At 41.9% G+C, this 143524-nt stretch overlaps 9 protein-coding genes and 1 long non-coding RNA gene across 11 annotated transcripts; 6 read left to right on the top strand and 4 right to left on the bottom strand.

The window, feature by feature from the left end:
- Positions 1-25276: 25276 nt before the first annotated feature.
- scinla (scinderin like a) lies at positions 25277-30640 on the top strand. The gene is made up of 15 exons (XM_076079217.1): positions 25277-25457; positions 25601-25755; positions 26306-26467; positions 26555-26704; positions 26825-26917; positions 27034-27166; positions 27357-27445; positions 27553-27768; positions 27857-27990; positions 28569-28659; positions 29099-29269; positions 29366-29746; positions 29891-29968; positions 30085-30145; positions 30229-30640. The coding sequence occupies exons 1-15, from the start codon at positions 25277-25279 to the stop codon at positions 30396-30398; spliced, it is 2265 nt and encodes a 754-aa protein (XP_075935332.1). The 3' UTR covers positions 30399-30640.
- Positions 26110-31995, bottom strand: LOC142935094 (uncharacterized). 2 transcript variants are annotated; one of them, XR_012947767.1, is made up of 3 exons: positions 30971-31995; positions 29024-30371; positions 26110-27948 (listed from the first exon to the last, which is right to left on the bottom strand). It is a non-coding gene; the product is annotated as an uncharacterized LOC142935094 (long non-coding RNA). The 2 variants fall into 2 exon arrangements; XR_012947766.1 differs by having other exon boundaries at positions 26110-30371.
- LOC142935093 (retinol dehydrogenase 8) lies at positions 31171-34123 on the top strand. Its single transcript, XM_076079218.1, is given in 7 exon segments — positions 31171-31265; positions 32439-32626; positions 32770-32808; positions 32811-32945; positions 33019-33112; positions 33586-33769; positions 33887-34123. Coding segments are annotated over 7 exon segments (972 nt in total).
- A 1057-nt stretch (positions 34124-35180) lies between these two features.
- On the top strand, positions 35181-38686 carry dr1 (down-regulator of transcription 1). Its single transcript, XM_076079213.1, has 3 exons — positions 35181-36142; positions 36295-36458; positions 37468-38686. Exons 1-3 carry the CDS (start codon positions 35923-35925, stop codon positions 37612-37614), a joined length of 531 nt encoding a protein of 176 aa, XP_075935328.1. The 5' UTR covers positions 35181-35922; the 3' UTR covers positions 37615-38686.
- Positions 38687-38819: 133 nt separating this feature from the next.
- LOC142935091 (protein wntless homolog) lies at positions 38820-44129 on the top strand. The gene is made up of 12 exons (XM_076079216.1): positions 38820-39015; positions 39221-39484; positions 39582-39706; positions 39795-39950; positions 40055-40191; positions 40639-40807; positions 40899-40996; positions 41082-41145; positions 41239-41382; positions 41471-41554; positions 41644-41809; positions 42563-44129. The coding sequence occupies exons 1-12, from the start codon at positions 38820-38822 to the stop codon at positions 42661-42663; spliced, it is 1704 nt and encodes a 567-aa protein (XP_075935331.1). The 3' UTR covers positions 42664-44129.
- A 22328-nt stretch (positions 44130-66457) lies between these two features.
- On the top strand, positions 66458-68891 carry gng12b (guanine nucleotide binding protein (G protein), gamma 12b). Its single transcript, XM_076079215.1, has 2 exons — positions 66458-66550; positions 66640-68891. The coding sequence occupies exons 1-2, from the start codon at positions 66458-66460 to the stop codon at positions 66763-66765; spliced, it is 219 nt and encodes a 72-aa protein (XP_075935330.1). The 3' UTR covers positions 66766-68891.
- A 3413-nt stretch (positions 68892-72304) lies between these two features.
- Positions 72305-74413, bottom strand: gadd45ab (growth arrest and DNA-damage-inducible, alpha, b). The gene is made up of 4 exons (XM_076079214.1): positions 74256-74413; positions 73624-73725; positions 73303-73510; positions 72305-73076 (listed from the first exon to the last, which is right to left on the bottom strand). The coding sequence occupies exons 1-4, from the start codon at positions 74303-74305 to the stop codon at positions 72963-72965; spliced, it is 474 nt and encodes a 157-aa protein (XP_075935329.1). The 5' UTR covers positions 74306-74413; the 3' UTR covers positions 72305-72962.
- Positions 74414-75307: 894 nt separating this feature from the next.
- znf648 (zinc finger protein 648) lies at positions 75308-89906 on the bottom strand. The gene is made up of 2 exons (XM_076079141.1): positions 89052-89906; positions 75308-75457 (listed from the first exon to the last, which is right to left on the bottom strand). Exons 1-2 carry the CDS (start codon positions 89904-89906, stop codon positions 75308-75310), a joined length of 1005 nt encoding a protein of 334 aa, XP_075935256.1.
- sec16b (SEC16 homolog B, endoplasmic reticulum export factor) lies at positions 75506-86485 on the top strand. The gene is made up of 24 exons (XM_076079337.1): positions 75506-75539; positions 75816-76125; positions 76450-76547; positions 76653-76755; positions 78078-78292; positions 78375-78526; positions 78637-78698; positions 78829-78967; positions 79096-79326; positions 80395-80492; positions 82272-82353; positions 82484-82601; positions 82688-82799; positions 82967-83072; positions 83173-83310; positions 83438-83551; positions 84719-84803; positions 84954-85122; positions 85227-85387; positions 85487-85515; positions 85702-85809; positions 85890-85982; positions 86063-86162; positions 86469-86485. The coding sequence occupies exons 1-24, from the start codon at positions 75506-75508 to the stop codon at positions 86483-86485; spliced, it is 2874 nt and encodes a 957-aa protein (XP_075935452.1).
- A 10175-nt stretch (positions 89907-100081) lies between the features above and the next one.
- On the bottom strand, positions 100082-101730 carry glulb (glutamate-ammonia ligase (glutamine synthase) b). Its single transcript, XM_076079234.1, has 6 exons — positions 101565-101730; positions 101271-101432; positions 101039-101185; positions 100819-100946; positions 100503-100702; positions 100082-100400 (listed from the first exon to the last, which is right to left on the bottom strand). Exons 1-6 carry the CDS (start codon positions 101728-101730, stop codon positions 100082-100084), a joined length of 1122 nt encoding a protein of 373 aa, XP_075935349.1.
- Positions 101731-143524: the final 41794 nt, after the last annotated feature.

Raw genomic sequence — 143524 nt, 5'->3', positions numbered from 1 at the left:
AAAATGGTAGACACTTTGACTTTGCATCTACTTCACGTTCACTAAATCAACAGCACAATACGGTGGAAAAATAAATATCAGTGCTCTGTGAACACGAAAATGACTTTGATTAAACTATATCACGAACTGTATTGCATCAAACAATGCACCGATTAATCGAAAACGTAATTATTGCTGTGTACATAGGTAAATGAATATTAAACAGCATGTAGTCAACTACTGATGCTAACGCACTCCCATCGGCCCAGATTAATTCATTAATTAATGTATTCATTTCTTGCATACGGTCATTATATCGCCTTCACTTTTATTTTGAAATATTCTTCTTTCCGGGTTACCTGTTGTGCTCTGCGTCTCGTTTTAAAGGAAAAAACAAAAAAGGGATTTGCAAAAACGAAATACGGCTCGTTATTTGACTTTGGTTTTTCCGTTTTTGGTTTGAAACGAAAAACGAGAATACCATGGTGTTTCCGTATTTTCGACTGAACGGTAAAACAGATGACTAAAACGTACACGGACCTTATTTGACTTTGGTTCTTGGTTTTTCCGTTTTTGAATTCAGAACCAAAAACGGAAATACGACCGCCCATTTCCGTTTTCCCGTTCTTGGTTTGAAACGAAAAACGAGAATACCATGGTATTTCCGTATTTTGTTTTTTCCGAATTAACGGTAAAACAGATGACTAAAACGTACACGGACCAAAAACGAGCCGAATTTTGTTCCTTTTTTGTTTTTTCCTTTAAAACGAGACGCAGAGCACAACAAGTAACCCGGAACAAGAATATTTCAAAATAAAAGTGAAGGCAATATAATGACCATATGCAAGAAATAAATAAATAAATAAATAAATCTGGGCCGATGGGAGTGTGTTAGCAACAGTAGTTGACTACATGCTGTTTAATATTCATTTATCAATGTACACAGCAGTAATCAACTTTTCGATTAATCGGTGCATTATTTGATGCAATACAGTTCGTGATATAGTTTAATCAAAGTCATTTTTGTGTTCACAGAAATGTTGCTGTTGGCACTGACATTTCTTTGTTGCTGTTGGCACTGATATTTCTTGTTCCACTGTGTTGTGCTGTTGATTTAGTGAACGCAGAGTGTAGCCTGTAAGGACACGCAAAGCAAGTGTTCACCTTTCTACTACTAGATGGCAGTATAAGTGTATTTAAACCATATAATTATACATATTTACCTGTGCTTTTGTTAATTATCTAGGTTATTGATACAGATGTATTTGTCGACCAAGATTCCTGCATGAATATTATAATAATCCGTCTTTCTTAATTCTTAACAACACAGCACAGACGATGATGCATTTCACCCATGTCTTGTATTATTCTGCTCGCTTTAGTGTTTCTTCCTAAAATGCTTCTGTTTTGTTCTGTATTCCCACAGAAAGAGAACACGTGAAGGCCAGCACCACGATGGGCCGTATGTCAAGAAGCCGCCAAATGCCTTCATGCTGTTCATAAAGGAGCAGAGGCCAAACTTTGAGACCAGAATGAACACCAGCGATGGCAGGTGTCAACACCATCCTGGGACAGAAGGTAAGTGTGTTTGCTCTGAGAGACACTCGATGTTACACAACCTTCATGACAGTTTGGTAAAAGATTATCTGATGTGCTTATTCTTTATTGATCAGTGTCCAAGAAAACTCTTTCCTCTGAATCCAAATCTTTACATCTGGAGAGCAACTTTTGATGATTTTCAGTTATTGTCTCATAACTAGAGAACACGTCTAAATGCAAACTGTTAAATAATGCAAACTGTTAAATAAAGAACATTACGAAAACGCTATTCGAGTGTGTGCTGACGTCTTTGTGCTGACAGGATCCACGGCGGTAACAATAACCTGTTACAGTCTCATAACTAGAGAACACGTCTAAATGCAAACTGTTCTGACACAAATGCATTGTTTTCAGGTGAAATGGGATGAAACCTCCATGACAGGCTCATATTGGACTCTGATAGATCATCGAGAGACAGACAGACAGAGAGGCGGCAGTGGTTAGACAAACACAGTAATTTAAAAAAAAGCAACGGTCGGAGGTCGAACTTTTGAACCCACTTCAACGCCTTTTCTACGCGCTCATCACTGCGCTGCTCTTCTGCAGGGATTATCCTGAACACTATTGATGAACAACTGCCTGACTCCTAGGAACACAACACATCTTCTGGACGGACGCATACCTACATAATGTATTACAGTCGGAGAGGAGAGTAACAGCTTTTTTGAACGGTCAACGTTACCTTAAGTTTTTTAAAATCAGGATAAGGCTCTATCTCTACAGTAAACAGTTGAGTTAGCGTCACCTTAGCTAGCTAACGTTAAATTTGAGGCTTTGTTTTCTGCAGTTTTGTGTCTAATGAGTTGAGAGAGTTTACTTTTCGTCGATATAACGTGGGTTATGGGTTTCTGTGTTTAACATTAGCTAGCTTACTTTACCAAAGGTTGGCTAAGAAAATGTTTAGTTGTAATTTCTGTGGCAAGTCAGTTAAAACATCGAGGGGTTATGTGCTTCACTGCAAACTTCATCGAAATGAACCACGTATTTATTTAAGTGTTTTGAAGCCGGTTGCAAGCAGACATTTGTTAGATATGGAGCGCTTAAGGCTCATTTCTACCGGAGGCATAACGTTAACGAATCAGCTACAGCTACCGTTACTGTTGGGACGGCTGTTAACGTTACCGCTTATAAATGCGCTATGGCGTTATGTGAAAGCGCGTGTCCAGACACTAAACAGCTAGTAGCTCATTTGAAGGAGCATCTTGTGGAAGGACGCGCCGTGAGTTGTCCAGTGAGTGGATGCAAAAATGTTTTCACGGTCAGATCTTCATTTACCGCCCACGTCACGGAAACACAAAGGTTTAGCAGACAGCAGTATTAGTGACATGTACAGAGAATCTGCTTCTCCTCAGTCATCAGCTATTCCAAATGAATCACAGGACTGTGGCCCTCACGTGCATGAGTCAGATAATGTCATAGAGACAGGCACAGATGAAGGTGAAATGGATATTTCTGAAAACTTCAGTGATCTTTTTCTCAGAAACGTCTGTTTATTAGGGCGCGAGCAACCGACGACGTCGGGCCAGCGAAGGCCCTATTGAAATTGTAGGGGTTATTATTTTTATTCAGATTTTTATTTGTCCTCAACGTTTGCATTTTTGGAGTATTTGCCATACCCCAAAACTCACCAAATTTTGGGGACTTGTCAGGCCTGGTGAAAATTTTCATCTGAAAAAGGATGCATCTTTCGGTGTAAAACAATTCTCACTTTATTTTTTACGGTGAAGTTCTGGCAACCACAGCTGCCGGTAATTTACCGTTAAATTGCATATTACCGTAAACAGGTTTATGAAATCTGTTTTTTATAGTAATTTACCATAAACAAAAAACAGTTCTCAACTGTGAAATCTACGATTGCAAAAAAAACATACCGTGATGTATTATACATTCTCACTTTATTTTTTACGGTGAAGTTCTGGCAACCACAGCTGCCAGTAATTTACCGTATATTAGACAGATTTTTTTTTACAGTGTATGATAGATCATCGAGAGTCAAAATACAGAAGAAGAAGCTTTTACCACCTTTTACCAAGTCTTAGAGGATTGATCAGTGTTTCGTTTGTTTGTACCGCAACATCTACATCTGGAGAGGTCACCCAGCAGACAAAGAAGTGGTGTGTGACCTCAGTGTACACAGGCGTCGTGGAGGCTCCTCCCACACACACATATGTGACGGAGCCATCCACCCAAAAGACAAGTGAGATGGAGACCATCTAGTTGCAGTGTCCTTATACGGAAACTTTAGCCACTGTCGACGTCAGCAGCTTCACTCACCCGCTCGCTGACTAGGAGTCCTTCTGCTTGGACTCCACAACGACAGCGTCCACAGCGATGCAGCGGGGGGCTGCACCTTGATGGTTGCTCTAAATGAGAAGTCAGGAGATGAAGGTTATTTTTGCCTCTTCTGACAGGGGAGGCGCAGACAGCGGCCCTGGGGCTGACCCCGGCAGCCAGGCATAGCTACGCGGATGTGCGTAAGGCCGTTATGGACCGACTGGGCCTATCCCCGGAGGACCACCAGCGAAGGTTCCGCGAGGCCAGGCTGGGGCCCGAGGACCGGCCCTTCGCGTATGCGCAACGGCTGAAGGAATAACGGCCTTCTCCACTCCGTTTGGGTTATACCAATTTACCACACTTCCCTTTGGGTTGTTCGGTGCCCCAGCCACTTTTCAACGCCTCATGGACAAGACTGCTGCTATCAACATGGAGGTGGGAGCTGACAGGGCGACGGGCAGGACGAGAGACGATCCTGACGGACGCATGTACGGCGGTGCGCTCGGGGGCACGGCAGGAGAGTGCACGGCCGAGACCATCCTGAACTGCATGAGTCAATAAAGAACATTACGAAAACGCTATTCGAGTGTGTGCTGACGTCTTTGTGCTGACAGGATCCACGGCGGTAACAATAACCTGTTACAGTCTCATAACTAGAGAACACGTCTAAATGCAAACTGTTCTGACACAAATGCATTGTGGGAGTTTGTGGAAGCCCGCTCTCATTAATGTTGTCCTCTTTCCACAGTGGAAGTCTCTGTCCAACGAAGAGCAGGCCAAATACCAAAAACAGGCAGAGATAGGGAGACGTCTACATGCTGAGCGCCACCCTGGCTGGTCAAACAGCAACAATTTCGTATGTACAACTCATGTTAACACCAGAATACTAGAGCTTATGAAACCAAGTCACAGAAACAGTCTTGTTTTTATCAGCCCATGTCAGATGGAAAGTCTAACGTGTTTGTTTTTGTGTAGGGAGTAAAGAGAAAGAGGGCCAGGAGCCAGGCCGCCAAGATGGCTGAAGGTAAGACAATATTTCTGAGGATCACAGCTTGTTTTCATCTTGAAAAAGATGACGGCTGAACAGAGGGGAAAGCTGAAATCAGGCACCCCAGAGGACACCACCCTAGTCCTGGTGCTGGATCTGCTTTGGGGCATCATAAAGGCATTAATTGAAGCCCTCCTGACAACTGTTAGGAACATGGACCTGGAGGTGACGGGAGAACGCGTTAAGTCCAGTCTGAGCAACACGGTCACCGACAGCTTTAAAGCTGCTCTGGGCATCACAGACGTCACAGACCTCGATCAGTTGACGGACATGATCATGAAAGAAGTCATGGTTAAAGTCCAATCCGCCGTCTTGCCTCTTCACGAAACTCTGACGGAGCTCATCATTCCCAACAGATATGCGATGCTTCCACTCACCTCCAAAATGATCAAGGTGTTTGCAAGCGAGATGAAGACCTTGCTCACGCCACAAAATTCTTGGAGCCCTATGTGGCCGGCCATCGAGGAGAAGCAGGAAACGAAGGAAACGTCAAGCTTGGAGAGTGATTACCCGGATTCTTACAGCCCAATGGTGATAGAGGTGTGGCCGGCCGTCGAGGAGAAGCAGGAAACGACGGAAACGTCAAGCAGAAAATGAAGAAAACCCTTTTAATAAGTTCAGTGTTTTGGCCGATGTAATTATAGAATCATACTTACGTCCGTGGTTGCCAGTAGGTGGCACTATGACTATGAGTTAATATTGACATGCAGAAGTCCTAAAATCGTGACAGTAATCAAGCATGTCAAGTTTTGGACAGTTGACAAAGTACAGTTGAGTTACAACAGCTTGATGGATGATGGCGAGCCATGTAAAATGGCCGTCACACCGAGTCCATGTTGTTCAATGAAATCTAAAGCTTTTAGTAACTTTTAATCGCTAAAGTCTTTAGATTATTCTGACCAAATTCTAAGCTGATCGGATAATTCCTTAGGAGTTCGTAGTACAGCACCTGGAAATGGAAAAAAAACACGAGAAATTCATACGAAATTCAAAATGGCTGACTTCCGGTTGGGTTTAGAGCATGGACCCCTTAAATTTTTTTTTAAGTCTACATGTGATACATCTGCTTCCCAAATTTTATACATCTAGGTGAAACGTACTGCAAGGGCTGCATCGTCGAAATATTGAAGGGGGCGCTATTGAGCCCACTCTGCCACTCTGAAGCATTAAAATGACATTAGATAACAACATTCAGGATTTTAAATGTGTGTGACAAGTTTGATTATGTTTTGAGCATGTTTAGCCCCTCAAAAACACCTTCGTTTTTCAGGTCGAAGAATGCATCGCAACAGCCTTTCACGAAACAACAAGCTTTGAGTAAATTTTAATCACAAATGTTTTTAGATTGTTCTGACCAAATTCTAAGTTGATCTGATTAATTCCCTAGGTAGAGTTCGTTAAAGTACAGCGCCTGGAAATGACAGAAACGACACTAGAAATTCATAACAAATTCAAAATGACTGACTTCCGGTTTGGTTTAGAGCATGGTCCCAAGAGACTTTAATTTAAGTCCAAATGTGATTTATGAGCCTACCAAATTTTATACATTTATGTGAAACGTACCGCGAGGGCTGCGTTGTTGAAATTTTGTAGGGGGCGCTATTGAGTAACTACATTTTGGCCTTTAAATCAGTTTGCCAAGTTTACTTATGTTTCAAGCATTTTTAATTTTTCACGGTGAAGACTGCGTCGCCACGGCAACGGCGTTCGACGAAACATCAAAAGCTTCATGAACTTCTTATATTTGTGTGGAACTAATTTGATGTTGATCTGATTTACCTACTAAGAAAAACAAGCCAAAGTATAAAGACTTTAACTTACTGTTACCAGTAGGTGGCGCTATGACTATGATTCAAATTTGGCCTGCATATGTCTTCAGGCCTGGAGTCTAATCAAACATGTGAAATCTGGTAAGTATCTGATGATGTGGAGTCGAGTTACATCAGTCTATTCGTTCATGGTGAAGGTTCGAAATTTGCCGAGCCGCCACGTCGCTGCCCTTCAACAACTTCTTACAATCTTCACAATGAAGCATCATCAAGGTCTTAAGACTTTTCGGTGGCGCTATTACTGATTCTAAATTGTCATATAGATGTGTTCCGGGTCAGGATGTTATGACATATGAGAAATTTGGAGCAGATTAGACAATGTACGGCCGAGTTACAACAACTTCCTGTTTCGCGGCGAATGGTGTATTTTTGATGCCACTATGCTACATAGTTCGATAACTTTTTGATCTTTGAGTAACTTTTCACTGCCAAGGTCTCAAGAGCATACTGACCAAATCTGAAGTTGATCGGGTTAAATCTCTAGGAGTTCGTTAAAGTATGACGCCTTGAAATGTCCAAAAACGTCATAAAATTCATAATGGCCGACTTCCTGTTTGGTTTAGAGAAAAATTCCAAGAGGATTTTTTGTGCGTCCCATCACGATCCACATACCTACCACATTTCATACAGCTAGGTGAAACCCGATGTTGGGGCTACTCAATATGGGGCGCTATCGAGCCAATATTTCATACCGCTGGACACCCCAATCAGACTGCAATTTTCGTAAATTCTGGCTTGCATGCCAAATTTCCAAATTTTTCCAGTATCCCAAGCACCTCCTTTTTGCGACATAAAATAATAATAATAATAAAAAACATTAGAATAACAATAGGTCCTCCGCTCCGACTACATCGGTGCTCGGGCCCTAATAATAAACATGAGAATAACAATAGGTCCTCCGCTCCGACTATGTCGGTGCTCGGGCCCTAATTATAATATATAAAGTAGTAAGGCAAATAATAAACTTGATAAACATCTAATACTTAAGGGTGTTGACCAATTTGGTCAACTCATACCATCGGCATTTGGTCAAGTTGGTGACATTTCAGTCCCTCATGAAAATCCAGCCAAGACCATAGGCGTGGTTTAGATATGGCAGGCTACTTCAGCAAACTGTTCTTTAAGGCCTGAACCCGGGCAGAGCACTGGGTAGCAAGGTTCATGAACACCTTTTGAATTACTTCAAAAATGTGTACCTTAAGTCCTTCGGATAGTCCAGGTGAAGAGCCTAGATGAGCCCAAACAAAAGGGCAAATGCAGTTGGGAAGTCGCATACATCATCCAGGACAATCCGTTCCTCAATAACCAGGGCGATGCTTTTTGTTGTTGGACTTGAGCGGACCATCCCAACGCCATCTTCAACAACTGAGTATTCCAAGTTCAACTCCCTTGACAGAAAATTCCTCCGGGTCTGTATTTTACAGAAAAACAAGCATACAGAGACTATAATAAATATTCACCCCCTCTTTAAAGTTTTCTTTTTTTCTTCTTCCCATTCTGTAACAATACAATTGAAAAGTGAAAATACATTTTAGGTCGGTAAATTTTCTGCAGATTTTATAAACTAAAATATACCACTTTCATACCGTATTCACCCCCTACACATTTGTATTATAGTATTGGAATATTTAAATATTCAACTCTGAATGTCTTGTCTTGTCATTAAATAAATAAATAAATAAATAGAGCAAAATACAGGGAAACATTTGCTCTCACTATACAGGCTCCCTTTAATTCAATAAGTGTCAAAAACCTGAAGGAACTGGAGCAAATCTGCCATTAAACAATGGACAAAATCAATCCAAATCTGCCAGCTTCTTACCCTAAAGACTTGTAGCGACAATGGGTGCTAATGTTGTGTAGGGGCTTTTTTTGTTTTATTTTCTTAAAAAGATTAGCTCAACAAAAAGGTATTTTGACTTTGAAAATGCACTGACAGAATGACTTTACAATTAAAAATACTGGCAAAATATGTACATGCATCATTTTTATGTCAAACAAATCTTCAACAGGTCTAAATACTTTCTGAATGCACTGTATATGAGGTTCTCCCCGTGACGCGTGACTAATTTTGGCTTGGAATTATAAATGTTACCAGTAAATTTGAAGGTGAATTGCTGTGATGCAGGCACCACACTCACATGTAACCTTGATGCTACAGTAATATTGCCAGTATTGGCGATATCACATGAAATGAAATGTTAAAAACTGTAAAGTTACACTTATTAAACAATTTAGGTGGAATAACAAAGTAACAGTGAAGTAGAAATGAGGTTTTGATGAAAGTTTGCATTAGTGTTTTCTTGCTCAATGTGCAACCTTAATGACATTGACACATTAGTCTTACCAGACTTTTCTTCAGAAAGCTGTCCGGCTTCTCCCTCAAAGAACGGTAGACCCCATAGAGCTGTAGACTTTCTGCGGGCAAGCACATCAGTTGTCTGAAAGATACAAAATTAAGACTAAAAATGTATTTATTTATGATAATTATAATTCAAAAAATTCAATGCAAACTATAGAAGACAAAGGCATTATTCAAATAACATACCTGCAAACTCATGAGGTGAAAAAGGTGACAAGCCCGAAACCCTGTCGGGGGGGCATGCTCCGAGAATTTTATTTTTAATATGAGCTTTAACATGTAGCATTTTGAGAATCAAATTAAGTGATAGGACAATATTTACTTTAAGCAAAAAACTAATTTATTATTTAGTGATTAATCAGTATTTCAGCTCTAGTTGAACAGCTGGCTAGTTAGCTTTTTTTTTTAAATCAATATTATTATTATTAACCTTTATTTAGACAAAATCAATTGAGACAGAGGTCTCATTTTCAAAAGTTTTAGTCATATAAAAACAAAGACAGCAAGAGTAGCGAGAACCATCGCCTGTACAAAATAAAGTGATTAGTTTTCATTGAACCCTGTTACTGTATGGCTTCATATTAACTTCCACTGTTACTCTAAAGCTGTTCGAATTGTGGCCTATCTTCTATTTGCAATTAATATGCATTCAATCCAGTTCAATTATTTAAATGAAAATGATAATCTACTCTGGCTAAAGTAGTTCATCAAGAGTAAAATAATAGCTGTAATCTATACACACCTCTGCATTAGCAACCCGCTGAAATGAAGGTACAGGCTCCTTAACCCTCTCATTACTTCAGGGTTCTTGAGAGCAACTGCACGTGGGACTGGAAGTACACTGGCTGTGGTCATTACAGTGAACAGTGTGAACAGTGTGATGAGAGGACATGTGAGCCCTTGTTGCTGTAGTTCATCTCCTTGGAGCAGAGGCTGCATTTAGCATAGCCTGCCTTATCAATGTATTTAAAACACTGACAGCAGGAAGCTGTACTGCTCTCCCTTCACATCTGTCCACCTTTATCCAGGCCCACCTCCACTCACATCTCAGCCCTGCGTCAAGCTGCGCTACACAACCAGCGTCCTCTTCCTGAAGCTCTTTGACCTCATCATCTCATCAGTATCTGGGCCTCACTTTTCATTATCTTAAACGTTATTATGACCACGAAATCACCTCATTCTACTTTGAGTTAAAAAAAACAACAACCTGCCAGCAGATCCGCTGGTGTTCGGGTTTAAAGTTAATGAGTGACCGCGTGAACTGAACCGGAACACGGGGGGGGGGGGGGGGGGGGGGGGGGGGGGGGGAGGCTGCATGCTTCATAACATTACGTTTTTTTCCTCCTAAATCGCGATGACAAACGTTAACAGTCGACAAAGTTCCGCATGCAGTGGACGTTAACTTAACCCAGCAAGTCTGAACGGTAACGGAACATAACGGAACTTAAACTGTAACGGAGGGAAATGAAGACGCTGTAGACATCTTAACGCTGATTGGCCAAGACTAGTCACATCAAAGATGTTTTATTGCGAAGATCACGACATCACCTTTTCTCCTCGTATGACTCCAATCTGAGAAACGCTGGCTGGCCAGTTGCATTTTCTTCCCTCTGCATCAATCTTTCTCTTCTTGGACATTTCGGGATTATTTGTCGATCTTTTTCAATCAATCACTTGTTGGAAAAGCGCTGTACCTTGTTGCCTCTCCTGTTCACCTGTTGTGATAGTTTAAATGTCGGCACACAGACAACATGTTGTTGCCGTGAGTGAATAATAGTGATGTAACGGATCCATCCTCACGGTTGGGCACACACATGAACCACGGATTAATTACACAGTTTACCTTCACCATCACAGTGTGAAATAAAAGTTAACTGACAAAGTTAAACTGCTGTCTTGCGGCAGGATGCCGTCATTTCGCAGCTCACAAAATCGACATGCATTGTGGGAGATGTAGTTTATGGTCACTGTGCACTGTAAAGCAGCATAGACTTTAATTATAAGACAATCATATGCCTTTAATATGGAAGCCCATTTGTGGAAAAAATTTGACTTGATAATAAAAATATCTGCTTTTTGCTTAAAATCCTCCCAAGGGTGCGTTTGCTCAGTACAATCCCATAAAGTATTTCATCTGTTTAAAGTAGTCTTCAATGCACTCACAATACATTTATATGTCAAATGTAGGGTAACCTTTGAAGAGCTGCTTCTATGACTGCTGTCTTAAAGTATCCTATAATTTAGACTTTCTCATCATAGAAAGAAAGAAATTATGATATTAAAAATCATAATTATGACTTTCTCATCTCATAATTATGACTTTCTATCTCATAATTTCGACCATGGGGATAGTTTTATTTTTAAGTATAACTATTCATTATTTTTTGTAATTATTTTATAATTTTAATTTATTTTATTTGCTGGTGGATTCGCGGGCCACATAAAATGACGAAGTTTATGAAGCTAATCATACATATCTTCACATTTATGATGAAAGCAAGCAGCACATCAACTCACAATGCATTTACATCTGTCTCACAGAGTAATATGACGTGGAACTATCTTAAATGTCAGCCATTTTGTGAGGTCTTCCTAGCAGGGAAGCTAGCATCACATTAGCACAGTATTCTGACTTTACACACACACACACACACACACACACACACACACACACACACACACTTTCTCTCTCGACCGGACAATCACCAACGTTATGTTGGGCTTGCAGTACACTAGGGGAAACCCTGACAGAGTATGCTAGACAGACAGACAGACGATAACCTCACAAGTAAACTAATTGATACGGTGGACTGGTGGCTGCCAACTCTCCCAGACGGGTTAACTGGGGACTCAGGTGCCTCTTTTCCACATACACTGCAGTTGTAGATAAATGATGAATTTACCCTGTTTGTACTTTCCAGACACCTTCTCGTCCTTCTCCACCTTCTCCTCCAGCCGTCAAAGAAAGATGTTTCACAGGTTATCCGAGATTCCCAGTTCTAAATTTAAAAATGTTGTCTTGTATATTAATGTGTGGTTTGTCCTCACTGCATATGAACAGATATGCAGTGGAATGCAATGATATATTATGGTGGACACATGTTTTATCCAACTAGTCAGACCTTTAATGGAGTTAAGGGTTTGAATAGATTTTGGATATAATAGTGCTGAGACAAGAGGATGAGGCGGCCACTGTGGGACTTACCAGTGCCCTCGTCCTGGCCTGGGAGCTGTCCAGGCCGTGGAAATGGACGGCGCGGCGGCCACGGTGGGGGGGGGGGGGGGAACGGGACACGCTCATGTGACCTCGTGCGCAGGTGATCTCTGAAGGACAAACAGCAATTGTTCTATAGGAGAGACAGAAAAGACTTGTGTATAATATAATAGCTTCACACAGTAAGCATGTTACATGAAACTGAAAAGAGTTCAGTTCACTTATTTACCGACAAGTCTTGTCCTCTATGACGAAGTATCGGCCTGAGAATAAGTGAGACAGGAGATATAGTATAGTGATGATTATGGCTTACAGCTAATGAAAACCCCAAATTCAGTATCTCAGAAAATTAAAATATTACTTAAGACCAATTTAAAAAAAGATTTTTAATACAGAAATGTTGGCTGATTGTGTGTAATGAATCTATATCATATATGAGTTTCACTTTTTGAATTGAATTACTGAAATAAATTAACTTTTTCGATGATATTCTAATTCATTGAGATGCACCTGTACATATGTTTTATCTATCACCACTTTTTTGTTCAAAAAATCTAAGAAAACACTTTGAATCTGTAGACCAGAGGTCTTCAACAGGGGGTCCGCGGAGGTACTGCAGGGGGTCTGCGAAATTTTTGGTTGATTAGACAATTATTATTTTTTTTCCAAACATGAATGTGTTCATTATTTTAATAGTTCAGTATTGTATGAAAGATAACAGGTATGTTTATGCATGGCAGTGGCACTAACAGGCCATCATTCATTTTCGTTTCCACATTTATGTTTAAAATGAAAACATCAATTTGAATAGCTTGTATGCATGATTATCATGCAATTGACAGACAATGTTGATATTGGCATTGGTATCAGCTGACAAGGTATGTTTCTAAATGGCAGTGGCACGGCCACCCTACTCACTGTACCTTGCACATGTTTAAAATAAAAACATGAATATATGAACCCGTATATTATTTGAATAGATAGTATTGAATGCACAATTAAGAGGTATGTTTATATATGGCACTAGGCCCAGTTTAATATAAAACACAATAAAATATAGTCGGGGGTCCCTGCTCCATCTCTCTATCAGTTTGGGGGTCCTTGGCCTGAAAACCGTTGAAGACCCCTGCTGTAGACTACTACCTAATAGTATTATTATTGCCATTTGATGGCAATTGCTGATATACTGTAAGCCTAAATAAGTATATTTATTATTTTGAACAAATGTTAAATGTTATTTTACAAGTTTCAAAAAGTACCCCCAATTGTTTTTAAATGCCCCTGGATTTCAGTCAGTGGGGGCAAAAATTGCCCCCTAAAAAATATGTAAATTTCCTACCCTGACTGCACCACATGCTGCAACACCTCGACTCCCCAGGTACATACGCAAGGGTTCTGGTTGTGGACTTCAGCTCAGAGTTCAACACCATCATCCCAGAAATACTCAAACCCAAACTCTCCCAGCTCACTGTGCCAGCCTCCACCTGTCAGTGGATCACAAACTTCCTGACAGACAGGACGCAGCAGGTGGGGATGGGAAAAAAAAAATCACATCCAGCACCCGGACTATCAGCACTGGCGTCACCCAGGGATGTGTGCTCTCCCCACTGCTCTTCTCCCTCTACACCAACGACTGCACCTCAGAGGACCCGTCTGTTAAACTCCTGAAGTTCACAGACGACACAACGGTCATCGGCCTCATCAGGGACGGTGATGAGTCTGCGTACAGACAGGAGGTTGAACAGCTGGTCCTCTGGTGTGGTCAGAACAACCTGGAGCTAAACAAGCTCAAAACTGTTGAGATGACAGTGGACTTCAGGAGGAGCCCCCCAACACTGCCCCCCCCCCCCCCCCCCCTCACCTTACTCAACAGCACTGTCTGCTGTGGAGACCTTCATGTTTCTGGGATCCACAATCTCCCAGGACCTGAAGTGGGCCCCCAACATCGACACCATCAGGAAAAAGGCCCAGCAGAGGTTGTACTTCCTGCGCCAGCTCAGGAAGTACACATCATTTATCAGTATATTCTTACATATGAACAATACAACCATCAGGCCAGACCACTGGCGCTACAATGGCGCGAAACCGCTATCGCGAGCTAATAGCCTCGTTTAGCTAATGATGCTAGCCTTAGTTAGCCTTCCCTACGTTTCAGCACTAAACACTTTATAAAACATCAAAACACTGCATCGCAACAGCGAGCAAACCCAATATAAATGTATACGGCACTTATGTACTTATCTCACCTGTGAATAACAACCAGACAGTAACAGATGAATGTCAGCATCTACGATCTCAACTGTCATTTGCTGGTCTAGCTCGCTTGTCTTTGACAAGAATATTACAACGCCAGTCAAACCAAAACCCGCTACTGCCACCTATTGGCGAAAAATGAGTATCGCCCTGCAGCTATTTTAGGTGAAAGTAGGTGAATTGTGTGAAGTCACACGATGCGTTTTAAATTATAATAACCAGAAAATAATAGTAAGGGGGGCAAGGTAATGACACAAACGAATACAATAACAATCCTGCAAATAACTGTAGCCATTAAAATGTCCAGGGTGCCACACAGACGTTAACTTTAATATGTGCAAATTCACTCGACCATGCAAAACCGCAAGCCGTGGGTCGTTATCGTTAAATTACACATGACGTGAACACGTGAAAAGTAGGGTGGGGTCCGTCACGTTGTAAACTTCTTAATGTTAACTTTTGCATTAAAAAAATAACAGGTTAGCTAACGCACTCCACAACATACACAGTCTTACCTTGTTAATTTGTGCTCGAGGTAGACGGCAACACTTGAGCTGCTTCTTCTTCTTCTTCTTCTGGTTTTACGGCGGTTGGCGTTTTTTTTCTCCTCTCTCTCTTTATTGAACATTGTCAACAGACATTCAGCAGGTCATGACACGAATAAGATTTAGGTATAAAAAGTAAATGTCAATCAAATGAAATCTGAAAAAGTAGTATATATATATATATATATATATATATATATATATATATATATATATATATATATACATACATACATATATGTATGTATATGTTTACTAACATCTACCCATGCGCAGTGGCCTTAGTTACCTCAGCAGATGCCCAAACCACGATGCTAAGTTTTCTCGACTTAAAAGTTTCAGTGGACTGCACTCCTTATTGGTAAAGTTGACATTGTGTGTGTGTGTTTTTCTAATAATAATAATAACTTTATTTATATAGCACCTTTAAAAACAGAGTTTACAAAGTGCTTTGACAGACAAAGCAGCAAGAGCAAGGCAATAATAACAACAGAAAGCTCAGTGAGACAATACGATAAAAATAAACAAATAAATAATTAAAATAATATATATATATATATATATATATATATATATATATATATATATATATATAGTAAAATAATTTAGTAAAATCAACAAATAAAAATAAAAATAAACGACATCACATAAAAGCCAGTCTGTAAAAATGTGTTTTAAGAAATTTTGATGGACATTTTTTGGACTGTTTATTGAAATTTAAAGCCCAAACGGTTAATCAATCAATTAATAATGGAAGTGATCATTAGTAGCAGCCCTGGTATCAATGGTGGATGCATTAGCACAACAGGACAGAAAATGATTTTAAGATAAGTACACTTTGTTATCTCACGTGATGTTGACTGTAATGAGTTGTTCAACAGCCATGTAAGACTCTGCTCATCAATAAGCTTAATAACTGCCTATTAGTCATAATTCAGAAGTATTAATCCAAGAGTGCTCATTGTAGTGAAGCCGCTCAGTGAAAATAGAATGAGGTTCACTGAAAGTAAGAAGTAAGAATTTTAATTTGTGGGAAATCTCCCACTTCGTCTCAGAGGCTCAGAGATATGACTTTATTTTCTATTAAATTGAAGAAAAAAATGTTCTAGGAAAGATACATTAGATGAGATTTGAATATTTTCAACAACTTACAAACCCTACCTTAACTTACAACATGACCGAATGGGAAGGTTGTTTAATTTTGGGCATATTATTCATGCATGACACAATCATTACCCTGCTGCTCCTCCACAGCCAGTAAGATGCATTTATTTGTTAGGATAAATAAACAATGCATTCATAAATGTATTAACTGTCTGCGTTAGAGTTACACTTGTCAGGCTGAGCTCAAGTTGAATTTATAATTCATCTGAATTGCAGCTTAATTCGATTAGTAAACCAGTAACATTGTCCAGATGTTCTTGTAGTGATGTAGCCTGATAGACAGGTGACACTATTCCAGCTCCTCTAACCAGCTGCTCTGTGTGTGTTTGCGTCTCCAGTACAACAATGTTCCTGTGGTGCAAGACCTGATCCAGAACCTGCCTATTGCTGGAGTCCTGTAAGTAACACACACACACACACACACACACACACACACACACACACACACACACACACACACACACACACACACACACACATACACACACACAGATATTGAGCTTCTGTTTCTATCTTCAAACACAATCTTTCTATGAACTAAAGTATCTCTGTCTCTCTTTATCTGTGTAGGAATGGACAAGTCCACAAGCTTCAACCGAACACCGCTAAGACAAAGTAAGCTCTGCCGCTTTGGTCAAAGTGTACTTCTTTATGACGGTCTCATGATCTTTGGCAGTGCTCACCAACTCTTAAACAAACCACATTCACCTTTTATTATTTTTTCAGCTGTTGTTTGATTAAAATGTTATTTGTCGACCAAGATTCCTGCATGAATATTATAATAATCCGTCTTTCTTAATTCTTAACAACACAGCACAGACGATGATGCATTTCACCCATGTCTTGTATTATTCTGCTCGCTTTAGTGTTTCTTCCTAAAATGCTTCTGTTTTGTTCTGTATTCCCACAGAAAGAGAACACGTGAAGGCCAGCACCACGATGGGCCGTATGTCAAGAAGCCGCCAAATGCCTTCATGCTGTTCATAAAGGAGCAGAGGCCAAACTTTGAGACCAGAATGAACACCAGCGATGGCAGGTGTCAACACCATCCTGGGACAGAAGGTAAGTGTGTTTGCTCTGAGAGACACTCGATGTTACACAACCTTCATGACAGTTTGGTAAAAGATTATCTGATGTGCTTATTCTTTATTGATCAGTGTCCAAGAAAACTCTTTCCTCTAAATCTAAATCTTTACATCTGGACAGCAACTTTTGATGATTTTCAGTTATTGTCTCATAACTAGAGAACACGTCTAATTGCAAACTGTTCTGACACAAATGCATTGTGGGAGTTTGTGGAAGCCCGCTCTCATTAATGTTGTCCTCTTTCCACAGTGGAAGTCTCTGTCCAACGAAGAGCAGGCCAAATACCAAAAAACAGGCAGAGATAGGGAGACGTCTACATGCTGAGCGCCACCCTGACTGGTCATTCAGCAACAATTACGTATGTACAACTCATGTTAACACCAGAATACTAGAGCTTATGAAACCAAGTCACAGAAACAGTCTTGTTTTTATCAGCTCATGTCAGATGGAAAGTCTAACGTGTTTGTTTTTGTGTAGGGAGTAAAGAGAAAGAGGGCCAGGAGCCAGGCCGCCAAGATGGCTGAAGGTAAGACAGTATTTCTGAGGATCACAGCTTGTTTTCAGGTGAAATGGGATGAAACCTCCATGACAGGCTCATATTGGACTCTGATAGATCACCGAGAGTCAAAATACAGAAGAAGAAGCTTTTACCACCTTTTACCAAGTCTTAGAGGATTGATCAGTGTTTCGTTTGTTTGTACTGCAGCATCTACATCTGGAGAGGTCACCCAGCAGACAAAGAAGTGGTGTGTGACCTCAGTGTACACAGGCGTGGTGGAGGCTCCTCCCACACACACATATGTGACGGAGCCATCCAAAAGGCAAGTGAGATGGAGACCATCCAGTTGCAGCCCCCTGATACGGAAACTTTAGTCATTGTGGACGTCAGCAGCTTCACTCACCTGCTCGATGAGTATGAGTCCTTCTGCTTGGACTCCACAACGACAGCGTCCACAGCGATAGAGTCCCCCGCTGCACCAGCGGAGGACTCCAGGAGCCTCAGCCTTTCTCTCTCATTGACATCTTTCCCGAGGAGGATTAAGCAGAGGCTGTGATGTCATTACTTTTGCAGGTATTTGGTCATAAACCAAGTTTTTTTTACATGAATGAATGGCTGAGAGGTTTGTATTTATGAGTACATTGTTTGCATCTTACAATAAATATTAATATGTTCTTTATCACTTTGTGTTTTGTCTATTTGCTTTTTCTGTTGAAAAACCATGGGTTTTGAGGCAGTGATGGCCTTTCAATGTCATTTATAAATGCTTTGTAAGGCATAGATAGTCCTCACTTTAGATGAGGTCACACAAAATACTTTACTAAGGATATAACTACCTAATTAATCATGAATTGCCGTGTTAATATGTGTTTATAAAGCATATACTAACATAGTCCCTCACCATTAGTGCAAATCTAAATCATATATATATAAACGCATGAACAATGTACATTTAAATAAGTTCTTAATCCTTAAATTACACTTTATAAATGATCTTATTAATCATCTACAACTCAATAATTGGTTTGTAATATATATAATACTTCATTTACAAATGGGGAATCCATCATTTATAAAGTATGAAAACACAATGATGAAACACATAATAGACGAGCTTATTATTCAAGAATAAAAGATGTATAACTGTTGTTATGAATTGCATACTAATGAGTGTTAATGTAGGAACAGTGCTTTATGAATGATGAATTAAGTGTTTACTCATACTTAACTAATGCTTCATAGTGTGTAGTTATTATAAAGTGTTACCAATCTTTCTTATGATTTATAACCATTATTCTATAGTAAGGGATTCAGTCTTATACCAATTTCTTGTTATTTCCTTGTAACTTGTGGTCAATGATATGTCAGATAAATATCTATCATTATCAGTGGCACAATCATGTATATTTCCAAGGGACGGAACTTTGCATTCCTTAGGTATTGCACAATTCTAACATATCCACCAGCATGATTGTTGTGAACCAGGTTGTTTCCTCTCTATGAAGTAGCGGGTTCGATTATTCCACCCAAACTCCTTCCATGTCATTGAATTTCACATATTTCTCAAGTTTATTACGGAACCACCACCAAGCTAAAGGGCCTTAAATAATACCCAGTGGTTGCACTTATGCATTAATGTTTCCAGTAGTCTGCTTCTTAGCTTTGTGAAGGCGTCACACCCACTGGTGTAAAGCCAATTATTGAAAACACCTTTCATTTGGCTTTCCGTTGAGCTCTGTCATGACTCATGGCAATTTTTCCCATTTGCTTTCTTGTAGAGAGTTAGATGAAGAAGATGAAGATGATCAGTACCACTTTTATGTCTAAAGACTGTATGAAGCTCGGAGATGTTAGCTTAGCTTAGAAAGCAGACTGGAAACAGCTGTCCAAACTAAGGGAACATAATTTGGGGGTGTTATGTGCAGGACTATTCCATGTCTGAAGGGAATATATAAAAGAAGGAAGGGTCATTATGTCACAGTGACACCATTATAATTGTGCTACCAGTATAAAGGTCCAGATATCAAATTACAGTGGTATCAAATTTGGCCACACCCTGACAATAATAGGAAACATTATCCAGAGAGCTGGCTAACGTCAGCATTCCTGAATGCTATCAAACATCAAAAAAGTTTGATGGTTGATTAGTTATTGATAACAAAGATGCTCTTTTACAATCAAATACGTTTAGCATACCGGATCGGCACCAATGTGAGTTCAGTGACATAATGACCCTTCCTTATTTATAGGCTCCTTGGACTTTGACCTCTGTCTTTTTGTCTTTTTTGTATTTACACTCAAAGAAATTGTTTAAAAAACGTAACCCTGATATCCTGCTTGTGCAGTGTCCTCCACCTTTCAGGTTCAGCTTTGTGTAGCTGGTGTTTATTAGGTTAATGTCTAAATACCTGTGAGTCTGCCACAGCTTATTTAAAGCCTGCCATCCAACTTAAAACGTTTCCACTAAAAGGAGGAGTGTGAGAAAACAGGTCTGCCTGCCTTATTGTGGCACCACACGTTAGCCACTCAGCGACAGCCTCCTCAAGGCAATTTTCAGCTGACATATTATTATATTATGTGTTTGCATGTGTTGCACAATGAACCCATTGTAAGAATATGCAATAATTGTTTATTATTAACAGATGATATGTGATGGTAAAGTCCTCACAGTCTTTGGCGCTTGGACTCTACAGGGAGATTTGTAATTGAGTGGCCTCTGCCCTGAGCAGCAGCAAGATAAATCCCCCCGTGAAGTCTAGACACTGGTGGTGGTGGTGGCTGATGAGTCTGATAGAATGATGAGTTGATGGATCCGATGAATCTGCAAAGACTGGGCGGAGATAGGGAGGCAGAAGGGTGCGTAACAGCAGCATAAACGTACTGAAGGTACAGAGACAATCATATTTAAAAAGAGACAGCAGCAAGATGATAGGCTAACGATGAAATTGTCGTGGTGCTATTGGATAAAAGAGACCAGCTGATCTAAACAGCTGATATCATGATTGACAGCCTCGAACATGACACCAAGGAAATAATGAGTGAGCATGTGTGAGGAGTGAATGGCAGATGCATGACGAATAAACTACAAGCCTAAGCATGCAAAAGTATAGTCTTCTTCACTGAACGTATGCTAGAGCTTCATTAGCACAGATGTTGTGTTTGGAAATAACTGAGGCTTTCTTTTGGCCCAAACTGACACCCTTCTGAAAGCCTCAGGGGTAATGATTTAGACTTGCTCTAGCTCCTTCAGAGTACACAGCGTACACAGCGTACCCAGATCACACCTCATGAATGGTGAACTGAACTTCATGCATTGAACAGTAGAACTCTTAACATGGAGTGCAAGACTTTTCAGATAAATTGCTGAAGTCATTACTGCATCATTTGTCCAGTCAGTTAGTCATTTACAACAGCTCATACTTTAACAGTTATTTTCTGGATTTACTATTACTGTACTGCATGAGCATGCCTCTATTGCCTTCTATGATGTCTGCTAAATGTCTTTGCCTTAGAATACTTTCACAAATATACGGTGCAACACAAATCCACTCAGGATCAGCAAATGCTTCAATATCCTGAGCAAGTCCATCACACTCACCTGCACACTCAAATACCTTTGCCCTTGCAACACAGTACTCCAGTAGGGTTATTGCTTTCCTTTCTTGTATCCTGCTTAAATCCCATATACATTAAAAGTAAACCTAGTAAAATGAAGGGCAGGGCGTTATAAGGGGCTCCGTGGGGGGATTGCAGATAATCCAGGAATATTCATGTAAATATAGATAAATTAAAAACACATTACCTTTTATTGCTTTATTTGAAGTTCAATAATTTGGGAAACACACTTATTCGCTTTCTTGCCACGAGTTAGACAAGAAGATTGATAGCACTCCAACATCGGTATATAAATGAAGCCATAGCCAGGACACGATTAGCTTAGCCTAAATTAGCATAAAGTCTAGAAGAAGGAGCAAACAGCTAGCTTGGCTCTTTCAGCCTACCAGCACCTCTAAATGTCACGCATTAACACTTAGTACATATTGTGTGTTTAACTCGAACGTTCATATTTGCACAGCTAGACAGGTTTGCTGTTTCCCCCTGCTTCCTGTGTTTATGCTAAGCTGACCGGCTGCTGGCTGTAGCTCACAGACTGTATAAAAGAAGTGGACAAAGTCAGTTTTCAAGCTTCGACTTTGGCATTTTGGTTGCTGCGAAAATGTTACAATTAACTTTCATGAACTGAAAACACTATGTTAGGGTTAAAGTTGTAAAATGAAAGCACCCAGACTGGACAATGCCGTGGTAGTGACCTGTCAGTCACAAGGTAGCCCTGCCCAAAACATACCCTGATTTATTATTTTACTCTAAATGGGACCACCATTTACTAAATGAACATCATGCTGTATTAAATAAAGACTTGAAAATAGCTATTGAGCCCATAAACTCATGTACTCATTTACTGAGGTCATTAAATCAAGTGAGAAGTAGAGTCATTTTCTATACAATCGGACTTCTTTTTGCAAGAGGGGTAGCCCCCTTAATAGGAAGAACGCAAGTTTAAGGCACTTCAACATTGGCTCCACTTTTCAGGCCCCTATGTTGCCGCTTGCTGTAGTAATTTCACAAAATGTCTTACCATTCCCAATATCTGGAAGATCCAAGCCTTTCTAACTCAAAATTAAACTGACCCTTGAAGGCCTCAAAAGATCTCCTTCCTGAGCGTTTGAACAAGTGCAACTGCAGGAAATTAAAACTCACGATTCGCATCGTCAGGCAGTTTTGACTCAGTGATTCAAGTATCCGTCCCTTGCTCAGTTAGGAAGAAGCCCTGTTATCCAACCTATGATTGGACCACATGCAAATCCACATGCAAAATATTAGGGTGCATGTCTTTATGTGAAATTTTGCAGCCGATGGTGGTTATGATAGCAGCCAACACCACATGCTATATGAAGTGGATTTTAGTCCCATTCAAGTTCAAACAAGTAGCAGCCTTTGTTTTTGTTTGGCAGCAGTTAGGATTGTGTGTGTGCACTTGTGTATGTGTTTGGTCTTGTGGAGGCACATTGGTATGTCCCAGACAGTGACTGTGTAGCTGTGTGTACTCAACAAGGCAGAATGTGCTGATGCAGCTCTGAGAGTAGGAGTGATGGACCCAACCCTAACCTGAGGCGACTTCCAGGGCTCAGAGGAGTAATTTGTGCCTTAACTCTCTGTCAAGCTGCCATATGGGACTCAAAGTGGTCACAAACTCCAGGACAGTGCCAGACAATCTTTAACACTTGCTAAAACAGCAATAATTAAATAGAGCGGTGCAGGGATGATGTATTTTTGTCGCACACTGGTTCCCCATGACCAAAAAAAACAATGGGATTTTTCCATTGGATTTCAGTTTTTTGGGACAAACATTTATGATACTTGCACGTTTTGTTCATTAAGAATATCTTCACAAATGAACACCACTTTTATGATTTTTAAAGCGTGAATGCAATCGCTAGAAGAACGTTAAAACATAAACAAAATTCACCACAGTTGCATGACTTCACGTTGCCACCACTATGCTTCCAACTTGTAATTTAATTTTGCACGACACCCCTGACAGGGGTCAGTGTGGAGTATTTACTGATGTATTTTCTGTCGTAGAACAAAGATCTCTGAAGCTTGTGTTAACCACAGACCTTGGTTCAGGTGCAAGTCATTCCTGCAGCACTCTAATGGATCAAATATGCCACCAGACAAGAAGAGTGTGTTTCACAGTACGCACAGTTTATTAGGTCTAAATAATTCTGCAGTTTTTGTTCCTGCTGTGCCTGCAATTGGATTATGTTGTATTTGGGCAGAATACTTGAGATAATTTTCCTTTCGCAAATCATGAATAATACTAATACCTAAATGTCTACAATGCATGTATATGCATGCACAGATTGCAAATAGATTGAGCATGAATGATTTAAATGGAAATATTAAAAGGATGCCACTGAAGAGTTTTCCTGTGATTTGTGTGCTTTCCGTTGGGTTTTCTTTCGCAATTTAGCTCTCAGACTGTATTTTTAATCGACCCTTTTTACATGAAGTTATGCTCTTTTTCAGACTGGGTTGGGTCGGGATACGACTGGACACGCCTCTCCGTCTCAACGCGGATGTGTCTCCGGACTATATAGCAGACCTGAGCGCAGACACTCGGGGCAGAAATCTGGACGTGCAGCAGCAGTGTCTCCTTCTTCTCACCCAGCATCTGCCTTCTGTCCTCACCAGGTAATGTCAAGTCGTTGATTATCTGCACATTTTTGCAAAAGGCTTCAGAATGCTATAAAAAACACTGTACTATTCAGATGGATATTTACGAAGTAATCGACCAAATTCTTGTTTTTACCTTTTGAGAAATTCGCCTGTATTATTCATTATGCGTCAAAGGAAGCAAAACAGTTCACAGATACATTTTATAAGTATATAATAAATACTTTAAATGTTAAGTCGTGTTTCCTCTGGTGCATGATTCATATTGTTTGACTTTATCAATTTTACCCCAATGTTCCACTCAACACTTTGCAATAATTACACACTGTACAGTACAAGGTATGTTTTAAGTCTTTGGCTGTGGGGAGTGGCTTTTCCGCCCCCCCCAAAAAAACACACCCAACATTGTATTTGCAGTTTGACAGTAAGTGCAGAGGACACTCCTTTCCTGATGTATCAGGTGATTTCCCCCGACTTTATACAAAGACACTTAGTAATTTGCAAGGCACCTGTATTACAGGTTAATCAGCAAATGGTGCACAGTGAATACAGGATGGAGCCTTTGTTCACAGATGAAGGAGGTTTAAAAACAGTTGGAATAGAGTAACACAATGCACTGTTGATTGACTATTGAATGCTTTGTGATGTGCACAATTAATTTCCCTCAAAACATCAAGGCTTTCTCAGGTTATGATAAAACATAAAAAATAAAGTGGGGACAATGCTTGTATGACTTCAGAGAGTTTTCTTTTTTTCCTTCTTGTGTTTGTCTTTTTTTTTTTCTCTTCTCAATCGAATCCAAACATAACGAGAACGGTTACCTGACTTCTGTGCCAGAAATCTGTATGAAACTAGGCTGCAACGATCCATTATTTTCATTTGCTTAACAATCGTTTAGTCTACTAAAATATCCCAAAATTGTGATGAATACAATTTATTAGATAGTTTACGATCAGAACAGAAAAAGAAAAAGCAGCAAATCGTCACATTTGAGAAGCTGCAACTGGAGAATGTTTGACATTCGTGCTTGAAAACTGACTTCAATTTCCAGTTAACTTTCAGATAATCCTTTCAGCATGAAACTGTTACAATATATCAACTCCTGTGTTTTAAGGTTAGTTACTGTCCTTGCTGTGGCCTGATGGGTTTGTTAATGAAGATGTGTCTTCCCTCAGACCCAGAGCACTATGGCGTGCCACAAGGAGTTCATGACTGCAGGGAAGAAGCCCGGCCTGCAGGTGTGGCGGATTGAGAAAATGGACTTGGCACCCGTCCCTTCTCATCTCCATGGAGACTTCTTCACTGGAGACTCCTACATACTGCTCAACACCACCCCTGCTCCGTCGTACAAAGTTCACTCCTGGTTTGGTATTGAACTTCTAGATTCTCTGCCGACACCTCAAAACAATCTCTGGCTTATAATATAATTAAACTCCCCTCATTGTTCTGTCAATGCTCTCTTTTATTCATCGTTTATTTTTTTCTGTTTTGTTGTATCTGTTAAACCACAGGCAAAGAAGCTTCCCAGGATGAGAAAGGGTGTGCTGCCATCTTTATGGTCCAACTGGACAACTCCCTGGGTGGAGCCCCCATACAGTTCACTGAGTTTCAAAATGAAGAGTCCCTCACTTTTATGAGCTACTTCAAGTCTGGCATCAAATACAAGGTGAAACACGATTCACGCACTGATGTTGTTTTTCATGGTAAATCATTTAAAACATATTTGCCCAGAAATTATTTTAATTGTTAAGATTAATTAATTTCTTTGGACCCAACAACAACAACAAATAAAACCAATGGAATGACCTAAGCCTAAAGGGGTTGTTTAAGTGTTGCAAGTTTAAAGGGGAGGTGGAGCTCGTCCCAGTGCTATTCTGGAAAATGTTTGGAGTAGTAGTTGGTTGCTTCCTCAGGTTTTCCGCTAAAGATTTCCATGGAGAGTTTGAGCTGGCAAACAAGGCGAGCAGAAACACGATTTCTGATGCCACAACACCAGAAGCAGGAGTAGGAAAACCGACTTCAGCCAGTGTTTTATTTTAGTATCACAAATGTGGAAAGTATGCATTTGAAATAATAATAAGCCAGACATCTTAAAAGGAATACATTTAAACGTATATCTTTGATTAGGCAATCCTTTTAAATCAACATACTATGCAGCTGCAGTTTAATGTAATAGTACTGATGCTTTATTCTTCCTGACTTTACTCCTGTTAAAGAAAGGGGGAGTGGCCTCAGGCTTCAAGCACGTGGAGACCAACGCAGCAGATGTCCAAAGACTGATGCACGTTAAAGGTCGTCGGACAATCAGAGCCGTGGAGGTGGACTTATCCTGGTCAAGCTTCAACAAAGGAGACTGCTTCATCATCGACCTGGGAAAGGTGATTTAGAAGACGGACTAAATAGCCAAATGTGTTGGACTGTAATAGTGCAGGCTTCAGGTGATAACTTTATTCTTTTCCTCCCAGATCATCTACCACTGGTCTGGCAGTGAATCCAATGTCTATGAGCGCCTGAAGACCACTGAGCTGGCCATTGCGATTCGCGACAACGAGCGAAAAGGTCGTAGTGAACTAGAAATGATTGACGAAGGTTCCGAGCCAGAGGATGTCATTCAAGTGAGCTTTTTTTTTTTCAACTTTTCAATTTGAACAGCTTTATTCAGGAACGTCTGGCTTCGGCAGCGAGGAAGGATTTGAGTGCAATGTTGCAATCTGTGTGCGTGTGTTTATTTATAGGTGCTTGGACCCAAGCCCGAACTCCCTCCAGGAAGCTCTGATAGTGATCGACACACCGATAAGAAGAACAAGAACCTGGCATCGCTCTATCTGGTAAATATGCGCTAATATTACGCTTTTAAATGTATGACTGTGTATGAAATGTTATGTTACAGTATATTTAATATTTAGATAAATGCAGATGTTTTGATCATCTCTCTACTTTCTAGATTTCCGATGCTGCCGGTTCCATGACAGGCACTATGGTGGCAGATAAAAACCCATTCAAACAAGACATGCTCTCCAACAGTGAATGCTACATCTTGGACAATGGAGGAAACAAGAAGATATTTGTCTGGAAAGGTATAACACCACGGCATATTCTTATATGGATCCGTCTGTTTTGTGTATTCATCAATGCTTAGTCCGCTCATAGCAACAAGTTGTTAGTCAGCGCTCTGTGCTTCCTCTCCACCTAGGAAAAACATGACTCATCCGAATTTTTGACCAGAGTTTGTAGTCTCTAACCACTGTAACACATCCCAAACTATAGGCAGCGATGCCAACAAAGATGAACGCAATGCAGCACTGGGTGCTGCAAACAAGTTCATCAAAGACAAGAATTACTCCTCAAATACCCAGGTAATGTGGCAACATGGTGAAAGTCTGCTACCAGAACTTCGTCCTCTCTATCTTGTCTTCCTGTTCGTGAATATGTCTGCTCGTCTGTCCGCTTCTGACATGAACAGATCCAGATACTGCCAGCGGGGGGCGAGACCACCCTGTTCAAGCAGTTCTTCTTCAACTGGTTGGACAAGGACGAGACCACTGGCCCAAGCAAGGCCTACACCATCGGTAGCATCGCCAACGTGGAGCAGATTCCCTTCGACGCCGCCAAACTCCACAGCAACGACAGCATGGCTGCCCAGCACGGCATGGTGGACGATGGCTCCGGGAAAGTCAAGGTGTGGTAACTGGCCAGACGACACTCATGCTAGATATTCATTGCTTCAGACATCAACGTGTAGATATGACAATGGTCGGTGTCCGTAGATCTGGCGCGTGGAAGGAAATGATAAAGAACCCGTGGATCCATCCACCTATGGACAGTTCTTTGGAGGCGACTGTTACCTGGTGCTGTACTCCTACAACAGGGGAGGCAGAGAGAAGCATATCATCTACATCTGGTGAGTGCAAACGTTTCAGCATGGCCGGATCTAACTGTTACGGGGGCCCAGGGCAAAGAAATTGTTTTTGGGCCTCTACTGGCCCCCCTTTATTTAGGAATATGCACCACATGAGCACAATATCAACTAAAGATGAGGTCAAATGCAGGAGCCATTTAAGTAGATATTTTACTCGTGACCAACCTTTTGAAGGTGTTTTACTACATTCACACAGAACAGCACATGCATATATGCAGACAATTGACTGGCATATAAATGCAAGACAATGTACTGTATAATAAAGTTAGAATAAAAACAGTGGGTAATAAAATAAAACGGAAAGTAAAAAAATATGCAAATCAGACACCGAAATGGTCCCAACCTCCCCCTTCTTGTACCTTATAAATCATAGAAACGTGACATTCATCCATACATAAACAGTTGGAGTCTGTCTTTATATTACATTCATATAGGATTCAACTAAATTGATTTGCTGTGGCAGTTGACTGCCTTGCTTTTCAGACACAGCAGTGAATATCACCATTGATTTTCCTTGAAGGTTGAATGAGTTATGAATAATTTATGGATGCTCTCTTCAGGCAAGGGAGAAAGTGCACCAGGGATGAACTGGCTGCTTCAGCCTTTCTCACAGTCCAATTGGATGACTCCATGGGTGGAGCAGCTACCCAGGTGAGACATTTACTGTGAAAACAATTTGTGGTAGAACTCAGGTTTTTCTTTGAAGGAATAGTTCTTGGGAAATACGCTTACTTGGCCTGAGTTGACGAGAAGATGGGCTTTAAATATGAAGCTAGAGCCGGTAGCCAGTTATCTTAGCATAGAGTCTGGAAACAGTGGGAGACCACTAGCCTTGTGTTAATGAGTGAGCTTTAGAAGTGCTGGTAGGATCGCTCCCAGTCTTTATGCTAAGCTAAGCTAATCAGCTGCTTGCTTCAGCTTCATATTGAACGGACGGACATAAGAGTGGTCTCGATCTTCTCATCTAACTCTCTGCCATACAACAAATAAGCAAACTATTCCTTAAATGACTTACTCAAGCACAAAGCGTGAATGACTCCTATAGGCCCTCATCATACTTGTTGGCTAAGCCCCTGCTGTACCTCGACAGATTCGTGTCACTCAGGGCCAAGAACCCCCCCATCTTGTGAGCGTGTTTAAAGCCAACCCTTTGGTGGTCCACCTGGGCGGGACGTCCCGCAAGTCTGGCGAGAGCAAGGCCGGCAGCACGCGACTCTTCCATATCCGCCGGAGCTCCACCAAAGCCACGCGGGCTGTTGAGGTCAGCTTCCTTCATCACATTGAATGCGCCTTAGCTGATGCTTCATGATGAGCGATTCACATCGTTCTCCCTCTCTTTGTGTCTCACGGAACGCAGGTGGCGCCCACTGCCTCCTCTCTCAACACCAATGACGTGTTTGTGCTGAAGACACCCAATTCCCTGTTCGTGTGGATCGGAAAGGGAGCGACGCCGGAGGAGAAGGCTGCTGCCGAGTATGTCGCCGACCTGCTTGGAGGAACTGTCTCTGAGGTGGAGGAGGCCAACGAGCCAGGTGAGCAAGTGCTGGAAAAAAAGGGGGGCTTTGATCACTGCAGTGTCAAATATTTCCTGTGGAAAACTGTTGTTTTCTCCTTGTTGTCAGCTGATTTCTGGAAAGCACTCGGTGGGAAGGAGGACTATCAGACCTCCTTGGCCCTGCAGAAGACAGTTAAGCCTCCAAGGCTGTTTGGCTGTTCAAACAAGACCGGCAGGCTGGTCGTGAGTATCTTAAGTTTTCATCTATTTAATGTGTTTAATTGGTTTATTTATATTGGTTTATTTTATTTTGATGCATTTCTTTTACCTATTATTTACCTGTTTTTCATATAGCCACTTCATAAACACGCACTTCTCTATATTTAGGCAGAGGAGGTGCCCGGCGAGTTCACACAAATGGATCTGGCATCCGACGATGTCATGATTCTGGACACCTGGAATCAGGTATGCTGCCTTTCACTTTGAATGAAACGATTCAGGATCAGCTCTCGCAGATCTCTTTTTTTATTTTTTTTATTGCTGCCGTATCCATAAATCCCTTTGGTTATCTCTCCCCCTAGATCTTCATTTGGCTTGGAAACGATGCCAATGAGACGGAGAAAGCTGGATCTCTCAAGATTGGTAAGACAAACAGAGCTATTAAAGATGAGGAGAAGTGACATAAGAGATTCTGCTCAACGAATGCATCCTTCTTTTCCTTTCAGCCGAACAATATCTGAATTCGGACCCCTCTGGGCGTGACGGAGTCTCCATCGGCACCATTAAACAGGGGAACGAGCCACACTCCTTCAGTGGCTGGTTCCACGCCTGGGACCCCGAGATGTGGAACAAAGATCTTTTGCAGTGCCTGAAAAAACGGATCACAAAGCATTAGTGGAAAACCACAAAGCTGCAAGAAAACCTGCGAAGATTCATTACTTATCATATGTCGTTGGACTTCAAACAATAGTCAAGCTTGGTATGTTCTGTCTGGGTGAAGATGCATTTAAGATGTCACATTAGAATCTGCATTCCACACACACAGTATCTACAATATATTTGCAGGGAACGGGTCTGGAATTTCTTTGTAAGCTTTGTTTTCATTCTGTCTTATGCATTAAATTTAAGTTTGCGATCCGGTGGAACGTGATGGACTATTTCTCCCCAAGTTCAAATCGTCATGTATGGGATTCATTTTAAAACGTCACAAATGTGTTTCTGTGTGCGAGAAAACAAATGTATATTTTTACAAAACATTTCCCCTTTTACAGCCTAGTTTGCTGAGACACATAGATTGAGGAATTCTGAATTTGAATAAAAAGCTATGACCCTTTTTTGAAGATTGTCTTTTCTGATTGGATATCTTTATTCAAACAAGACCCTGTGCTTTTTCTGTCAAATTTTGTGAGTCAACTCACTCCCGTTCCCCGCAGCAATAAACTTGTTATCATGAGCCTAAACCCTCACCAGGCACCAGCACCATGTGTCGGCTGGCCTTAACAGTAATCTTTAGCCCATGTGCACAAGACTTCTGCTGAGTTGCAGACCTGTGGATTAAGGAGCCTCCTCGACGTCCAGCACCTCACTTCTCTTTTGTTCTTGTTCGTTCTCCGCTGCTGGAGCTGCTAGAGCTGCTGGAGCTAGAGGACAAACACTAACCAGACACAATGACCCAGAAGGTGGTACTCATCACAGGCTGCTCCTCTGGGATCGGCCTCGCCTTGGCTGCCCGCATCGCAAAGGATGAGAAGAAAAGGTTTGGGTAAAATTGCCAAATAAAAAAAAATAAAAACCTTGTCTAAACTTGCTATTACTGACAACTGTATTTCTAAAACTGTTTATTGGACTGAGGAGGTAAGAAAATCAAAAGAAATGAGGGAAAGTTCACTTTTTAAGGTGTCTGTATTGCACATGCATTGGGTTTTAATTGCTGAAGACAATTTAGAATGGTAGTTTAACAGGGACAGTATTGAAATGATGAAGTGTTGAAAATAGTGCACCATTTATGTGCCCTAAGGTTTTTATTATCAAGTGCAGCAATTGAACTCTGTCATATTGTTTTGAAATATTATAGGGGAGGGTGTTGCAGTATTTTTTTAGTCAAGGGGAGGGTCCAATCTTAGTGAAGTTGGGGAGGGCCTTATTCCTTAAGACAAGCTTTAGCCCTCACTCCAGTAAGTTTTGTGAAATCCCTTATTTATAATAAAGTTAGGTGCATAATAATGGTGAATATTCATGATTATGCCGATCCCTTTGTGACATTACTGCTGGTTAATGGTTACATTGCTGCAAATGAAATATAAGAGGCACTTAAGAAGTAATAGTGAACATTACGCTTTTGGAGACTAATCATTCAAAGCTATGTGCTGACAGTTGTTTTGTAAATATAAGAATATAAGCCCAGCTAACCCATCATTTGGCAAGAAACTTTTAAACAAATATATTTACCCTAATCAAAGAAGGAGACGGTATTTTCTGAGCAGTGCAGGTTGTTTTGGTTTTACTTGCAAAGTTTTGAGGTTTGCGCCTTTGTAACTTGAGCCAGCACCAACTCAACAGTAACGTCTCTTTCCAGAAACAAACAGTTTTCATTGGAACTACTTTCTATGTAAGAAATAGTCCCAATGTTTGCGGATCATCCTAAGCAACTGGGACATCGTTTAAAGACGTCGCAGTTGAGTTTAACCACTGCCGTGTTTTCCAATGCTTTGAACGTTTTGAAGAATCTCTGTAGTATTAGTGTAGCTGGCAGCAGACATTCAGAGACAAAACCCAAGAAAATAAAAGTCAATACTATCTGTTATGCCACTTAGGGAGAAGTTAGAAAAGATGTTGTTAATTTGTGATGGTGCACTAGCCCTTATAACAATGTTCAAAGCCAAATGAGACGTCTGACGTCTTTAATTCTGCATCCAGGTAGTAAACAAAGTCACAGCTTCAAATTCATTTTGCTTGTTGCAGTGTATGCCACCATGAGGAACTTGAGTAAGGGCGAGGCGCTGGTCGAGGCAGCAGGTCGGACCATGGGCAGGACTTTGGAGATCAAACAGTTGGACGTGTGTGACGACGACTCCATCAAAGCCTGTGTGGACAGCCTGCCAGAGCGCAGGGTGGACATTCTAAGTAAGCCCTCACCATTTGGTTCAATTTAGTCAGAGAAAGAGCTGCAGCTTCTCACAAGTTCTGGTTTTGTTACCAGTTTCCCGACACACACATTGTACTGTACATGCTTTGATAACATGTCTTGCCATGCCTGACCTTCACAGTAAGCAATGCTGGGATGGGTCTGATTGGACCCATCGAGTGTCTATCGATGAGATGAAGACCGTCATGGACACCAACTTCTTTGGGCTTGTGCACCTGCTGAAGGAAATCTTACCCGACATGAAGAGGAGGAAAAGAGGCCACATCGTGGTCATTGGCAGCGTCATGGGCATTCAGGGTTGGTCACATCTGTTCATCCTGAGATCGTTCGACAAATCCCCGTCCTAACAGTGTCTCACTCTGTTTTTCAGGGATTTTATTCAACGACGTCTACGCAGCGTCCAAGTTTGCAGTGGAAGGCTTTTGCGAAAGTTTAGCGGTGCAAGCCCTGAGATTTAATCTCAAGTAAGATTATTCTTTTACGCCGCTTCTGCAGAACACGCCGTCTACGCACTGCACGCTCTGCTCTTTTTATTCCGTGTAGCTTGCTCAGTGAGATTCAGATTGTGCTCACGGCATAGAGAAAACAACATTCCCCGTCAGAAACGACATGTAAATGCCTGCGAACCGACACTTATCTGTGTATCTGCACACTCATATTGCACAACCGGACATTGAGAGGAACATGTGCCAGGCAAAGTATGTCGTGGCAATAAAACCAATCACACCACAGCACACCCTGGTCTGGAGCAAGTGCTAACACGGCATCATTCAGTAAGCGCATATTAAAGGGAATAGCTCTGCAGGGTGGTTACTATTAAATACAGTATATTAAAAGTATCTCTGCAGCATTCGGTTCCCTTTTAACTTAGCATGCTGCTCTTCGGCTTCCCATAGGGTGAGACATGAGGATGTTTGTACTGTCCTTCTGTCCTCAGTATCAGCCTGATAGAGCCAGGTCCAGTTTTAACGGAGTTTGAGCGTAAAGTCTATGAGGAGGGCATGAAGACCGACCTCAGCAAAGCTGACAAAATGACTGCCGACATGTTCACCAACATCTACTTGAAGAACTACAGTCAAATCTTTGAATCCCTCGGGCAGACTGCTGAAGATGTAGCAGAGGTATTGCATCTTTTGTCCTCAGACATTCTTCACCTCATCATTTTAACACAACTGAGATGAGTCGCAGTGCATTGTCTGTTCCTCTGGCTTATGTCTGCTCTGTTTCCCCTCCTATAGCATACTCTCAAGATCATCACCATGGAGAACCCCCCCTTCCGTCATCAGACAAACATGCTTTACACCCCTATGACCACACTCAAATATGCTGACCCCAACGGCGACCTCCCCATTCACACCTTTTACAAAATGGTGTTTGAACACGACAAGGTCTTCAATGCCAGTCTGAACTTCCTCAAACTTCTGCGCTGGAGAAGCCGAAAGAGCTTTACCTTGGAAAAGGACAAGAGCAACTAGAGTGTCATGTTGTATTTAGCAAGGTACATTCATCCATGCGTGGGTCTGGTGTCATTTTCCTTTATTTCATTTGAATTTTATTCTTAGCTGTGCAAAATACAGAATCAGGGATTATTGTGAACAAAAAAAAAAATCTGAAAGCTAAAAATAACTGCGGATGTAATTTAAAAAAATGTTTTATACATGTGTCTGTGAGCTCCTGCTGCAGGTTTTAAACCACACCCTGCCACATTCAAACGACGAGCATAACTCCCTCAATTCGTTAAGCCTCCAAGCCGTTTATTACACAATATGTAAGTAGTAAGCACAACTTTGAAGGGCAGCAACAAAGTCAGTGCATCAGATGAAGCGTTTCGACGGTTACACTGCCTTGTTGAGAGGTGATGTTTTCATTTCAAGACATTCTAAACATTCAGAGGCCATCTTTTAAAGATATGCATCCCTTTATGAATCAGTTGTGTCTGATATATTGTGTTTGTGAACCTGGATTATGTCAAATGTTTGCATGTGGCCTAATCTGAGATTCAGCTGTTTGCGCTGAGACTCACACCACATGGATTTTTACTGAGAAAAATTTCGTACAAGATATTCAAGAGTTCTTGGGATGTATTCAGAGAGCAGAAAACAATAGACTATAACAAAAAAAGAATAGAAAATGTGTAGTGTGAATTCACTAAGTGAACAACAGATGAAGGTAAACATGCTGGGCGACATCCAACTCCTCTTGGTATGTGAGTAAATATTATAGTTATAGGGAACAGAAGTGTAAAGACAGTATATAGTGTTTTACAGATGGACGATAGGACCTGCAAACATTGTCCGCAGTTGCTGTGCATAGAAGTCGAATCTAATAAGAGAATATCTGATTGTTTAAATGCAGGAAATTTGCAAGAAATGATGACAGAACTACGGAAAATAGGGCAGGAAGTGGACAATGTTAAAATCATATAAGAGTGTGGAGACAGTGCTCACGGGAGGAAGTGGTTATTACGTTTTTTTAAGCACGACTGGACTTTAAAAAAAAATGGATACCGAGGGAGGGATACTGACGGAGAATAAAACCTGAGGGTGGCAGTTATGGATGCTAACTGCCGTAAAACCTCGAAGAAGAGAAGTACCCCTTATCCGGCTCTTTGTTTGACGTCATTTCCGGACAAATTTAAGCTAATGCTACCCAGAATACAAAATTGTAAATTAACTGCTGATAGCTTTGAGCTATTTTGACATGTTTGGCTCAGGTAGTCGATGCAAGGAAGAGTATTTTGCAGTGGTGTGGCAACTTCATTCTGCTGTCGTCTCTACCGTGACACCTATTTAGTTACACATGGCAGGAGCAGTTAATTGTTAGCCTAGCTTTAGCCATGCTCTCTGACTCCGCTTTCACTTGTCTTCTGGGTTGCGGCTTGCTTGTGACAGGGATCACAGCTACTAGCTAGCTTGGTAGCTAGCTAGCTAAGCATACATTTCCCCCAGTATTAACAATTTTGTGTTATTTTTTGTTCGTTTCTTGGACCTTTTATTTTCTGACGCAGTCCGTGGAACAGCGGTGGTCTACAGAAACTGCACTTTGTTTGTTTTAACACGTATAATACGCTGTTAGCTTACGTAGCAAGCTAGCCAACCGGCTTATTTTGAGGAAACGTCTTATTTTTTGATGACATATAAATTGATGTCGACGTTGCCTTGACCCGGGCAGTAAAGTCCATTAACCGACGAGGGCCCGTCATCGTCTGCTGACGTTTTTTTACCACCCAGCCAGGAGCCGGAGCTTTCATTCCTGTGGTAATTTGCCTGCCACGATGGCTTCTTCCTCTGGAAACGACGACGACCTCACCATCCCCAGAGCAGCCATCAACAAGATGATTAAAGAAACTCTCCCCAACGTACGAGTGGCTAACGACGCCAGGGAGCTTGTGGTTAACTGTTGCACAGAGTTCATACACCTCATATCCTCTGAAGCCAATGAGATATGCAACAAGTCCGACAAGAAGACCATATCTCCCGAGCATGTCATCAATGGTGAGTCCTGGCCCATGTTTGCTCCGTCCTTTGCACAACAAACAGCTAATGTCTTGAGGAATACAAGAGGGGTGTGTGCCCCTCTGCCAGCCAAGCATTTTAAACCACTGAGACTAATTATTTCGCTTTCGCCTCTTGTTCTCGCACCACAGCTCTAGAGAGCCTCGGTTTCGCATCGTACATCACGGAGGTGAAGGACGTCCTGCAGGAGTGTAAAACTGTAGCTCTGAAGAGGAGGAAGGCCAGCTCTCGACTGGAGAACCTGGGCATCCCAGAGGAAGAGCTGCTCAGGCAACAACAGGAATTATTTGCCAAGGTATGATCCGAAAATACTAACAAGTCTACAATTCTCTATGTAGTTGTGCTGTGTATGAGCACCTGCATTTTACTGTGTGGAGGGCCGGGGTTGAAATAAGTGCATTATTGCAATATGATGCCCACAATAACATTGTGATTTCAATACAGGTAGTGTATATTGTACGGTTGCAATCCTGGTATGTGTGAGTGAAGAGGAAAAACATAATAAGAAAATACCTCTTTTTTTTTTTTTTTTCTGTGATTGTTTTAAACACCCCAGATTCACAATTTAAAAAAAACGTGTACGTATATTAGATTACTTATTACAGTCTTTGGTACAAAAGCCAGAATATAAGAAAAAGAGGGGTGTAGTTTAAGCAAGTATACGTATTTTAACTTAAATGTAAACATGATTTGCGAGAGAAGTGGAATTTCTGTTGACTGAATTGAGACATTCTTTCCCTTTTCATATTTGTGTGATTTATGGAGCAGCATGACAACTTTCACAGTTAATAAGCTGACTCTATTCTTATAGATTCTGTTAAGGGACAGGAGATAGTGCTGTTAAAAACATCTGCTGTTAGTGAGGATCCGTCGCGGTCTCGGTGTCACAATTGGAACATGTTGAAGTATTGTGGTACAGTGTGCAGTGGCTCTGTAGATGGATATGTAGCGGTCATGTCAGGGCGACTTGGGCTCAAAACAAATGTGATTAGTTACGCTTTGTATCTGCATATTACAAATGCACATCTATATCTACTATTGCATGACACATCTAATATAAGACATCTATTGCATTATTCTTCAGCCTCAGTGTCCTCTGTCCATTCCTACTGGATTGCAAAAACCTTATTGTAATAAGTCTCCTCATGTCTTAATATCGTTGAGTCAAAAATACTGTTTGAGTTTCCCAGCTCTAATTCCACACCAGATATCACCATCACGATCCTTTTGTAATCTCCAAATAAGCTCTCTGTTCGCCTTCCCTCGTGTCATGTCTCTGTTTTGGTTTGACTGTGTTCCTGCAGGCGCGGCAGCAGCAGGCGGAGCTCGCCCAGCAAGAGTGGCTACAGATGCAGCAGGCCGCCCAACAGGCACAGATGGCGGCAGCATCTGCCAGCGCCGCCCAGCAGGCCAGTTCCTCTCAGGATGAAGACGAAGACGAGGACATGTGATCCCAGGACGCCACTCCACGTCGTCCGAATCCCCTCCTGGGACAGCGCTGGCACACGAATCCCTCAGTGCTGTCATCGGCAGAGACATGAGGCGTGTTTGACCGCCGGTATAACATGGATAATGCACATTGGAATGGACACTGAAGAGAACGATGGCTGGGGGTTTCAAGATAGCCTCACCTTCAGACACCAGAACACAATAATGATTTGGATTGAGAGGCTGCAGAGTTATTGATCAGCCCCATCTCCCCCCTTTTCCCCCCCGATGCTTCTGTTTAATTATTTCTTGATATTATGTTGTGAGTGATTTGTAGATTTCTGGATGTGTTGTGGACACTGAGGGCAGAGGTTGCCTGGGACATGTTGGTGAATTTTGGTGATAATGCGACAAGTGTTTGTACCTTTGGGTACAGCTTAGTTATGTTGTACTAGATCACTTTTGGTGGTTTAGGAGAACTGCTTGAGAATGATTTCAGAGCAGTCGATTTCTCCTCTCTTGTGGTTTGATGGTCACTTTTACAGAAAGGGTTCCCTCTACCTTCTCTTGATGTATTTGTTCCACAGAGGATAATTTGAGGGGTAGTGAATATAGGAATTTTTTTTTTTGTTAAGTAGAGAATTAAATGGACATTTTGTTTAATTTTAGCTCATTCAGATGCTTTATGTTGCATTTCCTTCCTACCTTGAACCACCCGCAGTATTGCTAATTAGCGACACGTTTCAGAAACTATATTTTTGTCTCATAGAACCAAAGATAGAGGAGAGACTAACAGCCCAGAGTTAGTGTGTTTTTTGTTTTTAAAGGTGTAGGTGCTGAGGCGTTTCTCGTCGCTGACTCCGGGTCAGTCTAAACAATGTTGAGGATCATTAACCTTCGACTTTGTAAGACGCTTTGATATCCAGGCTGAATTTGTTATTTCCCCTCTCTTCGGGTGCAGTATCAAACATGTGCATTGTGACTGTGGTCAATCCTCAGTGTAAAGACAAGTAACCTGGTTGTGATACACATTCACTCGCCTATGCTGCGAAGATGTATTCTTTAAGCAATAAAGGAATCATATTTTATAGACAACTGGTATGTGTTTTTGTTATGTCTTTAGAAAACCAAATTAGATTATTGTTCTGTATCTAGATGCATGACTGTTACTCCCCCCCCACCTTCTGCACTAGCCTCTAAGATGTTTTGTGTCTCCTGGGAGAGGCAGATGTGTGTGAGCAGGCAGACAAGCAGCAGTGGAGGACTTGGCCTATTGGGAACACGGCTTGGCACGTCACTTCTCCAAATCCTTTCAAACATGTCGGGTGCAATCATAGAGAACATGAGCACTAAGAAATTGGTTTTCTTGTTTTTTTTTATTCTTCTTTTGCAAGTTCTTTCCATCATGGTTGGAGCCCTCATCGGTAAGTAGTCTGATTTCTTTACATGGTTATATAATAATAGTGTTTCTAGAATGTAACCTGCATGTGGTTTGTGTGTTGGAAGCAAAAAAATCTGTTTGTTTGAACCGTCTACTCCCAAGGTGGCTCACTAACTACTGAGTCTGTACTCGACAGGATGTAACTCAAACCACACGTCTCTGACAGAGTGTCCCCCTTTTTGCCGTAGCTCCCAGTCCCACCAGTGCCATTCGCTACTTGGCTACCAAGTGCATTAATCGGCACGGGGCGTGCGGCTGGCTGGTGCCGTGGGGATCGAACCGGTGCCAGCAGATCCACAGTTTCGATGAGCCTCTGGCAAAAACGCTGTATGCCAACGACATTGTTTTCGCCGTGCACGTACCTCTTCCCAACGCGGAGATGAGTCCCTGGTTTCAGTACATGCTGGCTGTTCTACAGTTTGACATCGCCTTCAAGGTGATCAATCACATTGGTAAGAGGAGTGTGTTAGTCATGCATTTAAATGATATAGGTCCAAGCTCCTCAGTTCTTGCTGTAACTATCTAATGAACTGAATCTCGTCCGTGCAGAGGATGATGTCCTCATCACTATCGACGCTGGCTTGGCCTACAGGGATGATCTGACATCTGAGTGGACCACAAAGTTTCACTCAGTGGAGCAGAGGCCACTCAGGTGCATATTTGCCGTCCCGAAGGTACAAACCTGCATGACTGCGTTTAATACGTATAAAATGTATTATAACATCTCTGCTCGGTGACCTGTAACAGTCCACGCTTTTGCAGACCTATGAAAACGAAGGCCGCTTTTATCACTGTGACCCCGTACCATTCATGGAACTGGGAAGTGTGGCCCACAAATATTTTTTGATCAACCTCCGCCTGCCGGTGAACGACACGGTGAATGTTGGAATTGGAGAAATCAAAGACATCCATGTAGTGGTGAGTTTAGTTCTTATAATTTAACTTCCGTCGCACGTTTTGATTGAATTGAAATCTCAAAGCGTGCCTGCGTTTCATTCAAACATTTAATGTCCTTCTCTAAGGGCATCCACCAGAATGGAGGCTTCACTAAAGTGTGGGTCAGCATGAAGACCGTGTTCAGTCCCTGGATACTTGTGGCAACAGTTTGGTACTGGCACAGGATCAGCCTCACGGCAAGACCTCCAGTCCTGTTGGAAAAGTATGAGCCGATGAGAAAGAATGGCTGATTGTGTTTCTCAAACCAACTGCTTTGACTTTTTAACACAAGTCATGTTTAGCCATGTCAGGGATAGTGTTACATGTGAGCATTACAAAAATACAAACAAACGGAACCCTGAAGTGTTCTGTATTAAATAGACAAATTACACATCATGAAAAGGAATAAATTCAACCCCCAAAAAATAAATTCATGTCCTTTAAAAAAGTATTCTACGCACAGCTCTAGAGCTCTTAAGTTGAAACTCTGAGTGCAGCCCAGGCTCTTTAGTCACTCAGTGCAGACTTAGCTTTCAAGAGGAATGCGGTGCTTCGGGGTGGGAAATGACAAGTGCTCCATCTGAAGTGCATGTTCGGCCTGGTAGAACCGGGTCAATACTCGGCCTGCAGCAGAATGCAAGCCTTCATAGCATGCGTCTGTCTCGTACAGGGCGATTTTTGCTCTGGGCGTCTCCATGACGCTCCTGAACGTGCCGGCAGAGTGGCTCTCCCTGGGCTTTGAGTGGACGTGGATGCTGCTGTTGGAAGATGCTCAACAGGGCGCCTTCTACTCCACACTCTTCTGTTTCTGGGTCATCTTCTGTGGCGAACACCTCATGGTTAGCACCTTGTACTTCCTCTCTACTGTACTTTTCGCCACACTTCAATGGCCACTAATGCAGATTTTCTTTTCAACGACGAATCCTGTAGGACCAAAGTCAGAGGAATCGTCTCTCGGCGTACTGGTGGCAGGTTGGGCTGGTGATGTTTGGCTCGTCTCTTCTCCTCGTATTCGACCTGAGCGACAGGTAGTGACGTGCTTTTGATGAGGTTTATTGTGTTTACAACTTTCTTTAAATATGAATGTGCTTTATTTCTTTAAAAAAAAAAAAGGGGGGTTCATTTGACCAACCCCTTCTACAGTGTCTGGGCATCAGATATTGGGATGAAGCTGGCCGTATCCTTCACATACTAGTACTGCATCAGAAGAAGTCTGCCTCATTAGAACCAGCTTTAAACATCCAGGCCTTTTTCCTTGACTGTCTCGCAGATTACTTTCATTATCATGGCGGGGGTCTCCGTTTGTCTGTACTTCCTCTCCCTGTGTGGCATGGTGCGTTGTGTGTTCAGGAACATTGGTGGGAAAATGCAGCAACTTCCTGCAATGCCAAAGGCTAGAAGACTGCGTTACAAGGTTTGATTTGTTGGTTTCATATCTGAATCACAATAGGCACAACTATATTCTGGAAGGTTTTTTTAATCCCTCTTGCTGGTTCTGGCAGGGTATAATCTTCAGGTTCAAGTTTTTGATGCTGGTAACTCTAGCGTGTGCCGCCATGACGGTCGTCTTCTTCATGTTAAATCAAGTAAGTGTTACCCCTCTAAAGATCAACATGGAGGTCTATACTTTTGTTGTGATATGTAAATATTCCAAATGTTCTCCATGTTCCACCAGGTCAGTGCGGGTCACTGGCACTGGGGAGACTACATGTTCCAAGTCCACAGTGCTTTTCTCACAGGGATCTATGGCATGTGGAACCTGTATGTTTTCACCATCATCTTCCTCTACGCGCCCTCCCACAAGCACGGAAGAAAAAAGTCAGGAAATAGTCAACAAACAGGTCTGTAACATTTTCATTTCATAGTTAGAAAAATACGGAAGCCCTGAGAGGAAAGTGAGGGGAAAAAAATCTGGAGATGTATTTTTCAAAAATCTGATCTAAATAGTTTTCTCTCATGTTTATGACTTACGAACAGGATATTTTCTCATGTGAGTATAGTTGAAATACTCATTTTGGTGACAAGAGACTGAAGTGCACCACCATGTTATAATGGAACTAAAATCTCCCTAATGGCAGGTTAGCGCTGGTAAAATACATTTTTAGCCAAAATAGACATGACAGTAATAATACATTACTTGCCAATAAATAATATATGAACATTGTGTTTAAAGTGCATGGAGAAATAAAAACTCACCTGGAAGAAAACGTGAATGATTTTAGTCCTATAAACATGGGGTAGTGGTGCACTTCTGCCGTTTGTGGCCGAAATACGTATTACAATAATAAACACAATTATCCTGGCAAAACATCTCCCCCCCACCTGTTTCATATAATATATATTTATATATTTAAAGAAACTTGAAACGATTATCCTGGCAAAACATGTTTTATTTCACCTGTTCTTAAGTCATTAACGCAGGAGAGAAAACTATTTAGATCAGACTTAGAAAATGGATCATCATCATTTTTTCTCATTTGCCTTCTAGGTGCTTCTGTAGCATCCAGTTCTCAGATGAAAGAGAATGAAACGAGACATTTACTTGGTCAACGTATTAGATGTTCAAATGTTAAGAATATGTTTACTATTGACAGAGGTGCTGGAGACGCCAGAAAGCCAAGAGACCCAGCAGACATGTGGAGAGCAGGGGCCGACCGAGACCTACAGGATCACTGGGAAGGTGGCTGATGAGTAACCGTCAGAAAAGCTCCTTCGTTTTGTTATTTCATTCTACTGTTGATGCTTCTGAAACATGTATTACTACATTATAAACACTGCAGGCTGTAAAACGCAGACTGTCTAGAATAATGTCACTTTCATATTATAACTTTTTTTCTTAAGCTTGGGGTGAAAAGTAAAAGTGCATGAGATATTACTGCAGTTGCTACAGTAAAATTGGCGTTGATGCATCAGTATCAACACTCTTAATAGTGTCACTTACAGGGGACATTCTGCACAACCACTACTTGTACTGCCGTTACTTAAACTACACAAAGCTGATGCTACTTCTGTACTTGTACTTAAGTAGGATTTGAATGCATGACTTTTACTTGTAACAGAGTATTTTAATGTTGTTGTACTGTAACTTGTATGTGACCCAAATACCTCATCCGCAACGAGTGGAGAAAATAAATCAGACGATGATGATTGTCAGTTGCAGCCCTGAGTGTGTATTTTCCATCACACATTCATACAGACTTCATATAACATGCTGTCTATGCGTGTCTAACACGTACCAATTTGAAATGCACTTCAGACGCATGTCAAAAACATCACGTGTAAATCCAGATATTGTCACATGTATTTTTTTGTAAAAAGAATAAAAATGGTGTAGGCTAGAGGTACCAGCAGAGGGCGCTGTTGTCTCTTCCGCACAGGAGGAGTTAAAAGAGTCTCAGCCCAACAAGTCCGCGGCAGATCGCTCTCCGTGTCTCCTGTCTCTCTGTTTCTCACCAACGGGGCTCTGGGTTTATTTTCTGCGTCGTGAAACTTTTCATTTGACACAGCTAGAGGGCTTTTTGAATTTTTTTTTTATTAAAGGAGCTGCACTTGCATTGTTTCATGGCGCGATTTTGAAAACCCTGTCGGATCCGAGAGGCCAGGTGAGTATCAGCACGGAGATTGCACGACTGGTGTCTGGACTGTAATGCTGACGTTAAATAATACCAGCAGGTAAACTGTCACCTCCAGTCGATGACCAGAAAAAACAAAAACGTATGTACACAAGGAGGGAGTACAATTTGGGGGGGAAAAAATGTATTTTGATCAGGTTCATAGTTTGTCTGTGTGATTAAGATTTACAGTATTTCAGATTTAAATGGTGGGCATGTTATATGTTGTACATGCACTGGTTGGTAAACAGGTGTTTAATGCAGCAGAAGTGACAGGTGGCCATATCAAAGAGGAGGAAACTTGCTTCATGGAAGTATATTTTGGAAAAGTCTTTGAATATTAGAAAAATACAAATAGGTTACGCTATTAGATAAATGATGACACTTATGTCTCCATGGAAAACCTACCTGATGTCATGTTGCTTTACAGCTTTCTTTGAACCTCAATGTCCCGATATTAAATCATGAGGGAACCAAACGTTCAGGTCATGCATGGAAACACTGTCTTATGTGAAAGTAAATTGAGCATTTGGAGGTTTTGGACCGTAGACTTTCTAGAGAAGGACAGCTTCCCAAAAGTGAAGCCAAAACATCAACATCGCCCCCTTGTGGCTGGTTGCAGTATAGGTCATATACCCCGCCCCCTTCCACGTTAGCTGATGGGACATGGGCCAAACTAAAAAGTGCATTCGAATATCATTTTCCCGAAGATGATTTCCTCTCATTTTATGTAGTTCTTATCACACTGATGTAAGTTCAAGTTTCTTTTTTTCAGATAAGGAAGTTATTTATTCTATGTTGTAAAAAAGGGGGATTGGCATGATTGACGGCTGTGATTGACAGCTCCACTAAACTGAATATTTATAGATATATCATGGTTAGTTGTTGTGTCTCTAGCCAAACAGCTAACGTAGCTAGGTGGCTCTCACGCTAACAAGCTGTGGCCGTGCTCGGCTGGTGATTGGTGTGTGGGCGGGACCTCGATACCGCGGCTCCAGTTTCTGCGCTGCTCTGCGGCCTCCAATGAGGTCAAAATCCCAAGATGGCAGCCCCCGTATCCGGAATAGTTTGGCCTCACTTTAGTACAGTGGGAGGAAGTGGAGACACGTCGTCCATCTATGTAAAGTAGCTACATGGGTGAACCAGACAAACGTTTTAAGGACACCTTCCACGATGATGCCGACATTCATTCTTCGGGGGAGAGGCTCACAGGCATGTGCATGGGCTAACATGAATACACTTACAGCCACTTTAGCACCTATGTCTGCATGCACATAACTGTGTTGTTAATATCTTGAATCTGTGTCGTGTTTGTTTAGTTGTTTCCCCTTAATTTAAAAGCCTATCACAAAACTGAGGGCTCCTAATACTGGACTATTCTGTATATATTACATCTGCTGCATTCACATCTGTTGCAGTTGTTTGAAGACTGTACTTTTTTATTTGCATAAAGTGGTAAATATAATTCAGACTATTTCTCTGACTGTTTTTTCCCCCAGTTTTCGGTAGACGTGTCTTCTCAGTGCCACATGGCTTCTGGTAGTTGAGGGTGACTCCACCTGAGTGGGTTCTTGATGCTGACGTAGGGCTGTCGGGCTGTGTTGCCTGGTTACACCACAGTCACTGGTTCAGACCTTAGCGGCGGTGTAATCTCATGAAAGTGCCCCCCTCACACACAAACACACACACACACACACTTGTGTCCCTCGACTCAAATTCCACGCTCGGCCTCCGGGGAGCCCGTCTGTGCGTCACTGCTCTGGTCACAAAGGCCTTCAGGGAACGCATCCAGTCAACAGAGTGGCGCCTCCAGCCCTGGTAGTCCACAGCGGGATGTGAAATATGCTGTGTGCTGGCCTGACACACGTCAGAGCCGCCTCTGCCTCCTCTTGCAGTGATGTGGGTGTTACAGTGGACCTGTACACAAAGCATTAACTGCTTATCAACAGACAATGAAGGGTTTCACCATGAACCCTATTACCTTTTCTTCTTTCCACTTTGATATTAATATGTTTACAAGCTATCCCAATTATGTCTTTAGTCATATTCAGGGTTGAACAACAAGCTACAACTCCTTTCGTTTAAACATTTTGATAGTGCAATAGTGGATCTTTAGACCATTAAGCCAGTACGAACCCAGTGTAGCCACCCCCCCCCCCCCCCCTCAAGTCATTACTTAGTATACAGATCATTTAATCAACAAAAATATTGATCGTTTTAAGTCAGTGGTTCTCAATTAGGGGTCTGGGGACGCCCAAGGGTCCTTCAGTGAGTTCAAGGGGGTCACTAAATAAAAGGGGAATAGTTGATTTTCACTTTTTAATTCCCTATAGAAGTGAGCCCAATGTGAGTAAGAGTCATAAGAGTTACTACTCTGATCAGAGATTTCACGGCCTCCACGGTTCTCTCCCAAATTGTAGTGGACAATATAGAATTCCGGTCTTCATATCTAAAAACCAGAACCTATTTTTAGATGGAGGTCCCTGAAGCTAAGTCTCATCAAATCAAACTTGAGGGCACAGAGAAGGTTGAGAACCACTAGTGTAAGACGTAATGCATCGAGGAGAAATGCTGAAAAATATACAATATGATGAACTGCTATTTTTTTTCCTTTTTTAGAACACAAATTAATATATTTAGGATTATTTTCTTTTTTTTTCTTTCGGCAAAAATAAATCGGCAGGATAATCAATGAAACCGGTGTCCTGGTAGTGCAGACTGAAACACATTAGCATTTAGTGATTCCTTCATCTGAGAGTATATTAAGCAGCCTATATAGGGCAATACTTTTTGCCACGTTAACCAAGTTGCGGAGTTTGTTTTCAAAGTCAAAGTGTATCACTCCAAACAGACGACGATGCGAATTCTGCCTTACGTTGTTTAATCTAGCTTCATTAGTTTGCTTTTATTGCTCTTATACCTGACGTGGATTAAGCTTATGAGAGAGAATTCTTTGGGAATGAAAGCAAAGATCAGTTTGACTTGGGTGGGGAGCCGAGTGCGTCAGCACAGATCATGTTCGGCCTTCATAGCGCTCTTCACCTTTGTTGGTTAGCAGACTGCCATTCCCACACTGACTGCAGGTTGGTGCTTTATTCTTGCTGTCTGTACCTCTTTGGCTATATGCAGAGAGGCACCAGGTGTAAGCCACAGGTGGTGATAATAGAGTTTGGCAGATAATTGATTGACAGTAGTTGATCTCAGAATCATTAATGAAAAACTTTCAAAGACCCACTTGTCGAGTTGAAAGAGCTGCCTCGCTGTTGCTCCTCCTGGTCAGCTCCTGGGTCATTGGCCCGTGTGGCCTGTGTGTGTGTGTGTGTGTGTGTGTGTGTGTGTGTGTGTGTGTGTGTGTGTGTGTGTGTGAGATATCACTGACACTGTGGGAATTGTCATATTATTGCTGCTGTGGGATATTTATATATAGACACGTGCTTTGTGCAGGTCCCACATGTCATGCAACTCAACCGACACAATTACATGAAGCAACTCCAGGTGCATCTGTGCAGCATCGGGGGAATGAGACTAATAATAAAGTCACTGTCATTAAATTAAATTAACCTCTCTTCATGCCCCTCCCCCCCCAGCCAACTGGTTCCTGTGGGTGAGCCATGCACTGATGTGTACTTGGTTGGTCGTGTTGTGTGTCAGTGTGTTTTCATTAATAGACCTATTGAACACTACTGACAACTAAAAAACAATCAACACCACACATTAGAAATGATTCTGCATGGTCAATACTTTCCTCCCTTTCCTTTCCACTATAAACAATTACAATTCAATATGTATTTATTTTTAATGAGGAGCAAGCCCGAGCTATGTGCATTCCCAAATTTCCTTTCCGTGCCGCACATTTGGGCCTCTGATTTCACTGGGTCAGAGTATATGACGGGGTGTTGTTTGAAAATTTATTAGTAAAACCAGCACTGGGTCCTGATATTGTAGATACAATATTACCTTTAAACAAATCAATGAATGAGCCTTTGTTCAGAGGTTTCTTTGCCTTGATGAATGATGGCAGTGTGTGTGTGTCGTACAGCACACGTTTGTCAATGCTCCCTCTCTAAAGCTTTCAAATGATGTCGCATTCTTTCTTTCTCTCCACCACGCGCCACTGAAACTGGAGAGCAAATCATAAACTAGACAAGGAAGTAAGAGGTTGCTTGGCAACTGGTAACAAAGCGGGTAATAATACATCCTTGGTGTCAGCGTTGTACAATAACAGACTGCTGAGTGTTGGTTTATTCTAGCTTTATTATTCTGTTACATATATATCTATATATATATCCTCCTGATTGATTTAAAGTAATTCAGACGTGGCTTTTGTTTACAGTAAAGATGTAACTGGAGCTCTTCTCTGTCCTTGTCCAGCACACTACCTTTTCTTTAAAATATACAGAAGTTACTGACTCATGTAGCCAGTAGGTTGCTGACCAGCATGGCTTTCACAGTGATCTTTCTTTAACCATTTAATGTTCAGGTATATTCGGTCAGCCGTAAAATCTGACTCCCTGGTATTGAAATCTCTCTCTGATGTGTCTCTTTAGTTGTCTGTCATGGCTGTTTAGTCATTTTAACATTTTCTTTTCTTTACAGATTTATGCTGGTCACGCAGACTGGGACCCCCAATACATGCTACCTGAGAGCTTTCCCCACACAGGTCAGTGACTCGGTGATTGGACCGGGTCCCGTTTGAGTCCACGGTTGCCACCAGCGTCCGCTGCCTTTTCTGTAATTGAGAGAGGCATCAGGTAACAAACATTGCTCCACCGCTCTCTCCATTATTAATCAGCCCCGGCCCCCACACGTCTTTCATATCTCCAGTCACACTGCAGCCTGCCGGGTGCTGCCCTCTGGTGATTAACAGAAGATAGATAGATAGATTTAGATCTTTGACGTTGCAAGTTTTCTACGTCACAAACCGCCAACACGTTTCTGCTCTTGTTCTGAAAGAGAAATCTGTTGTATTGGAAGAATATGGCTGTTTTCATGACTTGTCCAGTCATTTTTTAAAACATATTTATAACCCAAAATCACAAATTTGCCTCAAGGGGCTTTACAATGTGTACAGCATACGACATCATCTGTCCTTAGACCCTCGATGCGGATAAGAAAAAAAACATTTCACTGGGAAAAAATGGAAGAGCAACAACGGAGGGATTCCTCTCTGAGAGTAGACCAAGATAATAAAATGAATGATAAGAGACAAAAATCATGCATAAAATGTATTTAAACATATCTGAAGATAATTGATCTGGGAGGAAGTCAAGCAGCTTCCATATAATAGATAATGACAGAATAGGCAGTTAATTGAAAGTTGAGCTAAAAAGATGAAATTGAGTTTGGATTTAAAGGCCACAACAGAATCAGTGATGTCCATTGGGAGGCTTTTAATACGATAACCTGGGAGTATCACCCAGGTGTTACATTTTAAAGGTGTGGGCATTTATCAGGCAGCGAATAAAAGCCATTGGTTGCATCATGGGAAACGTATGCTCCTGAATGGTTGAGCTTGTTAAACTAAGTTTAAATCTCTGGGCCTCTGCTGCATTGAGTTTGACCGTTCTTGTCCGTCTCATGTTACTCCCCCAACTATACGGAAGTGCAATACTAAATTGCTTTTTTAATATTAATCGTTAAGAAGTCATCAGATATTTATTTATTTATTTATCGTCTCTGATCAAAGTTAAAGCCGGATGTTTCATCAACTCTCTTTAATTATTCTTCCAATTCCAATTGATTTACGATTGAAAAGTGATTATACGTTCCCTCCACACGGTGGCAGTATCAGGCAGTCTATTTTCCCTTTTCCCCCAGGTTTTAAGATGACCCTTCATCATAGCTCAGTCTGCCTGCTTTACTAAATGTTTGGTCAAATCGCTGACTTTGACATATCATCCAAAAAACATCCTCCTTTGTCCATATTTGGTCACAGCATTGCAGACCAGTGAATATATGAGTAATCAAATTATTGTGCAGAGTCTAGCATGTATGTTTTGCTGTTTTGTCTGAATTTCATGCCCTCTGGCGATTCATTATGTGACTGCACATGTTTGCACACGGGCCCGTCGCTGCATTGTGTCTTAAACAACTGCACATGTGCTACTTAGTCATTTTTCATGCAGGCGATATTCTGCTTTTACCAGTATAGGAGTGCATCACAATATAACTTCTCTCTATAGGGGGGAATAAGGGGAAGATTGATTGTGGTAGTAGATCTATGAGGGCAAGAATAATCACATTAATATGCCATAGTCAGCAGTAGGTCAGTCACTTAACTATGTTAAATCAATTTTAGGTCAATTCAAAACGGCTTTTGGAAAGAACAAGGTACAATAGCTTGCATGAGCATAAATTATGATTAAACGTGAGAGTGAAAAAGTGACCCAGATGATGTGCACGTGTTAAACAAAGGCTCTATTTTTCTTCTTTTTTTTGGCAGTGTGCAGGTGTGTTGCTAATTGGCCGGTGGACGGCGGCCTGTTCTGCACAGCTGGCAGTAACGGAAACCTGCTCTAGTAGCTTGCATTTGGCGGCACAGAGTTAATGGCCCAATGCCAATCTCCACACTCACGGACTCACAGAGTTTGAGGCGCGCTCCCGCAAAGTCCGTGAGGGTTTAAAGCTGTCCCACTGTGAAATCATCGAGTGTTTAAGCCCGTTGTGAACACTTTCCCTAAGTCTGCAATACCCACAATTCATAGCAATGTGATGTTAAACATGGGGTTATCAGTAGAAGCATGGAGACGTAAACAAAGAGGACGGCACATGTATGCTCAGCCTGGCACAATTACATTTACTCAGAAACATTAAGGATTAAAGATGGAACATAAAAACACATGAAATCAGAGGAATGCAAGCAGAGATTAATTCATTTTGTCAATGAAACTGTTTTGACAAAAACGAGTAAATAGATTATGTACAAGATGAGAGGCTCTTTCCTCTCATATTGTGAGGAAAGAGCCTGGAAGACGTTCAAATCAGGGAGCAAAAAGTATCAAATAAATACCCACAATTGCAAATAATATTTTTGACGTTGGTTACGTGATATATTGCAGCAAAGTGCTGTCCCGTTCGTATTTACACCATTTCAAGCCCTCGCAGCCTCTCACACTCAACCATTTACCAGGTGACGTCAGTAAGTCCCTGAGGGTTCAGGGTTTAAGGCTTTAGGGGGGACACTGGGATTGGGCCAATCTTTTCCGACACCTAACTGTTCCTGATCGTTGCAATAACCGCTCCGGGTAGGATGTGTACTGAAGTCGCAGGTTGAATGAAAGTTTTAGGCTTGGTGCAACTTGAGCATGTGTGTGTTCGTTCGAGTAGGAGGAGGTATCCCAGGCCTCTTCAAGGCATGCACTCCATCCTATTTCATAAGCATCTGCTCATATATGGGCATCTTCCTTCTCTCGGTTGTACTTCGTCCGCTTCCTGAACAGCAATCCCCCCCCCCCCCCCCTACAGGAATATACACACTCCTACTCATGTTGGTTAGTTTCAGGCAGAGGCGGGAGTGGCTCTTCCCTGTGCAGGAAGCAATGTGGTTAATACTCATTTGATCAACCGACTCTGATGACCATACATCCCCGACTAGCAAGCCAGCTGGTGCGCTCTGTACTGACGGATGGAAACAGCTCATAAGTTTGCACGTGAAACTGATTGTTTCCCTCATGCCACACATGTCCCGCTTCAATTCTTCCAAGGAAGCGGAAGAAAAAAAGAAAAAAAACCTCTTTGATCTGTAAGAAACAACGTTCAAGACCTTTTTTTTTCTTTTTCTTGTGCCCTGGGCGGCTTTCTTCTGCTCTCAGGATCTGCAGTGCACTCTTTGTTGCTTGTAAAAATAAATCTCAGACTTCCAGAGATTTACGTTCTCGGTGTTATTTATGTATGTGCACCTCTAATTTTGGGGAATTCGGGCCAGGTGCACTGGGTGGCCTCCAAAGTGCCCTGGATGCATGCAGATACCTCTTGAGATTAGCGGCCCTATCTGCACGGCTGTAATGTAGACACACGTTGGCTTTGAAGTGGGACAAACAGCCTCATCATGTTATTTTGCCACGGGGCACAGAAAGTATCACCCGTGTGCAGCTGGGGCTCCATCAGCCACCGAATTCTACTCCTTCTGTCGTTCACCTTGGAAAATATTTACAATATAAACCATGTGCTTTAGATTAATAATAAAAAAAAGCAGTATTATGTAGTTTATTAGCACAGGAACATTTCCCGTGTGAAGAAAGAGAATGTCCACCCCCGGCCAGTATTGAGCCTACACAAAACCATTAGCGTGAATGAATTATTACCGCAGTTTCAGATGTGTAATTACCATGCCCCCCCCCCCCCCCCCCCCCTCCTTGTGACATATTATCAGCCCACTCAACAACTAGGTCATTGCAGATCCCGTTTCCATGGGTAGGATTTTCACACAACTGCCTGCCCAACATATTCTCACACCAATGCGTCTCAAAAAACGCAGCTTGGTCAGTGCGTACCTCTCTAGCGAGAGATTGGCACGTGTCAGCGACTGTGTTTCAAGATACACTCGTTACATGCACAGTGTCTTTTCAAAATACACTTCCGTCTTCACGGGATGTTAGCTTCAGGCATCAAAAACCACTTAGTCAGGTTTAGGAAGAGAGCGTTGTTGACATGAACTTGACTAACAATTCACGTGAATGCTGACTTTACTTGCGCGCGTCACATACCCACGCTAAATGAACGTCTATGTCAGACGCTCAGGAGCGCTGACCAAGCTGCGTTATTTGAAGCCTTGGGAGTGATAACGGGTTGGCCTGCCAAAAAGTTAGCATGCTAACACGCTAAAACAAAGCCCCGACAAGCGACGAAGTATAAACAGCGACAAAGTCCGCGTAGGGCGATATTTGTCTCAAACTTCCGTATTTAAGTAACACCACTTCCAAAGTTATCGTAACCCAAACGTTGACTTATTTGTTATGTATCTTCTGTTCTTAAGTAATGCCATTTCCATCGTTATTTAACCCAAACCGCGATCTTTTCCTAATCCTAACCAAGTCGTTTTATTGCCTTAACACTGCAGGGGCTAGCGCAGGCGTGCTGATTGCTCGTGTTGGTGGACATCCGTAGGAAAACGCTCAAACAGTAACAAAATAACATTTTGTAAGATGTCACACAGACATTTATAAGAGGATACGTTGGCATGGTAAACATTATAGCTGCTAAACATCAGCAAGTTAGGAAAGAGTGCTGCAGGAATGAGTCCGAAAACCTGAAAATGAGTCAGCATTTTTGCACTTTCGATTAAATGAGACTATCGCGCCGACTAGTCCGCCTTTGCAGCCTCATTTTGTATGTTTGCGTTTATGGGACTGTGGTTTCTTCATATCCTAACATTTAGGTTTTTACTCCTTCTGATTGCATTCACCCTTCAAAAGTCATTAAAAATAAAAAAAAACGTCTCTTTGCCACAGATTCCTGCAATATTCCAAAATCCAGTAGAAGAATCCCATTTGCTTCTTGTTGAGGGAACCAGTGCGATGCTAACATCCGGGGTCTACAAAGATACGTCATCCTTACAGCACTCTTTTGTGAGTATGTTAGCATGCTGACATAAGCAATTACCCCAAAGCACACCCTCACAGCGCCTCAATCATGGCTGCAGACTTTAAATCTTGTTTCAGTACTTATTTGTCGTTCTACTTGCTGATGCGATGAAGGTCTTTGGGAGGGAAGTGCTTCTGCACAGCAACAGCATGTCTGCCGCTGTCTGCTCTCTGCGTTCATGGCAGCAGGGTCTAGACAATAAACACTGCCTTCTTTATCTACCGTTGCGTCCACTTTGAGACGCTCCTGTGCCACGGCCCACGTGTCTGCCAGACAAGAATTCCAGCCACCCTGCTCTTTGCTGCAGGAGCCGTCCAGGGAATGTCGGCTTCCAGTTAACAAACATAAGGGTCTGGCAGTTAAGAGAGGAAGACCACGCAGCAGTCCGGGATGTCACCCTGCCCAGAAAATCTGCCCCGCCACTGGTTGCATGCCTGGGATTCTTTTCCACAAGCCGCTCTTTCCTGCTTTGATTTTCCTTTTTTTTTTTCTTCTCAAAGACATTTTCCTCCACCAGACAGTGGCAAAGGAAATATTTTCCAGTCCAGAAATAAGTTGCTTTTAATTGCATTGCCTTGAAAGTATACACTTGGAGGCCTGTGCCGCTGTAAGAATGCGCCTTTGATTGATGTTCATTAGGGGCGGTGCGCTGCTCTGCATTGCAGCCCCGCGTTCCATTGGAGTTACACTGTTCTGAAAACAAACCACTGCAACCGGCGCTCGCATACTTTCCCTGTGAGATCCCGGCCCGCTGCTTTGAATGAATACGGCATTATAAAGCTCCAAAACGCACAGCTGAAAAAGGATCCGTCATCATGTGAACTCTCTGCACCAGACTAGGTTTGAATATGACATAATGTAGGTCATTGAGGTAATGCAACTTTGGTTTTGGAAGATGAGGTGCTCATTTTGGCTAATGAGCAGGTAAACATTTCATTAAACTACACATGTCCGCCCTTTTTCTGGAGCAGACTAGTCCATGTCTTTGTGACCTTTGTTCTCACTCACTCGATGATTTACTGCAACGTGATCGTGCGCATTTAAAAGTGTTCTGTTTACTTTTCACTGCTCTGGGAGCTTTGTCATGAGTGTGACGCAGCAGGTCAGGAAACATTGAGAAACAGTTTCCTGCAAGAAATCCTGTGACTGGATTTCATGGATTGTGGTTGCTGTTTTGCATGCAGGCCTTTTAATAAGAAACGCATACGTAACTTGCAGCATTTCCTCTTTGCAAATGTGTATTTCCGTTCCTTTTTTCACATCACAACAACGGTCATTATCAAGTGGCTCATGTGCTGCTGAGCATACTGCAGCATACGTGAGCTTAACATGCGCCTGTGTGCATGAGTGTCTCCACTAGAACGGACAAACATACTTAGCTTTTTGTACAACTATGTCACACCCCTGATGGAATCAGTCTTTGCCTGGTGGTCTACACTGAACACACACGCACATGTGCCTCAAGAAAGTCAGATTCTCCGTCTGGCCCTTTTTTTTGCAGAGCTTCACCATGACGCAGGAACTTTGGACCTGTGTTGTCATGTAGTTTGATGGGCTCTCCTCCCTTTGTCACATAATGAAATATCTTTTAAGTTGAATTTCTTTAAAAATAATTTACTCAAATCTACCTACCTTACCTAAAGTGGTTATAGTCAATATTTTTTACAATAACATATCAAATTGACAATGGGGATAAAACAATGTGACCATGATGTGATAAACCTACAGAGAATTATCACCCAAATCTGCAGCTACACCCTGGGCTTTAGAGAGCTTTGCAGCGGGTTTCAGCTCATTGTTTAAGCCTGGCAGCAACTATATTGTTTAGGTTCACTCTCAAAAAAGTTAGCGACTAGCTGGTGAACATAGTGGAGCATTCAGCAGCTAAAGAAACAGATATTTCCTTCAGGTGTTGGTAGAGACCCAAAACGGAGCTAAAAGAGAGTGAATATTGGACTTGCATTCATCAGGCGGCCAGAAGCACAATTCCAAATGAATGATAATGTTGCTCCATAACTGCGTAGTTGTGTCAGCTGTGTATAGTTGGTAATATCAAATAAAAGGTGATGCTATGTCAGTGTTGTGTTTACAACTTGTTCAGTGGCCCAAGCATTTCTTATTGCAGGTTTAAATAAATGTAATATACTAAAGTAAAGATACTCATGTAGAATAGCTTGTGCTGTTATACATATATTTGACATTATATATAAAATACTATATATGATTTTACATTGGAGCATTTTTGTCCTCATTGGACAGATGACAGTATAGAGGCAGACAGGACACAAGGGAAGATAGAGAGGTGCATGACCCTCCATTGACTATTTCTTACATTTATTTTCAGTTCTTTTTTTGGTGCACAAACTTCCAGTGAGATATGATTACGGCTGTTATTCAGACCAGTTTAATGTGCATTTCCAGCAAAATGCAGAACAACTAAATCACAGTTATGATGCCCGAAAAATAAACTTCAGACCAGCAATTGTGAAATGCAGGCATTTTCCAAATACCATCCTGAAACAAATGATTGCTTTCAGCAGGAGAACACATGAAACTTTCCCACGTGCTCACTCTGAAAATGTGAACTCTGGCTGCAGTGAACCTTGTGCAGACCTGGGCAAGGTGGATGTTTGGGATTCTTTCTCGGTTAATAATACCTGTTTCATTTGCCTCTATCTCACTTTGTATGCAAACTCTCTGGTAGTAACGTGTAAGTACAAAGGGCAGATTACTAATGCGTCAGGACTGCAGGCTCACAAACAGTTGGCCTCCCGACAGGGAGATCATGAGAGACAAAACCTGCAGCCACTTGGGGAGCCTCCCTAAAAGGACACTCTGGACACGGTGTCCGCCCCGGCGGCTCTTACGTCCAAAGCCCTCTCCTCTGCCTCCCCTACGGCTGCTCATTATGTGCAGTGTATTGCTCACTCAGCTCTGGGGTGCTCCAAAGTTCACAGGAAGGAGAAGAGAGGGTGGGAGGTGGGAGACTCTTTCCTGTTACTGAGGTCAGGAGGCTGTGTTTTTCTTTTCCCAGCCCGCCCCTTATTCTGTTTCTCTCTCTGTCTTTTGTTCGTCATCATAAGCAGTCAGGGGGCAGCAGTGAAGAAGCCTCCCTATCACCTACCACCACCTTCCCTCACTGCAAGGCCCGTGCAAGAACACCTTCCGTATCCATCTATTCCGTGTCTTATTGCGTTAATGCAGTATTTGCTGCTTCAGTTGATCTGTCGTGCAAGCTTTTACAGCTGTAGATGCTTTTCAATCTATTTAGTTTATGTTTGCTTTATGAGAGTCTTGCATGCATCCATCTAATCTAAATATAGAAACTGGAATGCAGCGCCCCGTGTGGTACGTCAGATTTTTCACAAGTGCCCAGAAAGTTCATTCATTGTTTTATCCACAAGCCAAATGTAGGATGGTTTATGTTTTGTATTAATTTTATTTAGAAATAAGGATAGAAAAGGGAATAACTACTCAGATCTAGGCAAAGATCCTGCAAGGTTACTTTAATCTTTACTTTAAGTGTGAAGCATTTAACCTCTTTAAAAAAAAAGCATTAGTTGCCAGAAAAAAGTAATATTTGACTCTATTAAAGTCTTTGAAACAGTGTTGTAGGACTGGTGCAGGAGAAATTACTGGAACTTTTGGGAAGACTTTACACCCAGCAGTCAGCACCCTGATGAATAAACCTTCCCTTGAGACAGATTCTATAAAAGAATGAACACAAAGAAGCCTTAGCATGCATGTAAAATAACACCTGTGTGTGTGTTTGTTAGTTAGACATGTGGGGAAGTGGGGAAAAGGTGACAGTAACAGCACTGTGTGTAACTGTAAGGCTTGGAAGGAAGAGCTGCTGGTGTTTATTGTGCCTTTTCATTCATGCCCTTCACACTGCGTGGTTTGCATCCCATATTACTAGTTTTGAAACTTGATCAAGCAAGCAGAACTTGATCAGCTTGTGTTGCAGTTAAAGCCTGTTTCTGCACCCTTTTCACACATAGATGTAAAAAAAAAGGGCAGATTCTTATGCACAGAGTGCACTTTGTTTGGCAAAATGCACCAATTTTTGGTTATTTTCATGAATGGCAGGGTGGTGCATTTAGTCGGAGTGTAAATGCTGGATTATTGTCACAATGAGAGCTGTGACTGGGTTGTTTGGCGCTATGTGAGAGCGGCAGGCTAAAGGTGGTGTGAGAATGAGGAGCTGTGGGTTTTACTGAATTCCTATCCGGTGAGTGGAGCATTGGTTTCTGTCTAGACAAAGCTCAGTTGTCGGGGAGACCTGTGCAGATCCAGGACTGCCCCGGGCTCCAGGAAGTATTGGTGGGAGAGTGTGGGCTCTTTTTTTTTTTCCCTCCTTGGGGGATTCCAGCGAATTCAGAAAGCGGGGCTGAGAGCGGGTTTTTGTTTTCTTGTTGTTGGTGGGAGTGTTTCTCCCATGATAGGGTGGAGACCGCTCGGTGCATTTGTGCAGAGATATCAACGGCATAAGACATTCTCTCCCACTCAACAGGAAATAGCAGCCTGGCCCATCGGGCACACAAAGATATCACGGTTGCACACACTGCAACACACAACCCCTCACTTAGTAGTAGTACAATGTAGGATCCATCAAATTTGCGACTTTTAACAAAACCACAAAGGCATGTCTCGAGCTCTCTCTTTATGCAGCCGCTCTGTGTGACTCTATTGTCTTTGAGAGACTGTGTACACCAAGATAAGACAGGCGGCTCACACAGCGTCGGATCAGTGAGCAGACAGGGCTGACTAAGGGTTCATTAACTGTTGCAGTCAGCTGTGCCCTGAGGGCTCTTTCTTGGAGCCGAGTGAGCCGTCCCACTGGAGCCGAGACAGTTTTTTTACTTCAGCGGATTTATAGCGGCGACAGCAGAGATATTAGGTGTTTCCAATATTGGACATCCTGCACAAATCCAACATTTTTGAATAGCCAAGCTACGATCCATAGTGGCCACATTTGTTTTTTTTATTCACTCAACCCAGATTTTAAAATAATGGCAGCTTGCAAAACCATGCAGTGGTCAGTTCACAGTAGTCAGGTCAGTAGAGAAGTTCCTCCGTGTGGTTGCTGATGAAAGGATCCAGCGAGAGAACACACTGTGTTAGTTTTGCGTTGAAGATGATGTCATGTATATTGTATACCAGTGGTGGGCCGTCAGGGCCTGCAAGGACTTCTCTGCTGGCCTAAACACAATCACAAAGTTATAGCTATTTTATAATTTAATCATTTTTCTTAAATACACTACATGTATTATAATTTATAAAAATATTTTTCCCATTATCTTATTTTCTCATTGTACAGCTCCTGTCTTCCTCAGTTGCTCTGCTTCCAGTGCAGCTTGTTTTAAGTAGAGCTTTTATCCAATCAGATTTCACCTCTGTGTCTCTAGGTAAGAACAGAGGCCCGAGGCCTGCAGACTCACAAGTGCATCCATGTGCAGTTTAAGTGAATGGGGACGATATTGTTGATTGTCATAGTGTTCAACCAATCAGATCTTTAATTTGACATGTTGGGCGTATTCTTTGACGTGCCAGAGCCTGCTAGCTGGCCTACAACTACGTCATCATTACGTGCAGCTCAGTTTTCAGGTGCAGCACTGCAGTGAGGTGCAGAGTGCGCTGTGATTGGTCAGTGGGTGAGCACGTGACTATCGTGAAACGAAACTTAACGTAGGTAGCATGCCAGAATGTGTGTTGCTGCTGTTGTTGTCCCGTTAAGCTAGTTTAGCGTAGCCTCCCAGAAGTGCGGCGCCTCAGCTGTTTTTGTTTTTTGTTTTTTTTGTTCCGGTTCAGAGGTCGCAGCCTGTTGTCGCCTACGTGAGCGCAGAAAACATTATATGTCCTACAATTTAAGCTTCTGCATTTTCCAAATGCACTAGTATTATTCAAACGTATTGTTCGGTTCGTAAGCGGCGTACCGAACGGTTTAATACGAATACGTGTATTATTACACCATAGAAACGAATAATAACTGTAGCTGTGGCGCCATCATGAGGTTATTAGGAGGTGTTTCAGCTGCAGGACAGCAGTGAAGGCCCAGGTATAAAATGCACGGCCCGCCACTGCTGTATACTATACACTATACTTGTATAGCACTTTTCTTCTGACCAATCAAAGCGCTTTAACACTGCATGTCATCATTCACCCATTCACATACTGATAGCAGGGTGTCACCGTCATGCAAGGTGCCACCAGTCCATCAGGACTCAAACTAACCATTCATACCCATTCATGCACAGCCTGCGGGAGCAATTTGGGGTTAAGTGTCTCGACACATCGACATGGACTAGCGGAGCCGGGGATCGAACAGCTGATCCTCTGATTGAAGAACGTCCCTGCGACTGCTCTACTACTGCACAACTCCCTGCTACTACTCCCTCAGTGTAGGTAGATTCCCACCTATACTGAGAGAGTGCTGTCTGCAGTGGAAAACAAAATTAAGAAAACAACCTGGTAACAAAAAACGACCCGAGCCGGGCCGTTCCATGCTGTGGAAATCCAGCTTTGTGGCGGTAGCTGTACAACTGCTTTTAGTGAGTGAAGTAGAAAGGGTGTTCTCACTTAGATATTAGATATTGTTGGACAAGATAGTCTGCTTGAATTTCAAAACCTTAGTTATAATCTTACTTACTCTGTGTTTGTTTTGTTTACCAAAATACAGACTGCATCCCATGCATATGGTGATGAAGCCGGTCCTTTCATCCCCTTACTGAAGTCCTGAAGCTATGTGCTAAAGGAGTAGTCTCAAATGTATGTTAGGACATAAACAATGAGCCCGTCCTTTGCATCAAATACGGTTGCAAGACTTATCACCTTTTTTAGTTATGATGTACTATGTACTAATGCGAACATGAAAAGTCATCAGTTATTACACGTCATCCTGGGGGGGGGGGGGGGGGGCACGAATCTGTGTACCACATTTCATGGGCATCTATCCAATATTTGTAGTGACATTTCAAAGTGATTGTTCCGCACGCAACAGGTTTGCATGTTAACCCCCACCCACATGCATCTGTATGACAGCGCTTCTTCATTAATAAAAGCAGCTGCATGGTGGCACATTGTGGTGCATCTGTCCATTGTGGGGCATTTTCTTTGTGTGTCAGCTTTTCATTTCTCCTCTCTAAAGGTTTCTTTTTTTTGGAAAACTATCAAAGCAGAGCAGAGAAGAAATTCGTGAGCACATGCGTGATGTAGTAGAAGAGAGTAGCACCTGGATCAGGGTGTTTTAGCTGCTTGTCTTCCATTGACTTCCAAGCACATTAAAGAAAACTTCAAAGAGAGCCCTAATCCATGGATGTTATTCACTATACCTCTCTGCAGTGTGTGTGTGTGTGTGTGTGTGTGTGTGTGTGTGTGTGTGTGTGTGTGTGTGTGAGAGTGAAGATAGATGAAGTTATTTCTCAGGGAATGAGGCACATTACTCAAACCTTTGAACTTTTTAAACGTCTGCGACTGTCTGCAGGTTGTGCCACCAGAGGCGAACACACGCACACACACAAACACACACACACTAACACGCACTCAAAGGAACCTGTTTCTCTGCACATGGGGCCCAGGTGGGAAGAAAAGACAGAGCGACAGAAACCGGAGTGAGAATCTGTCGTCCCACGGCTGACCTCACCCTCGGCAAAGGTGTTGCATGCGGCAGCAGCGCTCAGGGGAAAGGTGTTCGGTGGAACCCAGAGAGAAACTCACGACCTGTGACTCAACAGCTCGGAACCCTCATCTCCTGTTTTAGTCTGCAGCGCAAACACCAACGCCTCCTGGGTGGCTTTTCTAGTCGGCCGTCTTTACACAGTAGGGCAGGCCTTCAAAGCCTTTTGGACAGCACCCATGACGCCTCGATAATCGATAGCGTTACTCTGCAGATTGGAATGTTCTAGTGTCATACAGTTTGTCTCCACCAAAACTCCGACACTGCGTGTTTGTTTCTCTTTTGGGAGGCCTCTGTCTCTTTCCTCTGCGCGCCTGACTGGGCAGTCTGGCTCCCAGATAGCATCAGGCTGTCTGAGATTAGCGCTCATGAGGGCGCAGTTAAACTTGTAAAAGCTCTGGACCCCTGTCCCGGTGCCTGCGTTCCACACAATGCCAAATGGCCATCGTGTGTGTGGCACAACACTGATAGCCTGTCTGCATTGTCACCGTGCCTCTCAAATGTGCTTAAGCCTCAGAGCTTACTGCAGGAGCGGGCTGTGTTGTTGCCAGGCAGTTTAGCAGTGTAACGGACAGATAATGGAGCTGCTCAGTGTCCCATGGACCAACATTTTTTGGAACTGGACAGCTGATAACTAATCATTTAGGCCGCAGCGCTCTGCCTGCCTTCTGTTTAACAGACGCTGAATAACACCTCTGTAATCTGTGAGCAAAACGCACCTACGTTTGTTTGTATTCTCTATTATTACACCAAAAATGTTGGAAATGCAAGGAGTTATTGAAGTTTACGTTTCTGTTGTTAAGGAGATATGTTAGGTAACAATAGTGGAACACAGTTCATTGCATTTATTTTTTCACTTTTTTTCAAGTCTGTCTTTAAACATCCACACACATACTAAAATGCCAACATGCAAATTTAAATCGTTTTTGTTTGCTGTATTTGTTCCTGGTCGGTCCTGAGTCTGTGCAAAGTACATTTAATTGTTGAGCCAAAGCTAATATATGAAGCTTATGAAGTCTTGGTGGACTAATTGAACCATCTTTGGCTAAAATTTAGTATGCATTTTTGTCCCTCATATCGGCAACCTGAAAAGTGAAGTCTATGCGGAGGTGCCTTAAACGTGCATTCTTTCTAATAGCAACTCGTCTGGTTGCAAAAATAAGTCAGATTGTTTAGGAGTCTATGAAAAAATGACTCTACTTCTCTCTTGATTTATTGCCTCAGTAAACTTTGTAAACATGAGTTTATGTTCTCAATCGCTAGTTTCAAGTCTTCTTCAATACATCATGATGTTCATTTAGTACATGACGTTCCCCTTTAGAGTACATAGACGATATAGAAGCATATGCTTTGGGGCGTGGCTACCTTGTGATTGACAGGTCGCTACGATGGCGTTGTCCATTCTCCCTGAATGTCTGTGTTTTCATCTTAAAACTTTTACCCTTTCACAGTGTGTTTTTGTTCTGAAATGCTATGTAGTCGATTAGTCATTTTATGTCTACAATTTTGTCCAAACAAAAGTACAAAACTGATAAATAATCAGTTTGAAATTGTATAAAACATAAAAAGCAGTGAAGATTTGAGAACCAAAAGCAGGAATCATTTGGAATTTTTGCTTTAAGTAGAAGATTTTTATTTAAATAAATGTCTGTAGAGTCACGACCTTCCGCTGTGTGAGGTAACACAAAGGGTACCGAGCTAATGGCCGACTGTTGAAAGCGATGAAGTGAGATCCAAACACACACCTGCAATTACCGCTTATCGCCGTTCGAGATTTCACCTTTACTAAGTCACACAAATTGTTAAGTTTTCTGTCCATCCATCTTTTGTAATATTTGATACGTGACTTTACATACATTTGTCATGTTGTGATGTATATTATGATCAGAAAATTCTCGGCAATATCACCTGGAGACGCATACAATACCCCTCCGCATTGCATGCGTTTGAGTATTCTCCCACTGTTCAGTACACAAATGCACATTTAGTCCCGTTCTGCTGTTGGTTTTAATGTGGTGTCACTAAGTTCTTAGTGTATTTGTTGGGGCAGCAGTTGCAACACATTCTCACTGACGGGGCAAAAGCTGCTGTCGTAAACTCTGCAGAACGTTCTGATGGCACGGCGGGAGCCCACCTGTGTAACGCCACATCAAAGAGATCACCCTAATGTAAGACTTCAAATATGTTTCTATCAATGCTTTTGAGTGTGCCACATGCTTACATTTACCACACATAAGTGCACAGGCTGGATGCAGACGGGCACACCACAGCTGAAAGCATTGCAGACATTCTTTTGGCTCGAGGGATTTTAAAGGCTCAGCATACAAAGATGTACTCACCCTACAGCGGCAAGTTTCCCTGTAGAAAGAGTTTGTCACATATATTGTAGTGGTTTTCAGCATAAATTGAAATCTTGGGAAATACGCTAACATGCTTAAAGAGTTAGATTAGCAGATTGATACCACCCTGTCTGTTGGCTTAACTTCACAGACTGCAAATGTTTGTTTTTGTAGTGATTTAACAAATGAGAAATAATGCGTTAATTAGTGAGCTTTAGAGCTGCTGGAAGGCAAATGTCTTTCTTTTGCCTTTGGGCAGAGCCAGGCTAGCTGTTTCCATCTGCTTCCACTCTTTATGCTAAGCTAACTGGCTGCTGGCACTCGCCTCAAATGTATTAGTATTTAAAAAATACACATATGACAATATCATATAAATAATCCAGCTCCTGTTGAATCATTTTTTATACAGTGATGGTTGCAGAATATCTCTCCACCTCCCTTCACTCGACTTTTGAGAGTAATTAATTTCCCAAGAAAGATACGAAATGCGTAATCAACAAAGTTAAACATGAATTTACATGTATAAGCGGAGTCTGTGAATGCGTACCAGGGGGATGAACCAATCCCGATGAAAGTCTTTGCGACATGCCACATCTTGCTCCCCTGGCCTGAGGAGAAGAGTCACCACATAGTCCCCCAATGGAATATTGGGGGACTACATGTTTTGTACTTATCCGTCTCACTCATTTATTTTCTTACATCAATTTTTTGTGAAAGTTGCAACATGCACATATACATATGTACGTGCATATTTACAACAGCATGAAATCACTGTTAAGCCATACTTGCTCCATGCCAAACGGGCTGTTTAACATCACGTGACTTTGCTCATATTGCAGTGGTGACATTTTCCTTGGGCTAAATGCAATGCAGCTATAGTGTTTAAGCAAACAGTGTGACAAGTTGAAGAAGAACAGTCCAAAAGAAAGACATGGAGCTCAAAGACAGTGATTGAATTTAATACAATTTAAAACTTTGAATTTTGTCTTTGCATTGTTCAAAACTTAAAAGTGGAGCGTATGTCAGCCATGATCAAGTACTGTGACGTTACTAGTCTACATTAGTGTCACTTCCAAGGCAATTCCACAGACTCAACAATGGAGCAGGCGCTGGCGTCACACAAAGCGTCCCTGCAGACGTTGGGGGGGGGGCCAGGACTAGCCCCCCTGTGACACAGCTCTCCCTTTCCCTGTGTCCACTCACGCCTTGGCGGTGCAGCTGAGGGGCTTGAGTACTACAGCTGTGTTGACAAGAGAGCCACGACGTGGAGTTTTAAGTTCCCGGGAACAATGAATGCACAGGTCAAGAAAGCAAAAACAATGGAAGCAGCTATAGACTGAAAGTACAATTGAGGTTTCAATGTCATGTGTTCTTTGCTTTATTAGTCCCTCAGCAGCCATGCTTTCCGTTTCCTTAGTTACTGGCCCCTGTGTGTAGCTTCTATTTTTAGAGCCTCCTCCCCATATTTAATCATTTATACTTTAGAGGGTATCTGGCGCTACTGCTTCCTGTGCAGGAAGCGGAAGGGAGTGGGTGGGATGGGGGGGTTTGAGGGATGCATGGTCTTGTCTCCCCTCTGTAGTCCATGTTTCATCTGCCTTCCGTTTCAGCGTGTCCCCCTCCTCTGTAAGGTTCTGCACCAAAGCACAGAGCAAACATTAACCACACCACATTTCAAATGTTATGTTTGCCAGTCCCACAGAGTTAACATTGCTGCACAATTGCTGGGTACACAGAGAACTTGTCATTTGTTGCTTAACAGCATTATGTACTGTGTTCTACTTCAAATTGAACACACGGGGTTCTTCTTGCATTAGAAGCAGTTCCTCTGTCTTGATTTTCTTTTAACAAATTATATTTTTTGCAGAAAAACTGGTTTTGGCTGCTTTCCCTTTATGCTCTGCAGACAGTGCAAAAAAAAAAAATAGCATCTGAGCCGCTTCCACTTCAAGTGGTTGAGGGAGTGACGTAATGAGCCAGTAAAGCAAACCATTGTGTCCTGGAAGTGGGAATTGTGAAACAGGAGTATAAGTTGAGCCACACAGCTTTTACGCACATTGAGTCAATTACAAAGTCAACTGTCTGACACTTCTGGGAAGTTGCACAACAAATAGACCTTGGTGCGGGAAAAATCTTAGTAACTTCTCCACCTGCAACATTGGGCAAAGTTGCTCAATCATTAAACTAAGGGCTGCAACCTAAGAAACAGCTGCGATCATTTTTTAATGTCGATTTGTCAGTCGGTCCAACATTTTGATCAAGACTGAAATGTCTAACAAATATTAGATGTCTTGCTAGAGGATGAATCCTATTGATGCAAGTTATTCCCTTACTTTTCCTCCGGCATCACCAGTTGGGCAAAGTTTTCACTTGCGTTGTGAAATTAGTAGATAGATTGGCACAGAATGTCCCTCACGGGATGATTGATTTGGTGATGCTCTGACTTTTCATCTACCACCATCATGTCAAATTTGTTATTTGTCCGATTCCTTTTCTTCACTGATAATAAGCAAATATTATATGAATTCAAAGTGGTGACAATGGTAAACATTATCTGCTAAACATCAGAATGGCATTATTGTCACTGTAAGCATGTTAGCATGCTAATGTTAGCATTTAGCTCATAGCACCACTGTGCCAAAATTCCTCACAGAGCTGCTGACATGGCTAAACTTTATCTCTGAGAACACATTTCATACTCACAAAGTTAGATGGATTTTCTTAAGGACAGGAAGAAATAATCTCATCATCATCTCATCTCTCATAAATATCTTGTAACTGCCACATGTTCCAATAATACCTTAACCTTAGATGTCATATGTGTACCACTAACCTATAGGCAGCTACTACAATGAATGTTTAAAATGGGATGGATTACAAACGCTTCAAGCTAGGTAGAAACAGATCTTGATATCTAAATAGAGTTATTAGTAACCAATAAGACACCAATAAGAACATCAATTTTAAGTAAATCAACTTAGATGCTGATAAGATTAATTAATTTGTTCACTTTGTGCAAAGACAGTGATCATGCCTCAGCATCATGACTCTCTGGAACATCTTGTTGCCAGGAATCGTTTGAATAGATTTATTACGCTGCGGCTTTATTGGTTTCCTTTGTGCAAATACCAACTGCATCTCCACACACTAATTTATGTAAGTAGAGCAAGTGTAAAGATATATATATATATATATATATATATATATATATATATATATATATATATATATATACATGTTTTTTTCTAAACCAGGTTTGAACACAGCTGTCCAAAGTCTGCGATGTCATCGAAAATGCACAACGCCAGCCGCATAGCTCATGCCAGACGGACGGTGCAGCAGCTGAGGATAGAGGCCAGCATCGAGAGGATAAAGGTACCTTTATGTTCTCTTGAGTGTCCTGCTTCTACTTCTGTATGTCAAGGTAGATGAGTGGGTGGACTGAATTATTATTTTTTCCACAGGTGTCCAAGGCTTCATCAGACCTGATGCGCTACTGCGGAGAACATGCCAAGAATGACCCGCTGCTCATGGGCATCGCCGCTTCAGAAAACCCTTTCAAGGACAAGAAGCCTTGCACTGTTTTGTAGGAGAACACCTGAACCCTTGCTGCTTTCCTTTTTCATTCTTATGTGGGGAAAAAAAGATGGAAGTAATACTGTTCACAACTTCTCTTAAGGCCAGTGGCCAAAGATAAGGTAAAAAATAATAACAAAACAACGTCACGTAACAACCGTAACAAAACTACCGTGAATAAATAACAAGCACCAAATGTAACAACGTCAAACAAAATGCTAAAAAATGTCCCCATTCAACATATCCCGTGGTTTACAGAAACGTACAATGGCAACACTTTTTCCCTGGCAAAAAAATGCAGTTACACCAAAGAACAAGCAGAAGTCTGAAGCTGAAGCCTGAGTGGAGCTGTGCCATGGATAGCAGAGTTCCTGACCCACTAATTATCACAGCGCACAGAAACAAGCCCCCTCAACCATTGGTCCAATCAGATTTAGGCTTTAAGCTTTCACCTCTTACTTACATCAGGCTTGCTTCCGGAAACAGTTGTTGTAGGTTGTGTGCTACTGATAATGAGCGCCCGAGATAATGATATCCTGTCGGCAGGCGAGCACACTGAGCCGTCCGTCACATGGAGACAAAGAGAAAAGAGCGGAGGTCCACTTATGAACAGCTCTTGCTTTATTTTTATGTCATATGGTCACAATCATAATAGTCTTTAAAAATTGCCCATTAAATTGTTCCTTTTTTTTATTTGAGCACAGACAAAGCAATCAAATTGTCCTCACATGTGTAATTCAACCTTTCCAGAGACAAACCAACCATTCACTTAAAATGTCGATTGGATTTTTATTTTTAAGATATTGAGGATTGCTTTTGCCAGTGTTAGGATATAGAGTTCGCTTACAGTGTAGATCCAGAATTTGGGGAATTCAGTTGTTCCTTCGAGCTACTTGAATTCCTGTTACAGACTTTCAATGCTCACATCAATTGAATCCAATGCAAAGCTATTAAATAGGATTACTGTGATGTCTAAATTGTGAAATTTGAATACCAGAGGGACACATTCTCTTGACAAAACAGTCCAACTGTGTCTTTTTTACTATTTTTTCTCCCGCATTTGCCTTCATAAATGAATGTACAACTCAGTCCAACTATCTCTAAAAATGAAATGTGTACAGATAAAAGTACCGGTATCATCTTTTCGGATCGCTGCACGTTGTGCTTGACCCTTTTGGTATTCCTTCATTTATATATTTCCTTCCATTATTGCTGGAAATATAGATTCAAGACCACTCAGTGCCATCTTATCAGATCCAGCTATTTAATGTCACTGTGTTCTGTCTTACAACTGCACTATTCGGCCACTTGGAAAGCTCTTAACACCAGATGACTGTTATACTTCTTGAGTTTTAAACATTCCATGTTTACAACTGCTCTAAAATGTACTTTTTATTTTGGCTTTTATTATGAGAACCTACGTCTGACATTATGTCTTTTGTGTGTTGGTGCTCGTACAAAACATAAACTAATATTACCAGCCAGGGCCTTAATGGTGGAGTGATTATGCTTCAACCTACAACTACCTTTTAGTCACATAAGTGCTGTTGTCTTACACTGTGAAGATGGAAGGCCCATTGGTGAAGGGAGTATATCTCATATTTCAAAATGACTCATGTTCAATAATTAATTGCATTAAAGGAACAGTGTGTAGCATTTAAGGGGACATATGGCAGAAATGAAATATACTATTAATAAGTATATCTTCTTTAGTGTATAATCACCTGGAAATAAGAATTGCTGTGATTCCGTTACCTTACAATGAGCCGTTTATATCTACATCGGGAATAGGTCCTCTTCACGGAGTCTACCGTGTTCCTGTGGTATCCAAGAACGGAACCGCACACTGGCTCTAGATTGGGTCGTTTGCGTTCCCGCGTTGGCCACCGTAGTTCTTCTACTCGCTTTTCACACGGGAGACGTTTCAGTTGATTGCAATCTGCAACCTCACTGCTAGATGCCGCCAAATCCTACACACTGCCCATTGTAAGATACATCTCATACGTCCATAAATATTGTATTGCAATATGTCTATGAACCACAGCATGTGCTTGCTTTAGCTGTTTAATGTACGTGATAGAATTGTAGTGATTCAGTCAAACCTAAAATTAAAACTCAATGTGTGGTTTTTGGCTAATGATGTCTTTGGTTGATTTTTACTCGTGAATATGAATTTGTGTTTTTAGTATAAAAACAAAATGTACGTGGTTTCTCATACCTGGTCTGTGTAGGTAACAGCTTACTGTGTGTCATGTTCTGCCTTTACCTGGTTGTGGTAAATGCAAATAAACACATGGAAAACAAGTACTTTTTTTCAACTCACGGAAGATGAAAGAAAAAGACTAAACCTGGCATGAAAAGCAGATATTTTGACAGTCTTGGTTTTTAAACCAGATTATTGGATGAGGTTATGTTCTGTAAATTGTATAAGTATTTGAGAAGAGTGTGTGGTATACATGCATGTATTTGTTTGAATGTGAAATAGCCATTTGTATGAATTACGCGACACCCATTAAGTATTATCACAGCTGTGCAGTTCTCCTCCTTTACGGCATCAACTTTATTTACTACATTTATTTATTCACAACAGTGGAAAACTGTCAGTGCACTATAATTACTAGCAGTGGAGCATTTAGATATCTTAGGTGGAGACCAGACAGAGTTAAAAGTAGAATGAAAAAGTTGGACTTTCATCCATCCGGTGGACCGAAACACAACTCCAATTCAGGCAATTCATATCATTACATTACATTACAGTCATTCAGCAGACACTTTTATCCAAAGCGACTTACAATTCAGATTCTATCACATTTATACACCGTAGGCACAGCTACGGGAGCAATCTTGGGGTTAAGTGTCTTGCTCAAGGACACATCGACACACGACTAGCGGAGCTGGAGCCGGGGATCGAGCCGCCGACCCTCTGATTGAGGGACGGCCCTGCTCTCCAGTTAGCCACAGTCAACCTTTTAATATGAAAGTATGTCATTGTTCTCGTCTTGTTCTACTTTAAAATGAAACTCATAGGCACTTGGTTCTGTTTCGAGGTTAGCTCAGTTTAGTCTTCTTGTTCACGGCTACATTAAACTTCACTGATGTGTTCAGAGGCCCTGTGGTTTCACTTCCTGGGAGAGTTCACACGGGAAAAACTGGATACTCCACTCGAGTATCTAGCAATTACACGCAGCATGCTTTCTGCCGGTGGTTATGACTTACAGTGTGTATTATGTGTTTAGTAACACTTCCCTGCCCAAAGTGAGAAGGAGATACCTATTCAGTTAAAACTACTCTGACCTCATTTGCACTCATTAGTGCTATTAGTCGCTAACTAGTCCCGTGTGTTCACCAATTTTCATTCCTTTGTTGGATTCACAGGTTGCCATGTTCAAACAAGAGGATGAGTGTCCCCAGTATCAGGTCAGGAACACGTAAACATTCTTGTTTGCTCTAATTTCTCAGTGAAGCTTTTTTTTGTGCCCCTGAGCCCTGTCCAGTCTGTTATGCAATAACAGCTCCCAGCAGCCCTTTCCTCTCCTTCCTCGGTCTCCTCATGGTGTGATGTTACACCCACAATCAGGTCAGGCCATATTTGTTGGCTCACATTGATGTTACCCTCACTGGAGTCAGATGATGGATAGCGCTGGCTTTGTAGCAGCGATTGTATTACCTGTCCGGTGCAGTGGAGGAGCTCTGGGATAAGCTGTTAAAATCAGTATCTCCAGTATCTCACCTACTTTTAGTGGCCCCTCCCTTTGTGACAGGAAGGCTTCGGTCAAGGGCAGGGGGCGGGGGCAATTATGTCTTTCAATTATCAAATTGACTCACGTTAGACTCACCCTGCTCAGGTATTTCTGGTATTATTGTTTCACTTTCATTGGAACAAATCAAAAGCCAAACTTCACTTTGTTTCTGTTCAGCTGATTGCCTTGACTTCCTTAAAGAAAGACAGCAGCAAAACCTCAGTGTCATTGGAAAAAAATGTGTTCTGCCACAGACTCTGGCGCTGGGACTCTATTATCAACTCAAGTGGAGTGCAGATCTGCCGGTTTCCACTCTGTGCACATTTGATCACATTTGCAAACTGCAGCCTCAGTCAATTCAACACAAACCCTCGGGCCTCTCTGCCCCGGCTCACTCTCTCCTCTTCCAGCCAGTCCTGCGTTTTGACCCACTTTTTCGCTCCCCATCTGCTGTCCGCCACCTGATAGGACCGCCAGAGACGATTGTTGTGCTCTTGATATCCCCGGCTGACACCCTTCGCGGCAGGTCAGCCTCTCTGCGTCCGCTGCCTGTTAATTACAAGTGCCACTATTGTCAGTGTGTCAGTGGTCAGGGGGAAGGCCTCTATTCACGTGGGCTATTTTTGCCGTGAAGCTAAAGCACTGTACAGCTCTAGCAATGGAGACCTGAATAGCCCTGACTCATGCATGGTCTTGTGACCCCACTGTGTAGAAGGCTTTGTCCCTCCCCACTCTGTGCACAAGCACCAAGAATTTCTGGTTTTCTCTTTTTTGCGTGTGAAACGGGTCTTCAATATGTTTTTTCTTCCTTCTTGCCTGTGCTATTTTTAATCCACTCAGCAGTAAATTTGGCTCACATTGCGTAGCTGCAGAAAGCTGTGACGAATGAGCCGTCACGATGAGCCCAATCCCACTCAGATTCCTACTGCAGTGGGAATTCTCCTCCCCTCAATGTAACTACATCCTCAATATATGCAAAAGGTCACATTTTACCAGTTTCCATGTGGGAGCAAAGCGGATTTCAAGGAATCTCATGCCTGCAACCAGTCGTGGAAACTAACTGAGTACATTAACTCAATTACAATAATGAGGTACTTGTACTTTACTTGAGTACTTCCCTTTTCTGATACTTTATACCTCTACTTCACTACATCTCAGAGGCAAATACTGCACTTTGTACTCCACTACAACTTAAGTTACTTTGTAGTTTCAGAGTAACAAGACAAAATATAATCAACAAATAAAATATGATGTAATATTACATGTTCAGATGAAATGAGAACACTTATCTGATTACACATCAATGCATAGATGATCATAATACAGTAATGCATATTATTCTAAAATGGGCCACTCTGTATGTGTACTTTTACTTTTGGTACTTTAAAGAATATTTTCACACTGTGGTATTACTTCTAAATAGTAAGCAAATTAAAAAGATCCGAGTACTTCTTCCACCATTGACTGCAGCAGATTTAGGACAGAACAGATGTGAAGTTGTAAAGAACAACATTTTTGAATCCGCAGTCAGGTAAAAAAAAAGGCGGCAATTATTATAACGGACTACCAAAAACAAACAAAACATTATCTTGCTTTCGGTCCAAGAGACACAAGCTGCAGAAAAGGTTAGTAATGTGTAGAGTAAATACTTCAAGCTGCCGAGTTGGTCACGTTGCAGGACAAAAATCCACACTCAGCGGGGCAGCATGTTGAGCTTGCAAAAGGGACACACTGTTCTTCAGGACACCCTGTGACTTCCTGCAAGCACACTAGACCTGTAGTACGTGAAAATCATGGAGCCAGAACCACCCTGTGAACTGTTGTTTGTTTATTTCATTCAACGTAACAAGGCAGAATTCCATGAACAATAAATATAATTCCTTAAATTAATAATGCACAACATCAGTTAGTGGACAGGTCTAAACATTGCGTTGCCCTTAAAATAATAATAGTTAACTGTGAAAACTTTCCCTTTTGAGTTATCAAAGTGACACATCTTAAATACAATTAAATAAATGTGCTGTTAAAAGAAATGCTTGGATTTGGTCAAATTTTCATGAGGAATTCTTCAAGCTGAGCGCTCCGACCGGTCCACTCCAGCATGGTCCAGTTCTTGGGAGTCAACTGAGACTCTGTGTCTGCTGTCCTGCGCCTGTGCTCACCACCACGTGTGCTTGTCCGCTCACGAGGTTCAGTTTCCTGTGAAGGCTTCTTTCTCGGCAGAGAAAGGCGCAGTCATATATTGGAAATCCTGGAACCCAGACTGCTGAGTCACTCTTTCTTGGCCCACATGTTCACCCTGACTCGTAAATTGTTGTAACATTTTGCTTCCTTGTGTTCTTTTTTTCTGCCCCTCCCGTCTCTGTCTCTCCGGGGCATTTCCAAAAAGGAGTCCAACACAGACATTAACACAGGCCTGGTGCAGTTACTTTTCCCCCAATGCACACAATACATTAATAATCCAAGCAGTTTCATCGGTCGGGCAGGTTGATGACAGGCACCCACTGATCCAAACAGCGGCTTTCTCTGCAGAATCTGGTCACTTTGCTCAGCGCCGGGTCCTTCCACAGCGACGACTGGGGATTCTGCAGGAGAAGGGACAAAGCATGTTAACATCTGCTGATTCGTGGAATGTGCAAAACAGACTGAAATGATTCTGATCGTAAAACCAATGCAGGCAACTGCTCCTTGCAAGCATCGGCAATGAACTGCGTACTAAAACTAACGCAGTGAGGGCTTTTTTTCCAGTCTGGTGGAAGTGAGCAACACACAGCAGCACTGTAGCGGACAGACATGAGTAACGACACTTACGGTAACTAGAACACAGTGCAGGTCCGTGGGCTCCCCTCCAGCTTTCACTCCTCCCAGTATTTCTGCCAGACGCTGCATGTTGCTCACCCGCAGGATGTTGATGTCATTCTCGCAGCAGAAAGCCTGGATCAGGGTGAAATGAATCTGGAGAGCCACATCCTCCTCATCGTCGGTGGCCAGCAGACACAACACCACATTGTCTGGGTCCCTAGAATAGCAAAGACAAGCAAAAAAAGAGTTGTGAGGAAATGAGTCTCACGTTTTTTTACTAACTTTGAGCTGACGTTAAGAGTAACGTTAGTTATCTTATTTTTGACTTACGCATTTAGGGACTTTGCTGCCTCGTAGACGCCAACGGTGGTGCAACCCTGAGGCAACGCGGAGCTCAGGACCTCCTCTAGCGCTTTAGCCACCGAGTCCATCCTGAGGAAGCAGACAGTAATACGTTTATTAAAAACACACCAAACACTTAAAACAACTTAATAGCTGACTTGTCATTTCACAAAACATGTCCCATGTTATTCATTAATTATATTCGCACAATTATATTCGCACAATTATATTCGTAGAGGCATGACAATATGAACATGTCTGCATTATTAATGTTCAGTTTAAACACTGAAATAATGAACACGTAGCGTTCACGCTAGCTTAAACAACGGACGTTAGCATAACTAGTTCGGTTGACGCACGAGACACCTTAGCAGTGTCAACTAGCTCACCTTAACGTTACAGTAACGTTATATCAGAACAAAGTAATACCGCTGAATGACAAGCAGAACTGTCAGTATGAGAGAACCCTCTCTTTACACACTTAAATTAAACTGTCCTGCGAAAGGTCTTTGCAACGGTTTAAAAAAAATATCGTCCAGTCGGGACATTCACATCAAAAACAAGTTAGAACCAAAGGAATGCAAAGAAAAGGTGCAAAAAGTGAAACAACGGAGGCTAACCTTTCTGACGAATTATCTCCACTGGTTTCTTCAAAAGTCATATTGCACATCCGAGCGGGTGGGTAGGACTGTATAATATCCAGAGCAAAAAAAAAGCGACTCCTTCTGTGTGCTGAGATGCTCCCGGTGTGCCGGTGGCTGTGTGCGAGTCCAACGTTTCTAGTAGTAAAATCTACTGGCCCCGCTGCTCATTTGCATAAACCGGTCCCTTTGGTCACGTGGAAAGGCACGGGTCATTTGCACCTTTGTCTTTGTGAGTATAGCGACGCCCTGTGGCTGTGACCGGCAATTGCTACTGGGGAGAATCTACTTCCCACAATCGATCACAAAATAATTACATAGCTCTGATTTGATATTTATTAAATGGGAATTATAGCAGCTTTGGAAGTCATGTTGCATTTTATTATTGCATGTTCATATCAAATGCTCACTTTTATTCCTTCTTTTTTTGTGCTTAACATTACTTATATTTCCAGAGATCTTGTGACAATATGTATGGATATGTGAATATTGCATTGTTAAGGACAATAACAACAAAAAGGTTAATGTCAAATATAATTCAGTCAGTCAAGTAGCTCTGAGAATCGTGATCAGCACAGAGAATAAGAGTACCTCTAACATGTCATAATTCCAATAAAAAGTTACAGTAGTATAATAGAGTTCATACACATTCTATTCATTGATTTATAGGTTGATACACATGTAACTGACATTAATAGATTAATAGCTATGGACTGTAGCAACGAGGGGCCTGAGCTTCAGTGAGTTTTCATATCTCAGTATGTGGTTACAGCGCCTCTGGTGGGAATGTAACATAAACGTTCAGTTTAGAAGTAGTCAGCGCTGACTAGGAATCAGTTTCACTGCGCCCACGTTCACGGAAACATTCCTAAAACCGACCGGAGACCAGCTCAATCCCAACTCCAAATAGCCGACTTTGGCGGTGCGCTGCATCTTCTCTACCGGCAACGTGGCAAACACTCGGCACTTTAAAGTTCTACTGTTTGTTTTCTTCCCGCCACATGTAGCCTACAATCCGAGGACGCGGTTAGTCATGTGGACATTACACAGACAGGACTGGCAGAACTTTCTTTTGTTGGAATGATCCTGGAGCCTGGAGATGGCCGTGATTTCGTCTTTTCCAGCCCTGTGGGGCTGCAGCTGTCAAACTTCTCAGGGCGTGCTCCACTGTTTACTCTCATCTCACTGACCACACTCAGGCCGGGACACACAATGCAAATAGAACAGAGATGAAGGATTATTCATACCCTGAATGGTATGATTTTGATTTTAAAGTATCCATTGGTAAGTTGTTTGTTTGTTTCCTCTCATTGGATCACCGTTTTTAAGCACTGCTTCCTGGTGCAGTATCAACACAGTGTTATATGGGTGAACTTTATCCCCTTGTTATCATGCAGACTTGTTTATCAGCTCCTGTGGTGAGTTTCCTGTGACATGATGTGGCAGGGGTGGATGTACTTTGACTGCATCTGGCATGTGCGAGCAGTAAGAGCCTAAACACAACATTTCACTGTGTGGATTTTTGCTCTACATACCTCAGGTGTCGAGGGAGGCTGATCTTGTGTGAAGGGTTCATCATGGATCACAGAGGTCACCCCCGGCCCGACCCTGTCCCCCACTCTCACAGAACTAAAGACAGAGAGGACTACCACAGGTATTCTCAGCAGGACAGAGACCACAGCTACCAACCGCCAAACCCCAGAGAGGGGGACAGGCACTGGGCTCAGACGGATGCCCGCTACAGGGCTCACTTCACCAGTCCTCCTGCCAGACCGGAGCAGTATCCACACAACGCTCAGCAGTATCCTTATGGCTACGGCCGTCCGGAACTCCAAAGACCCCAGTCCAGGTGTGTGCAGTAATGGGACTGTGCATACAGCTCTCTAAAATTGGTTAAATTAAAAAGCTCAGTTTAAATGGGCATTCTGTTATCTCACGCTGATTTCTGTTATGATGTGGTGCAACAAATCCAGGTTCAAGTGCGTAACCCATTTGGTTGAGTGCATGTTGTCCTTCCTGGTGTTTAGTGCATGCTGGGATACTCACCTGTCACCACGAGAAGGGTTAAAGAAAGTCAGAGGCAAGCTCTGTAGATCCGTGTTTGCAGAATGTTACGCTTTCTTTAGAGATAAAATGAATGAATGAATGCTCTGATGAAACCCATTATTTCCAGGCACGGGTATGACTATCCCCCCCACAGCCAGTGGGACTACAGAGACAACTATGGTTACTATGACCATGACTACTATAGGGGACAAAGCGGACAACAAGGTACAGTGATAAAAGAGAACTCTGTGGGAGGACAAAGCTTTTATTAGCAGTGCTACACTCTATGTCTTGGTTACAACAAATGAGATGGTACTTGTTTCCATTAAGATGCCGGCCAGTGGGGGGCCCAGGACTCCTCGAGAACGGCTCCTTATCCTGACAGAACATACAAGCATGAGCCCTCGGGGAGCTCCTACACTGACGGGCACAGGTGAGCCGAAAGATTTTGGAAACATTGTTTGTGATGTGGATTCATTGCTGTGGTGTTTTTGCACCATGTTTTTTTCTAATCATACAGTGTCATTTGTACATTTCTTTGTCATAATGTTATGTATAAAAATAACGATTCCCTTTTTTTTGTATGATATTGTTCTTAACAATAGTTTTACAGGCAAAACCGTATACAAAGAAACCACAAGGAAGCAATAGAAAAACTAAAAAATGCAATCTGAACACACAAGAAGGACAAAAGGTATCTTACAAGTTAAGGTGGAAGGGTTGCAATGATAAAAGAGAAGTATTCACAAAAGACTTCTATAATATGATGGTTTTTGAAGAGTTAAAGGGCCAGCGTGTAGCGTTTAGAAGGAGCTATTAGCATAAATGGAATATGATTTCACTCTAGAAGCACCTGAAAAAAAGCATTGTTGTGTTTTCGTTACCTTAGAATGAGTTGTTATTACCTCCATACGGAGGGGGTCCTCTTTATGGATGCCATGTTTCTACAGTAGCCAAGAAGGGACAAACCAAACACGTGATAAGAACATTCGCAGTATTACGTTGGCCACCGTAGTTCTTCTACAAGCCAAGCACCCAGGGGACATCTCAGTTGATTGTGATCTGCAACCTCACCGTTAGATGCCACCGAATCCTACACACTGGACCTTTAAGATAAATCAATAATTAGGAGTGTCCCAAAACCTGCAGAGGGGGAGACATGCGCTAAAGAAGTCAACGAATCAGCAATATATTTGGGTCAAATAATGCCTTAAAATCCATGGGTGGAATTTTAAAACCAATGCCAAACCCAACAGGAAGCCAGTATAAGTTGGCTAGCATGGGAGTAACATGGTGTTTTTTTTCCGTGCCAGTTATTATTCAAACAGCACTTTTTCTGCACTATTTGGAGCAGGTGGAGATCGCTCTGACGGATGCCAGAGTGACGTATGCTACAGTTGTCCAGGAGAGAACAGATAAAAAGCAGTTACAGCTTTAATGTAAATCTGCAGAAAACAAAGTCGTCCAGAGGTACCTTGATGAACTTGTGTGTTTGGTCAGACATAAACCGCTGTATACAGCAATGACCGAGGTCTTCCTCTTAACATACCGACACCACTTGTTGCTGCTTCCTGCACTATAAAATGCATCCGAGTGCTAGATTGGGTTTAATGCTGGAAAGACAGAGCTGCTACTTAGTGTTGATAACATGACTTTTAAGGGTGAATCATTGTGTGTTGTAGCAGCAATAAAAAGTAGCAAACTGAATATGCATTTCTGTGTAAACGCAATATATTGTTGCCTTCATTCTTTCAGGTATGACCAAGGCAGAGGCAACTCCCAGCATTACCTCAACCCCTACGAGGATAATCCCTCCAGAGACAATGAGGAGGTGTCCTCTTATTACCTGGGGACGTTAGAACGTTCCAAAAACTCAGGGCTGTCCTCCAGCAGCTATGAGCTGAGTCAGTACATCAACGGAGCTGAGCACAGCGAGCCCGCCCCACAATCCGTCCACACGTCTGACGCAGGTGAGTGTGTGTAGTTTATTCTCTCTCACTCCGCTCAGTGTTCTTCATGACGCGGGTTCTTCTGTGCTTCACATCTCCACAGAGCACGGGCCAATGCACCAGACGTCAGCTCCTCTGAAGTACTCGATCCCTCACGTGGTCGTGAGCTTTGGGCCAGCAGGCCAGCTGATACGGGTCACGCCAGGCTTGTCCACACAGGAGAAAGTTAGCCAGCTGGAAATCCACAGTCTGGAAGTAGGTGCAACACTAGCCTGTGTTAATAAAGATTATAAGATTGTCTTTGTCTTAACCACTGCTACTGTATTCTTGAAGAAGAGATTATTTCTGTCTCCATGTCTGCACAGGTAATTCTGGGTGAGACAAAGGAACAGCAGGAGATGAGAAACTTCCCAGGGCCCTTAACCAGGTGTTGCCATTAGAGTATATTTTGCAGAATGTCAAATCTAAAGTTATTACTCGTCTTGTGAGACTGAAAGAGATTATGTTTAAAGTTCAATGTTTGACTGCTATGTACTCTGCTTTTCATGTTTTTGCAGGGAAGATCTGCACAAAGTAGATGCTATAGAGTTTGCCCACCAGAGGGCAGGCGCCTGCATGAGCGGTGACGAGCTGCATGATAAGAGCTCTGCTGCCCTCCTGTGGAATCTACTGATCCTGCTCTGCAGACAGAATGCAGTACGTGGATAATGGCTTGTTGTTGCATGTGGACATATTTTGCTTAGCATCAAACAACAAATCTCAGAAATCATTGTGGGGTTGTTTTTTTTCCTGATACATTTTTTTCTAAATTTCCGTTGTTTCAGCAAATAGTTGGCTCGGATATCGCAGAGCTGCTGATGCAGGGCTCACATTCAGATGGAAGCTGGGAGTCAGACGCTCCCACACTCATTGACTTCGGTGACGGTACGACTGCTGAAGCGCCACCTCGCACAGGAGATGACCTGCTCACGGGTACCTGGAGCAGCTTCAGCTCTGAGACCTCTGAGAAGGCCCTGCAGAGCTACACTCAACTGCTGCTGGCTGGAAGAAAGAAGGTTTTCCACCTTTTAAACTCTCTATGCATTCATCATATGTTTATTATTTATTTAGTTCCTTCCCTTAAATAAAAGTACCAATACCACAATGTAATAATATTCCATTCCATTAAAAGTCCTGTCTTTAAAATCCTACTTGGGGAAAAAGTAAAGAATTGAATCATTGCTAAATTCACCAAATGCATCAAAAATAAACATATCAATTCTGCAGAAAAAAATCATTTAGATTTCAGCTGTAAACTGTTAATAACAATACAGCAGTTCCACCAAAGTAGACATCTGAACCAAGACAAGGAAGCCCCACTAGACACTACTTTTGTTTCAGGGGTCACAAGCCTAAAAGGCTGGGAACCACTGGTTTAATCTGGAACACTGCATTGTATTTTAGTATTGTCGTATGTTTTTAATGTAAATTCCCAATCTTTAAAATGTAGAGATTTATAAAGTAGCATAAAAAGGAAATACTCAAGTTAGATACAGATACTGCAATACTGTCCTTATAGTACTTAACTGCAGGTACTTAGTTACTTATCACCACTGGTAATCTCAACGAAACTCCAAATGCCATAATATAATCACCTACTCTCCAGGGTGGGATGTAAATATAATATATACTCAAAAATTAATCCACATACAACAAAGATGCTAAACGCAAAATACAAAGCACATCTGTTGCCTACAAACGGCTCTCAACATGGGGTCGGCTGAGCCGGCAGCCTGCAGCTAACAGCGCTAACAGTGCTAACAGTGCCAACAACGGCAACCATGCTGACAGAGCAAACAGTGTTTACCTGGGCGGAACTGGAGGCTGAGCGCTACGCTTCCGCTTCAACGTCTTTAAGCGTGGTTTATGCATCATCTTCATTATCTGCTTATTAGTCCACTATATCACTACATAGCAATAATAATTGTTTGCTGCTATATTATTGCTGTGAATATCAATAGAGAACCTTTAAATAGTTTAAAAAAAAAAGAGGCTTTGCGTTTCATCTTCGTAGTTGCCTTGGATGTCATACTGTGCTGGGATCTGAGCGTTTGTCCCCTCACACTTTACAATGTGCTTTCCAGGAGGCCTTGGAGTCAGCTATGAGCAGCGGCCTGTGGGGGCATGCACTGTTTCTGGCCAGCAAAATGGACAACAGGTCCTACACCACTGTGCTGAACAGGTGAGAAGAGGAAAGCCATACTGAGACACGACAGCTACAAGAAATCTGTATACAACTCTACACACGAGCCTTAATTGGTGGAAAAATGCTCCCTCTGACAAGAAACTTACGGTCTGCTTTAAACTTGTTCCATATGTTGCAGTTACAAGGAAATGTGGCCACTGTTTCTGTCATTTGTATCAGGAGTATATCCTCAGTTTATTGTGTGTGTTGTAGTTAAGCCTACAAACGCAGCTCTTTTGGCATAGTTGTCGCACAGGGGTATTCATTGTTCGTCACATGACGCGCACTTGCTCAAAAAGCATTTTCCCCATACACAATGGAAAAGGAGCGGCTGTATAAACGGTCAAGACAGTTTTTATATTACTCATATTACTCTTTGTATTGTCAGAATTTGATCCATTTGGTCCAATAACATTCGAAAAGTTGTAGAAAACGAGAAATGTAGAAAACATAGAGGAGCCGTATGACGATATGCAAGTTTTCGGCATATGTGTCATTTATGGTCCCCATAGGATGACTCCTAATGATTTTGGTGACCCTTTGACCTTTTCTATACCGCCACCGTGAAGCTGACATTTGTTGTTTAAAGTCAAATGTCTCAACAGCTCTTGGATGGATTGCCATGAAATGTGATACACGCATTTGTGCTCCCCTCGGGATGAACTGTAATAACTTTGGTGATCCTCTGACTTTACTTCTGGCCTCATCATCATCAGATCTGAAACTTGAGATTATGACCGACAAATTGCTAAACTGACACCCCTTTCATCCTTCTGTTTAGCGCTGATTAGCAAAAGTTAGCATGCTAACATTCCTAACTAAAACGGTGAACATGGCAAACATTATACCAGCTAAACATAAGCATGTTAGCATCGTCATTGTGAGCGTGTTAGCCTGCAGATGTTACCCCGTAGCTCCACTGTGCCTACGTATAGCTCAACAGAGCTGCCAGCATGGCTGTTCATTTGTGGAACTTAAAATGATCATGCCATTTTTTTGTACAAAAATGTATTTGACAATTTTCATGGGTGTTATTGCACCTCCAATCAATATTTATATCAAAGACAATTCAGTAATGAAGAAAAATCAACGGATGGCACTCCTACAGCAATCGGCCGCAGTCAGAACTAAGAGAGGAAGACAAATGTAATACTTGTGAAGCACATCTCGGCTCTGTCCAATAAGTCCCGTGGCTTTCCACACCCCTGCACCCAAAACTAATTCGCTTTATTTAGAATCTGTGGAAGGTAATTACAGCTCTGAAAACAAGAGGAGATTAGACCTCTGGAACACTTCAACTTGGCTTCCTGTTCGTAAACACTTTCAAAAGAAAATAAAGAAAAGTTTGATATTTTTGTATGAGGCAATAGATCGAGTTTGTTTATCAGTGGTATTTCTAACTTGCATTTGTCCATCAGGCAAAAGTTGAAAACTCTATTAATCAATCAGTAATGATTCTCTATCTCTGAGCTCAGTGCGCTGATCGACATTAAGAATAAATCATTGCACCATAACGCTAAACTAAAGTTTCTGTGAACTATTTCTCATGTAACCCAATCCAGATTTACAGACTATTTTGGCATCTGCAGAATGTCTCGCAGCAGCACTTGCCGGAGGAATGCCTGGCGGAGGGTAGATAGCCAGGCTGATTTTTTTAATTATTATTTGTGAATGACATCAGCATGGTGTATCACTTCTTTACAGAATAGTAGCAGCGACGCTCTTTAACTGATAAGATTTATAGGTGTGCATTGAGACAAACAGCTCTTTTGGCAGGTTTACAGGCCAGCTAACGGCCAGTGATCCCCTCCAGACCCTCTTCCACCTGCTGACTGGGAGAATCCCTGTTGTATCCATGGTAAAAAAAAAAACGAACACAACCTCTGCGCAAATCGTCACAATTGCAGTTATTGTACTGTTAAGACATCAGTCTGTAATTTATTAGCTAATAAGAGCCATGTGCTGTATGCTCTTTGCTCTATGCCCAGTGCTGTGGAACTGAAAAATGGGGAAACTGGAGGCCCCATCTGGCTGTTATGCTCTCCAACGAGACGGGAGATCCTGCCGTCCAACAGAAGGCCATCGTCACCATGGGGGACACGCTCGGTATGGACTCACCGACTAAAACGTAACAATGTTGTCTCTGCACAGATATACGAGCTGATTGTTCTGTGTTGCTCTTCCCCGCTCAGCCTCCAAAGGCCTTCTACATGCCGCCCACGTGTGCTACCTGACGGCCGGCGTTCCCTTCGGGGTATTCACAAAGAAGGCAGAGAGACTGGTGCTTCTGGGCAGCAGCCACAGGTGAGCTGCGCCATTTATCTGCCATTGTTATAAGAAGAAATGACCAGTAGGCAAGGCTGGTCTTTCAATGCTTGTTGTTTTAATCTTCTTTTGTTTGTTTTACCTCCTGTGTTTGCTGAGATGATCTTGCTTATGTTTGGTTTGCTGTGTCCTCTCCTTTCCTTCAGGCAATCCTTTGAATACTTTGCCACGAACCTTGCCATTCAGTGCACTGAATTGTATGAATACTGCCAGTCACTTGGGGGCAAATGCCTTTCACTACCATCCTTTCAGGTAGTTCCCATATCTCACTGCTTTTTAATATATAATATTGTTCTCATTTGCAGTCATATTTATTCAAATTTGATGCTGAACATTGCTGCGTTGTGGTCAGGTGTATAAGTTCCTGTATGCCAGTCGACTGCTGGACTGCGGCCTCGCATCTCAGGCCTTTCATTACTGCGAGGTGGTGGGACGGGCGATCCTCAGACAGAGGGAGCCTTTCTTTGTGCTGACTGGAGAGGTTGTTAAGGTATTCACACATCCTCCTACACACACATTATGTCTCATGCATTTGAGTACTGTAGTCAAAGTGATTCATTGTGTATCAATTGAGTTCTACATGGATGTACTGCACGTGTGTGTCCTTCCTCCTGCAGCTGTCAGACAGGCTGAGAAACTCCGAGGGTCAGTTCAGTGAAGCAGGTGTTAGCGGAGCCGGGCAGGAACCCGACTGGCTGAGACAGCTGCGTGCCATGCACCACAGTTTGCAGGTGTGCTTCGTCATGGTTTTGATTTCAGAAAAATGTGTAATCTTAAGGGAAAATAGGAAAATGAGGACGTCTCTCATTTTTTTTGGCTGATCAGAAATTGAGTTTCAACAGGAATCTTAACCGGTTGGCTGCTTTATTTCCCAGCAACAGTGCTGGGGAATGTTAAACTATATAAGAGAGTGTTAGAATGTGTGGAATGACCAATAATTCAGGAGACAGGGGCCTTCAAAGTTGACCCATATTGGACACCCACCCCACCTTAAGGCACAAATATAAAAAATAAACACACCAGTACGGTTCCCTGATCGTCGTAAAGCAAACAAACAACGTTATCCACAAGGTCAAAAGCCCACTTTTGGTCCAAAATGATAAAATATGGTGTTTGCACACGATTTCTGCCCCTAATGCTATATGTGTGTATGTTCTGCCAGCTCCTGGTTTAGAGTACTGGCACGAATATTATTAAATTCAATCACTGCCCCACATTCAAAATGAGCAATAGTGAGGGTTACATTGCCGTTCAGTGTCTGAAAAATGTATTTAGCTTTCAAAAGTCTTTCTTCTTTGTTTTTTAATCCACAATAGCTACGTGGCTCTATAGATGGCAATGTCTGTCTGTTGGACCACATTGAACAGTCCACCACTTTGGCCCAGACTGAAATATCTCAACCATTCATGGTTCCCAGACGATTTTCCCAATGACTTTGGTGATACACTGACGATCCTCTAGCACCACCATGAGGTTGACATTTGTGGTTTTGAGAGAGATTTCTCAACAATTATTGGACGTATTGCCATTGAGTTCGGTACCGATTCATGTCACCTTCCGGATGAGTTGGAATATCTTTGGTGATCCCTTAACGTTTCATCTAGGGCCAGCATCAGGTCAAAATGTAACTGGTTTATGACCAAATACCTGCACAACTAATGACATTCCCATCAGCCTCAGCTGTACTGTGTGTTAAGCGCTAATTTAGCAAATGTTAGCAAACATGCCAAACTAAGGCAGTGGACATGGCAAACATTATACCTGCTAAAGATTAGCATGCAAGCATCGTCATTGTGAGCATGTTCGTTTGCTAGCGTTAGCATTTAGTTGCAGCTAACTCTTGTTTGTCTTGTTTACAGTAAGACTATATAAGTGTCTACATTTCTTATTTTTCTCAGACGGGGAGTTACGACTGTACTGAAACATACCAGCCACCACCTGGGGAAAGTGCTTTGGCCCATGAGGGTGGCAAAGTGTCCTTAGGTAATTTCCTATCCTCTCATTACTTCAAATGATGCAGCTGTGTGGCCTGTTTCACATTCGAGAGCAGTGTCTGTTGCACCTGCTTTCTTGTATATCTGCTAATGAATACTCAAAGGATACTTCAAAATGTTGATTTTGATCATTCTACAGAATCGCACTTGAATGACCTAAATCGTGACATCCAGAGTCCAGAGCCAGAACTCCTTTATTACAGAGGCACTGGGGACCAAGCAAACCTTGAGCATCAAGTTGACGGAATCACTGAGGAAATGAACGTGTTGTCGTGGGACGATAACAGAGCTCAGGACTGGTACGAGCTGTGCAGCAACATGCCTTATCCACGTCTGTCAACGACATAGAGTGGATACGACACCCATTGCTAATGGGCATTATGTCACTGTCCTCTCTCTGTTGCTCGTCTAGGCCGCACGCCAATTCTCCGATGCCAGTACCGTTGGTTTACGCTCCTCCAGCGCCCACAGTGACTGCAAGCCAAGCCTTCAGTTATCATAACACAGATAGTGCTGAAGTCAGAGCTGCCTCACCACATTGTCCTCTGAGTAGTCAGCCATCAGCAGCAGAGGGTGAGAATCTAATGCGAGATCATTTCTTTCTCCATTCAGATATGTACTATGGGCCGTGGGGAGTCGGCTTGTGTGTGATGTTTGTGATTTCTTCTGCAGGGGCGGGGTCGTTCTCTGGAGCAGGCACAGTGAGTAATCTTTGTAGTAGTCTTACAGATAAAAAACACAAAGATGGCAACCTCCTGGTTTGATGTTACATATGTGATCTTTTCCTGGACCAATGTTTTCCCACTGTTTCAAGATTTGAGCCCTTTTTAGTGTTGTTAAATGTTTCCAAAAAGCGACCTGGGTGCGTGTTTGTATTTCCTCTGAAGATGGGGGTTCAGATGCTTGAGGTCAACGCCAGTCGGCAGGGGCAATTCCAGCAGAGCGGCCAGCAAGGTTCAGAAGGCTCCGAGCAGACCAGCGGACCTCCTAAACAGGTGGGTCAGACCTGTTGAACCACAGGTGACAGTATGCCATTTGTTGGACACGGGTCTCATTCTCTCTGTATTCGATGCAGAGCACCAAAGCCGGATGGTTTAGTGGTTGGTTCAAGTCGAAACCCAAAGATCTTCACGAGGAGAGTTCAGAGCAGAGAAGCCCGGCTCAGATGGTAAGAGTCGAATAAATAAACATTATACTGCTCAGTTTCAATTGGCGATATAAAATGTATATTTTTGTTTGTTTTCTCAGGTGCTACCACCGACTACTGGCTTCTCTCCTCCTCCCCCGCCTGCCATGTTTCCACCTCAGCCTTCCTCTGCTGGGATCAACCCCTTTTCAAGGAAAGCTGGTGAATTATGAAATAATTTTGTCTTCATTGTCAGGGTCGAATTCCTTTTTTCCTGTCTTTTTTTAGAGTGACTAAGTTATGAATATTTTGCTGAGTTCCACATTCTTCAAATGTTATGTGGGATTTCTGAGGTCACGGACTAGAGGAGCTGTGTTCCTGTGTGTCGCTGCCATTAACACAGTTACTGACCAGCGTGTCCAATTTCATATTTGGGCTAAAATGCAGTCATGATATGCGTGACATTTTACCTATATTAAGCTATGCAAATGTGATAGTTTTCTATAAATAGCCATGTTTCCTTTCTAGGCCAGCAGCTGGGGTAGAAGCCCTCTCCAGACCACGAGCCTGTATCACAGGTAAATGAAGCTACTGAAAGATAAATACGTCTGCACCGTATTTAAGGACTCATGTAGTTACTTTGAAACCTTTTGTGTTTGTAGGATGTGGGGATATCAGACCACCTGTCATTCACAGTGCCTTTATGTCTAATGAGAGATCACCTGAGCTTGGATGAACACCTATAATATTCATTATATTTGCCCCCCATCCCCACCCCTCACGCATTTCTTATTAAAGGATGTCCTTTCAACCCCCCTAGCCTTGCTCACCATCATGGTGTATATAAATACTCTGGATGGACTGGCATAGTCACTCATATTGCAACGAGCGAATGTGCTCTCTAATAGCTGACAGCGGGGAAATGACCAGTGGATGCAGGACTTATTTGGGGGAAGGGATATCTTAATTGACCCCAATAACCATTTATGTACAAGAGATTTGACCAGGACTGCCAATGCCAGCAACTGACCACCTAGCTAACTGCCACGCCACCACGTGCTGCAAGGGAATTGGCTCAATTTACATTATATTTATGAGTGTAAATCCATCCATCCATCATCTTTTTATGATCCGATGTCTATCCACGCCACTTAAAACACAATCGTTCAACGATTAAAAACACATTCAAACATAAATGAGGTGCGAACTGAATTGTGATCCGATGCTGTGGTCGTTTATTAGCCTCACTGAAGCCATCCAAGCAGAGTAAGCCTGACTTTGCAAGGCTGGCAAATTATTGCACAGTGTGAACATTATCTGATTATGTTAACCTTCTGTAAAGTGAATTCTATTGTTTATAAGACATTGAGTTGTGATGCTGCCAAGATGGATGATACCATGTGGTGCGAGAGGAGGAGGAGGAGGAGGGGTGGGGGTGTGGGGAGATTGGGAAAAACCTGTGCCAGGCAAGCACCCAACATGCCCCATACACCCACTACACAGCCAGCCAGTATTCCCTTATTGGATTAAACTGTTTATGCGCTGATACTTGCAACGCCTTCAACAAGCTTTAATAATAGCACTATCATATAAATGTCTATGGTATGACAAAGCCAATGTAGGCTCCTTAAGATGTATATAAAACACAGTAATATATGCTATTATTGCGTCACCTTTTTTAATTTTGACTTCTGTCACATGGCTTTGTGTATTACAGTATTTGTCTTTGCTTTTTTTGTATCTCTGTACCAGCACATGCAATGGATTGATTACAACTTTATCGAAGCAATTGTGCCTGCCATATTGAATAAAAATATCTTGCCAAGAAATATCTGGGATTCCAAACGGGGCCTCTTACTTAATGTAGAGCAAGTCAGGCATGCGGTCTCCTTTTACCATTAGTCGGCAGTAGCCAAGTGTAGCTGGGCCACACTGGCGAGTCGACGGTCACCGCCTACCAAATAATGTGTCAGACCATAAACGCATTTATGAAAAACCCTTTCAAGTGGCATCCGAAAAATCTCTCCCAATAGTGGAATTCTGACAGGCCGATTCCAAAAATGTGATTTCTCATCAAGTCATTCACCAACGTCTGTTTTAAATGATCCCCCAGAGATAAAACATTATCATTAGTACAACAAAAATAAAAGCTGATGACATTATTTTGAAATGACCATTTGGTTAATAAATAACGTTTATTAAGATTAATCTTCAGACATAATTTAATAAGGTGTGCAATGTTGTTTCCCTTTCATCCACTAGAGTTAGAGCTCCTACATGCTCACGATTGAAAGACTCTTGTACAAACCAAACATGTTGTGCACGGCAATATGTTTAAAAAGAGCCACAGCTTGACACCTGGCCTTACCTGCACACTGAGATGTATACTTAACACATTTAAAGGTTCTCCTGCATGGAACTAGCTGTACTCCCAGACTGAATAATGAATACAAAGCACCATGACGATCATTCAAGAAAGCAATGACAGACTTGATTGGCTAACTTCCCTGAAACATCAAAACGTATAAACGTGGTCACAGCAATGTGTCTCAGGAGGTATGACTGGCTTATGTCAGGGCACGTCTGTTGCAGCTATTGCTGCTTGTGCGTCCAAAAAAACTCGCTCCTCACCAGACAATTAAAAACAGCCTGCACCTGAGGATAAGTCAATATTGATAAAGCTGTTAGTTGTATGTGTATGACAGGCCCTGATGGGTTGAGAACATTAAGCTGATGCTAAAGTTGGGTATACGAATCTCTGTGTAGCAGTAAAACTCAGCATGAGGAAGTGATGGGCCTTCTGACATGGAATGCTCAGCGCCATATCCTGCTTGAATTGAGTCCGCATGTCCCGACCTTAGCCACCAGATTCAGAGAGACCCAGGCATGCTACCACAGCACAGGTTCATCATAATAAACTGCCTGCATTTCAATACATGCAGAGGGGCAACGTTGTGAGATTAGTGTTAACTCATTATTAATAACTACTAACATATCCTCACTTTAAAAAGGGTCCGATGCCCTTGTAGCCGCTTTCACGTCACACCATTAATCTGTCAGCACCTGTCTTTAAACTGATTCAGACATCGGTGTGTCCCTGTGGTTCAGCACATGCTCAGCCAGCTTTGTAGCGCACTGGAAAGACTTGTCGCACTCCACGCAGACAAAGATCCTCCCAGCGCACGTCTGCTCCTGGTGAAGCTCCAACATGGCCAGGAGGCTAAAGCTCTTGCTGCAGCCCGTGCAGTTGTGGGGTTTCTCTTTACTGTGGACGTACTGGTGCCGCACGAGGCGGGAGGCCATGGCAAACGCCACGCCGCACTCGGCGCACTTATGGGGCCGCGCTCCGCTGTGAATGGCCTCGTGCTCGGTCAAGTTGGACGACTTGGTGAAGCACTTGGAGCACACCGGGCAGACGTGCGGACGAACTCCGGCGTGGATCTTCTGGTGCTCTGCCATGCGACTGGCCAGAGCGAAGGCTTTGCCACAGTCGGGGCAGGAGAAAGGCCTCTCTCCAAGGTGCTTCCGCTCGTGGCGCTTCAGGGAGAGGGGTTTGTTGAAGGTCTTGCCACAGTGCGTGCAGGGGAAGGGCTTGTTGTTGGTATGCATGTTCCGCTCGTGCTTCCGCAGGTCAGAGGAGCGAATGAAATCCTTCCCACAAGTGTCACACGCGTAGGGCTTTTCACCGGTGTGTGTGCGGATGTGCTTGCGGTAATCCGAGGACCAGATGTAGGTCTTGACACAGAAGGGGCAGTGATATGGTCTTTCACCCGTGTGGAGGCGCTTGTGCTGCTGCAGCGTGCCCTGGTGGGAGTAAGCCTTGCCACATATGTCGCACACGTGTGGCTTGAGGCCGGTGTGCGTTTGCAAGTGACTCTGCAGGTTGCAGAGCTTCTTAAAAGCCCAGTTGCAGTGGGTGCACTTGAAGGGACGGTGCTCTTTGTCGACTCTGTTACGTTTTTTCATCGCGACCAAAAGTCGAGGGATCTTGTCATCTTCGCACTTTTTAAGCAATTTCTTCACAGAAGGACTATGTACATCCTTTTTTTTGGTCTTATTCCCGACACCACCTGGAGAATATTCCTCAACATTTAGCTCTTTGAGCTTAGACGCCCTCTGGTTGGCTGAGGCGTTACTTTGTATCGTATGGCTCTTTAAGCAGTTACTTTCCTTCTTATTCGCAGCATCCAAGAGCACTTCATTAGATCCGCACACTTTATTGTTCTCAATATGTGTAGTGCATTGTGACAATCCTTGACTGCTGTTGTCCACCACGTCTTTAAATCCCGTGAATTCTCCCGGTGAAAGTTCAGCAAACTTCTCCACGAGAGACCAGTTCGGTGTCTGAGGATTCAGATAAAGGATTCCAGCTTCACAGCTCTCCGAAAGTGAGTTTGTTCCACAAATTGCGTCAAATGAAGAGTCAGTCTTCACATGCGAAGGGTTCATTAAGAGCTGTCCACCCGAGAGAGGAGAGGTGACAGAATGCCTTTCTCGGTGTTTCCTATTACTTCTCTTTTCAACTGGCCTGGCGGACGTCCGTGGGGAGATTTCATCAGCCATGGTCACTTGAAATCATGCCATGAAATCATCTGCATGAGTTGGGGAGTTCCGGACAATACGCCTCCTTAAAAAGACCTAAAAAATACACAGAGCATGTTATTACCATCCTCATCTAAGCCTAGTGGGTCTTCATTATAACTTCCATTTCTTAAATAAATGATCATATCAAAGCCTTCACATGGATTAATTGTTTTATTGTATAACTATTACCATACAGGCCGGCTTACTACTTACTTTGCGGCTGCATCCACCATGACCTTAGGTGTATCCTTCACATAGCTTTGCATCTTGCAGTCACATGGCACATGAATTACCCAAACTTCCATGTTTCTCCATAGACTCTCCTTATGTTCCCATTAAAAAAGTCTCGTGAATGTTAACTTCCCACATTAAAAGCATTTCACAGAGCTAAGCTTACTCTGCGGCCTCCTTCCGAGCAGGTCCGGTTGAGAAGATGCCACAGAGATATCCAAGCCACGGGTCGTGATGCAGTCGGTGGTGTTAATGGGCGGAGTTTTGGCAGCAGCCGTCTCTGGGACTTGGTCAGCATCTATCCTGCTGGTCAGCAACAGCAGTGATATCTCCACAGCCTGGCTCAGCTTACCTTTTTAACTGACTTAGCGCACCGCCTGTTTGCATATAGCGAGTGAGAAGGTTTCACAGAGAACGTCCCAGACCTACGTTCATAGGAATACAAACACCAATACGTCAACTTTCGTCCTTCCGCCGTATCGGTGGGGCAGGTTGGCAGCGCATTGGTATTTTAATGAACTATTAAGTTAAAAGGTCTCGCGTGCGTTAATTAATTTAGCCAATTAAAGCAAATGTCAGAAATGGCATCATGTATGTAACCTACATCACATTACTAAATATGCTACTTAAGTGTTTTACCGTGTCATTTACATTGACACGGCCCGTTTTCAGTGATGGAATTTGTGATGGAACTGTCTAAGCTTTCATTCCTATTTTAAGCTCATGTGCAGTTTCTTATAACGGCCTCAACGTGTCGCTGTTTACTTGCTGTTGTTATGAACCCACAATCCACAGACTGTGGAAAATCACCGGCTCCATTCAACAAGAGAAATCCATGGACATCTCGTTTTAGGCCAGCCTTTATCTCATTGTGGCCATGTGTATTATTTACGCAGAACAGAATGTTCTCAATTGATAAAGAGAGTAAAACGATTTCTTTAAAAATATCTTTTCATGGAAACAGAGTTTTTTTTTTAGTATGTGTCCAATTTAGGACTTTGAAGAAAAAAAGGTTGAATGGTTTGAATTTGGTGTGACGTGTTCAGCTCTCAAGATGACAAATAAGCTGCAATTGCAGTTTCTTGAGTAGGTGACCTTGTATCCCTTTCCTATTGATGATTTGGGAACCATATACAAAATCATGTTGCATTCAGTGAGGAGGATGTAGTTACTCGGCACGCACTTATCAATATTAAGTATTGTTTTTATTCTCAAGAACAGGCACGTATCATCAGCTTTAACAAATATTGGCTTCCTCGTAGGTTTCCTCGTACTGCATCTTTCCTGAATGTCCCGATCAGACAGTGCCCTCTCTCTTACACCGTAGAGACGAACAGGCCTCGCCCAGCTTGCATGTGTTAAGTAATTGAGTAGTTCTCGTGAGACTCATGTCGTGATTGAATGGACAATGCTGGCACTCAGTGCATTTTCCCAGGAGAGCAGACTGAAATTTGACACTTACCAAATAACCTTCTCAAAGCTGTGATGCACCTTCTTCGTCGACACATATCAAGTTTTAATCTCCGTCGACTTCCTCCTGCGTAGTTTCCCACACAACGACACCACAAACATACTGTATTATCAACAAAAGATGAAGACAAAAAACACAGTTGTGTGTTTGTGAAATTGGAAAATGAGCTGTAGAATACAGTAAAAGCAAAGTAATTGTTGGCCGACATTATGACTGGCATATCCTTTCTTTCGTACTTTATGTGTCTCTGCTATTGTGCATGTGTGTGCACTATGCAGTGTGCAAGGAGTTTCATCTCCATTTGAAGTCATGACTCATCAAAACAATGTAAATTGTTTCCAAAGGATTACATTACAATCCAGTTTGTAACTTTTACCTGTTTGTGCAAAGAAAAGTTGCAATTAAGTGAAATAAAGTCAGTCAGAGGGAGTTGAAATGTTCTCAACTCCTGCGTCTTTGTGTTCGTCAACTGGAAGCTGTCACAACAAAGCTGTGGTGGATGTTACACAAGTTGTTTTTTTTTAGTGACGCAGTAAATGAACCGGGATGCTTAAGCTGTACTAACATGCCGTATGAGGAGCATCACCCAGGAACTCCCTGTTGGGATTCAAAAGATTGTGGTTTGTTGGTTTACTGGGTGTTCCTTTCCAGTTAGGAAAGTTTCCTCATGATCGCGTCAAAGACATAAAGGAGGAGGACAAATACATGCTTTCTTACGCTGAATTTGAGAAGTCTGAGCTTCAAACACATGCTGTCCATTCATATGAAAATATCACTTCACAACATTATGGTATTTCTATTCATCCTGACTGAATTAGCAGGACACGTGTAATCTGTGTGGACAATTTGTCCCTGCAGCCGTTGGCCTTATAAATAACTCAATGTGGTTTTTATATTGTGTTAATTGATTGTTTGATGGTTATGTGGTTACTTGGGGATAATAAAGATATTCTTGACCCTTGATCCAATCAAAGAGGTCAAAACAGTTCAAATGCATTTTGTTAGAAAGTTGGACGTATACGTAACTCACTGGCACACTGCACAGAAAAAAAGTGCAGAGTCATTCTGTAGGAGGGGCGGTTCTTGGATTTCACGGTGGAGTAGAGTAGACCGCCTTGATTGAGAACATACCAGATTTGGGAATTTTCCACAGAACACAAGGTGTCCGGCTGTGGAAATGGTTGGATTTGCTTCGCTAAGGATCCAGTTGCATGAGTCGTACCATTTACACGACCCACTTCGAACCTCTTAATGCAGACTTTATACTATCCAGTACATTCTTTCCATGTAAATTTGCCTTTTTGGGTGATTTTTTTCGTGCAGCTTTGTAGCCTATTTTAATAGAACATATTTGATTTGTCTTGTATTATCGCACAAATTAAATTGCTGGTTGAATGATTTCTTTTGTGTCTTTAAAGCTACACATTTGTGGCCAATAATGACTTGTTTGGTAAATCATATATCATATTTAGAAGAAAGCTAACAAGCTTGGCACTGCCAATGGAATGCAGAACGGACAAATCTAATGCAAGTCTAAAAATAGTACAAGGAACTGTCGTCCTAAAGCACTGATCTGATCTCAAAGGACACGTGAGAGTGTCAGAGAGCTGGGAGGGTTCCAGTGTTTTCTAACATCGTCTCCTAAACTGCAGGATCCCAGTTGATGGGCAGTCTCCCTCATCAAAGTGCCACCTTGCTGCTTTCTCTTGTCTCTCCCTTTTTTTTCATAAATCATCCCAACTGTGGAAGTAAGTTAAAGGAATAATGGTATTCTGAGTCTACAAAGTCCCTAACATGGATCGTCAGGATAGCAATTATCAATTCAGCCTATCGGGAGGCTTAAAAACAGAGGCGGAGGCTTTTTTTTCCCATTCACCAACGATTTGCCCTTTGTCTTTTAAAAAAGCCCTTGTACCTATCACAGCTGAAGGACTTTATTCTCTGCTCTATTGTGACTGTGCCTGCCTTTTTTTCTATTAACATCTAAAAGGGACACTTTGGGAACTACTCTTGATTGCTTTCTTGGTGAGTCAGATGACAAAATAAAAACTGAAACTGAAATTTTGGGAAATACGCTAATTCTCTTTCTCTTCCTTAGATGAGGAGATTGATGTGTGATGTGTGAACTGATGTACTTAGCATTGTTCACTTGTGATTGGATCACCCAAAACATATTCAAACATTTCAAACAACTCATTCTCTCGTTTTTGGAAAGTGAAAAACAAGGGGTGTTAACTGGCATTACATCAAAACTTGCAAAAGTCAGCAAAACCAAAGGAAGCATTGAGTCAGCCTGTCTTCAGTGGATCTCAGGCTTTAAGGCAAAAAGGAATCACCTTTGTCCATTTGTCTCAGGCTAGTTTTCTTTTTTCGGACAGCATGCAGGCTCAATACGTAGAGCATGAAACAGACATAACATAGATAAGATGTTGATTGGGCACTGAACACTGAAAACACATGGCAGAAAGAACACGAAGAAATGTAAAAGGTACAGCTGTGTCAGTACCCTTTCCCAGAACTGCAGATTGAGGTGTTTTTTATGTTAGCCTACTCACGTCAGGGCCATGTCTGTGTCTAGTTTCTGTTCACTCTTTGCTTACTGGTGTGACCATTGTAAAACTCCATTATCTTCGTAGCTGGAGGATGGGGGTGGTGTTGCCTTCATGGTTCCTGAAGGCCGGGGCAGCGGGGGAGGAGAACGCACAACGAGAGGACTGGTGAAAGAAACAGTCCAGAATGAAAGTCCAAATAGATCAATTGTGAAAACAACTCTCTAATCGTAAACATTAGCATTGATTAATTGATGTTGTGTGATTACATTCAGAGAAACCGTGGAAAAAGGAACAATGGTTATAAGAGGAGTTTATTACTGATTATGTTGTCCTGCAGGGCAAAGACTTGTTTGTTGTGATGAAGTCATTACAAAAGGCTCCTTAAAACCTGGCAGAAAAAGAACAAAATGCTCTCGACTAGCAGACACATGTAGACATGAAAAAAAGATAGAACTCTCTGTCCCAGCCGTGTGCTAGCAACCCGACACCACAGAGAAAAACAGGATGAGAGGGGAAACAACTTTCAGGTTTTCAGACGTGTCTGCTCAGCCAATCATAGAGGCGAAAAACAGGTGACGCTTTGACCCAGGTTTACCACTTCTTTTGTTTGCAGTGCTATTTAGTGAAGTTCAGCTTACTGTACGTGCTATTTAAGCATGCAGCAAACACATATGATCACACTGATATGGATACAACACAAAACTCCTTGGCACGTTGGGGGACAAATCTAAAATTCCTGCTCGGTTTGTATTTGTCAACAATATGGTGGGGAACTCTGACGGGCCAAAAAGCAGGTCTCTTTGTTAACTTTAAAAGTGTTCCCGTCAACTCACAACCCCTTTTTTTACGAGGGGCTCCTCTGTGTGGGTGTAAAAGGGTGAAATGTTTACAATGTTTTCACAGAATGAGTAAGAGATGTTGACATAGAAAAAGTTTCAGAACTGACATTTTTGTAGAGACTGTCCATTTTGCATACACTTTGTACAAAACAAACCACAAAAGTGTAGTGATTATAATAATTGAAGCAAGGTGGAAAACCTTGCTCTGTTCAGAGGTAACAAAACCTTTGAACACCTCTGAAGCTCACTAATTAACATTAGTAAAACATCACATAGTCATGTAACCCCTCATTAAAAGCCACATTGCGATTTTTACACATTTTGGTCTTTGTACAGATTAAACAAATCAGATGTAACATGTTAATTAGAAGTGCTGGTTGGCAGAGCCAGGCAGCTGTTCCCCCGTCTCTAGTCTTTATGCTAAGCTAATTCGCTGTTGGCTGTATAGCTTTATACTAAACAAACGGATATGAGGGTGAATCTTTCTTGATGAGCATATTTTCCCCAAATTTTAAACTGTTGCTTTAAATTCCTTAAAGCTTCCACCAAGAGACAGTTAGCTTAGCATAAAGTCTGGAAGCAAGGGGCAAGGGGTTAAAAGAAATGGCACATGCATCCAGTGTTCATGCTCAGCTAAGCTGTCTGTCTCCTGGCTGTAGCTTCATATTTATCATACAGTCATGACAGTGGCATCGATCTTCTCATCTAACGCTCAGTAAGAAAACAAACGTGTGCGTTACCCAAAATGACGTGTCGGGGAAATTGTAATTAAAAGCGGAGCTAATCTTTGATTTATCCCACGAATCCTGGGAATTCAGATGTGTGCCTGCAGTGTGTATGTTAACATGCATTGGACTTATTATTAGACCTGTCACACACTCACATGTTTATTTTCACAGGGTCAGCTGTGGTGCATCCGTCGGACAGCCATAATGGGACACGCACACAAGCACACAAGGAAGCTCCTTGTTCAAACATTACTGAGGTTTTATGTGCTGAAGTTTGGATGTAACCCAAACTGGACATTGTTATGTCCCATTATCCATCCGAAGATAGAGTAACTATATTCAATGTAATAGTCACAAATACGATCTGAGGTTTGAGGTCAGATTCAACAGTTACAGTCAGGACAGCTCTGATCACACAACCGCCATGTGCTCGTTTGGCATGTTGATGACGTCTGACGGCGGTCTGATCTCGGTCCGTGCTCCTCCATCCAGGGTTCTCTAACCTCTCGTTCTCACTGTGCCGCTCTGCTTTCACAGCTGCTCAAGTTTCCGATCATCAGGCCAGCAAAGGCTGCGACAGTTTTCACTGCATGTCCTGAAACCCACCGCCGCACAGGATAAGGCTCTGTGGGGGGGTTGAGGATGAGGGGGAGGGGTGGGACAGAAGACATAGCTCTTGTGAAGAGTGATAGCGGTGAGGCTTATAGGGCCTCCAAAGCAGAGCAGACTGCATACATGTGATGAGATTAGAGCTAATCTAATGGCGCTTCATTTGTTGTTTGGACTCAAGACACCTAATTCATTCTAGAGCCTGTGATTGAATTGCAGTTCAAATGCCTTTTTATTTTCTATGAATAATCTGTGTCGTGTGATGAAAAGAGCAAAGTAAGATTATGTAGCGCGTCTTTAAATGTGGCACTGGCTTTTCAGGGTATGTTTTAAAAAGAGTTTCAGTTTGTGTCCTTTTGTTCTGTGCACTATACATATTCTTGACCTGCCTGTTGTTATGTAATAGCCTGGTATAGAGCCCCACCCCCGCCTCTCTTCCCCACACCAGATTGCCTGAGTTTAGACTCCGGCTGCCATGGAAACGAGGCTCTAGGCATAATGGTCTTCTTCATGAGACCTCCTCTTTGTCCAAATCAGCCCGGGTTATCTTATCTGAATTATCAATGTTCATCTGTACACAGACAGTACACAATGGGGTCGGATAACACGGGAGATACTGAGGAGGGGCTCCACTTGTAATGCAATGGGAACAGGCCAATGGGTTGTGCAACAGTAAATGTTTAATACAAAACATGCACACGTAAGAAAAGACATTTCAAAAGAATGTCAACCTCCTCGGGTATCACTACAGTATGTGCTGATAGACTCAATCAATAGTTTGTTTCTAGTAAAAGTGACTCCCCTTCTTACTTTGTACTGAAAAAGGACACTGAGCCACTGACTGAATGTCCCCATATGTCTCTTTCCAAGTGGCATTCGTGTGCAGTAACATTTTCCGAGCTGAGTTTATGGACAGGATTTAGGCCAATGCAATGTGATTTGTTCATTTGGCAGTAAATCCCGAACCAAATCGAATTTGGTGTGTTTTCAGACTGCTGCAAATACATTCCTGTGGGCAAATGGCACCACTCGCACAGTGACTCCAGTTTTACTTTAGGGCATCCACGCTAAGTCAAGAAGAAGAAAACAGAGCTATTATTACTAGAACTATTATATAGCTTTATGGAAATAATTAAATGCAATTTCCCATTGTAATTAATAAATGCAATATACATTCACTATCGCACTATACTCTAACTATAACCTCATCCCAGTCAAGACGGATTTTAGTCCAAGCTGAATGTGAAACCAAACTGGGGACACCAGTTCTGTCCCTATAAGGCAAACCGTCCGTCCAGTGGTGTGCAGTCCCTACATCTTACAGTGGGACAAACACACCTACAGTTTCACTGAATGAAGTGATTCGGTAACTACAGTACTTTTTATTCCCCAGTGTGTTTACCTGGTGAACCTCAGAACCTCACCTTTAAATTTAGGCAAAATGCTGACATGTTAAGGATAAATCACTCAAAGACAAATTCACTATACATAAAATACAATATTATTAGTTAATAGCAGTTATTAACATCTCAGTTTTAATTTGTTTTATTTTGATGCATTGATGACTCTTTTCTTCCAACTACAAGCCCTATAAATAGTTAAAGCAGAAATGATGTTCTCTGTGATCAATTACCAAACTCATGCAAGTTTTAAATCTTTGCAAATTGATTTTCATGGGAGGGAACCAAACGGAAACCAGTGATTGTCTGGAAGGGAGGAAAAATACATTGAAATATCTAAAACACCAGAGCATGGTTTGAACATGCTATTGAATTTGCAATAAATTAGTTGTAACTTGCAGAAAAAAAGTTGTGGGGATTCTGTAAAGTTGAGAAACGTCCGGTATGTTATTCATCGGAAAGAAATCTTGTCAACCAAACCAGATTTATGAGATAGGACAGGTGTAACATGGTGTAGATCAAGTGAAACAGTGTAAGTGAAGAGTTTTCAAGGAGTATATAGCACATTATTCATGTGCCTTTTGATGTGAGGATGACAGTCAATAGTCAACCTTGCATGAAATATTAATGATCAGTTTATCTTATTTAACTGTGAAAATGTGTACTCAAATTGCTATATTATATTATTTAGTAGTTAGCAACTAATAACAGTAGCTAATGTGATGCGGTTAGTAATGCCGGACACCGTACAACTAACTGTTAAAAATGTTTTTGATGGGTTTTCAGGTCTTTTCAGGATTTCTGGAAGGAGCTCCCCTCCCTGTCTTTACTTTCCTGGACTACTTTAAGAACGAGTCCATAGGTTATCGAGGCTCGTGTCAAAACAACATACCAGAAAGACAGCTCAACCATTGTGTTTGCATTGACCTGTGACATATAAGAGAGTCAGCAAAGTCAGTGCGCTCACGTGCCTTCACAGTTAATCATAATCCTGTCAAAACTTGTTTGAAAAGGTTTGACGTCATATTGAAGGCAGCCACTTGGTCCGTTTTGCATAAGTGGGAAGACGTGAATGTTCCCGTGCCTTAAGTAGCCACCACTTGTTAAACGTTACAGCACATTTCCCCTTAATGCCGGTCACATTTCAGAGATTCAAATCAGCCGACAGTCTGCATGTGACCAACAGGCATGTCAGAATTGAACTTGAGGCAAAACAGGACGCACGTGGGATTAATTCATTCATTTTTTTGACAATGAGACATGAAAAAACATATATGGATTATTAAAAAAATAACACATACAAAAGTAGATTGGCTTACATTTGACCCTATCTATACACAACATGATACAACCACCATTGTGACAGAGGCCAAGACTGCTAAAAATGATTCTAATGCCTCTGGGATCCTTTGGGTCAGAGTTACAAGATCTCCAGAAAAACCCTGCCGCAGTTATAGACAGTTTTTCATCAGTACAAGTTAAACACAGTACGGTTATGTCATTCTATACATATATATCAGCCATGACAAAACATGTTGGCAGTGTTTGTGTTGGAGATTAAGACTTGCTGCATACAACTGAACGCACAAAGAATGCAGGTATACCTCAATTATTATTTCACCTGTCAAGTAAACAATTGAGAATGGTAAAGATCAATCCATAAAGTCTGGGGAAAAAAAGACATGGCTAGATACAGTAATGGTAATGACACTTGGTCTTAAGACTGTTCATTTGCTGTGATCTGTGGGCTCCTCTCCCTCTTCCTTGAGTAAACAGGTGCGCACCATGGCCTCTGTGACGATGTAAGGGTCGCAGTTGGCGGACGGACGGCGGTCCTCGAAGTAGCCCTTCTTGTCCTGCCCCACCGAGCGAGGGATGCGAATGCTGGCGCCCCGATTGGCCACGCCAGCCGAGAACTCGTTGATGCTCGAGGTTTCGTGGCGGCCGGTGAGGCGCCTGGCATTGTCGAGCCCGCCTTTGGGGTCGTAGGCCCGGATGTGGTACATGTGTCTCTTCGCCAGCCTCTCGATCGACTCCTCGATGATTCTGCGAAGGAAAGAGAATTAGCAAGACACTCAAAAACCTCAATTTAAAAAACCATAGCACTGTAATTTACGACCCTGCAGCAAATGGAAAACTCTTTCTTACTTCAGTCCGCCGTCCTCTCGCATCTCCTTGGTGCTGAAGTTGGTGTGGCAGCCGGCGCCGTTCCAGTTCCCCGTGATCGGTTTGGGGTCAAAGGAGACCACCACGCCGAAATCCTCACACACTCTGTGGAGGATGAAGCGAGCAACCCACAGATGATCCCCCATGTTGATGCCTTCACAAGGCCCAACCTGGAACTCCCACTGAAACACAACAGAGACTGCGTTATTAACTGATTGTGAATTCGTATTACACAATTTGACAACAAAAAATGTTGAAGTGAGACAATGGAAAAAATAAAAAGACAAAGGGACAATACCTGAGCTGGCATGACTTCAGCATTGGTGCCACAGATGTCAACCCCCGCGTACAGACAGGCTCTGTAATGCGCCTCCACTACGTCGCGTCCGTACGCCTTATCTGCTCCCACTGCGCAGTAATAAGGCCCTAATCAGGCGGAAAGAAAGTAAATATTAAAACTCCGCTGGCCGTATTATATTTCAATAAACAATGAGACAAGCTAGAGACCCGAAACCCACCTTGTGGACCAGGGAAGCCGTTGGAGGGCCAGCCGAAGGGATGTCCATCCGTGCCCAGGATAGTGTACTCCTGCTCCATACCGAACCACGGGTGGTTATTCTCCACCATGCTCATGATCCGTTTACAGGTGTTGCGCAGATTGGTCTCTGTTGGAACGACAATGGGGATTAGCTGAGATTCAAGACGGTTCTATCTGCAACCACTGTCAGGCTTGTTCCTATCTGCTTTTACCTGCAGGCTTGCCGTTGTACTTGAGCACTTCGCAGAGCACCAGCTTGTTGGGGTCTTTTCTGAACGGGTCCCTGAACATGGCTGCAGGGATCAGGAACATGTCGCTGTTGGAGCCCTCTGACTGGTACGTGCTGGAGCCATCAAAGTTCCACTCAGGAAGATCTGACACAGAAGAAACAACAACAACAACAACACCTGAAATCAATCATCTACTCCAAAGTCTCAAAAAAACATCACGTTTTAGTGCATGCCGTGCATGTGGACGCGTGGATCATATCGGGGGCCAGATCTTACCCTCGATCGTCTTGGGTTCAGAATCCAAAGTTCTGGTCTTGCAGCGCAGTCCCTCTCCAGAACCGTCGATCCAGATGTACATGGCTTGGACCTTGTCCCCCTGAGGGAGGTCCATGTACTGGTGCTTAACAGCTTTGTTCAGCTTAGAACTTGTTGAGGTGGCCATTTTCTTGACCAAAACCTGCAGAGTGAAGAGGACAGACCGTGAGCCTTCCACAGTGGAGACACTATTTCTTCATGTATGTGTAAAATGTGTACAGCCAGAGAGGATGTCATGACGAGGCTGACAAAGAAAAGGTTCAAGTTAATGTTGAAAGGAAAAGGGAACACTAATTATACAACAACAGCAGCATCAGTGAACCAGCCTGCAGCCCTTCTAATTCTCTGCTGCTCTAATATATAACTACCAGAAGGAGACAAAAGAAGTAGAAATCAACATTGACTTAAGATTACATTACATAGAGTTAATGTAAGAGGGAAGTCAACAACCGATCGTTGACATAACAAGTAGAGACAAAGGGAAAGTTTCAGCAGCATGCAAAAAGACAACAATTTATCCTTGTGGGAACAAATCCAGCAGCAGATGTCCGCGTGTGTGGAAACGTCCGACAGCCCTTACCTTATGTGTTAAGTATAGGAAAATATCAAAAGTTTATAAGAGCCTCTAGAAGCGTGGTCTTTGTGGAGCTTTCTATTGTCTTTCATTCCTGCTTCTCCACTGCTCCAACGTCTGATTTATAGTGCTGCTGCTGCGCTTCTCCGCCGCCTCCGATTGGCCGAACACCAGCACGTGATTGGTCCGTGACGCGGAGATGCGGGAGTCCCGCATTCACAGGCAGAGAAGCTTTTTTTTTTTTTTTAAGTATCGCTTGCCTTTTCATCAGCGTTATGTAAATCATGAAAAAAACCTGATGTAATCAATGAGAGCAAGTCACACGTGACGCACGAAGAGACATATTTTACTGGTAGTGATCAACCATTGATTGTGATCAACAAGTGACGCGCCCTCAAGTGATATAAACCGAATTCTTGTAAACAGAACAATTCATCCTCAGAAGTTACAGATGCGTTACAATGTCAGCAGTTAACAGAGCATGAAGTACATTGAACCATTTTAAATTTAGGCTGAAGCCCCCCTAAAATGTTCTTCAGCCCCCCCAAATAATTTGGCATTAAAAAAAAATTTGCGCGCAAACATGCCACTCCCCTTGGGACTAAGCCCCCCCTTTCTTTGAATCCTAGAAATGCCCCTGAGTCAGTATATTATATCTCACTCGGCAAAAAGTAGCAAAGATATTGTTTTCTTGGATGATTATTAAGGATTAATGTGGGCAACATTTTGATTTGGTAGCCGTTCGAGCTCTGAACTTCATTCACTGTTGAGTAGTTTCATTTACAGCTGTACGTGGTGTTTTGTAAGCCCATCATACATTTTGTTTGTAACATCAGGATCTGTTAGGAGACTATAACCGTCACATAAATGTAGTGGAGTAAAAAGTCGAATATTTGCCTCTGAAAAATAGGGCATGAGAAGTATGAAGTAGCAAAAAATGGAAATACTCAAGTACAAGTGCTTCAAAGCTGTGCTTAAGTACAGTGCATTAGTAAGTGTCCACCATTACATTTCCATTAGTGTCAGCAAAATGTACCTAAAGAATAAAAAGTAAAAGTTCTCATGATGCAGCAGAATAGCCCCTGCCAGTGATGCATGATTATGTGATATGATTGTTATATAATACTGCTACTATGATTGGATAATTATTACTGATGCGTTAACTTGTAAGCAGCATTTTAACGTTGTAGTTGTTTGATGTTGAGTTCATTTTAACTTCTTTATATAAGCTGTTTAACGCGTAACAGGTCTTTGTGACACGAACTCAGGGAGACTCGGCTGAGCTCGAGGCTTTTCTGCCAACAGGCCGGTTACTCGCTCCCCTAAAACAAGTTTGTCCATTTAGTGCTGGCTGAACAACAGTAAGCTGAGAGGAAGAGTCATTGTCATGGCCGCAGGGAGAAGTGATGATTAAGATGACACATGATGTTTAAGGTAAGCCACAACCAGGCTGTGGGCTTAAGCAACTGAATCCTGACTGTAACATGTTACCACTACTAAATACTTTATGGTGAAATGTAAACGCCACTGAATCTATCTATGATTTGACTTCATTAACATTTTCAAAGAGGGGAGTAAAAAGCATATCAATTTAGATGCAGATCAGTTGCTTGTAAAATTCTAATAATTACAAACCTCTCTTTACTTCCACACGAGGCCATCCGTCAATTTCTCTCATTATTCTACCATCAAATGGCTCCAGAATAAACCAACCAACACATTTACGCATTTACACTTTGCAGTGGAAGAAAACATGCACAAACTCAAATGCATGAAGTGAAGGAAAGAAACCTCTGTATAAAAGCAACAACAACTCTCTTCCCTCAAACTAGCAGCACCCTGGAGCGCTGCTGGGAGACCAAAGATGAACCTTTTCTTATGAGGTTGTGTAAAAGTACAGAAAACTAGCCACGAAGGAATCAGAATAGTCAAAGAAAAAGTCTGTTTCTACTTTGGTTGTGGAAAGTTCTGCAGTGTTTTATACCTATAAGTTTGTCGATGAGAATAGCTAGACTCTTCATATGTATATATATATATATATATATATATATAGATGTGAATGCATGTTCAGCATAACACAGAGCAGTAATGCTTGCACATGAATGTTTTCAATTTAAAGCATGTGCAACAAATCTGTGCAGGGCCTCTTCTATGGTTGGCTTCGGGGAGTGTAGTCAGTGTGCCATGGAGCTTTGCTGAATAGGACAAGTTCAAATAGAAAGAGGACAGTTTCATTATGGAGCTCCAAAGACACCAAGACATTTACTGTACGTGGGAATAAAGGCCCACAACAATGCAATGCAAGAGTACACTCTTCATTCAAGTAAAATAGGAATGATGTGACCCCCAGAACCAGTGATTTCAGGGGCTGAGACTCCACACACCTGCATTAAACACACTCTTCTTGTCTGTTCCCTTCAGTCGGCCCCACAGCAAGAAGACTTATGGTGACATGCAGACTGACAGCTTGTCGTGTTGTGTCCTTTGCTTTTTTCCTTGTTGCTGTTGATGGGAGGCCTCACTGCAGCTGCTGACCCCTTTGGCAGGAGCTCCCGGAGCGTTTCACAGACTATCTCTCGAAGTGGTCCATGTCTGTGTGTTCCATCTAACACAAGCAGACCGACAGCGTTCTCCTAAAGTCAAGTCTTCCTGCAGGCTCGGATCAGCACTGAACTATGGCCAGCGTTGTTTCATAACCACAGCTTTGTGTCACATGCTGTTCACAAAATGCTTCAAATCAAAGTTATATGCCCAGTCACATAATTATCTAAAACTATGAACACCTGTTTACAACAGATGAGCGCTGTAAAACAAGAGATCTGTGGTCAAACGGGGACATCTAGTGGCTACATGGCAGAAGAGCAGGAAGTTGCTCCTTTGCATTGTGTGCTGTTGTGAATTCTTATTGTCCTGGTTTGTTCTCCTCAGTTACTGGGTCTTCATCTGTGAGAGACGAGTAGGACAAAAACATGCAAGGTCCATTAAAACTCCCATTATGGAGCATCTCAGTGCGATCAGACATAGAAATCTTCATTGGTCGGATTTTTAATGGTTTAAAAAAGATACATTGTCAGATCTGATGTAGACAGTTGGTCATGCAGTCAGACAACAGAACTCTGCTAGATGTTCCGTTTGAAGTCTTCAGAACATGGGTTTGAATGAAGATCTGTCCAAGTTAATGTTTTATATATATTTATATAGGATACTACATACACTGCCGCTTAAAAGGATTGAGTCACCTGCTATATTGATGTTTTTCTTCTTTCCTTCATTAACTATTTTTACAGAGAAACAGAAGGCTATAATTCACACCAAATGTCTTATTCACGTTTGAAAAAGCTTTGGCCCCAGAAGAAGAAGTATTAAATGATTAAAGCTTACGTTTAGTCGATGTCCCCCCAGTGTTACATGACAGGGGAGAATACCGTTGGAACCATTGCCCCTTAAATGCCCTTCCTTTTTGAATTCGTCTTCCAGGCCAGAAAAAACACAAGTGACCCGCTCTCATCATTGAACCACGACGATGCAACTGAGCTCTAAATATTGAGTCACTATTGCAGTCAACCCAGCAGTTATTTCGAAGAGGTTTAAACTGTGATTTGTCACTCAGTATGTTGAGCTGATATTCTGTGACTTCCAATAGAGCTAACCCTACACTCCCCTTCTATTTATATTGTAAAGTTTTAAGAATAGCTTTGATGAAACAATACGCCTGTTGGTATACAAGCTTGTCATAGGCTGCATTATTGTGCTCTTGACACTGAAACAGAAACTTATTCCTATTTAAATCCGCACACATTTGGATGATAAGCTTCCATTTTCTTTGACTAATGATTTGTGATTGTTTTATTCAACTGTGGCTTAGAGGGACCTCTGTCTCTTTCTGCTCTTTCTGTTGTCAGTCTGTTTGAACAATTGCACAGCGTTTTGTTCTCCATGTACAAGACAAACCCTTCATACGAAATAACATCTATGTAAAGAGGACGTTCTACACGTGACTGCCTTAATCTTGTACATTATAGAAAGGCCTGGAAGATAGACACCTAGAAGACACTGATGAAGATGCAGACTTAAGGGCTTTCAACTGAAGAGACTGTGTTCTGCTTCCATTGAGTCTGTTGGATGTCTAACAGTCAGGGGCGTTTCTAGGATTCAAAGAAAGGGGGGGCTTATTTGTTTTGGATTATTTTTTTTGGGGCCCATTTGGGGCCGCGGATATCCATTGTTTCAGACAGTTCATAGATTGGTTCAATCAGAAATAGTGTGATTTTGCTCTGTAGTCTTGCTTGCATTCAGTATATGTTAACACAAGAGACAGAATTTCAGGGTCATAGTGAAATGTGACAACACAAATATGAACTTTTCTCAAATAAAGAGAGAGAAATAATTGTCCTGCTTGTAAAGGAAAGACGGATAAACTAGCTTTCATATACACGTCACTCCTAAATCCTAATTCTTAAAGGGACCGCACACAATGGATGGAGAATGGACCTGACAGTGTCAACTTTTGAGTTGTTTACTTGTTTTATTATGAGCAGGATGGTAATTTGAAGGGGGAGAAAACATACAAACCAGAACGCACGCACATATTAGATGTTAGAGTTATAAATAATTTGTCCATGTGAGAAACAATAGTTTAATTTAATGACATCACCATTTTCTTTAGGGGGGCTTCACACATTTGCCTCAGAGGGCTTTACAATCTGTACAAATACGACATGCTCTGTTCTGGGACCCTCACATAGGAACAGGAAGAACTCCCCCAAAAAACCCTTTAACGGGGAGAAAAGAGGGAGAGACCTTAGAGAGAGCAACAGAGGAGGGATCCCTCTCCCAGGATGGACAGAAGTGTGATAGATGTCATGTGTACAGAATGAACAGCATAACAGAGTTACAACACATTCAATGCATAGTCAATGTAGTCAATGATATAACTAGTACTTAGATTTCAATGCCTGCACTACTAACCATCCTGACCAGTCTCTGCCTCTTCTCTTTAGTGTTTAGTTCATCTATTCAGTCTTTACATATAAATCAAAAATGTAGTCATTCAAATCAAATTTCACAGCAGATTTGAATTTAAATAAAATAAATAAAAATAAAAGTAATGATATTTGTTGTTGCTGTCAGAGCAATGAAATGCAGTGTAACTACAGTCTAATCATTGAAAAAGTCCAATAAAACTTAATGACAAAACATATAGTTACATAGGCTTTAAACGTGTCTATTTATTGATGATTTTAGCAGTTCTCCGTACAAATTCAGTCTTGGCACGAGGCTGAATAAGGTTTCCTAATGTACATGTTGTATACATTTCCACCACAGGGTGGCGCAATCCCTCCACCTACAGTCCATAGTCCATTCAATGACACAAGTGATGATAAAATACAATGAATAAGATCATGGATATTATTTCCTTTACAACATACAGAGAAACAAATGGTGCACTCTGAAAAAAAAAAAATTATTTTGTGAAGTTGTGTTTAACATTAATTCACATATGAGGACAGATATATTGGCTTGGTAATTTGCTCTTTGAGTCTCACTTTTGGCTTGGAATACTAAATATATAAACCATTAAGTGGGCCACATAAAAGAGAGCCAGCACAGTGATGGTCATTTCCCTCAAACAGAAATGGTAATTGGCTAATTTCTGTTCTAACATGTGCCATAAAAGCCCCGCCAACCCTTTTAATTATGCCGCCATGAAAAGACTTGCTTTGCACAATAAAAAAAATGGTGTCAATTAGTATGCAGAACAATGTTTAACATATCAGAAAATTAATCTACACGGCACTTTGAATTAAAAGTTTCTTTCTGGAATAACTAGGGCAGGCCAGCAGAGAATGCTATTGTATGTGGTCTAAATGACTCCTTTGTTACCGCTGTTGAAAAGCAATTAAAACAGGGATTCAAGTGTGGTCGTGTTCTCCACTAACCTGTCACTGGTATATACTGGAAATAAGAAAAAAGCTCTACTATCTGCTCATTTATGTTGAGCCTTGAAGTGAATTGGATTCTGAAAGGATAAAGTATGGAAGAATTGGAAGCTATGACTGAGATCCGGGATGATTCTTGCCAAAGGAAGTCCTGTTTACTCATGTTATTGTTACGGAAGAGCTGAGCTTATCTGATACCTCGCTCTTATTAATGATGAAGGACTGTGAGGCCTGAATTTAAAAGCTGCCTCAGGCCATGTTCTTATGCAGCTGGACTTTTTCTCCTCCACACATCCTCCAGTTGCTTCATGACTATCTTAAAGCACCATGTTTTCATGTTGAACTTGTGTTATTATTGCAGAAAAACTTTCAGGCCATTCACATTCCCAGGGCGTCAAATATTGCTGCTTTGTCACACCCCTCAGTGTCTGATCAGGCACTACATAATGTACACTTCAGCGTCTTGGGAGTGTCCGGGTATCGTCCAATAATCTGTAATTCATTTGAAATTTAAAGAAAAATAAAAAACAGAAATGCAATGCTTTTGAAAGCTCATTTCCCTAAAACACCCTTTTTAATTAAACAAACAAGCATAATAAAGGAGAGAAAAGGGAAAGAAGATGCTCCTGCTATTCCCGTATGAGGAGAAGTTCATTAATACTAGGAGACCCTGTGGGCTTCCAGATATTTTCTGCCGCTCTGCTCGGCCGTTGCCATTTATAAGCTGACAATATACAGGCAGCATGCTGGTACTGCAGTGCTTAAATTGCTGTAACCTGTAATCTCCGATTAGAGGTAGAATTACTGTACACATGGGAGAGATACTCGGGATCATCCTGACTGCACTTGGTACAAGTGGTAGTTTCTGTTGTGAGGAGAACAGTTTGACACAAGTACGGTTATTAAAATTAACGCCACTCTCATATCTGTAAATGAACATTGAAAATCTGCAGGGGAGTTAGTAAACTTTAGATTAGCACAGAGACTGGAAAAAATGTACCGATGCAATAACCCCTGTAAAACCATGACTTGTAGTTTTATTTGTTTACCTTTGGACAGAGCCAGGCTGCTTACCCCTGCATCAAGTGTTTTTGCTATGCTACGCTAACTGTTTCCTTGTTCCAGCTTTATGTACAAAAATCCAACATAAGAGTATTGTTCTTTCCATCTTCTAATTTAAAAAAAGTTGAATGAACAGTTAAAACTGGGTTTTAGCTCTCTAGCTTTGCTCTGAAGCATTAGTCTTGCAACTGTATGGGGTCAAATGCAGGTCATTGAGATTTTGAAATATTCAGAAATAACCTCAAAGCCTGTGATTATATATCATCCTTTAGCTAAAGAGACATATCTTTTTCTCAGGAGGAGCCCAAAACAGAGCTAAAAGAGAGTGTGTGTTAATCTGTTCAGGTGGAGACATGATTCCAAAATGAATGCTAATGTTGCTCCGTGTCTGCTGGATGTGTTAGTAGGCAACTGTTTGCTAACAAGCACATTCATCACGTAAGATGGTCATTGTTGTGTTTACAGGTTACACAATTTAGGGTACAAAAAGTACAGTTTTGAGATAAGTTGGCAGGTATAGTATATGTTGCATTTGATTGCTTTTGGAAGCTATTTTGGGAGGTTCAGTTCAAAATAAGATATTTCATACAGTTTAGCAATGTAAAACAGACATTTGTGTGTTCCCCTTGAGTTTTGTACGTACATAATAGTGCAAGATTTCTCAAAATAACACTGCCATTTCAGTTTCAGGAGAATACATTTGATACCCGTTTTATTCCTCCTTTGGGGCTCAATGCAACTTTTGAGAAGCACTGCTGTGCATCTGACTTTGATATCAAAGAAAAATCTTGGTTGTGTTGGGCGGGCGTTCCATACTGAGGGCTTGTTGTTGCCTTTGTAGTCATGTTGCTGCTTGTCTCTTAATTGACAGAGAAAGTAAACCAAAATGTTATGGATTGTGGGTGTTATCTACAGTCTAGCATCCCCTCAGCGCCCCGCACAACTCATTTCTCACTTTGGTTGCAGGGGCTTGGAGCGTGTCTCTTTCTTACAGACCCTCAGAAGTCAGGTGGCCCTCAGCCATTCCAGCTGTCTGTCGGGTGTCATCGTGAATCAGCATCACGCAGGGGCGTAAAAGACAATCACACAGTTTTACATGCTACATTTGCCTTTAATCGAGGGGAAATGGTGCGCAGAGCTGAGCCCCAAATAGAAATCTCCAGCAACACTTCTATGCACGTGTAATTAGCACAGTAAATCTCCTAATTAGCTTGTTGCATTGTCAGTGGTTATAGCAGCATCCTGATGGGGTTGTGGGTGGAGGGTCTGGGGTGAGGTGGTGATGGTGGGGGGATCCAGCAGATGGCTGTGTGCTGTCTTGCAGGCACATAGTCATGGAGCGGAGAGGCTGAGCCCCCCCCCCCCCCCCCCCTCCCGTGCCTCAACCCTGCTGTCCTCCAACCCCAGCAGCCAAAGAGGCAGAAGTTAAGAATAGAGGAAGTCTTGTCACATTGCATGTAAAGGCATCCTGTGTTCTGAGGGGTGATACACACTGGAAACAAACAATCGCCACTCGGCTGTGCAACCCTGATGTTTCTTCCCTTAGTTATTAGTGCCTTTTGGTCAGATACTGTCACAGATCTGCACTGACTTTAGGCCTCAAGTTGACATAATCCAGTGTGGGCCCTACTGTTGGGTCTTTTTATTACGAGTCTGAATGTGCCTCTGGATTACAGCATCTATATGTTGATATCATTAAGAATTCTATGCTGTCAAAATTTCTCCTTTTAGTTTTTTATATACTGTATTTGTCAGGGGAGTGTGGACAAAACTGTTCTAATGAGATGACAAACATGCTTTGTGTGGGATTGTGTGACGTATTCCAAAACATAATACATCAAAAGGCTTGAAATGCGATGTGGATGTAGACATCCTAATTCTGTAAATGGAGAGAGAAGCTGTAGAAGTCCTCCTTAGTTGGTCACTGCAACTGAAATGCACCCTATTTAGGACGAATCATTGCAGCTGCCCTTGGTTGTGCCTCGGCCAGCCTGAAATCTGTTCTGACGCAGAGAACAAAAGCAGTTTCGGGGACTTGCTCCTCCTCCAGATGTTGAACTTGATTCGAAAAGAAAAGGTGATTTTGAGGGGGTTGGGAAAAAAGGGAGGAGGAGGGAAGAGGGGAGTGTGGGGGGGGGGGGTCAACGGCAGCTGCTGCAAGAAAGAGAGCAGACAGGGATGGAGCCTTACAGTGAAATCCCAAAAAGGAGAGACAAAAGCATTTCAGGGCAACAGCAGCATTGGGCGAAGTGTGCACTTTCTCACTGCACCTTCTTGTTCATCTCTCTTAAAACCACATTTCATCCTCGCATATAGAGCAGCCCACACAAATATAATAATGTATATTGAATACAATAATATAATAATAAAGATCTCTGCTTATTGTGTTAATGAAATGTGCATAAAGACAAACGATTTGAGTAAATTAACAATGTCTGTTGAATTTATTCTATTTATGAATAACAATAGTATTAATGGAGATTTCTAATCTTGTTTTTCTTCCTTTCATAATCCTAAAACAGCACTGAGCTAAACCAAGATGAATAATTTCCTGCTTTTCCAGGCCTGGACCCCTCACCCGTGGTGTCCCTCAAGGATCAGCTTTAGGTCCTCTTTTATTTTCCATTCATACGCTGCCACTGGGCCATTTATAAACATAAACAAATCACATCACACACACCATAAGGCTGTTGTATTTGACATTTTTGAACAGGTGCATAACCTGAGAAAGTAGTGCATGCCTTTATTTGCCTTTACTTGGACTACTGTAATCCTCTTACAGCAGGACTTCTTGCGTTCTTGCACTGGCTCCCTGTGATTTTTAGATTTTGCTTAATAACTTTTAAAGCATTTTCCACGGTCAGGCTGCTAACGACGTTTTTGATTTGTTGATCCCTTATGAGCCACAGCACAAGCTCGGACAGGGGACTCTCTCACCTTATTACTTATTACAAAATAGCATCTTTAAAATCACTTCTTTACATTCAATTTCATTGGAAAGCCTTTCTTTGAACTATGTTGTTAACCTGTTTTATTTCAAACTGTTTGGATGCTCCTCTGTGTTTTATTATTGCTCTACTTTCAAATTTTTCTGGCAGACTCATTATTTGATCATTTTATTTATGGTTTATGCCATTTGCTATTATTATAATAATTATTTATATTCTAACTGTTATTATTATTATTATTATTGTTATAGCTTCAGTTTTATAAGGGATGGGTTTTTCCATCTTCATATCTCCGAGCTAAACTCTGATTGCTCCTTCCTGCCTTTAATCCTTTGAGAAAGTCAAAATTTTTGACGAAACTACAATAGTATCAGCGTATAAATATATTATAATGTAATTGAAGCATCCCTATTGTACTGCAATTAATAATAATAATGATAAGGTTGATGGTAATATAATTTTGCCAGATGTCAGTTTGCCAGAGGTACAAATATTCTAAAAGTGTGAAGTGTCAAAATAGGAATACAATTTGAGAAGCAGAGTGTCCTATATATATATATATATATATATATATATATATATATATATATCTCATATAGTTTAATTAAATGGCATCCAGTGATTGAAAAAGATATAGTTTCAATTAAAGAGCTTTAATTGAAAAAGGTCATTTCAAAAACTAAATGTTCTATTAGAAATTCAATTACCTCCCAGAGAAAAGGAATATAATATAATTCTTCATAATGGACTCTGGAATGTAATAAGTCGGCCAATTAACTATTTTTTATTTGATTTAGGTAGATTTTATGATCTTTGTTCACAATATCAATTACATGGAGAGCTTTGTGTAGGCAATGTTCATAATGGCTGCAAATGGCAGAGGAGGAAAGAACCCTTGACTAATTAATGCATCCCTAACCAGCTTTCAATTATAACACAAATCATGCACTAACACACATCTAGGTCAGGATTCTCAGCCTTTGTTCAACACGGAGTTTTAATGTGACTTTAATGGGAAACTTGCGTTTTTTCAAACTCAAGCTGAGATTTATGTCGAAATAACAAAATACATGATTAAAAGTTATAACAGTGCACGTGTACTTGTGTTGTGTTGGGTTCGTTTTCAGACGTTGGAGCGGTGCTTTAAACATTGTCAGGTGAATCTTTGCTCCGTCTGGCTGCTTTTACACTTTGACAGATATCAATCAATCCAACAGATGAGGTCAGCTGTTTTAATTTGCTCACACTGCGTCCTGGGAAATGAATATTCAGCACTTTCATAATAAAGCTTTGCTGTTTATGCACATTGAAGACGTTCATTTGCTGGCACCATTGCTTTTTCCCCCCTCAGCACATGTACTGAAACATACTGTACAAGCCGTAACGGGCAAAGTTGTACTGAGACAATTTCAAAAAAGCAGAAAATAGGAATGTTTAGTGATGCCTTGCATTTCTTTTTCCTTATTTACCCGAGGTGGTCTGGGCTTTTTCACCAATGCTCCGTTCAATAGTCTGGTGCAAAAAGAGAAGCTAGACCATAATAAAGATTCCTGACAGATAAACTGTTGCTGAAAAGATGTGCATCAAATACTCTGTAATTCTACTCAAGCAAGTGTTACTTTACATTTCATATAATCAATTACATTTACTTAACAGCTAAAGTTGCTGGTTACTTTTAAGATTAAATGAATATAATTGTTCCATTATTGTTTCATGCATGCAATTATCCCCAGCTCTCATGCACTTACAACATACATTCATAAGAGCCAGAACAAGTAAAAAATGAGCTCATACTTCAACCTTAACCAACAATGCATCAGTGATAATAATCCAAAAACACAATATAGATAATAGTTGAGGTCGTAACCATTAATCAATTCTCTAAATGTCTTTTTTTTAACTTATTGTAATTGTTTTATTAAGTTGATGCTTTTTCCTAACATAAAGGTCCAAATGCTCTTTCAAATCATATAATATAATTCTGGTGGAGAAATACAGATTTAGTTTTTTATTATTCATTTATTGATCTAAAAGTATTTACTCCTAAAATACTGGAATCATTCTGTAAAACCATCATCATGTGTAAGATTAATATAACAAATTATAAACCTAAAAGCAAACACCTCCATTTCCATAGAACATACAGAGGACATCACGACCTCAGTGTTCTAAGTCACTTTTTCTGCATCAGTACTTTTACTTTTGATACTTAAAGTACATTTTGCTTTAGATACTTACATACTTTTTACAGTGTGGGATTTATTCTTTCAATAAATGATCTTCTGCCACCACTTTTCACAATAAGATAACAGTCTTGTTAAAGACGTCCTTTGTGACTGAGTTGGTAAATGTGACGAGAGCATATCAACCATAACACTGATGACCAGAAGCTGGCTTTCTTATTTATCTTTGTGTCTTTTCGCTTCAATCTTCATCCAAACCAGACAGTTATTTAAAGCTGACAAGTTAAAAAACACTAACCTGCAGTCCTTTTTTTAAGTTAAAATGTCAGAAATTCTCCTGCTACAGGTGTGAAGATTTATTGCTTTTCTCTGTTTTATATGATTATGAATTGAGGGGTTTTGGACAAAAAGAAGCACCTTGAAGATATCACCTGGAGTCTGGGAAATGCTGATGAGCAATTATCACGATTTTGTGACATTTTTTGGACTAAACAATCGAGAAAGCAATCAGCAGATTAACTGATAATGAAAATAATTGTTTGCTGCAGCCCCGCTTTCACCCTGATTGCTGGAAATGAAACTCCAGTCCAGCGACCAAAAGATGGCAACATCAGTTGTTTTCCAGCAGGGGGCAATATTAACCAGGGAGGGAGGACAATCAAGGACCTAAAGGGAAGATTTGTTCCTACAAACCAAAACAGACCCAAACAAAACCAAATGATATGCTCCATATCAATTAAACTAGTCCAGCAAAAAGAAAGAGATGAACTGGGACGTGGTAAGTTGACAAGTCTACAAGCGTCACTAGCCTCAATTACAACACGCTGAAACGATTTATACAGACTGCAATAAACTGTCGCTCAATGTTGAGGATCCACCTCAAATGTACGACTGCTGCAGCAGAGTGTAGAGCGCAGCAAATGATCACATCTTCTTTGTGAAATGCACAAAGTAAACAAACGTCTGATTCACAGGCAACTTTGATACGAGCTAAACTGATTGATGCTGCACACAAACCGGCTTTATTACATGTTTAGTCTCAAATCCCCAGTGAGAAAATGTGTGTTGTTTGAAAAAAAAAAAAGGCGTTCAACACACACACACACACACACACACACACACACACACACACACACACACACACACACACACACACACACACACACACTCACAGTGTAAGACTACAAGCTGAATAATTTCACAGCGCTTCCTGAGGCAAACAGGAGTGAGACTACCACATGAGCAGTGGATTATTATCACTGCATAATGTATTTTCACCTTCGTAGGTGAAGTGTAAGTGTCGTGCAATTATTCAGAATTTCTAACAAAAAAACCCCAGAGCAGAAGCAAAACATGAGCTGTGAGGAAGATGGAGGAGATGATACAGGCCGGTCAGTCTTTTACATGTTTATTATTGTTATGGTCTTAACGTTTTGTTTGTGATGTAATGTAAATCCCTTTCTAGACAGTTTTGGAAACATTACATTTACTCAAGTAATGTGCTCAAGTGCAATTTTGGGCTACTTTACACAAATCCACTAGATTTCAGAGGAAAATCTATTCCACTACATTTATAATGTAATTTATTTCTTTAACAAGAGCTACAGTTACTGTAAGGAGAAAGGTTTCACAAAATATACCATCGCCCATAAAAATGCGATGCATTTTTATGGACGAAAAATTAACATTAACTAGTTAAAAATGTTACTTACATGTTCATGCATAATAATTGTTAATAACAATAAGTAAATAATAATTTAATTTAAAAAACAAGACTTATTTGTTACATATTGTTCTGCTGTTGTGGAACACATTACTATAAGTGGTATTTCTAAAGTGTGGTATTTACTTTAAGGATCTGTTATGGGACCATCCAAAGAAGACGTCAGTGTGTAACTGACCCCAGCTGTCACCTCTGTGCCTAAAACATAACATTTAAGTTGGAACCTACACTCACTGCATCTGGTCTTCTCTTCAAACCTACGCGTGCCAGTTCTGGCAGACTGGACGATATTGTTGCATATGCCGCAAGAAAGACCCTCTTATGTCATGGAGAAATGACAAACCTACTAAAGCAAACTGGCGTAAGTCGTCCTTGCAGGGTTTTACTCTGGAATACTTGACCTGCATGCTTCACTCTTGAAAGTGAAGAAGTATGTGGACTCCATATCTCCATTCTTTCCAATTCTACAGCATTGTAATCCATACTTAATCAATGAGTTATCATTGATTAAGTATGTACCCCCCCCCCCCCCCCCCCCCCCCCCCTTCTGTACCTCTCTTATAACATTGCAGCTGTAATGCCCCTTTGTCATTATATCTTGGCTCTATTTTGATTTCTAACTTTTAACTGTCACTGTTATTTCTGCTAAATAATAGTGACACTATTAGTTGTGCTGAGCTTTTTGTTATTTCTGTGTGTCGTCCCCCCCCCCCCCCCAAAAAAAAGATCTAAACTCAATTAAGAGAAAAAATATTAATTGGATAACACAAAACATTATTAATGACATGAAGAAATCTTATAACATCCGTCATCAAATTCACATTATGTACTGTGAGTGTGTATTTTATTGTTCCTTCGGCTTCTTTGTTCGGCCTCTGAAGCATCTATGTCTCAGCCGCGCCACGGGGTGTCTATCAGAGTTAAGTTGTGGAGGGAGATTAAGCCTCTATGTGTGTGTGCGTGTGCACCATGTGTTTATGTACTCCTATGTGTGTGTGTGTGTGTGTGTGTGTTTGTAAGTGAAGGGTCGGCAGCTGGCTGAGTTTTTTTTCCAGTGCACCCGCCTTGGGGAGCCCCCACTCCAGCTGTGATTGATGCGCTCCTGTTGCTGACCGTGCAGAGGCCAGAGCACAGAGACCCGCTGAGGCTGATGTTTATTTGTGGTCAGAAACCGCCTCGGTCAGGGGGCCCTGGTCGTCAAACATCTTAATCCTCACAAACACAGCTCTGGGTCAGATTTTCTCCTTTAAAAAGGACACATCAACTTCTCTTTTGACTGTTGACTGAGGCCCACTGAGCTAAATCTCTGCTGATTCTGTTGTTGTTTTTCACCATTATGTGAAATGGGCAATATCTATAAGAATGGCTTACAACGTTAGCACTATATTCTCTTTATATATATATATATATATATATATATTGGGGGAAGGAAATATTTTCTTCACAAAAAACAAGATCTGTTTTTAGAAACCTTTTTTTTTTTTTTTCTCTAGCGCAGCCAAATATAGGAGCAGACAGTGGAGTCTAAACACACAGTACTTGTGTTTCTGTGGGAGAGTGCCAAACACACTCACGTCTCTTTGATCACGATGGACGTTGGGTTCTCGGCACTGAATGAAGAATGCTTTTTGTATGTGACATTCCGGAGCACTTAAAGGAAATGATCGGTCAAAGTGCAATCAACAGGCGAAGCCAGAGCTTCATACCGAACTCCCAGCGGGGCTATAGAGGTAAACCCACCAAGTCTGAACTCACTGACTGATGGGAGACGAGCCCGCCCGTTTGTTTGTGTTTGAGTCAAGTCGTGTTCAGGTGGAGGGGGGGGGGGGCCTTTACAATTATTACTGTGTTTGAATTTTAAAAAGCTGGAGATTTATCAGTTGGTTGCATGTGCCTCACAATGCAAAATGATTTCATTGTTATCTCCGACAATGACAACACGGATATTAAGCGGGTGTCTGGGGTTTCTCCCCCAGGTAATATTGAGCACTTCATTTCCTGCATTGATTTATGGTGGAAATGACTTTATTTACGTCAAGGAAAACACAATGTTTAGGCGCCAAGTGACAATTCAAAATGATACAGAAATAATTGAATATAATGCAGTTAATCAGGCATTCTGTACAAATATGTATTCTCCTGGAGATCAACTACATGTCAGCACACATGTAGGTGTGATTTACTCTTCCCTTCATTTGAGGTCATTTATAAACCCCTGGACTTAGATAGTGTTTCATTCAAAACATATCGCACATACCTGTGTTCTCTGAGAAGTCAGAATGAGAATGAAGGCATAATGTTTCAAGAAGAAATCTACCTGCCCTACAGTCTGCTCTGCAGAGTCGAGGATGAGGCTTCTGCTGGGGTACGGCTACACCACTTGGGACAAACTACATGCAGAACTGTAGTACACTGTACTGCTAGAACCGATAGTAATAAATGGCAATTTGTTCAATTTAATTATCCTTATGATTACATTTGCTAATGATTATTCCGGATGGCAATGCGTGACGTAGCAAAGAAATATAAAAAATGTATACACCCCAAAATATATCATTTATGTATATTAGAATTATGGCTATTAAGTACATTTACTCAAATGCACTTAACAACAATGAGTTACTTCTACTTTACTTGGATATTTTTAATTCACTATACAATTTCACATTATAATATACTTTATAACTCAACACTTTTACCTTTAAGAGAGAAATATTGTGCTTTTTACTCAATGACACTTGACAGCATTCAGATCCTTTACTTCAGTATACGTAGCAATACTGGAATATAAAAATACTCCGTTGAAAATGTCACTTAAAGGTCACTGAAATCATGAAAGTATTGTTGGCAAAACGTACTTTAAGTATCAAAAGTCAAAGTACTCATGATGTAGAAAAAAAAGCTAGATAGTTTATTATTTGATTAATGTTACTGATGCATTAATGTGGAAGCAGCCTTTTAGTGTTGGAGCTGGTTGAGGTGGAGCTCATTTAAAACATTCGATTGAGGCTACTGCTGTGTAGTTTGATCTATAATCGTGCATCATATCTTGTAAGCTGATCATATGTTTTGTTATTTTGTATGTAAGTAAATGAGCTAATAAAGCTGTCAAATAAATGCATAAAGCATCGGAAATACTTAAATAAAGTACAAATACCTTAAATGTATACTTAAGTGCATTTCATTCGATTCATTCAATGTTACACAATGTGAAGAGCAGTTGTTAGAGATTAAACTACACAACAGTACATTAAGTAGTTAAAATTAGCTCCAGTCAGACCAGCTACATTATATTGCTCAGCATATTTAAAGGCACTATAATAAAATGATAATGTCTGCATAATAAGTACACGTACTAAAGGACTTTTAATTGAGTATACTATTGTATTATGAGATCTGAGCACATCTTCCACCACTGTTGTGTAGTATGCAGAGCGTCCCTGTCTGCTGTTTGTTTTTATAGAGACCTGCCTTACCTCTCTCATTCCACATTACACCGCAGGTTAATGGTTGACTTTAAAATTAACGACCCCCAAAGATATATACGAGCTCCCGAGGTTAAAGGCGTGATGTATAATTTCATGTCATCATTACTGTTGCCCACAATCTCCAATCTAATCTCACAGCCAAAGAGAACAATTATATATCTTTTCCTTTTTTTCCTTTTGCAGGGTTTGTGTAACACGCAGATCTCAATAATTGTGCTTAGTTGGTAGTTAAAAGTGAAGATAAATATGCGTCAGTTTGCTTTTTTGCCTTTGATTACCACGTTGGTATCTAAATTGACTAAATGTTTTAGAAATAAGGGGCTGGTTGGATGGTGAAGAGATTCCAGCAGTGTCTTATTGATTAAGATCACACTGGGCCTCGGTGCTGCGTGGTGACAGCAGATGCTATACATCCTTCCAGGTTCAAATTAAGCCCCCTCCTTTTGGCATGCCAGAGTGTGACAGTGATGCTCTCGCTACAGTGTCCAAAACATTCAGTGGATTACCAGGAATAATAAAACCAACACCCAGCACTTTAAACTGGATGGGCCTATCTGATGCGAGGGAGGGGGAGGAGATTGATCTCCCATAATGCTTTGTCTTGATGAGACAATGAAAAATGGCCCTAGCCGGCGACATGTCAATATCAGGGCTCGAGATGCACCGGCGGTCCTAGGTTCTTATTTAATCCGGTTTTTCTTTAAGATGATAGCTCTTGTTACATTTTCACTGCCTGTCTGTCAGCTTGACATCGCAATATTCCCCCTCTCCTCACTTTCCTGCTCGGTTTCATTTATTTTAAAACGCCATTTCACACACGGCTGACTTTAACAAGGCATTATACAGCACTGAGGGAAGGTCTGGGAGATAGAATTGTGACAGATACAACATTTTTTATGGCGAAAAAAACCCGGAATATTGTAAACAGCAGAGTGTATAAACGTGGCAGAGTTCGCAGAGGAAAAGCTGCTCATGTATGCATAGATGCCATTCACTCTCCTCCTCCCCTGGAAATGATGTCCACTGTCAATACTCCAATCTTTTAGGGATTATAAGCAAGGGCAGCACCGATTGTCCAGGCCTCATTAATTAAAATGCAAACATTATGAGTCAGAGACATTGATTACTGAGTATTGATTGTGTCGTTTGATAACAAGGCGTTATTGGAAAAGGATAAACTGTAGTAACACAGGCAAATATAGGCAATTTCACCAACAAATACTTTTGTGGTGGTATTGTTTTCCTGACAAAATGCCATCCATCCACCCCGACCACAAAGATATTGAGAATAGGTGTGCATGTATTACTAACACTATTAGTATTTTAAATTGTTTATGCCATTAAAATGGTTGACCCTGCTAAAACACCTAGGCAAAAAATAGAAATATTTTGCCAATGATGTGGCAGGTCATGACAGAATCCCCATGAAATCCCCAGGAAAAAGCTCCACCCTGATATTCACGGTTTAGTATTTTTCCCCCTGTCTGGTCTGGTTGTAACCACTATGGCGTTTTACTGTGAGAGTGCAGTGACAGTAGGGGTGCAGTTGCTCGCTGCACCCTCTACGATGCAGCTGCGGGTGAAACATGCCGTGGCTGACATATCAGTGATGTTTATTAAGAGACGAGTCTATCAGGTCTCATAAGCCAGTTCTCGCTGGCGGCAGATCTTTTGTTTCTTCCGGAGGGTGTCATCAATCTTGCGTGGCTGCGCTCTCCTGAGCGCTTGATGGGAGATCACGGATTCCTCCCTCCCATTGCAATGGGTTCAGTGGTGGAGGCAGGTAGATAGCGCGCACACACACACACACACACACACACACACACACACACACACACACACACACACACACACACACACACAGCCTACATGCTCTGCAGAGCACCTCCATTCTGGGATGGAAAACACAGAGGAGGGAGGCTTCATTGTCGACATGACACTGGAATTCTCTCTGTGCTGCTAAGAGGGAAAGCCTTGCAGATAACAAACAGTACAAAAATACAGTATTTACATTTTTGTTTTGGCACAGGACTTTCAATAACTGCTCTTATTAAAATATCCAAAAGGTATTAAGTGTTTTAGCCTTTATTGGAGCTTGTATGCTAAAAATATAACTAATTTAGTTGACTGCTGTCGATGCAGCCCCAATAATGTTGGCATTGTAAGATTGTAAGACCACGGGATACATTGAACGTGGACATTTTTGCATTCGGTGAGAGCAAATTATGTAGTATATTGAGCGTGGATGGGTCACACAAACACTGGACTTTCACCCAGGAAACCGCTGTTACTGTCCCATGAGAAACCAAAAGTAAATGTTGACAGCGCTTGTTACATAAAGTTAAATAAGGAAGTTGCTAAGGGCCGGTTCTTGTTTATTTACCTTATGTTGTTATGCTACGTTGTTAAGTTTCGTTGTTACGTTACGTCGTGTCGTTACGTCGTGTCGTTACGTCGTGTCGTTACGTCGTGTCGTTACGTCGTGTCGTTACGTCGTGTCGTTACGTCGTGTCGTTACGTCGTGTCATTACGTCGTGTCGTTACGTCGTGTCGTTACGTCGTGTCGTTACATTACGTTACATCGTTACGTTACGTCGTTACGTTACGTCGTTACGTTACGTCGTTACGTTACGTCGTTACGTTACGTCGTTACGTTACGTCGTTACGTTACGTCGTTACGTTACGTCGTTACTTTCTTATTTTAACATAAACCATGATCTTTTTTCTAACCTTAACCAGTAGAATTGTTGCCTAAACCTAGCCAAACATTTCACAACAATAACCACGTGTTACTGTGCGTTTCTACAAGTGTGATTCAAGGCTGATATTAAACCTATTTATGAAACCTATTTTTGTTCCAGAAACGTTGATATTCAACATATCCCGTGGTTTACAGAATCTTACGATGACAACATTTTTTCTTGCCGACTGGGTTGGTCTATGTGGAGGATTTTACTTCAGCTACCTTATTGGACCCCTTGAATTGTTTTTATGGCTGCAAGTTTGTGTCACTATCTTTAACTGATCTCTATCCATCTCGACCTCAAATGAACATACCAGCAGATATCATTGGACCGTCCTTATTAGGAAATTACTATTGAGCCTTAAAATTCATTCATCACCTTCGAAACTTCACTCAATAAACTTAACGTCCATAGAATAACTAATCTGGTGCTTTTGACCATATAAAATAATCTTCATTAGCAGCTGATTGACAATCCTAAATGACATAAAAATAGACAATTAATAGCTTAATAGTTCTTAGAAAGCGCTTACACAAATAGCAACCTAAAGCAGTGAACATAGTATGTAATATAATATAATATAAATGCACATATTATTCTGTGAATATTACACCAACAATTGCAGTACAAATAAAATAGAAGTTGATCCAACAAAGCTAAGTAGCTGTTGAAGTGTGTGGCCTTGCAGCTAGTGTCTCTTGCCTGTAATATGAAATTGATATACTTGGCATGTAGAGACTTGGATAAAAAAGTGCCCTCTGCACTAGCTAAAACCAAGTGAAATTAGATAACGGCATCGACTCGGAGCCTTCTGCGGTGTCATAACTTGTATGTAAATCTCTGTGGCCGGGATCGTAGACCTTCATTAAGTGCGCTTTAGTAGATTTATGAAGTGATCTGTGCAGAAGTCGTTTGTAGACGCTGTTCGCTTTAGACCTGGACATGATGAATATACTCCACTTGGCTGTGGCTGGACTGCTGAATCTGAAATTGGTGCTGTCCAGAGAATGCTGCTAGCTTCCAGAGCTGGATGGAGCACTCCTGTTTATTCTCTGACTCTAACGTGTTGACCTTTAACAAAATATGCCACCACTCTTGCAAAGGGCATACATTGCTTTAAGTATTTTTTGCCATTATGATTCTTCTACAGTCTCTGCTGGTACAACATGGTTACCTTTGTCACGAATATTAACTGTGTAACATTAAGCAGCACTCAGTGCTTCAGCTCTTATTACAAATGGTATTCAGACCACATCGAAAGGTTAGTGTTCGGCCCCGATTCCTCATCGCTCTCCCAAATACTAATGAATTGAAGGGATCATTTCATACTAATTGCTTTTTCAGGATGATAATCCAAGCAATAAACTGCAAAGACGCGTTGCATGTCTACGGGGAAATGCGCCCAAATGAAATAAACACCCGTTCACTTTTGATTTGAATCTGTTCAGCAGAACAGAAAACATGCCGCTGCCTGGACAGAAAGAGGGAGCGAGGAAGGAAGTTTGAATCAATATTTCCTATTAGAGACGCTGATGCTTAAACCAACAATGACCCGCGCTGAAAGAGGTCCAAAGCATTGTGTGTTCAGGTGCGCGGAGTAATTGCATTCTCTACTGAAAAGGCTCCTCTGATTAAAATGAAGAATAAAAGGAAAACGCAATCAAAGGGACGGTTGCTTGGGACAAAGAATTACCTTCAAAGTTTGTCATCAAAGTTATTTTGATTAATGTGTGACTCGCTTCCTCGCATGGAGCTATGAGAGGGACATACTGGAACATTTTTCAGGCATGGCTGTTTGTAACTTTTTTTATATTCAACTAGTCTTCTATTTTTTGCTTGTACATCTTGCACAACATGCGTGCATGTGCTATGTTCTTATGCATGTGTGTTTATAGCTGCCAGGTGGTGTATTGTGTTAATAGACGGATAAAAATCAGCGAGGAAATGGCCCTCCCGCCGCTGACCCTTCCACCACCCCGGCTCTATCTGTCAAGTTGTCCTCCCTCTGACTTTTCACCCTCTGATCCCCATCTCCTGCTTTGGAGTAAGAGAAAACAGACCAGCACTCCCCGAGCACATTGCAAGTCAGTTTAAGAATGCTGCAGTTATGCCTTGAAACACAGGCTCAACCTGGTCGGGTTACAGGTATAGCTAACCCCAAAATCAAAAGTTACATTTTGTCCCTCTTACCTGCAGTGCTATTTATTCATCTAGATTGTTTTGGTGTGAGTTGTTGGAGGTATCGGCTGTAGGGATGTGTGCCTTCTCTAGATTATAATGGAAGTACATGGCACTCAGCTTGTAGTGCTCACAGCGCAAAAAAATACATTTGAAAAAATCAACAAGAATGTCTCTTTTCAGAAATCATGACCCGGTTCCTCAACATAAACCACAGAGCTCGATGTGAGCAATTCCATGTCGGACCGATCCAACCAATCAAAAGCACATTAAAAGCACAACAGGAAGGAGGAAAGGTTTTGGATGTTAACTATCCCTTTAAATAAGCTCATTGGAGCATCACTGGATTTGTTTGTGTTTTAATGAAACAAAATCTTCTCTCTTTTTCTGAAAGTAAACATGCACTATCAATACTGCAGCTACTGTGCATTATTTTTTAATCTTTTGAAATAAGGCAAACTGAATTCATCAGAAATCTAAGCGTTCAAGTGATTGACATTTGAGAACTGGCATTGCTAAAGGACAAGGACCTTGGTGTGTCACTGAGTGAAAAACGTCATTGCCATGTACAGCTCACAAAAGTTAATTGCCGTCACATTTTAAACTTTTTCAAGGTTATCGTTGTAGATTGAGGTCGACTGTCTCTTTAGACATTGGTGAATGAACCACTGCACGGTTAAGTTTGTATTCCACGTGGAAAATGGAAACTAGCAAGCTGGGCTAACTAGAATCCACTTGAAACGTGGTAGATAGATAGCTTAGCTTAGTTAGCACCGAAGGTACTTTCCGGTCATACTTTAACACATAACACAACACCTGCAGAGTCACCCATTGTATTCATGGGTTTAGCTAGCATTAGCTGTCTCTCTTTCACGGGTCCAGTTGTGGTGATGGCATCTGACCGCACTGACAAATAAATCCGGCAGTCCTATAGACCAATTTCACAGTTATAAAGGTAAACACTCCAAATGTGTCCCAGTTTATTTCCTGTTACAGTGTATGTGACTGACTTCCACTGACAGGAAGTACACATGGACCCAAGCTGTTGACTAGCAATGCAATTCCGATGAAAAGGTCTAATCCCAGCACTCCATACATTACCCGATGACAAGGATCAGGAGACGGGAGCAACACACGGATTGGTAAAATCAGAGAACTCGACAGGGGGAGCTTTACAGCGGATGAAATGTGTAAAACTGATTTCAGTTTGACTTTAAATGAGCTGCAGTGTTGGAATTGGAGAAAAACAGCATGTAGCATACAGTTGTTATTCATACGCTGCATAATGTGCAGGTAGAATCTGATTTGATACCGGGTGTATATTTTTCGTAATCTCTTCCCATGTCCTCAGCTCCTTGGATATCTCTGTATCAGTTGCAGATAAAAAATGTGCAGTGATGAAATGCTGCTGCAGGAGAGAAAGTAAGAATTGGTGCTGTGCTGATTGCTTTCCCCTGCCTGTGTGTCAGATAGTGGTCAGCAAGAAACTCTTCAGTGTGCTTCATCCCGTCTCCACCTGCCCGCTGCTGTCCGTCTATCTGTCTGCAGCTTCTCATTCTGTTGGCCTGGCAGAGCGGAGAAGAGAGGAGCGGCACTGAATAGATGCCTTGAAGGCTGAGGGAGACCTCTCTTTTTAAACTCCCATCTGATAGGACAGGCACAAAGGAGCCAATCCCGGTTCTGCTGAAGTCAGTATATTGGAGACACATACATTAAAGGGTTACCGGGCGAAAGAAAGTAAAGGTGAGAAACAGAGGAATTAGACAGGCTACTTTGTAACCCTTTCTGGTGATTTCGCTCCTGCAGTTCTTGTAAACTCAAACCGATAGCCAGTTAAAATTTGATTATTTTCTTCTTCACTGCTTCTGCTCTTGATGAGGCATTGACAACGAAAAACAACTTGGAGTATCTTTGCCCTGACGAAAAAGTACTGACGTCTTCATTCACGGTCACTCAGTTTCTTTTTGCAATGCTGTTAGTTAATGTCTGACCTTGTCTCTTCCATGTTACAGACGTTTGCCTCTCGTGGCTCCTGGAGAATACTGTGGGAGTATGTGGCCAGGTGGATCAACTGCTATATTAGACAATATTCATTTAAATATACCTCTCCTCAATATCTATATTAACTTTTATTATTAAATGGAATTTGGTATTCAGTACATATATATATGTATATTGTAGTTTTGGCTTGAAGTTTAAGCAGCGCTGTCTCCTAAAAAATGACATTCCCATATAACAAATTGCATTACGATTCAAAGGAAGCTTATTTTCTCCCGGATTACATTTGTTTTTGATGTATCACAAATACGTTTCTAATCATTGTCTGCATAAATTCACGTAGGAAATAGGTTGGGTTGAATGTATGGGTCAAACAAACAAGGGACCCAGGAGACCGCTGTTAGTGTCACGTGTGAAACCGTGGGTCTGTAACGCACTTAACTTATGTACTTAACATAACTTACGTAAAAAACAGACTTATTTTAACCTAAACCATGATCTTTTTCTCAACCTAACTTAGTAGTTCAGTTCAAAACGTTAACGACATGTTTAACACTGCGACCACTGTCCCTCTTTACGCAATTGAGAATGCAGGGTTGTGTTAAGGGCACTATTATTTTGATGTAAATCAGTGTTAATATTTAGTGAACACTTTTCTGTATAATTTCTGCTTATCTGACTCATTAAAGGACAAGGCTGGTGTTATTCCTTCTATCAACAAATCCCCCTGTCTGTGGCACTCAGATTGAAGTCATGTATGTAAATCTTATTAGGATCTTTTTTAATGACAAACTTGTGTGTCTCATTTGTTGTGCAAGCATATAAGTCGGCACAAGATGTTACGTCGAACGCCACTTCACCAAAGTCCACAGCAATTTTTCTTGGGACTCTCCGGCTGGTAGCAGTCTACAAACAGCGAAGGTAAAGGAGCTGAAAACAACGCTTAAAAGACAACAGTCTCTGTTCACCCAACCGATTAAGAATGCCAACGCAGCAGCAGAGTTTTCGTTTAGTGGCGCACGTCCTAACGAAACACAAAAAGCCGAAGAAATGATGTCTGCTGTTGGGGATGTACAACTGGGTGCTATGTATAGCTCCCGCCACTTTCATTTTGTCAAATTAGCTCTCAGAGGAAGAAAGGTTGAAGACCCCTGCAGTAGAGGCAAGTGATATTTAGTGTTATTACTAATGATATAATGGCACAACTATGTTGGTGGTGCTGTCATTCTTTTTTTATATAGTTAAATAAACATATAAAATACATCTGAATTTCTAGCACACTGTCGTGACTGAATACTTCAACATAGAGCCGGCCGGCGCTCACTCTCAGCCGCATCCGTGCTGCCTCTGAGGGGAAATATTAGGCCGAAACATCTCAGGCGTGATGTGCCTATTAGATTATTCCAGAGACCAAACAACAGAGCTGGGAGAGGAGGCAGCGGAGAGGGTGGCAGACTGGGAGCAAAGCCTCTCTGAGCGCTGGCAATCAGGTGGTATTAGGCTCCACCAGTTAGAAGCATCAGTGAGGCAGACACAGCTCGGTGTTAGTCGTACATGTGTACATACTCTCAGCCATCATCCCAGACACAATAATGGAAAACCAGATACCTTATCAAGCTCAACTGACAGGCTTGAGGCCGAGCCATGGAGATTAAGTGTGGGATATGTGTGACGGTGCGATGCATGTGGTCGGGAACTGGGGTTGGGAGGAAGTGTATTGCGAATGTGAGTGAGAGGATCGAGGGGTTATTTGCAACTTCCTGAGGTTTGTTTGCAGAAGAGTCCCAACTGTATTATGTCTGCTTTGTTACGGAGACAGTGCAGCATGTTTTTTTCTTCTTCTCTTCATCCTACTGGGAGATCCTCAGAGTGTTTCTTGATTGACGCTGGAGATCCACCCACTTCGGGTTGCTAATGAGAAAAGCCCCGAGGACACCGAAATTCAGCAGACATTACTCCCTGACCTTTGTGAGGTTTGCCGGGGACGCAGCGGCAATGCGTTCATGCAGCTACGGCGTCGTACGCGTGTCAGGCTCCTCGGGGCTGCGCTCGAGGACGAGGAGTAACACTGGGGAGCCTCGTTATGTGCGCAACATCAAAACGAATCAGGCTCCGTCCGCCACCCCTCATCTCAGGCCCCCACTGCGGGCTGCAGGGTGAGTGTGTGAAGGTAATGAGACCATGGTGCTCCTCGGCCCCCACCGCCACCTCTACTGCAAGACTCTAACAACTACTGGTGCCCCGGGGATGTCCGTGAGATAGGCAGTGAGAAAAAGAAAGAGTGAAATCGGGGGGAAAAAATAAGAGTGTGAGGAATGAAGAGAGAGACCAGGCAGTCCACCTAACCGGCTGAAGTGGAAGTTATCCTTATGAAGTGTGTGTGCGTATGTGACTCATGCACTGCCAGGGGTTTTCAGAGGTCTTGAAGGAGCTGTGCCAAGCTGTGTGGAAGTTTCTCTTGTTGCCAACAGGCGTTGAGCAGTCAAGCCTCCTCCCTTCAGTCACACAGAAAGCCTTCATGAATCTTTGTTAATAATTAATTCATGTGCATAAAATTATAGTTTGTTCTTGTTTTGAACGATGGTAAATATTGCACAGAATGATATGTCATCTCTCTTGATAAACTGGTTGAGAGCACTGAAAATCTCAGTTGATTGATGGAACAAAATGTCTGCAATGGACGCCTCACTAAGTTCCGCCCACAAACGCAGACTGGCCAATCATAGCGTGGCGTCAGCCAGCTCCGATAAGGGTCTGAAATCGATCCGGCTCTGCTCCATACACTCTCATGTAATTGTTTCAGATTTTCTTCATTTTCAGGCTTTTTGTGGATTTGGAGATAGTCATGGTTAAACGTTGTGTAATAGTGATACCCATTATTTTTAACGTTACGGTAGGTTTCTACATAAAAACCTGTGGAGCAAATATTAGCAAAGTAGGTTAACACATCATTAACTAGCGTTAGCACGTCTATGTGCTAGCTACTGAGGGTATACTGCTTTTAAATGATTTGCAGAGTGAATAAAGACCTACCCGGCTTTACAGGAACTGGTTGCTCCTTGATTTCATTGCCTTCTGTCTGGATCAGGTGATGTGGTGGTTCACTTGTACACTGTGATCTGTAGGCTTTAGCTTCAATGTTTTTCAAAAGATTAGATTACACATAGTCAGGAAGTGCAGTTAGTGACAGTGTGTGCTCCATGGTAGCTCTGACAGCATGACGGAGAAGCAGTGGGGGGGGGGGGGGGGGGGCAGGGCTTAGCGAAGGATCAATTGGACAAAGAAAAGAAGTTTTGATTATTGGAGTTCAGACTCAGAAAGACACACAAATCTCAGCGAACATTAAGTCCCAAGCCTGTCTGTGCCAGTAGCAGGCGTGATTACTTGAGGGCTCTTCTGTCTGGTCTACTCAAGAATGCCTTGGATAGCTTGCAGCTCAGCCAAAATTCAGCAGCTTGTTTGCCTACCAAGACAAGAAGGAGAACACATATTGCATTACTCCTGTTACAACGTTTTAGTATAAATGTGAATATTCAATTTTTTTGTGGGGGGTGGGGTGTTTACGTCAGTTGTTGGACTAGTGCTAATACATTTAAAGACATTATGCTTTCTATTTATTTATTCATGCAGAATGAAGACTTGTAACAAAGGTTTCTGGAGCAGCAAGTCAGAAGAACTGAGGACAATAAAATCTGTCTGTGCTGTGCCTATTTATGTGGACATCACCATGAGTACAATTTTCCAATTGAATTGTAGTTAACATTTGAATAGAAATTACACTTAGGAATATACTTGTTTTGCCCAGTAACATGAGTCTGATAATAACTATGGGAATACTTTTAACTGCCATCCCCCATGAAGTGAATGCAGCGCTGGCATTCACATAATTAAAACATTGGTTGACCCAAGTTAAGAAAAAAACAAACATTTTCTCACTGCATTTTTGGCCATTTTCACTTAGTTTTGAGGTATCCTACTCTGAAAGTTGTTTTTTTCTTTTATTTTGCCAGAAACAGTGTCTCGGTTACTTTGGATAATGCAAAGACCTCCATGTCAGAGATACTTCCTACCTAATCAAGCCATTACTGAAAGTTAACTTCTGTTAGTGAAGGTCATAAAGTTTGATTCAATATTTTTGTCTTCTTGCTTATTGTTACTTACTGTGAGAAAAAGACAATGTCGCCTCGGTGAGTAAGTCTTGTACTGTACAACTGGTGCTTTTGTTTTATCATAATTAGTCGGCAAGTATCTGAGAGGCTGAGAAAAGCCGTCATTTGAGAAATCTTCCCACACATGGTATGTGATGTGTTTTCCTTGGGTACGCCTCTGCTCCTCTGACAAGTCATTTGACATACAGTCTCATGCAGGTGCATTTATACAGCACCATTTAGACTGTAGCATCACAGTGTATTCATTACGGTCAAATGATTCCCTGCATGCACCAGGATGGTGGATGTGATGTCATGCTAGGTTATGGCTATCATGAAATCACAGAGCAAGTTATATTTCACGTCATATCCATAATAATATGAGCAGATTAAATATTAGATACTGATTGCAACTGAGATGTATGCACCTCTAACCTGCATTCTTGACTTCTTCAGTGCAATATTAGACCTAACTAGAATATATTATTTTTAAATTAATTTTGATAGCATGTAATTGTCGTGATGGATCATTTGGTGCGAGATATGCAAGAAAGACTGAACAAAGCTGGAGCCCCAAACCAGGAAGAGGACTGCCTCGCTCCACTTTGTAGTACAATACAATAACAAGTTTGCAACTTGTCTCCTGCTACACAGCCGCATATGTAAATTAGCTGTCTTTCTGTTTTAGTCTCTGAAAAAAATTTAAAAAATATTATAGTTGTGGTCAAAGTCTTCACCTTGTTGTAAGATGGTTTGTTTTTGTGTCTGTTTGGTATGGACTACGGTGAATCTTAGTAAACGTTGCTTGATACAATTAGAGCTCAAGCATATTGGGAAGCAGCTGAACACGTATAACGGACCTTTTTCCAGGCAGAGATTTTAATTTGTCTCACCAAGTGAAGCACAGGTGTTGGTGACCACATTTACAACAGCTCTGTCTAGTTGTCCCAGTAAACAATGTTGCAAAGCCATGCACCAACGCAGGGCCCTGCATTGGTAAACCTAAATGGAATACAATCAATGAATCCAAACGTGATCCAAACTGGACTTTTACTTCTAAAACGTGCCTTATTGATTTATGTGTAACATATAAATGTTTTATATTTTCATCAATGTACTAGGTTTTGTTAACCAAGTTCAAAATTTAGGCCTAATGACATTTGCCTCGCGCTAACAGAACGCATGTACCAGAGCACTTATTCTGGTGACTTTTAGAGGTGCTAGCTTGACCGTTGAGTTGCTAATATCTGATTGACAGACGTTTTGCTAATGAATCATCAATTGAGATACAATTGAAGGCGTGACTATGCTACGCGCAGAGCAAGTGACGTAGTATCAACAGTGAGAAAGTACTACTTATGGTGGATAAGTCAAACAAATTCAGGACCATGAGAACTCTGTTGGCAAACTGTGTTTGTGGCCCAAAGCTTTGTATATATTAAAGTTTGCACAAACGACAGAAAATTCTATAGAATATGACCAGTCAATGTGTAGTCGGTCAATTAAGTCCAAATCAACCATTATTGTTGACACCAGTGGGTCTCAGTGCTCAAGTGGAATACAACCACTATGTTACCTTGAAAACAAAGCTTGACGCACCAATCAGATTGAAGCTGCAGGTTTTACCAGCACAAATCAACCGTTGCACAAAATCTGTCAAAATCCGTTTTTCATCCACAGTTAAAGTAACTTGCGGAGATGGGTGCAGACTCCTGCCATATAACAGCTTATTTCATACAGATCAAAATAAGAGGTTGTAGCAGTACTATCTGTTTATTATTAAGTGGAAGGTTCTGATTTCACTAAGAGGAGACCAGGCTGCAGAAAACGCCGTTGAATTCCACTAAATGTATTTGCTTCTGAGAAGTTAATTCCAACATACTGTTACGCTTTCCTCTATCAGATTCTAGATGCATCGCATGAGGCACGCACAAATGATGTCAAATGCGGTTTTCTGAACCGGGTTGGGTTAACTTGTGTGTGTTTTGGGGTCCAGTCACTCATTGTGAACCTGGTAGATTTTGTCTGCGCTCTAATTTCAGCACAAATTAAACTTGTGAACAGGAGGATGTGTCTCCGGCAGCATGTGGCACAGCAGCTCAAGCTGTTAGCAGCTGAATAGGCGCAGCTGAGGAGCAGTCTCCCAGGGTCTCCGGGGGCTCATGCAGCAGCCTGTCTGTCCTTACCTATTTCACTTCTTCTCCACTCTCTTTGGGGACTTCTCCTGTTAGTGTAGTGTTTGCTGTAAGAGACGCGTCTGCCTTTCCATCTGTGCCCAGTTTGGGAGTGAGCTAAACTGCAGTCAATGTCACACAAGAAGTTGCTGAATTATTAAGAGTTCCAGATTTGCTGTGCACTGCACATCTTTCATCCATCTGTTGGAGGAGCAGCCATTCATATATGGCAAAGTGTACCTGCTGCATTTGCCGGCAATCTGTCGCGGATCAAAATGTGATGCTTCCTGCATTTGTTGTCACCATTAGGAAGTTTGGCTCATGGTGTTTGACTACCAGCTAGCTTCGCTCCCATTTTCAGTGTACCGTGATGGCACTATAGGTCCAACCCTCTTTAACGCTGAACTTTTGAAAGTTAAGTAGACCGAAAGACCATCATGCCACCTTCGCCAGCGCTTATTAAAATGTTGTTTCCTGAAACAAGGAGAAAGAGATAATAAGACAGAGAGAGAGCGAGAGGCTCAAGTGTAAAAATAGCAGCCCGCTAACACCTTCTCAATCATCTGGCCCATTTCCTCAAGGTGATATGGGTGTAAAGGTTGCTGCTGTATATCCTCACAGAGAGCAGGGGAACATTGTCTCACCTCAGGTTTAATCGTTGCAGCTTTATTCAACAGGTTTGTATTAAGTGAGCAGCCTTTGTTGGACAATAGCTGTGGGGTACATCTCAGTTGTCTTAATGTCATCTATTGTAAAGATATAGGTTTAGCATGGTGGGCCTATTTAGTGTACAGTAGATCAGCCTGTTAGTGCCAGCTCTGATGGCTGAAAATGCTATTGTAAAAAACATTTTAAAATGATGCAATATTCATCATGAATGTATGTAATTTCTGTTAAATGCTTTTTCAGATAATACAGTGAAAATATTTAAATAATCGAGACAATTGAGTTAACAGAACTGTGATGCAAAAAAACAACTCTTGGTCTTGTAAAATCGTATGCTGTAAATTACATTGAAAAGAATAACTTGCTCTTTGAGGACGTCATCAGTCATGTTTTCTGTCTTCGACCTGGAAAGGTTTCTGATAGAACTGCCAAAAATGGACTTGAGGAATGTCTGTGAAGTAAAAAGTTAGATTAGAACAGCATGATTTACAGTATGAACACTTTCTGCACCTTTCAATGGCAGAGTTCCCATTTTTGGATCACTATTTGTCCTCAAAAAACATTTCCTAGACACGCTGAAGGCTTTTCTTGATCTTGGGATCGGTATAGGTGACAAAATAATCGCAACTCAATGTCTTCTTATAAATGAAACACAGTTTAAAGTTCAGAAATAAGGACGTGGAATGTATACTGAACGTATCTGCAAAATGTCATGAGCGAATAGAATAGTAAGTTGAAGCACGAGAAAGGACGCGTGTTCTGTTGTAACTGTTAACGGATCTTTCCGTAACCTTACCCAGTACTTTGTAATGTTTAGTAATCTAGTTGGCCAAGTCGAATGCCTTGTTTCCACATAGCTCTGTGAACATATGCGAGTCAACTAGAAGTCCATTCATTCGTCAGGGATGCTCCGTGATCTCAGATCGGTGAGCGAAACGTCCTCTGTTGTTTGGGAGGTGGTTTTCGGTCCATTGTCTTGAGTATGTTCAAAGAAAATAAATCATTTTGCGGCAGATATCTGACGGATCATATTTACTGTGTAGCACGTTATACCAGGATTAGGCTAATTGATTAATTAATTAATGAATGTAATACAGCTCTTTTTAATAAGTGAAATTTCTGATGGTATACTAGGCGAGTTTAGTGAAATATAAACCACAACGCATGCACTTCATTTCCTTGTGTTGACCACTAGGGGCGCACTCTGTATGCTATACGGTATCCACACATGGGGCTCAGGACTATCGCTTCCATCTTATTCTAAGGTGCATACCACATGACTACAATGCCCCCGACTTAAATCTAGCCAGTGACCATTGTTGCAACACAGTCTCTTTCGTTTTGCAGTTGTCCTGCCCTCCTCTGCTCTTCAGTGAGTCATCGTAGCACTGGGATCATTTCATTGGCCTTTCGGGGTTGCAATTGACAGCACAGCAATACTGCTTCACCAACAAAAACATCACACTGATTGTATTTGTCATCAAACAGAGAAAAAAAGAGAGAAGAGATAATTATTGCTGTAGCTGTACGAAGCGCTGGCACTGTTCTGGTATTGTGCTTTAGTGTGTTGTGGTTGGTGCCTCCCAGTATGCAGGCTCTTCACTGTGCTCTGTGGCAGACTTTGTACTTGACATTTCCATGATTCATGCCTGGTGTGATGGCTGGCCTGGAGGCTCACAGAACCTTTACTGAGACAGAACCAGGCTGCATTTGTCTGCATGGCCAGAGAGCTTCATCAAACCACAGCATGCTGTGTGTGTGTGTGTGTGTGTGTGTGTGTGTGTGTGTGCATGTGACCCAGACTGTGGTTACTATTTTGGCTTTTGATGCTTATTAATGTTTAAGGAACAATTTTGTCGGATCTGTTTTGCGCCATTGTGTAAACCATATTATTTACTTGAATTTATAGCTTTTTGTTCTGGCATGGTGTCACTGTTGCAGTTGCATAGTGAACTTTTTTCTTTCCAGAACTTGTGTTCAGAGCGGTACGCACTACTTTTGAGAAACCCACACGGCGTATGCTCTCTTTTCATGTTTTAGAGAAATCATGAAGTCAGCTCCGCATGCATACGTTTCAGTGCTTTGGGGAAATGATAGTGGCTATGAATAACAAATAGATGTGAGTCAGTGCGGTTGAAAAGCCTTGGCTTTGTTGCCGTTATTAAAGCAGTGGTAGCAGGAGAAATGGATCCAAAGTATGCTGTTGATCTTTCTGCGAGCAGATATCAAAGCCTGGACAGCAAACGAGTGGTAAGTACTGGGGGACAGGGGGGATCCCTGGAGTAAACCGGGGGTGAAGATGAAGGGATATAGAGGAGATGAAAGACGGAGAAGAGAGAGAGAGAGGCTGCGAGAAAAACAGAGGAGGAGAGTGAGGGAGAGCCTGTGTGCCTTTGTATGTGTCTGTACACCAGCGTCTGCTGGTGGAAGGACTTCAAAGACCCAGCAGAGCAAAGGCTGCTTCGCCTTTTCCCTTTTTTTCCCTTTTTTTTTTTTACCAAAGCTTCTCTCGTGTTGGATCCCCCCCCCCCCCACCCACCCCCCTCCTTCCCTCTCTGGTTATTCATCTGTCTCTCCTCAAAGGCAGCCAGGCCTATTGGATTCTGTAGGGCACCACTGACATGAATATTTCTGCTGCATCAGAGACATTTGCTGCCGTTGCCTCACAGTGCTTCAACGGTAATTGAGCGCATGATCCCACAAAGTTTATTGACTGCAATATTGGCTGCATTATAGACTGCAATGCTGATGTCTGGTGTAGCTAGTAAAAGGGGAGCCTCTGAGCTAAAAGTGCTTTCTTTTTTCTTTTTTTCATTGGAAGTATTGTATTTCTGTGACTGTCATTTTTGGAGTGAAAATCCTGAGGAAGGTTGTGGTGGCAAAAATAAATGTATTAAACAGAAATGGATTATTAGAAACACAAATTAAGCAATTAGGCTATTATGAATGAATACATTATGTGATTACCGGATTACGGTTGCAGTTTTTAACACCTGATAAACGTTGTGAACTGAAACAAAACAAAATAAAAACGCAGCAAAACTAATTTTCTTGGACGATTTCAATTTACGAAAAACGTTTCTCTTTGTACTATAGAGTCATCTATCGTGGTTATTTAGATAAAAAACAGCATTCAAATGATTTGGAAATAAATTATTGTATTTTAATTTGATTTAAACTAAATATTGGCATTACTTTAATAAATATATTATTATAGGCTGCTTGGAGTTAGGAAGTGTAACAGGTCCTAATTCCCTCTCTAATATCTATTTTATACTGCTATGAAAATGAAACATTATGATAGCATTATTATTTACCTTCTTTACATCACTTCTTTGAATATTTTGTAGCAGCTTTAACAGTATTGTTTACTGCCCCCCTTTGGATGGAGCAGTGACCCAGAGAAGTACTAATGGGTGCATTTGACCCCCTCTCAGCCCGGCTCACACATTTGACATAACCTAATTTGAACCTAACAAATGCTCATTGGAAGTGTTAAGAGTATCGCATCTTTATGTTCATACATTAGGATACAACCCAAAATAACAGGACAGACTGCGTTTAAACTTTCTAGGGGCTTACAGCCTTGCTATGGGTGTTGACGTGCCTCTTTCAGAGCGTGTCAGTCTTCAACTACGTGACTGATTCACTTTCCTCAGTCATGGAGGGAGTCTTTCCGATGCCATAATGCTGATCATGTTGCGCTTTGAAGAAGAAGCAGCTTCCCCGGAGGTACAGATGGCTACGCGCCTTCTTAGATTGTGTTAGGGGAGATGAGGGGCGACGGGGTGGAGTGTGTTGTCGTCGTTGTGGTGTGCATAGAAAGAGAAGGGGGGCACTTTTGGGGGGAATTTGAGGAAATCAAAGCTTTGTTTGTGCTTACAGGCATAGGTGAGTGGGTACAACTAGTGCCTGCTGCTGTCATATAAGGATGTGCTGTCAGGGCTCTGATGGAGCTCATGGTTGTCTAATTTTGACTGGTTCTCCTTAGCGACACACTCAAGAAGTATTTGTGTCTCCCTGACTCAAAGCTTGGTGGAATTATTTTTTGTCTCTAACTCTACTCGAGAGTCGAAAGGGGTCCGCAAACAGGAAAGTCACGACGTAAGTGGGACTTGAAAGGGTGTCACAACCAATTAACTTTCCACAATGTCGAAATTCATATGTATGGGTATTCAAAGTATTTTGTATTTGGCACACTTGGTGATTTTTGGGGGAATTCTAAAGAGCAGCGTGGTTTGATTTGATGGAATAAGCAGCTATTTTCAAATCATTTCATGGCTGGAGCGTTGGCTGAACAATGTTCTTTTGGATATTTTACGGTTGCATCAAAAGTCAGGTTGTGCAGCAATAGTCACGCTTCCCACTACTTCTTCTTTCAGCAAATTGTCAGACTTCCCAAGATGCAAAGTTGCTGAAGAGCTGCGTAGACGGTAGATCAGAGGGCCTCTTGGGCATCTCAATACTGCCCTTGTTCAAAGAGTTTGACAGATCCTCTCCCATATATTTTAGAGCACCCAAAGGACATCGATTGGTTTGCAAGGGCAGTATATTGGCCCTATGAATTTACTTTGAGCCACTGGTTGTCAAGGTGAAACACTTGCGCCTCATTACATCGTACAGGCCAAGATTGTAATAATATCGCAAATCCATGACGATGGGGCTCATCGCCGCGGTGGATCAACAAAGGGGACGGGCCGTATAGCACGAGTGCACAGTTGTTAACATTTAGAGGGGGTGAAATAGTTACGAGCGTATAAAATTTGATTGCCCCCTTTAGAGAACTTAGCAGCAAGTGTAAAGTTTGCACTCTATGGGATCAATGGCTCCCTTTTTCTATTGTACACTATATCTCAATATCCGTCTGCTATACTTCTCTCTGGTGGGTTGTAGATCTGAGTTCATGTTGAAGTAATAGCTCCCTCTCTCAGAAATACTGTCTTTTGATGCTTCGTGCTTTAGATTCACAGTATATTTATTATGGTGAGGATGCTGTAAAACACATACCGTGGGAGTAGGGAAGACCTCTTCCTTGTTTCTAATATCATTCCTACCAGAAACCTTAATATCAGAGAAATAATTCCCTCTCACTGTCTATAAAGTGATATCTATTGTATTTTATGGCACGCACGTGCCACAGTCATGAAGTATTCATCATTGGAGGATTGATGAATGAAGCCCTGGGGTTTTGTAAAACACACTACCACGTACTCAACCTGGGAATGGCCGATTCCACACTGTGTGTACATGTCCCCCCCCATGCGGGGCTTGTAAAGTTTTCTATTTGGGAAGGTATGGCTGTAATTAGGAGTGAACACAAAGGCAGTTTGAGAGGAGGGGGGGGCAACGTGTTAATGGGTTGATGTGTGGAGAGCTAATCACTGCTCGGCCGTTAACCACACGCCGGCACCACTGGGCTCGTTCCAGGGGTTAACTAAACTGAGCCGTGACACATGGCTGGGCTTTATGGGGTCCAGGCAGGGAGAGGAGGCCCACGGATGACGCTAAAGAGCCCATAATAATGACAGCAATTACCACAATCCGCTTAAACGAATGGGAACGCGCCGAAACCTCATCATACTCTGATCAGATTGGCCCTAATGAGATAAAGATGCCAATTAATCCTGTGTTAATTGCCGTGGCGCGTTCTCGGAAAACACTGAAATATGCACATGCAAAATGCAAGCCGGGGCCTGCTGTGCCGTCCAGGATTCCAAACTGCAAAACGTTGAGAGCATATTTACATAATGATTATGATGATGATGGTCGTGTGGATAATGATGATGATGATGATGCAGATGAGCGTTCATATCTGGGCTGTATTTACGGTAGATTTTGAATGATGACCTTCCTGAACTGATCACTGGCTGTTCTTCGAGTGGCTCAGAGCGCCGAGCTATCACAAAGTCAGACTGACATTCGCATTAAGGTAATGTTTGGTGACTGATGCCGTCTTCTAATGATTCAGAATGGCGGGTCGCGTAACCTCTCTCTATACTGTGTCCGAACCCCAAAGTGCTGAGATGACACTGTACAGTTGGTGACCTCATTATCGCTATTACTGCAGTCAGGAAATTTATAACATACATGTCTGTGATGACAAATTCTATAAATCACGGCATTAACTCCTGCTCAGAAGTCCTCTGCTGTAACATTCTCCTCGGCGCCGATGCCACCGTGATCCATTTTCTTTCATGTTCTCTAATTGCCCTCCTCATAGTTTTGCTCTTTTTCTTGCCCGTGTTGACGTGCGGTAATAGTCAGTCCATCTAAAGTGGTTGCGTTGTCGCTTCTACCATTATACGGGCCATTTTCATTTCATCTGCAGAGGTCCTGGCTCCTCACCACAGTGACAGCATCCCCCTAAATCATCCTCATGTGTAATTGCTCCCTACTTACCCAAATGGCTATGGCCTTCTCTATCTGCCTAAGAGCATTTACTCAGGCTTCTCAGGAATTCATGCTCCTGGTTCAATGCTCTTTGACTAGTCCTTTATGCCGAACTCGGTGTCAGTTGCTTCATTACTATCATTCATTGTAATGTCAACCTAAATGTGTTGTTTTGCATTATGTGACTGTTGAGGGAAAACCTTGAAATGTTCATGTTTTACCTTGAAGGATTACAAGGACCTCTCTGGGTTAAGATATTTCTACACTACTAGATTCATGAAATCTTTAAGAAACCATCACAATTATATTTATTTAGACCATAACGTCACTAATAACGCCTTATTGCACAGCACAACCATGAGTTATGCACAGATACAGCAAACGTTTTTATTTTTTCCCCAAGAGTATTATGCCTTGTCCCGCCCTACTGTTCTGTGATTGGCTAGTACTGGCTACTACCACTGCGCTTGGATTGGACACTTAACTAGATTTTGCCTCGGCCAAAAATCTCCTTAAGTAAATGCACCAAACCTGCTTAAGTTAGGAACACATCATCAACTCGTGCAAAATGAGCCAAACAGTCGAGGCAATGAATAGGCCAACTAGCCAATCACAGCACGGTAGGGCGGGACAAGGCGAAAGGCCTTTTTAAATAATGATTCGTATGAGAGTTTTCTGATCTGAACTGCTGTAGTTAAGGTTTGGTTAGGTGAAGGCACAAAAATACATGGTTAGGGTTCCTGGTTTGGCTTTTGGTCACAGACAAAAGACACAAACATAGACTCACAGTCACAAATTTGATAGAGCAGTCGTCTTTCACGTCAAAGTCGTCACTCGTCGACCCATTCAGCCGCTCTATGCAGACGGCCTGTTGCCGTTTTCTTTTCTTTTTTTTTGGCGGTATAGTCGCAGAGGTAACTGCAAACATATTAAATGGCTATTGCTGAAAAAATGCCAGACATGAAGACCATCCAAAATTGGATCTGATGTAATGAAAATCTTAAGGATTATTACTCCTGTCAAGTTGACATATTGGAGATTCTGGCCTGACAGCAGTGATATTTGTCTTGTATTTGTATTTATTCATTAGATAAAAAGTGACACCAGGGAGGAGACAAAGATGACCCTAACACACACAGACGCACACACAACATGCACTCGCACGCACAGCAGCTGGCAGATTGTGGCTACCCCATTACAATGATAATAGCCATGTCCATTGTGATGTCCCACTTTTTAATTTTGATTTCGGGAGGTGAGTGAAGTCATTATGTTGCAGCCCTCGCTTGGTTTTATGAACAATCCAATGCCCTAGAGACTCTCTCCTCTACACACACACACACACACACACACACACACACACACACACACACACACACACACACACACACACACACACACACACACACATCACAGCAAGCCAGTCCCCTTCCCCCCCTGTGATTTGCCCTGCCATTAGGCCCGCGAGTTCCAGAGGGCGGCTGAGCGAATGGGGTGTCCCAGACCCACTCAGCGTCAGAAACACATCACTTAACCCTGACGCTCTCGCTCGCTTTTGCTCGGCATGAAAAGCCAAAAGCCTTCTCCAGTTAGGCCCTGCCTGTCTTGCCTCTATCGATTTTGTGACAATGGGAAAGTCCAGCGTCAAATCAAGTAGCAAATCATTGAGAGAAAGTTTCAATTGTTTTTTTTTTCTTCTTTTCTTTTCTTCCTTCCTTTTCTTCTTTCTCCTGAAATTAAAGGCTACAGCGGATTCTGCTCTGTCCTCCCCTGCTCCGTCCTGTCAGGGGTAATAGGCTGATGGGCAGAGGCTACACAGGAAGGAGAAGATGTAACAAGCCCATGGGCCAAAGCCTTTTGAAAAAGCCTGCCAGAATAGCTCTGGGGTTCAAAAATGTTCACAACAATCATGGCGTTCATCAGTGAAGCATGTAGCCAACGGTAGTGTGCACATAATCATACAATTAGAGACCGGCTCTGTGCAATCTGTCACAAACAAAATGGCCTAAAAATAAAAGCAATAGGAAGTCATGGCGTTGCTTATGAAAAGTAAAGAAAAAGAACCAGTTAAGATATGCGTGGCTCCGATTCCAAACCTATTTGTGCACATTTGATTATTTGTCACCCTCACACGTAACGGCACATAATGAGGTATGTGGGTTCAGCAGTGATTGGATTAGTCGAGGTTCCACGTCTTTTGACTTCCACATACTTCTAATGGAGATGGAACTGGCTTTAAAGTGATTACTGTCTTATTTAATCATTCCAGGAAAAAATGTGCTCTAATCAATTCTGCGAGTGTGCAGCCAGATGTTTGGAGTTTCTGTAATTGAGTTATTTCAGTCAGACAAACAGAGACGTGTTTGGTCTAATTAGACTTCGTTGTCAGGGAAATCAAAAATTCTTCAAGCGGAAGCTGAATGCTTTTAATATGCTATTGAGTGATGTATCATTTTTAGAATTAATTTCTGATGCAATAAAAACTTGTCTGATCTTTGGATGTTCCTGTTCATCAAGAGCTGTCAGTTATTTCTGTCATAATTCTCTCAGAACAAACTGTTTGGAACGCGCATTGTTTGTCTCCGTTTGATCATCCCGGAGCAATCAGACGGTCACAGATATTTATAGCGCTCTTCCTCAATCTTGGATGGAATTAATATTCGTGCAAATGAACGGGCTCTCTACTTCTGTCAGCGTATGTGGGGACACAGATGATTTGTGTTGTTGTGATGTATCCGAGCATCTTATAGCGTTCTCTCAATTTATCCATCTATACACATATACATGGCTTTGAAGGGAAACGGTCTTCATTTGGATTGGAATAACGGACTGGTTTTCTTCCTGGCAGCTCTTAGCCTGTGTGACTTCATTACCCCCGTCAGGCCCGCCAAGCACATTGGCTAATTGCTCAGTCAGTCCAGCATTGGCAGGTAGTTGCACACATATTGATCAAAGTGCTTAAGGCTGGGCTCTCAAGCAGAAATTAATCAGGCATTAGTTTTTGCTGAGAAAAATAAAATGAAATCTCAACCTGCTCCATGTTTGGTGCGATGTGGATGACGTGGTGTTTACAGAGCAATATTTTCTTATTGGACTAAGGCCCCGAACACAAGATGACATCGGTGAATATGAATCACTGTGCAATGACGCAGAGACACGCAGGGTAAGGGAGGCGCTCTGACCGCAGTCCAGTCAGTGAGTCAAAAAGTCACAGATTTCTGGATATCTCTAATAACTGGGTCCAAAATATCCAATCGCTGTCACAGAAACGCTTCTCAGTAAAACACCACAAACTGTTACCACCATGGAGCCTCTGCATATTTTAGCCACAAGCACTGTTTGTTGGACAAAGTGTAATTGGAAATAAAAATTGTATGCTGAGGGTTTTCCTTTATCCTGCCAGTCAGATGCATTCTGGGTAAAAAGAAAAGAAAAAAAGGCCACTCGGTTGGCAGAGGGGTCATATTGCGACAACCCTTTAAACCTGATTAAATCTCCTCAGGCCCCAAATATGGGGTGAGGCATTTGTTCTGGAATGACTAAATGGAACTGAACTGCACATTATCAACTTCATAGACATGTGATTTATTGCAGGGCTGCAGATTCACCCAGTGTTATACATTGGGTTTAGCTAGGCGTACCTGATAAACTGGCAACTCGTTTTCTAGTATACTACCATGTTATTTATCCTCATCATGTGTTCATG

The sequence above is a fragment of the Anarhichas minor genome, unplaced genomic scaffold (assembly GCF_050575085.1).
Source record: "Anarhichas minor isolate MPS153535 unplaced genomic scaffold, ASM5057508v1 ptg000071l, whole genome shotgun sequence".
NCBI classification, from domain to species: domain Eukaryota; kingdom Metazoa; phylum Chordata; class Actinopteri; order Perciformes; family Anarhichadidae; genus Anarhichas; species Anarhichas minor.
This window is presented reverse-complemented; position numbering and strand designations above follow the sequence as displayed.

Bases quoted from the DNA above. Each gene is read 5' to 3' on its own strand.
- scinla (XM_076079217.1), top strand. From the start codon at position 25,277: ATGGCGTGCCACAAGGAGTTCATGACTGCAGGGAAGAAGCCCGGCCTG. The intron at 28,660-29,098 runs GTGAGACATTTA...GTACCTCGACAG, and splicing joins TGGGTGGAGCAGCTACCCAG to ATTCGTGTCACTCAGGGCCA. The intron at 29,270-29,365 runs GTCAGCTTCCTT...CACGGAACGCAG, and splicing joins AAGCCACGCGGGCTGTTGAG to GTGGCGCCCACTGCCTCCTC.
- dr1 (XM_076079213.1), top strand. From the start codon at position 35,923: ATGGCTTCTTCCTCTGGAAACGACGACGACCTCACCATCCCCAGAGCA. The intron at 36,143-36,294 runs GTGAGTCCTGGC...CTCGCACCACAG, and splicing joins TCCCGAGCATGTCATCAATG to CTCTAGAGAGCCTCGGTTTC. The intron at 36,459-37,467 runs GTATGATCCGAA...GTGTTCCTGCAG, and splicing joins AACAGGAATTATTTGCCAAG to GCGCGGCAGCAGCAGGCGGA.
- LOC142935091 (XM_076079216.1), top strand. From the start codon at position 38,820: ATGTGTGTGAGCAGGCAGACAAGCAGCAGTGGAGGACTTGGCCTATTG. The intron at 40,192-40,638 runs GTATGAGCCGAT...TGTCTCGTACAG, and splicing joins CCTCCAGTCCTGTTGGAAAA to GGCGATTTTTGCTCTGGGCG. The intron at 41,146-41,238 runs GTATCCTTCACA...ACTGTCTCGCAG, and splicing joins ATATTGGGATGAAGCTGGCC to ATTACTTTCATTATCATGGC.
- gng12b (XM_076079215.1), top strand. From the start codon at position 66,458: ATGTCATCGAAAATGCACAACGCCAGCCGCATAGCTCATGCCAGACGG. The intron at 66,551-66,639 runs GTACCTTTATGT...TTTTTTCCACAG, and splicing joins CCAGCATCGAGAGGATAAAG to GTGTCCAAGGCTTCATCAGA.
- gadd45ab (XM_076079214.1), bottom strand. From the start codon at position 74,305: ATGTGCAATATGACTTTTGAAGAAACCAGTGGAGATAATTCGTCAGAA. The intron at 73,726-74,255 runs GTTAGCCTCCGT...CTGCTTCCTCAG, and splicing joins GGAGATAATTCGTCAGAAAG to GATGGACTCGGTGGCTAAAG. The intron at 73,077-73,302 runs GTAAGTGTCGTT...CTTCTCCTGCAG, and splicing joins TGCACTGTGTTCTAGTTACC to AATCCCCAGTCGTCGCTGTG.
- sec16b (XM_076079337.1), top strand. From the start codon at position 75,506: ATGAAGGATTATTCATACCCTGAATGGTATGATT. The intron at 79,327-80,394 runs GTTTTCCACCTT...TGTGCTTTCCAG, and splicing joins TGCTGGCTGGAAGAAAGAAG to GAGGCCTTGGAGTCAGCTAT. The intron at 83,073-83,172 runs GTAGTTCCCATA...CGTTGTGGTCAG, and splicing joins TTTCACTACCATCCTTTCAG to GTGTATAAGTTCCTGTATGC.
- znf648 (XM_076079141.1), bottom strand. From the start codon at position 89,906: ATGAAAAAACGTAACAGAGTCGACAAAGAGCACCGTCCCTTCAAGTGC. The intron at 75,458-89,051 runs GTGCTGAACCAC...GTGGTCAGTGAG, and splicing joins CTACAAAGCTGGCTGAGCAT to ATGAGAGTAAACAGTGGAGC.
- glulb (XM_076079234.1), bottom strand. From the start codon at position 101,730: ATGGCCACCTCAACAAGTTCTAAGCTGAACAAAGCTGTTAAGCACCAG. The intron at 100,947-101,038 runs GTGGGTTTCGGG...CCGCCTGATTAG, and splicing joins CGGCTTCCCTGGTCCACAAG to GGCCTTATTACTGCGCAGTG. The intron at 100,703-100,818 runs GTATTGTCCCTT...GTTGTGTTTCAG, and splicing joins CTGAAGTCATGCCAGCTCAG to TGGGAGTTCCAGGTTGGGCC.